A 144,179-nucleotide genomic window follows, 5' to 3' on the forward strand; every position below is an offset into this window, starting at 1 on the left:
CTAAATAGTTTTAGTCCAAAAGCGGGCAACAGCGACCGCGTTGTCCGTGGCTTTGAACAACTCCTCCTCCGTGCATGAGGCAGGGCATTGTGGGCAAGCATACATATGTGGAGTTGTTTGTTCAGCTCCACAGTCACACAAGGTGGAGGATTCCTCCAGGTAGTGCCACCAGGTAGCAGCTCAGTGGTTCAACCCACTGTGCCATCTGGGGCTCCAATGCTATGGCATTCTGGGATTTGGAACTTAGTGAGCTCTCTTTATTTGGGAAGACAAAGACCTTGCAAAACTACAGCTCCCACGATCCCATAGCATTGAGCCATGGCATTGAAAGTGGAGCCAAACTGTATTCTTTCTACAGTGGAGGGGCACCCAGAGTTCCTGCTTACTGACTGTAAAATTAATGCAGTTTGTCTCACTTTATCCACCAAGGTCCAGTGCTATGGAAGGTCTTTCTGGTATGGAGATAATGAACAGGGATCATTTAGTAAAACGAATTTAATTAAATTGAAGCTTATTTTTCAAAAGGTTATTTCTGAAAACCACACCTGGAATATTGTGTCCGAGTCTGGGCACCGCAATTGAAGGGAGGTGTTGACAAGCTGGAATGTGTCCAGAGGAGGGCAACTAAAATGATCAAGGGTCTGGAGAACATGCCCCATGAAGAGCAGCGTGAAGTTGCAATTTCAGGAAGTCTGTAGCTTTCTCTGCCCAAGAAGTCGCTCCAAGTTGCTTCTGGTTGTGATAGAATCAGCCTTCTGCGGGGATGCCCAGATGTGTTACAATCCTGCAGGGAAGCTTCTCTCATGTCTGACTTACAAGAAGCACTGCTCGACTATCCAGAAAAAAGTGGGTGCTAGAAATAACATCTTATAAAAGCGGACTGGCCAACCTAGGGATCAAAACCAGTGAAGACATCTGCCCTTGTGATTTGCGACTCTGCTGCTGAATACTCATGCACAGTGTGGAATAAACCTCACCATATTAAAACTGGATTTGGCTCTTAATGAGATATGCCGCATCATCACAGGATGTCTACACCCCACATCATTGGAGAAGTTATACCATTTAGCCGATATTGCACCACTTGACATCCGCCGGGAGGTAGCAGCCAACAATGAAAGGACCAAGGTAGTGACATCTCCGGCCCATCCCCTTTTCGGATATCAGCCAGCACATCAATGCCTTAAATCAAGAAATAGTTTTCTAAGATCTACAGCAATGGTTCTCAACCTTCCTAATGCCACGACCCCTTAATACAGTTCTTCATGTTGTGGTGACCCTCCACCATAAAATCATTTTAATTGCTACTTCATAACTGTAATTTTGCTACTGCTATGAATTGTAATGTAAATATCTGATTTGCAAGATATATTTTCATTCACTGTACCATATTTGGCACAAATATTCGATATGCCCAAATTTGAATACTGGTGCGGGTGTGTGTGTGTGGGGGGATTGATTTTGTCATTTGGAGTTGTAGTTGCTTGATTTATAGCTAACCTACAATCAAAGAGCATTCTGAACTCCACCAACTATGGAATTGAACCAAACTCTGGCCCTGGGGACTTGAATTCGTTTAGAGAGGCCAAGTGTTCCTGGACAACTTGTTTCCCTATTTGGGGTTGGATTTCCCCCAATCCTTCGTCCATTCCGTGTTGCTGAGGTTGAAGATGGCTTTCTTTTTCTGAGAAGACAGAGGCAAAGAAGGCATTAAGTAGTTCTGCCTTTTCCCTGTCCCCTGTCGCCATCACCCCATCTTCTCCATTGCAAGGAGAAGGCGGGGCCAGCTCTGACGCCGCTCCCCCCCCCCGCCCAGCGTGCCTTGGCCCCGCCTCCCACGCAGCGTGGGAGGCGGGGCCAGGGCACGCTGGGCGGGGGGGCGGCGCCAGAGCTGGCCCCGCCTCCCACGCTACTCCCGCTCGCCCGTCTGGCCTTTTCTAGCAGGCCAGAAAGCAGCGGAGGTCCCTGTAGGCCGCGATTGCGGCCTGGAGTGACCTCCGCTGCTTTCTGGCCAGCTAGAAAAGGCCAGACGGGCCAGGGCGCACTGGGCGGGAGGCGGGGCACCGTCAGGGCGGTGCCCCGCCTCCCGCCCAGCCTGACGGCGCCCCCCCGGGCCTGCGCCCGAGGCGTCGTCGTCAGGTGCCTCAATAGTGGGGCCGGCCCTGAATGTAGTTCACCTACTCTCGGAGAGCACTGAATTAATGATTTGTTTTCATCTGTGATTTCCTCTTGTATATAACTGTGTTGTATACCAATTTTGTTGTATCTCAATAAAGGCTCTGTGTGTGTGTGTGTGTGTGTGTGTGTGTAGTTCCTCACCAAACTTGTGTGATTGTCTTCATTATCATCTTTGGCCATTTTGACCACACTCTAATGCTGCTTGGCTACAAGTGTCTGTGAAATGCAGGAGGGCATATAGTAGACCAACACCCATACTTCTTGCCACTTTGATCACCTCTGACAACCTTTCAAAGCATCTTGTAGGTGCCAGTGGTACCAAATATCCATGTCAAAAACTAACTTGACAAACCTTCTCACACCATTGTTTGCACTCACTGAGCAGCCTTTGTCAAGGCACTGAAAATACACTTGAACATTCTGGGGAGCAACGCAAGGGCAGAAACATATTTATTTATTTATTAGTATTGCATGTGAGCTGTCAGAGAAGGTGATCATTATCTATGAGTCTCCTTTGCTTCTTCTCTGTCCTCTGGCGTTATATCCCTTGACTGAAGAGTTGACGTGTATGACATTGGAATTCCCTCCATCCTGATCTCTAGGAACAATTTTGTAATGACACAATATCTCTTTTTGCTTCCCTAATTTTCACAGATGATGACTGGACCCAACCCTTGATTTAATCTCTTTTTCTGGCTTTTCACTGCCTGACTGTAAGAGGAACGCTCCTATACTCAAAGGAAGTTGCATTTTTCATGAAAGAAATTTGCAAAATAATAATGTCCCAGGTTTTGTTCATATTTTAGGAACTAAAACACTTCCACTTCCACAGACGTGTTTGATGCTCTTCCTATAGTTAAATCTTAATTTAATCTAAACCAAACAGAACAGGCCATCTAACATCAATGAATAGGAATGTAATTCAACTTCCTCATAAAAAGTACATCATGAAGTCATTGTGTGTTAATTATTTCAGGTATACTGGTGATTATGAGCAAAGATTTGCTTTTTAAAAAACAATTCTTTTATTTATGACTATGTTCCTGTTTTTTGTTTCCTGTTGTCATAATGTCTGTGTTTACACTGGCACTCCCAGGTATTCGTGAACATTTGTTAGAACACTGTGAGTCAAGTAGATCTTTAGGGATATAAACCAAGATGGGTGAATAATCACTTTGGGCTGACTGGATATGTCTGACGCCTTTACTCCATACTTCCAAATTAGGTTTTTACCGTGGATACAGAGGGATCTTTCTCTGAGGTATTATTAGTTGTATTTGCACATTGATCAAGTCTAACACAAATATGTATTTACATTTTATCTCTGCCAGACATAGCCCCACTGTTTCTCTTCACTTTTTTGTTGCCATTGTATCTTTCAAAGATTTCATTGGCTGGTGGAGGGTGATGGATGACCAAGCAGTAGCCACTTGTGATCCTGCAGCAAGATGCATGAAGAAAACACCATCATCCTGAACCACCAGATGGTCCTGGAGAGGTTCAGGAATATGCCCTCTTCTTTGTGCCTCCAGCTCCAGGAAAATCAAGCCATTGCCCATCTGCCTTCTATCCTCTAGAGCAGGGGTCCCCAAAATTTTTAAAAAGGGGGCCAGTTCACGATCCGCATCATCTATAGTTGGCCACCGAGCAATAACAACAACAACAACAATAAAAAAGAGGGTTGGAAGAGACCCTTTGGGCCATTGAGTCCAATCCCCTTCTGCCTTTGTGCACCGAAAGCACAAGCAAAGCACCCCTGACAGATGGCCACCCAGCCTCAATGTTATTAATAATAATAATAATAATAATAATAATAATAATAATAATAATCTTCACATGACATGGATTGACTACAAAAAGGCCTTTGACTCACTCCCACACAGCTGGATCATCAAGTGCCATCGGGATTAGTAAAAACGTTGGCACCTTCATTGAAAACATGATGGAGTACTGGAAAACTGAACTGTTTGTTGGAAATGAAAGTTATGGACTTGTCAACATCAGGAGAGGAATTTTCCAGGGAGACTCATTGTCCCCTCTGCTTTTCATTATTGCCATGATCCCTCTGTCAACAATCTTACAAAAAACAAATCTCGGCTACCAAACATCTAAGAATTCTCACAAAATTTCACATTTGATGTACATGGATGACCTGAAGCTATATGGGAAAACGGAAACTGAAATCCAATCTCTGACCAACACTGTCCAAATTTTTAGCACTGATATCAACATGGAGTTTGGTTTGGACAAATGTTCGACAGTGGCATTGAAGAAGGGAGAAATAATTGAAAGTGAGGGCATCAATATGTCCAATGGCCAAACAATAAGGTGTCACCAGCCAGAGGCCTATAAATATCTGGGCATATTACAGCTGGACAACATCAAGCATGAACATGTGAAGACTGTGGTCAGTAAAGAATACACACAAAGGGTCAGAAAAATTCTCAAAAGCAAGCTCAATGGAGGCAACACCATCAAGGCCATAAACACCTGGGCCATACCTGTCATAAGATATACTGCTGGCATTATAAATTGGACACAGGCGGAACTGGACAATTTGGACAGAAAAACAAGAAAACTCATGACCATTCATCATTCACTGCACCCTGGCAGTGATGTTGACCGGCTGTATCTGCCTAGAAGATCAGGGGGCAGAGGACTCTTGCAAGTAAAACAAGCAGTCAAAGAAGAAGAACATGCCCTGGCAGAATATGTAAAACAAAGTGAAGAATCTGCTTTGATTGAAGTCAAAAATCAGAAACTCCTCAAAGCACAGCAGACAAAAAACCAGTACAAGAAAACCGCACTACAAACTAGAGCTGACAGCTGGCACAACAAAACACTGCATGGAAAGTTCCTTGGCAAAATTGAAGGAAAAGCTGATAAAGAGAAGACCTGGCTCTGGCTCACAAATGGGACCCTGAAGAAGGAGACAGAAGGCCTGATCCTTGCAGCCCAGGAGCAAGTCATCAGAACAAATGCAATCAAGGCCAAGATCGAAAAATCGAAAAGTGCAGACTGTGCAAGGAAACCGATGAAACCATTGATCATATCCTCAGCTGCTGTAAGAAAATTGCACAGACAGACTACAAACAGAGGCACAACTATGTGGCCCAAATGATTCATTGGAACCTATGCCTCAAGTATCACCTCCCTGCAGTTAAGAACTGGTGGGATCACAAACCTGCAAAGGTTGTGGAAAATGAACACGCAAAGATACTGTGGGACTTCCGAATCCAGACTGACAAAGTTCTGGAACACAACACACCAGACATCACAGTTGTGGAAAAGAACAAGGTTTGGATCATTGATGTTGCCATCCCAGGTGACAGTCGCATTGAAGAAAAACAACAGGAAAAACTCAGCCGCTATCAGGACCTCAAGATTGAACTTCAAAGACTCTGGCAGAAACCAGTGCAGGTGGTCCCGGTGGTGATGGGCACACTGGGTGCCGTGCCAAAAGATCTCAGCCGGCATTTGGAAACAATAGACATTGACAAAATTACGATCTGCCAACTGCAAAAGGCCACCTTACTGGGATCTGCACGCATCATCCGAAAATACATCACACAGTCCTAGACACTTGGGAAGTGTTCGACTTGTGATTTTGTGAAATGAAATCCAGCATATCTATCTTGTTTGCTGTGTCATACAACATCGTTGTGTCAATAATAATAATAATAATAATAATAATAATAATAATAATAATAATAATAATACAGGGGGGTTTTGGAGCACAAGACTCCTCACCTCACGATCATTGTATTAAAAAACAAAGTATGGATTGTCGATGTTGCAATCCCAGGTGACGGCAGGATTGAGGAGAAACAACTGGAAAAGCTGACACGATATGAGGATTTAAAGATCGAATTACAAAGACTCTGGCACAAGCCAGTCAAGGTGGTCCCAGTGGTGATCAGCACACTGGGTGCAGTGGCTAAAGACCTTGGCCTGCACTTAAACACAATCGACGCTGACAAAATTACCATCTGCCAGCTGCAGAAGGCCACCTTACTAGGACCTGCACCCATTATTCGCCGATACATCACACAGTCCTAGACACTTAGGAAGTGTCCAGCATGTGATCCAGTACAACAGCCAGCAGAGTGTCTGCTGTGGACTCATCCTGTTGTATTTCAAATAATAATAATAATAATAATAATAATAATAATAATAATAATAATAATAATAATAATAATAATAATAATAATGGTTATAAGAGAAGAAAAGACCTCTTGGGTCATTTAGCCCAACCCCCTTCTGCCCTTGTGCCATGGGGGCCGGATAAATGGCTTCGATGGGCCACATCCGGCCCCCAGGCCTTAGTTTGGGGACCCCTGCTCTAGAGTCAAACTACAATCCAGAGTGGATTCACTGTCTCATTAACAGTGGAACTCACTGTGGAACTAGGGCTGAAAAATCTGGTTTTGGTATTCCCTTATTATAGCCAGGTTTGCCAGACTAATCTGGATTATTCTGAAGATAAAATGAATAAGACTCATATATCTAATTTTGACTTCTTTAGAAGAAAATGTTTGTACCTAATAACTTTGGAGTAACTGATGTAAGGCAACTCTATCCCAGGGTTTCTTTGCAACAAGAATTCAAATTAACTTGAAAAAAGGATGAGAGTTACCAAGTGACTATCACAGCCAAAAAATCCAAGCAAAATTTCTAAAGTCATCAGCGGAGGTTAGAAATGGAAATGGAAATGGAAATAGTTTGGGATAATATAAATCAGATATTGTTATTGTTGTAATGCCTACGGGGATTGACACTGCTACTGTAATTTTAAAGAACCAGTTTATATAATAAATTTTAATGTTTTTATTGGAAAGTTTATACTGTACTTTTAAAGGTTGTACATTATTTGGTGTCATGGCCAATAGCTGGTATAATAAACCATTCATTCATTCAAGTGACTATCAAGTAAATCTCCTTAGGCACTCCTTTTATGGATGCAGCAACTGAAATGTCCCATTCTGTTTCTATCTTTGTTGGACTTCCAAAGATGATCTAAAGGTTTTTGTGGTTATTGTTGTGTGCCATCAAGCCACTTCTAATTTACAGTGACTGCCCCATGGAGATCATACTGGTGGGCTTTTTGTGGGAGGGAGGAGGGATTTCTTCTGACATTGCCTTCCTCTTAATCTTAAAAGAAGGTTATGTGGGGGTTTTCATGTCTGAACAAGGATTCAAATCCTCACTTCCTGGAAATTTTGTATAACACTCAAATCACTAGCAGGGTATACATTTACTAAACTGAATAAAGTAGGAGTTGTGACATTTAGTGTGTTTCTTTTTAAAACCACAAATATCGAACAAATGGGGTAAAATAATTATCTTTTTCTTCATATCTGGGCTGCAGGTTATAAAACCAACATACCATGCCTATTTTCTACAATATAAAAGAACAAAACTTTCCCAGTGCAAAAAAACCAAGAATGCACATTGCATCACAGTTTCCTCCCTTGTCAGGAGAATCAGTGACTTCATTCTGAATATAGAAGTAGCCCTAGGGTATGAAATAACCTGTTGCTTATGTTGTTTTCTTTCTGTGGAATCACTCACACCCTGCTGCTTAGGGAGAGACATGGCTTTTCTTGGGAAGTAAGTCTTAGAGTAAAAAGCAATTGTATGACTTTAAATATACTCAAAACGTGGCATTGGTAAATTCGTTCTCACTTCTATTGTTGTGTGTATTCAAGTCATTTCTGGCGTACAGTGACCCTAAAGTGAACCTATCACAGCTTTTTTTTCTTAGTAAGATTTTTTTTCCAGATAAGATTGTCATTGTCTTCCTCTGAGGCTGAAAGAGTGTGACTTCCTCAAGGTTTCCATGACAGACTAGGAAATCAAACCCTAGTTTCTAAAGTAAAAATCCAAACTATTACACCACAATGACTGTCTCTAAATTCTCTAGAGTTCTTTGGTATTTCCGCCCTATCAGCTGAGTGCAAAATTCAAAAGCGTACAAATGATCTTACTATATAATCAATTTTGTACAGGTTGAGTTTCTCTTATTTGAAATGCTTGACATCAGAGGTTTTTCAGATTTCATATTCTTTTTTATTTTTGGAATACAGTACCTGTATTTGCATATACAAAGTTAATGATTTTTTTGTGTCAGGAGCAACTTGAGAAACTGCAAGTCGCTTCTGGTGTGAGAGAATTGGCCCTCTGCAAGGATGTTCCCCAGGGGATGCCCAGATGTTTGATGTTTTACCATCCTTATGGGAGGCTTCTCTCATGTCCCCGTATGGGGAGCTGGAGCATCCTCTCTGGACTGGAATGAAAGATAGGGGGAAAGGGATCTAGTGACAATTCTAGTGCCTGCTACTGAATTTTTCTAAAGAAGCGCTCACTTCTCCACTGCTGGAAATTTGATGAAGGAAAGGGAACAGGTGGGGAAAGGGATTCTGTTGCTTGACTTACACAAGTCCCCTGTTAAAAAACAGATGTTGGGCTTGTTGTATTTTTGAAAGCTTCAGCTGCCCAGACAATCCATGTTGTGCTTGCCCTTCATACCCCATCTCCACGGTACCCAACCTGCTACATACTGCCACTGGTCCAACGGAAGGGGACCTAGGAGAGGCTGAACCTGCTAAGAAGGATTCTCCGTTTTTTCCCCACTACGTTTGCACTTTGTACTCAGTTTGCAGTAATGGAATAAGCTGAGGACAAAGCAGGCAAGAGGAACTGGGCCATTTTGATTGAAGCTGAAAAAGTGGAACAAAAAGGGATTAATTGGAACTGCTTCTGTCAAATCAGGACAGCTGGAGGGTATGTAGTAGCCTTCAGAGCCAGGCTGGAAACCTTAATCAAAATGTTAAAATTGTGATATAACTCCAAAAAAGAAATAGACACTCCCTCAATCAAACTGTTTTGCTTGCATACTAAAAATCAGTTGAATAGATGGAGGACAGGATGAAAATGTTTCATTTTGCAAGTAGATTTCAACTCATACAACAGTAAATGGAGCTTCCATGTATAATAATAATATGCAGACAAGATGGGTCTGGACCCCCCTGAGGGAAAAGAGCGGTATATAAAATAAATAAATAAATAAATAAATAAATGTTACCAATATATTTATTTTCAAAAAGTAAAGGAGGCCCAAGTAATATTATTTTTAATGGAATGAATAACATTGACTCACTGCTTGTCAAGGACAGAACGCCACAAGATTCAAAGTAACAGAGTTTATTAGATTACAGAACTCAAAAATGCCCGTAAAACACAAGGGCCAGGCAGTTTTTGCCTTTAGGAGCAAAAAGGGGCAAAATTAAATGTTCAAAAGATAAACCGGATTAAACCGGAGTTTAATCCGGATAAAAACAAACTGCTTGCTTCAGCCTGGGTATAAACCAAACGAAAGCCAAGGAACAAAAGATACAAGAATGCAACTAATTGGCAGCAGATTCCTCTCTGCTGCCAACACTGTGCTTAGAGTAATTTACGTCGCTCCCCCACACACACAGCAAACAGGATCTCCAACACGAGTAGAACAGCCAAGGATTGTAGCAGTTGAGTAGACCAGTTCCGTTCCGTAGATCAAAGCCAGAAGCAGACGTTGTAGTTTTTCCAAGTCCAAGAAGGGGGGGGAAGACAAGCCGTGGTCAGTTCAGTCCGAGTTCTCAAAGCAGGAGATGGCGTCCGTCAAGAAGACGACGGAAGGTCAAGCTAATAAGAGTAAGCACAGATTTGCACAAACAAATGCCCACACAATTCCTCCCGCCGTCTGACCCTGAATTCCAAAACCACTTACGTCTCAGCACAGGAAAGCACACAAGTCTTCAGGGAAGCGTCCCACACACACACGGATCCCAAGCGTTTGCCCAGATTACCTTGCCCAACGCAATTTGCAATTGCTCCCAAGCCCCATTTTATGCCAGTTACAAATCCTCATCACTGTCAGCTGTCCTCCTTAACCCGGGCGTTTCCTCATCACTTTCCTCGTCAGAGCTGGAACACCTCTGACTACGCCCAGCAGCATCTCCAGCTGTGGATCCCGTCCCATCCCTCCAGCTAAGCCATGGGTCTAATCCTGAAGGTCCCCATTCATCTTCTGCCCCATCATGGCCAGTGGCACCCAATTCCTCCCTTACCCGAGTCCAATCCATCTCATCCTCCTCTGAGCTAACCAGCCCCTCCTCCATTCTCTCCGTAAACCCTTCGAAAGATTCTTCGTCAGATGGTGCTGCAAATATGTCTCGCAGTCTTTTTCTCTCTCGCTCCTCGAGAGTATCTGACTCTCGAGGAGTCTTACGCCCACGTCTGTCAGTAACAGAGCCATGAGGCTCAATCATAACACTATCCCCTCTCACAAAGGCCTCCTCCCCCGATGGCGGAGAAGTGGCAGTGATACCCTCCGCTATAGCACCACGACGACTAGAGGTATCAAGTTTCAACAGCGAACGATGAAAGACTGGATGGACCTTTAAACTAGACGGTAAACGCAAACGAAACGCAACAGAAGAAATCTTTTTAACGATAGGAAAGGGACCCAAATACCGAGGCGCAAACTTTCCCCCAGCCTGTTTAATATGTTTGGAAGATAACCACACCAAATCCCCTTCTTCCAACTCCTCCCCTGCCTGCCTGTGGCGGTCAGCCTGAGTCTTCTGCGTTGCCTTAGCTTCCAACAGTAAGCGACGGGCAACATCATGCAATGCAGCCATTTCCGAAGAGCGGTACACAGGGTCCGAAGAGACCACATTGGTCGACGGCGCCACACCTCCCCGTGGGTGAAAACCATAAGTTAGCTCAAATGGCGTATGCTGACTAGACGTGTGCACCGCATTGTTGTAAGCAAATTCCGCCACCGGTAACCACTTTACCCAAGCCGTGGGTTGATCTAAACAAAAACAACGCAGATACTGCTCTAAGAGCCCATTAACCCGTTCCGACTGTCCATCCGTTTGCGGATGGAAAGCTGAAGACACGTTTAACTTAGTCCCCAAACACTCATGGAAGTGTTTCCAAAAGCGTGACACAAATTGCGGAGCCCTATCTGAAATAATCACCTCGGGTGCTCCGTGCAAACGATAGATGTGCTTTGTAAATAGTAAGGCCAACGTAGGGGCCGCCGGAATGGTTGAACAAGGAATAAAATGAGCCAGTTTACTAAATAAATCCACCACCACCCAAATACAAGTATAACCCCCAGACTTAGGCAAATCTGAAATAAAATCCATGGAAATGATTTGCCATGGCCTCTCCGGAACAGGTAAAGACGATAACAACCCTCTAGGGCGCCCAACAGGCGTCTTACTCTGCTGACAAACGGCGCAGCTGTCACAAAAGCGCAGAATGTCTTGCCGCATCTTTGGCCACCAGTAGCTCCTGGTGATAAGCTGTACGGTCTTGAACCTGCCAAAGTGCCCAGCCATGGGTTCGTCATGGTGGGCTCTAATCACCTCCAACCTGAGGGTCCCCACTGGTACGTAGACCTGCCCCCTGCGTACCAATACTCCGTCTTGATCTTGTAGATGCGGCAGTATGGTACGGTTACCTGCAGAGAGCAGCATCAGTTGCTCCTGAGTCCACACATCATCCTTCTGAGCCTCAAGGATCTGGTCATGTAACCCAAGTTCATTATCTACAACACACAGAGAGGCAGTAGGCAAGATGGTCTGACATACTACCTGCTCATTGGTCTTAAATTCCGGCTTGCGGGATAAAGCATCGGCCCGCAAGTTTGCCTTCCCCTCCACGAACTGCACCTTGAAGTTAAACCTGGAGAAAAACAAAGCCCAGCGGATTTGACGCTGGTTTAACTTCTTTGCTGTTTGCAAGTGCTCTAAGTTCTTGTGATCAGATCTGACCACGATCTGGTGCCGTGCCCCTTCAAGCCAGTGCCGCCACACCTCAAACGCCACCTTAATCGCCAACAACTCCTTCTCCCATATGGTATAGTTCTGCTCGAAGGGTGTTAGTTGCCGCGAGTAAAATCCACAGGGACGCAAGGTCCCTGAGGAATCCTTCTGAGACAATACAGCCCCCAACGCGTAGCTAGAAGCGTCCGCTTCTACCACGAACGGTTTGTCAACATCAGGATGGGTTAGTATGTTGTCCGATTGAAAACTAGACTTAAGTTGTAGAAACGCCTCGTGAGCTTCCCGCCCCCACACAAATGGCTGTTTCTTGCGCAGAAGCTGCGTCAAAGGTACCGTGAGCTTTGCAAAATTCGGAATAAACTCCCGGTAGTAATTAGCGAAACCTAAGAACCTTTGTACATCCTTCTTAGTCTTCAGCTCCTGCCATGAGTTGACGGCGTCAACCTTATGTGGGTCCATTTTAAGTTCCCTACCTGACACTACATGACCTAGGAACTCCACTTCAGGCACATGAAAGACGCACTTGGAAGCCTTGGCGAAAAGCCCATTAGCCCGCAGTCGGTGCAGAACCTGCTTGACATGTTGACGATGTTCTTTCTCGTCCTTAGAAAAAATCAAGATATCATCCAAATAAATCACTAAAAATTGATCAATTAAGTCCCTGAACACATCGTTCATGAACCTCTGGAATACCGCAGGAGCATTACAAAGCCCAAAAGGCATGACTCGGAACTCGTGGCATCCGAAACACGTGTTAAATGCCGTCTTCCATTCATCCCCTTCCCGTATACGGATTAAGTTATAGGCCCCCCGCAGGTCAAGCTTGGTAAAGACCTTAGCCCCTTGCACCCTTGATAACAGTTCCGAGATTAAAGGGAGCGGGTACCTATCCCGAATGGTGTATTTGTTTAGGATCCGATAGTCACAGACCAGCCTAAGTTCCCCAGTCTTTTTGGCTACAAAGAATACTGGTGCCGCAGTTGGAGAACTAGATGGGCGAATAAACCCCTTGGCTAAATTTTCATCTAGAAACTCCCGCAAAGCTTGCCTTTCCGGTACAGTCAAGGCATACAGCCTCCCTGCTGGCAGTTTCGCACCTTCTGCCAACTTGATGGCGCAATCATATGGCCTATGCGGTGGTAATTTGTCCGCTTCTCTTTTACAAAATACGTCAGAGAACTCCCCATACTCAGCAGGCACTCCCTCCATATCAGAATGAGTAACATTTAGAGTGCAACAATCCTGCCTCTTTAAGATCACTTTACGTGTTGCCCAATCTACTTGTGGGTTTACTACAGCTAGCCAATCCATCCCCAGGATCACATCATATCTAGGCAAGCTCGTAATATCCCACACAAACGTTCCCGTTACTCCCTGCACCTCCCACGTTACTGCTGAGGTTTCATGGTTAACCACCCCAGTCTCCAGCAGTCTCCCATCTGCTCCTTCCACCCACACGTCGCATGCCTTGCGCACTCTAGGAATGCCATGCTTCTTAGCAAACTCAATATCCACATAAGAGACCGTAGCCCCTGAGTCCAGTAGTGCCAAAGTAGAAACAAGTTCCCTTCCCCCAACAGATAATGTAATGGGTATGAAAACATGCTTCCTCCCCTCAGTTGACTGCTTGAGGAGCCCTAGTGCGTTGGACTCACGTCGCACTAGGGCTGGCCTTTTCCCGAAAGCTGGGAAGGTTTCACATTACAATTTTTGGCAAAATGCCCAGCATTCCCACAATACAAACACAAGCCCAGCTGCCTCCTACGGCTCTTTTCCTCTGTAGACAGCTTTTTAAAGACCCCAAGCTCCATGGGCTCTTCCCCCATCACCACAGGTGCCCTGGTTACATGCATGGGTGGCGCACACATTGCTTTTGAGTGTTTACGAGCCTCGAACCTTGCGTCTAAACGCAGCACCTTAGCTACTAAGGCGTCCCAGCTTTCAGCCGGCTCCAAGCGTGCTAATTCATCCTGGAGCATATCACTTAACCCGGCAGTAAATAAAAGCATGAATGCATTTTCCCCCCAATCCAGCTGGTGGCGATACAGGTTAAACTTATTTAAGTAATCCAAAACAGTCCCCTTTCCCTGTTTCAACCGATACAGAGCCCACCCAGCGTTCTCCGTGCGGAGAGGATCCCCAAAAGTATCAGTTAACAACTTTTTGAAATTATTCAAATTGTCCTTGACTGGGTCATTTCCCAAAATTAAATTAGCGGCCCATTGTCCTGCGGGACCGGTCAACAAACTCAAAATAAAGGCCACCTTGCTAGTGTCTGTAGGAAAAGCATGAACACTGAGCTGAGAAAAATAAAGCTCCACTTGTGCCAAAAAGGTTGGCAACTTGCACCTGGTTCCGTCAAAGCGTTCAGGAGTCAAAACATGTCCTTTCACAGCCTGAGCTGTTTGACTAACGGTAAAAGCCGTTTGCAATTGGTCTACTTTGGCCCTTAACTCATCCATCGTCTTCCTGACGGGTTTATTGCTGCAATAAACTTTTTATGGGCGTTGGGCAATCTGTCAAGGACAGAACGCCACAAGATTCAAAGTAACAGAGTTTATTAGATTACAGAACTCAAAAATGCCCGTAAAACACAAGGGCCAGGCAGTTTTTGCCTTTAGGAGCAAAAAGGGGCAAAATTAAATGTTCAAAAGATAAACCGGATTAAACCGGAGTTTAATCCGGATAAAAACAAACTGCTTGCTTCAGCCTGGGTATAAACCAAACGAAAGCCAAGGAACAAAAGATACAAGAATGCAACTAATTGGCAGCAGATTCCTCTCTGCTGCCAACACTGTGCTTAGAGTAATTTACGTCGCTCCCCCACACACACAGCAAACAGGATCTCCAACACGAGTAGAACAGCCAAGGATTGTAGCAGTTGAGTAGACCAGTTCCGTTCCGTAGATCAAAGCCAGAAGCAGACGTTGTAGTTTTTCCAAGTCCAAGAGGGGGGGGGAAGACAAGCCGTGGTCAGTTCAGTCCGAGTTCTCAAAGCAGGAGATGGCGTCCGTCAAGAAGACGACGGAAGGTCAAGCTAATAAGAGTAAGCACAGATTTGCACAAACAAATGCCCACACAATTCCTCCCGCCGTCTGACCCTGAATTCCAAAACCACTTACGTCTCAGCACAGGAAAGCACACAAGTCTTCAGGGAAGCGTCCCACACACACACGGATCCCAAGCGTTTGCCCAGATTACCTTGCCCAACGCAATTTGCAATTGCTCCCAAGCCCCATTTTATGCCAGTTACAAATCCTCATCACTGTCAGCTGTCCTCCTTAACCCGGGCGTTTCCTCATCACTTTCCTCGTCAGAGCTGGAACACCTCTGACTACGCCCAGCAGCATCTCCAGCTGTGGATCCCGTCCCATCCCTCCAGCTAAGCCATGGGTCTAATCCTGAAGGTCCCCATTCATCTTCTGCCCCATCATGGCCAGTGGCACCCAATTCCTCCCTTACCCGAGTCCAATCCATCTCATCCTCCTCTGAGCTAACCAGCCCCTCCTCCATTCTCTCCGTAAACCCTTCGAAAGATTCTTCGTCAGATGGTGCTGCAAATATGTCTCGCAGTCTTTTTCTCTCTCGCTCCTCGAGAGTATCTGACTCTCGAGGAGTCTTACGCCCACGTCTGTCAGTAACAGAGCCATGAGGCTCAATCATAACACTGCTCCTATATTATATGAGCTGGGGGACATTTTTGACACTTTTAGCAGATTGCAAATGTATTTAGAATAACAAATAACACATTACTTTGAAAAAAAGTAACAATTAAATGCATAACATTGCAAACTCTACCCTAAATTCTGCTGAGTTTTGTTACATTGTATTGAAAAACAAGCCTTGAAAACAATATATTTGTCTTCCGAGCTAGGTTAGAGACCTTCGGCAAAATAGTTAGCCTTGGTACAATCTCTGAATATTGAATATTTACACAAAGACAAATCCAATATCAGTTGTCTGTCTTATCTATCCTTACTGTTTGCAGGTTTAGGCTTGGGAAAGAAATTCTGTTTACAATTCACACAGATTACTTTAATGGCCCAAGCCATAATAATCCATGGCATATTTTTAAACAATCAAAAGTGCTTATTAATATTTCTGTGGAAAAACAGTATCACCAACTGCAAGAAAAGATGTGGAAACAAAATGTAGTCATACAACAAATTTGCTCACTCCTCCAATTCATTACACACAAACAAGCATTCTTACATCGTTATGGGATTTCAATGCATTTTTCCTGCTAAGAATATATTCTCCTGCAAAGGAGCATTACCTTGTCGTGGTGCTGGAGCTTGGGCACCTCAATGATGCCATGAGCAAAACTGTGAAGGGACACCCAAGATAGGAAGGTCATGGCAGAGAGGTTAGACTAAATATGATTCTGGTGGAACCCACCCTACTGTTCTTGCCATGAAAACCAAATTGATTAGTTTTTATGGCAATGAACTGCGGTGTTGGAGGAAAATTCTGAGAGTGCCTTGGACCGCAAGAAGATCAAACCAGTCCATTCTCCAGGAAATAATGTCCGACTGCTCACTGGAGGGAAGGATATTAGAGGCAAAGATGAAGTACATTGGCCACATAAGCTTGGAGAAATAATGATACTGGGGAAAATGAAGGAAAAAGGAAGAGGGGCCAACCAAGGGCAAGATGGGTGAATGGTACCCTTGGAGTGACTGGCTTGACCTTGGAGGAGCTAGGGTGGGGGGGGGGGGGAGGGTGGCCGACAAGGAGCTCTGCCATGTGTTGGTCCACGAGGTCAGGAAGAGTTGGAAGCAACAGAACGAATAAACAAGAATATATTGTTTCCAGGCAGGAGTCCTTTTACTTATTTACATATATTATTTGCTTCTTATAATGATGACAGTGGTGAAACTTATGCCATGAATAAGCAGGATGTTTCAAGAATGGAAATGATTCAAAAAGGTCTCCCATCTGATAAAACCACCTCAGTTTGTGAGTTGGATTGTTCATCCCACTGTAATACAAAATGTTGCAATTTATGCCTCCCAGGAAATACCCATGATAGTGTGGGAGAGGCCAGTGAGTCATCTAAAGAGTTGTAGTAGACAAAGCAGGAAGGAAAGGAAAGAGAAGGCAGAGAACAAACAAAGAGTTCAACCTACTTGTCTTAAGATCTAAGCCAAAGTAGGCATAACATACATATGAAAAGCAATCTATATCAACAGACCTTGAAGGATTTCTTAAGAGGTGGCCAGTCATAATTATTCATGAACCTTAAAGTTGTGGGTCTGTCTATAGTTTAAGTTATATTATTAAAGAAAGGAGTTTGTTCATTGTTCCAGACAAGGTTGTGTCATAGACAGAAATATACTTTTTCACTCATGCTCTCCCACAAACAGTATTACAAAAATAAATATGCAAGAAGAAATGTATGTGGTTTGTTTAGGCCATATGAATCTTTCTGGCCTATCCATGATGTAAAATAATGATGGGCAATTTTTGTTCCTTAAGATATTGTTGTCCTGCAACTTATATGATCCCTCTTTATGGAGAGCAACCATGTACTTGTGTTGTAAAACTTGTGTTGTAAAACTTGTGATGTAAAACATGGCTAATCATTTATTCATTTTGATATATTTATTTAAAATAAGGAATGTTTGTCTATTTTTGTATATACTAAAATATATACGAGCCTAAAAATAATACTAAGTGGTTTCTTTCCATAGGTGCAAACCTTGATGTTACACAAAGTCTTGTCTCTTTGTCTCTTTGTGCGTTTTATGTCAACCAGTCACTCCTATAATGGAATAAGAAGTCAGTGTAGTTTGCTATTTATGTACAAATAAACCTTAATAGACCAGAAAACATAGAGAAAAGGAAAGAGCAATACTCCTGGGAAAAATTAGCATATCAACTAAAAAGGAAATTAAATATCAAAATTAAATAATATCCATACCAAACTTGTGTTGGTCAGCATTTATCAATAAGCCATGCTACCTCGAAAAAATAAATGCGTAGCAAAACATTTTCATTGAGCAAAGGAAAAATTATTTATGCAAAACAACAATAATTTGTAGTTATAACAGACTCCAATATACGAATTAAATTCTCCAGGGCAGTACAATTGCAGTTAGCTGAAGTCCTCTGAAGTAGACAGATCACTGAGTGCAATTTTCAATCAATTATCAGAAGCATGTTTATTTGAAAGTGAGTGCAGTAATTATCGATTCCAATATAACTGAAGTCAGTTGTGACTATGACTGCATCTGCACCAATTATTCTACTGTACAAGAATATCTGCCCAAGAACAACTCCAGATCCAGCATAAACCTGCTGAGTCCTGGGCCAGTGTCCAGACATTTCAGTCCATCCCTATGCTGGAACAGCCCTTGTCCCCATTTTGCCAGTGGCGCTCCATGCTATGAACCCAGCCATAGCCTGTCAGGTCTACTGATGTCAAAACTGGGCACCCGGATGACCAGCAACAATAGCTTAGATTGACCCCATTCTTCTTGCTGGTTGTGCAGATGTCCCGTTCTGACAATAATTGACATGACTGTGATGGTCAGGTGCTCACAGTGAGCTTTGTGGATGACAAAGAGCAACAGTGACATGGGGACGAGCCATCTCTTTCCCCTGCACTGATCAGTGCAGGGAAAGTGTGATAGTGGTGTTGTAGATCGGGCAGGAATGAACTTGACGCAGCTGTCTAAACTGCAGCTAAGTCTTAGGATATTCAAGAGTTTATTTTACACTCGGATGTATCTTTCATCGTTGTCTATGTAGACAGGCTCTACCCTACGTCCATGAGGACAGTCAATGCCTATGTTATCTTCTAGTGTTTTCAGTGGGATTTTGTCACAGAGGACTAAATTAACCTGCATTTGGATCAGCATGTTCTATAATGTTCATCAGTGTTCTATAATGATTTAAATGTTCCATCTATTTCAGTGTATTTTATATAAAGTGTCCACAGTAGTATTTGAGGCATTTATCCCTGCTACTTTAATATATGTTTAAATAATTCTTCATCTGATAAGTAGCCCCCCAAAGTGTTGATTATAATATTAACAACTTAAGTCTATTCTACATGCAACTTACCATATTTTTTTTAAAAAAAATTAATCCTTTTTTGTTCATAGTAATTGTGATGCACTCTTGCACATTTCACCAAATCTGGCACCTTGTATTTTCACATACATTTCTGAGTTAGCCCTACTATTAGTCAGAGAAAGGTAGCCTGCTTAGAGTTTTTGGTTTTCATGAAATGATAGTTAACAATAACAACAAATTAAATAACTATTTCATACTAAAACAATACAAGATAATCCTTTGTAGCATCTTTGAAAATAACTGTGGAAATGGAAATGCCTTAAGCATTCATTGAGTTCAGTTCATGTTTTCAGATATAAGTATTTAGGTATCAAATGCAAAAGACTATTTCCTATTTTCACTTAGGGCTCATCCACAAATACTACTGTCCCTGGAGGTGCCCATACAGTCCATGTCTGCCCCACAGTGATGGTGGGCTAAAGTCAAATTGGTTTTGCCAAGCTGAAACCAGTCTGGCCCTGCAGGGCAGTCACCATTGCTGGATGGTCATATAGCTCTCAGAGAGCTCCTAACTATTGCTAGGAACCTTTATTGACATGTAGGCATTTATTTATTCCCACATAAAAGATTGGAGGCCCCTGGATCTTATTTGGACATTCAGTAGCAAGCTCTAGTCCACTTCAGAGTATAAGGTCAATGTAGACAAGCCGTTACTCTCAAAGGTGCCACAGAATTCTTTTTATGCTGAAAAAGATAAGCACGTCTATATTTATGAATGCTAATGAATATTATTTGGTCATTTAATTTGTTATTGTATTTTTACTGCCAAGAAAGGGAAGAACTTGTTTGATTTTCTGCTTCAAGTACCAAAATAACTTGGCAATGGGTACTTAATATGCCTTGAACTGGGTGTGTATTCAAATATGTGTGTGCCATTTGCTGCTCTGGCTATCAAGCAAAATACCTTGATCTAGCCCTGACAGTTTCCTTTCCTTTCAGGTTTGCTTAGATAACTGGACTCTTGAAAACAGTGTAGATATTCCTGTTTATTCAAGCATTAAAAACATCACTACCAGAAAAAAATACAGTTTATTCAAATGCAATTGTGTGTCTGGGATAAATTCACGCTATAAATTCCTATCTTGGGCACAACTACAGAAATCCCAACTTCATAATGTGAAAATTCTTTAAAATCTGCCATGGGTTCATAATATGGTATATCAGGAAACAAACACAAAACCTCCTGCTCTGTGGTGTTCTACCAACAGAGCCACAGACTATTGGAGTGGAATTCATGTGATTTAGGGGCAGAATTCACGTGATTTATCAAATCCTGTTGGACTATGACTCCCAGCAGTCCCCATGAGCACATCTTATAAAATACAAAGGAATTCAGAAGGGCCATTGGTGCTGTTTTAAACAAACAGAAAACCTCAGTGCAAATAAACTGGCAGATTAATGCAAGGATATTTTACAGTCAGTCTTATTATGCGCACCAGCACCAGGGAGTTCATAAGCAGCAATTTTTTTTTTACACATTTGGAGTTTTTGAAAAGTTGAATGCAAGCCTAATCACCCTTTCAAATAACTAAACAATTCTTCTACAGTGAAACCACATAAATGCTATTTCTCTGTGCACATACATGACCTTAGCGGATGGGGAAAGGAAAATGCCAGAAATGCACATTTGACATCTACATTGGCCATGTAAATAATTATATGTTGGATTTTGCTAAAACAACATCATTTGTATATATAATTGTAAACTGTAAAAGGGGAGGTTTCTTTTTTCTTTTTTCAGAATTGTGACTATTACATTTAACCTGATTCCTAACATGAAAGTGAAAATCCTCAAATAAAAACATGCTGGGTATTTTTACCTGAGATAACATCTCTCTTTGAATTTCTAAGTCTTCCATCATATCTCTAGAATGATATTTGAGAACCTAGACATCCCTGGAGGCATTCCCTCTAGAATTCTCTAAAGCCCCTTCTACACTGCCATTTAATCCAGATTATCCAAGCAGATAATCCACAATATCTGCTTTGAACTAAATTATCTGAGTCTACACTGCCATATAATCCAGTTCAAAGTAGATCATCTGGATTTTATATGGCAGTGTAGAAGGGGACTAAGTTCTCCCAAATGACTGGAGGACGTTGGCCATGGGGTTACACAGGAGGACCTAGAGATTCCTTGAGATAATATTTCGTAAATGTGGAGGGACAACTGTATTAAAAAATTATCTCCTCCTGTTTCTGAACCAGACCTATGTAATTATTACATGAACTGAATTCTTTTTTATGTCATAATTTTCGCACGCACACAATACTGCACTAGGGACACTGGAGACAATAATAAAGTGAGTTGTGTCTTTAATTCACCTAGTTCAGTATTTTCTGCACTGACTGGTAGCACAGGGTTTCTGAATGGGGGGTTTCCCAGTCATTTCTTGAGATAACAGGGACTGAACCTGGAATCTTTTGCATGCAAACATGTGCTCTGCTGCTGAACTGTAAGTCTTCCCCAGTTACATTTAGCAGAAACGGAAGCTTCCTTGGTGGAACTGTTTTCAATGCCAAGCTTCTCAACACGGATTTCATCATGCTGATCTGAAGGTTGCTGTTCAAATCTGCAAGATGGGGTGAACTCCCGTCTGTCAGCTCTAGCTTGCAGGGACATGAGAGAAGCCTCCCAGTAGGATGGTAACACATCCGGGCATCCCCTGGGCAATGTCTCTGTAGACAGCCAATTCTCTCACACCAGAAGCGACTTGCAGTATCTTTCTCAAGTCGTTTCTGACACAATAAAAATAGTCTATCCAAGCGGTGGAATATAGGATTAGTCAAGTACCAAGCTTTGAACGTTTACTTATTGAAAATAAGAAGTAAACCGAGAGATTTCACTCCCTGCAGCTCCATCTTGGAACAGTGAAAGAACAAGTTTATAAAGTCAGGTTTACTATGCACATTACAAGCCGACAGCCGAATCTCTTATTCTGAGATACAGTACACCCTACTGAGTTCAGTAGAACTTATTTCTATGAACATGCACTGCGATGGCAGCATTCAAGTAGTGCTTTAAAAGCAATCATAAATGTGCTAAGACTGCAGCCAAATAGTGTGATTTTTAAAAAACTTTTCTTTAATTAGTACCCCCACCCCCTACCCTGCATTCCTCTCCCGGTATTAACCCAAACTGTTTTCAAAATGCTCGCAATTTCAAAAGCAGTTGCATTTCCATTTCAAAATGAAGACCCCCCTCCCACCCGCACACACTCCAAGTCACATGGAACAATATGCAAGGATCTTTCATTCCTTCCCATGTCAAAAGAGTAGAAAAAAAATATATCCTCCCTGTGTCTCTCATGGTTTCCCTTTGATTTGTCAGTTTTCTTTTCTTTACATGTTAGGTATTCTCTGTGGATGTGGAGGAAAACGTGATGACCACAAAACACAACTATTTTACAGTCACATTTCTGAGGAAGACCTGAGGACTGATCATTGTAGAATTGCTACAGTTTTCCTTTGAGGACTTTTCTTCTCATTTCTCCATTTTCTTTCTTAATGGCCTGTTGAAAAATCCAGCCTGCAAAAGAATGAGGAGGAAATCAATTCAGCTTGGAAAATGTATAGGAACAAAGGGAATCTGCAGCATTACAGTAGAGCGTGAAACTCTTTAGGTTGTCAACCAGCCATGCTATATCTCTGAATCCTCAATCCATTTCATCTTCTATCCATTGTTTTAATTTGTTCTCTCAACAATCAGGAAAGGTTTGGCGGCTGTTGAACATGCTTAGCCCTCAGTGAACTACCTCAGAGTTCACAATAGTCTCTTGGTGTTTTTTTCTTAACAATATATATCTATATCTATATATCTATATATATTTTGCAAATTTTGACATGCTCATACTTCCCCTCGGCTATTTATCTAATGTTACTATAAGATTGTTAATACAGTAGAGTCTCACTTATCCAAGCTAAACTGGCCGGCAGAAACTTGGATAAATGAATATCTCAGATAATAAGGAGGGATTAAGAAAAGCCTATTAAACATCAAATTAGGTTATGATTTTACAAATTAAGCACCAAAACATCATGTTAAACAACAAATTTGACAGAAAAAGTAGTTCAATACGCAGTAATGTTATGTTGTAATTTCTGTATTTACGAATTTGGCACCAAAATATCACAATTAATTGAAAACATTGACTGCAAAAATGCCTTGGATAATCCAGAACCTTGGATAAGCAGGTCTTGGATAAGTGAGACTCTACTGTATTATGAATGACCACCACTGCCTTTTAACATATTGATAGTTAATTCAAATTATTCATATACTGTGCTTCTAATGAATTACTGCTTTTCTTATTTTAGCTTTACCAGGTCTGCCCGCTCCTGGTGAAGTGTTTAATAACACCCAGATGCTAATTACACTGAATGCTAATTACACTAAGTACCATCAACATACTATTATTATGCACTCTGGCCACATCCAGACTGATTGAAAAGTCCCAGATTTATTTTATCATCCTCTAGATGATAAAATTATTCATCATCCTGGGGAATTGATTCTGGGAGTTGTCAGAAAATATTCTGATGTAAACAATAGGTATGTAGATTTCCATATTAAAATTGGGAAGAAGAGGAACAAAATTTGGGACTTTCTATTTGGTTTAATCAGTCTGAACGCACAGCTGAGAAAAAGCCCATGTGGGTCTGGCTACATTTCTCTGATGAGCATGATTTGTAGTGTTAACTGGTCTTTCCAAGAGAACAAATAATTATTTTGTTGTTATTTGCTACATTCTATTGGCTTCAACTGATGGCAACCTTATAAGAAGAGAGCTTACAATGTGCTACAATTAACAGCTTGGTAGAGCCAAGTTTGAAGACCAGAGGAAATTCATCTACAAAAAGGGAAAGAAAAAACTCTTGAACACTATCAGATCTTCTAAATCACATAGCCGTGTGTTTCGTAGCATACATAATATGCGACATAGGTCAGAATAGGGCAAAATATTTGAATAGTACAAAAAAAATCAGAAATAGAGTGCAAAATCCAAACGCAGTACAAGCAATGCAAACACTGTACCTTCCACAATGCAAATATAAGTAGTGTAAGAATCAGAAGTCCAGCGAATATACTCAGCAGAATAACCCATAAGGGCACATGGCCAGGAAGAAGCTCTCTTGAGATTTTAATACTTGTCTGAAAATTATTAAAGCAAAAGAAGCATTTTAAAGAGTAAAATGTCATACAATTCAATCTGCAATTCTTGTTATTTATGTTTTAGAATAAATTGGATCTAGGTGTTGTCAGACTACTGAAATAAACGTGACTTAATAATGACTAATTTAAAACACATTGATGTGTTGTCGTTATGTATCTTCAAGATGACTCTGACTTATAGCTGGATTTTCTTGCCAAAATTAACCATTTATGTGGATTTGAGCTCTGGTCTACTATAAAAGCTCTTCTAAAAAGCAGGCACCCCAGATGCTTTCGTACTTGCCTTCTTCCTCGCCAAGAATGATGTGCAGCAAAGAAATTGACTGCAAAGACAAGCATGGAGCAATCCTAGTGCCCACTGCTTTTATCCAACCCAGAGAAAATGAAACAGATTCACTGGGGGCAGGTTTTCCCTTTCTTTACCAGCTACTTTGTTAAATTGCCTTGACCGCAAGGGGAACACTTTCCTTGAAGGAAAATTCAGCAAGTACTAGATGTATGTCTAGCCCCCTTCCCCTCCATTCCTCATTCACTATGTATATACAAATACAGGTACAGGCAGTCCCCAAGTTACGAACAAGGTAGGTTCTGTAGGTTTGTTCTTAAGTTGAATTTTTTTGTAAGTTGGAACAGGAACATTCCACACACAAACATACACACATGCGCTCTAGATAGCATATGGAAGGTTCAACATCCCTGTGGTGTTTGTTTTGCTGTCCATGCCCTTGTTCAGATGATTTCACCTCACTTTCTGTCCCTGTGATAATTTAACTTTGTTTGTAATTTGTGGACTGCCTGTATTCCAGAATTCATCCCCCTTCCCACAATATGAAAAATCTCTGGGTCCAAGTAATTCACATAAGGGAAATTCAACTTGAACTAGTGATGTCCATATGACCTCAGCAGTGACTATAACCATGATTGATTGGACTATGTATATGAAAATAGTTATTTTATAACCTGAAAAAGAAAATTCAAAATCCTAAAAATTTCTGGCCCCAAAATTCTACTGTACTACTGATGTCTGTAAGACCTCCGCTCAACTGTAACCATAATTGACTGGAGGTAGATTCAGAACTCAGAAATAAAATCCTCTACTTTTAATGGGACATACTACCTAGCAAGTTGGCAGCCTTAGACCAGTTTCTTTTTCTTTTTCCAAAATTGGATTATAGATTCAGCTTTCAGTCTGTAAAAAAATCCTAGTGAAACTCACCTCTATTTTTTCATTTTCTTTTTTCAAAATCAGCAATGAATTTTCACTTCGAAGTAATGCTCTTGCTGTGATCTCTGCACTGTGAATGCTTGCCTAGAACAAAATAAGTGCAAGATGACTGGCACTCAATTTGGTGATGTTTCAAATGTTCAACATAGATAAGAAAAGAGTCATTTTGCTTTCAAGAGGCAATATCAGTGGAAGTACATAGTGGTATAAAAATGAGTCTATTGTTTATTGTTTCTTCTACATGTTTGTTAATCTTAATGGAGACTGTAAACAGAATTTTGACAATTTGAGGCCAGGACTCTGGCTTGGTTTTGAAAGGATGAAGAAAATATGCAGCCTTTTTATATGTGTCACCGGGATTCTTACATCCAGTACATAAATCCTATTACCTAACTAGAACTACTGATTCAAGCTAAGTTTAGATTTTGCAATATTGCAGCCTAAAGATTATTTGATTTGATTCAAATATGAGTAAAATTGATGTAAAATGGAACAGTAAAATATTTTTTTACTGATGTGAAAAGGAGGAAAAATATTTGGAATTTGTGTGTCTGACTGTATACACCATTATTCATGAGAATGCTTGTTTTGACATAGCTCAAAGGGAAAGGGGGGAAATGAGAAATGTAAAATTAACATCCTCCTTTCCACCCATCTAGACAGAGTTATATTTAAATACAGAATGCATTATAGTTGACTATTATAGGAACATGATCAATTCGCTTCTGACATGATAAATAAATAAATGGCATAAGTTCGTGTGGAAGAAGACGGATACTTTTTACTTTTCTTGAATGGCAGGGGGTTGGACGAGATGACCTATGTAGTTTCTTCCAACTCTATTATTCTATGATTCTATGATTTCACTTACCTTTATGAAGGTACGTTTCCAGAGTCGGAGTGAAATATTCACCTGCGTTACATCAGATGGAGCCACAGTACAGTTAATAGCTATGCAATCATACGAATCACAGTCCTGTTTGAAGGATCAAGGACATATATTAGGAAAGAACAAGCTGTAAAACATGCTTATGTGGAATACAATGCTTCCCAATATTCTGACAACCACCATCCACCATACTAAGATGCATTTCCAGATTTCCTGATAGTAATAAGAGTGATAGAAAATTCTCCCTTTATCACATCTTATTACATATACATTATAGTAAAATAATAATGGGGGAAATGGGAGAAATAGCCATCTATGGGCCTCAAAGAAACATTTTAGAAAAAAAAGTTGTTATTGACTGCTGAGATCTAGATACAAGCATGTTTCTCCAGCAAAAGTAGAGAGATGAGTCATACTCATAGGCACAGAAGAGAAAGGTTTTCCAGACAAAAAGGAGCTTGGAAATCCTAATATTTTTGTTGTGTGCGAACAAGTTACTATCGCAACCCTAAGGTGAACATATCAACAGGTTTTCTGGGGCTGACAGTGTGTGATTTTCCCAGAGGTTTTCCATAGCCAAATGGGGAATTGGACCCTGGTCTCCAGAGCTGTTGTCCAAAATTCAAATCACTACACCACACTAGCTCTCACCTGACATTGACTATATCTCATTTAACTGTAATCCCACTTCCACAGCAATGTTATTGCATATGTATTCTTGAATGTTGTACTCCTTTGTGGATCTGAAGTGGTGGATTGCAATTCACAAAACCTCGTGAGAAATTTGGCCTGTTAATCTTAATGGGTTTTGGCTTTGCTTTTATAAAAACAGTTCAGTTATTCCTTGAAAGGAAGGCTTTGAGTCGACTGCCATCTAGTGACAGCATCTAAAAAAGCTAGGCAATTAATATTAATATTTATAAAGCACACATTTCCTTCCTTCCCCCCTCATTTGACTTTTTCAGCCCTTTTCAAAATAAAAGGCTGAAATGAAATGGTTTTGCTTCCTTCCTGCATGATGTGTCATCAAACCTAACTCCAAATAGCCGACAAATACCTTCACATTAAAGAAGAAAAGTTTAGTGGAAAGAAACCCAACATTGCATTTTACACAAATATGGATTCTATTGATTGCAACTGAAAGGGGATGGTAGTCCAGATTCCAAAGGCTAAAGGTCTTCAAAGTGTGAAATTATAGTTCTAATAACCAAATATTTCTTACAAGCTACATCAGAATGAGAAACCCTTATTTTTTCCTAGGTAGAACAATAATAATTGCATCTATTTTTTCAGTAATAAGAACTTCAGAAAAACTATGCTTTAAGATGTCAGTCTCCAGAATACTTAATCTAGCACATTTTCCAAGCTTTATGATTTTCAGCTATATATAATATGAATGCAGTAAAAAAAAATCACAATGCAATGTCTAAGAGTTACTAAAATGATGTAAACACAACTTAATTGCCAAACCTTGTGAGGGGTTTCCAGCTGGAATATTTAGCTTAACCTAATAAAAGTTCAGACAGACATACTATTTGCGCATCCTTTAGAGGCTTTTGTATTCTTGGCACCACAAATGGACTGTCAGCAGCATCGATCTTTAACGGGTCAGTGGGATGGCTACTTTGGCACCGGACATTCTGTTACAGAGACAATAATGAGAAATCTCATTAAAGGAAATTAAAATTAAGTTGCAACTATGATTACTTGTATTGTTTTGAACAAAAAGAAATAAACCAGTTCTGTTAAAAAAAAGCAAACTATGAAATAGCCTTTCAAATCAATGTATATTATGAGTGAAGTGTAAGACTAGCCCCAGTCCCTTGGCTGGATTCATTTCTTTTTTATACGGATTGCTTTTATATGCACTTTTAACCAGTACTATACATTTTTTCAACTGATATTATGTGTTACATTTTAATCCCTAATTGTTCCTTGTCTTGATCCACAGGGAGAGGAAGGTAAAAAGAAATTGATATTATCACCATCACCATCATCAATTCCCAACTAGAGTAGACCCATTGAATGAAGTGTTCAATGGTAGGCTGATATAGGTGTAAAGCACATTGTGCCAATAGTTCTAATTTTGTCAGCACTGACAAAATCATTCAGGCAACACTTCAGCTTGTTCTGGGAAACAACAAAGGTACAGAGAATTTGTTCCAGAAGTTTCATTTGCTGGAATTACAGAAGAATTCACCAACCGAAGGTCCACTTACTATGCCTTTGCAGATGAAAGGACAGCAGGGAGAGCATTTTCAATGTCTTCTCCCTTCTGCTGTAGTCTCCAGATCTCCCACCATTACAGTACAGCAAGACCCTTGTACTATGTTCTTGGCCAGACTAGAGTTACACAAATCCGCAAATATGACTGAGTGCCATTAAATTACTTCATTTGTGGTCCAAGCATATAATAGAGTGACATTGGAGGATGTAGAAATTCCCAAAGAGTTATCCTTTCTAAGAATTTGCTAGGTCCTCCAATGCAACTTTGTGATAACTTCTGTGGAAAGAATACCATAGAATGACCTGTAGGACCTAGTAAATTCCTAGTGGAACTTTGTGAATAAGTGAAACCGCAGAGATGGATTCCATGATTTCTCGAGAAAATTTTCAATATTTATAAGTGGCTACAAGAAGGGGAGAGGTTTATAATAGTATCACTTTACCACTGGGATATCTCCATGAATGCTACTTTTGGTGAAAGAAGATTAGAAATTATTGAAGTGAATAAACTGACTTCTGCTAAATAAAAAGCCTTCTGGAGACAGAAAGACCCTTTCATCCATGGAAAACAAACTCTGGATCCAATCTGTAACAAAGTTAAATTGGCTAATTTTTTTTACTGGGGATGGTGTGCTAAAAGTCCAGAAAACATTAACTGAAGAGGCAAAATTACCTGAATGATATCAGAATGTCTAGGAATTATGACATTATCATCCACAGTATAATAATGAAAGCTTATCTTGAAGTGCTAGAATACAGATGTCTTTAAAAAGAGATAACTAACTTACCTCTGAGTATGATATTCTGGTTAGGTAAAGGATAGGATTTTTTGCTGAGTCCATGTGAGGGAATGAGATTTGCAGTGTAAGTTCTGGCATTGGCAAATATTCAATTTTTTCAATTCTTTCAATCTAAAGACAATAATAAGAAAGTATATTGACTTTATTTTTTGGTAAGTTATGTTCCCTATCTCCTTCTTTCATATAAAAATGTTTAATAGCAGTACTTGTATTAGGGTAGACATCTCCGCTTGTCTCCTTTTGTATGAGAATGAGATTTTTTCTTTGCTTATGAGAAACATCCAGATGGTTCAAGAGAATTACTGCATTTGCTAGAATTATTTTTGTACAAAATTAATAAACTATTATAGCTTGTTTAACAGACTTTTCAAAATGAGTAGTAGCAGATGGGTTATTCCTGTCTTTTTGATCAACTAACCAGGCCTCCTGCACTTACTGTCTGTGCATGTTTGTGTTGTTTCATAAAGGAAAAAGACACTAATTTTGTACAAATCAATAGTAAGTAGAAATCTGCACAGACACAAAATAAAACCCTGGTCTTGTTATAATGCTGGACATGGGGAACATCCTGGAGGGTCAACAAAATTTCAACAGTTTGTCCCCAATTTTTGAGACAAACAAATCACACTAAGAATGAATAATACAGTGAGGTTTCTTCCTACCGTGTTTCCCCGAAAATAGGACAGTGTCTTATATTAATTTTTGCTCCCAAAGATGTGCTAGGTCTTATTTTCAGGGGATGTCTTATTTTTCCATGAAGAAGAATTCACATTTATTGTTGAACAAAAAATTGAACATTTATTATATACTGTACAGTAGTTGTCATCATAAACCAACATAACCAAACCAGACAAACTGTGACTCCTGTCAAGAATTTCTTGTTACTACCATTATTTCCATGTACAACTGGTATGTACATTTACCAATCCTGCATGCTCTGGTGTTTGTTTGGCGGGCGCCGGGCATGCTTCCAAACAAAAACTTTGCTAGGTCTTACTTTCGGGGGAGGCCTTATATTTAGCAATTCAGCAAAACCTCTGCTAGGTCTTATTTTTTGGGAATGTCTTATTTTCGGGGAAACAGGGTAGCCCCGTTCCATGGAAGCCATTTCTGTGGAAGATCTCTGATGAGCCAAGAGTTTATGACCTTTCAAATCCAATCCCAAGACAACCTGCTTTGGGGAAAGGTCTCAATTACCAAAAGATATTATAAGACTAAAATGTAACACTGAGTGAAATACACTTTGGTTTGTCTATTGGTGGAATTGTATTCACTAGAACAATTATTCTGCTTGTCCTCTGAAGATATGGGTGTGTAAGGCCTTACACAAGGGAAAACACAAACAAGGTCCATTGCATGAATGAAAATTCATTCATGTAATGTTGGATGTAGAGCAATGCCATGGTAAAAGAATTTAAGATGACACTGTAACATTTTCAAGTATTGAATTACATGAGTAAAATTTCATTAAAACAGAAGACAGCAACTAGATAATACTGCATGCTTTCCCTTACCATATAGTTTAAGTTAATTTCATCTCCAATGCTTTCCGTGGAATTAAATACTTCTGGAGAATGTTCATTTGCAGCAATGATGATATGATATGAACTTGGATCCCTTAAAACAAGACAATAATGACTTATTTGGCTATTGAGTGCTTATGAAGTATCCAAGAATCCTTCTAGTAAATATTTAAGATTTACACCCACATTGTAGACTATGGATGGGATATGATGTTAAGAAACCTTATGCAATAGTGAAGCAAATAAAAATAAAATGTGTGTTCTGAGTTTTAATCATTCAATTAACATATCTAGGTGAGCAATCTGATGGTTAGTCCCAATTAAAGTAGATGTATACAATACAATGAATAGTCAACATATAACAGTTAACATATAGCTATATCCTGCTGATTGAATGAATACCTTTTGGTAGGATTAAGAACAGAATTTAGTAAGATTTTTGTCTGGGTAGATCTGTAGAAAATAGTCTAAGGACCTAGAGGTATCTGCATGCCTCCTTATTTCTGATGAGCATGAAGACTGATATTGTAGTAATACACTACAAGAGTCAAGGAAATCCCTGGAAATACACATTGAGTATGGGCATACACATTGAGCATGTGGGTTTTGTTCTGTATGTCTATGTCACTAGTATTCTATAGCATCATAGTTTCTATAGGTTTAAGAAAAGAGAAACACTGTATTGCCAGAAGGTATGTATAAGTATTTGATCAGGTTTGCTTTGCTCTGCTCTTTATTTGGATTAAGTTATAGGCTTGTTATACAAATGTGCAACACAACAAGAATGTAGACACATAAAACTGAAAATTTGGGGTCTATTCCAAGTTTATAGTCCCAGAACATGTAACAAAATATTTAAGTTAAGCTATTATTTGGAGACACAGTAGTACTAAAATATTTTTGCAGTGCTAAGAATATTTTATTTGACTTTAGAGCAACCCCTATAAACTAGGTTTGCCTATAAACTAGTATTTAAAAAGTGGCTCAATCTATAGGCATCTTAAAACAAGTCACTTAGATTTAAAATTGACATATTTATTTATATGTGAGAGAAGGAGACATGAGAGAAGCCTCCCTGAAGGATTGTGACACATACGGGCATCTGCTGAGCAACATCTTCATAGACAGCTGATTCTCTCATACCAGAAGCGACTTGCAGCATGCAAACATATATTTAAGTGCATAAACTGGTTTAAATGTTTTTGCTCCATTAAAAAGCCCTTCTTTAATAAGGGTTGGTTTTACTTAAAATACAGCATATGATTCCTTTCTATTAATTCAGAAAAGGCGAATGAAGAAAGGCAGACACAAACCTTTTGAATATTAATCCACTTTCATATTTTATGGGTATTACAATACTTCCTCTGTTGTCTTCTAGAGTCTCATCATGTTCATCACTGTCACTAAAAAGAAAGGAGAGACAGTTCAGTCAGAATTTATCTACAGATTACTTGTGTTATATTTATGCTTGTTGGTGTAAGTTCAAAGCCCCACATTTCCATTGTTTTAAGGGATTGACATTTTTAATTTTAAAATGTGATGTCTGTGTCTATCAAAAAAAGGTACAGCAATCATGAGACCAAACAATGAGCTGAGATTTATATAAAAAAAGAAAAGACAAACTGTCTTCCGAGTAGAGGCTAAATCCTGAACTTACATTTGCCCCATGAGTCTATTAGTCCACCATGTCCTTAAGGAAACTGATCAGAATAAAAATTCTCATAGCAATCCTTGTTCAGAGGCCCCTGACTGCCTTCTGCTGCAACATAAACATGTCCCGGGAGTTGGAGGCAAGAGATAGTTAAGTCAAGCAAAACTTTTCCTCTCTTCTGCGAAGTTTTTTTTTTGAAAACTAGACCATTTTTGAAGATGTCCCTTCTGCAAGGAACACCACAGGTGTGTTAACCCATCCCTATGATATCCAAAGCATGTGTATTCGGCTGGAGTTACACTTAAAAATGTACATGTTCTGACTTACATACAAATTCAACTGAAGAACAAACCTACAGAACTCATCTTGTTCATAACTTGAGGACTGTCTGTATTATATTACAGTAAGTCCCTTGTACCTGCAGAGGATACATACCTATCTGGGCCAGTTACATGAAACCATAGGCACAACCAAATGCTAGTAAATTATCTCTCTTGTGGTCCCAGCATAAAAGTTTTGTTGGAGGACCTAGCAATTCTTAGAGAGACATATTTTCTAGAAATTTGCTAGGATCTCCAACAGAATTCTACTGTACTTTACAGGAGAACCTAGCAATTTCCTAGAGAGACCCGCCCTTGTGCCCAGGGAAGTAAAACTGTGGGTATGGGCTCCACAGTTACAAGGATCTTAATATATTCATTCCCCTTTGGGAGAGAAGAACACCCTTGATGTGATTACCTTGTTTGTGAATCCTCTTTAAGGGGCAGACATGGAACCAAGTTCACTTATATCCTAAGATCTTCAGCACAAAAAGCAATGCTTTAACCCGCCCAACCAGACTTTATTTTATTTTATTTTATTTTATTAATTCTGACTTTATTTTATTCTGGGACACATAAAACATAACATTCAATAAAACTGGAAGCAAAACTGAGTGGTGATTTTTAAAAAAAAATGAAAGATAGGTTTATATACATATAATTGAACAAACCTTGTTACAGAAAACTGAATGGTAGTATTTTCCAGAAGATAAGACACATTGAACTGGAATGCTATTTCAAAGTAAATCTAAATGAAGAGATTTTAAAATGCATCAAATTCACAATATTTAAGAAGAATCAGAAATAACATTTTCATATAATAACAACAAAAACAAAAACAATAATAAGCAAATTGTAGAGTGATTATTGATTAGCCTCAACAGTTGTTGTGTGCCTTCAAGTCAGTGTTGAGCTGTGGTGACCCTATCATAAAGTTTTCTTTGGCATGGTGTTCTTGTGTGTGTGTGTGTGTATGTGTGTGTATTTTGCCATTCCCTTCCTCTTGGACTGAGCGTTGTCTAAGGCTACACAACGGGCTTTAATGGTTGAGCATGTATTCCAACCTTGGTCTCTCAGTATCCTAGTCAAACATTCACACGATGAGAGGAGAGTCTACTCTAATCAGGATTAAGAACAGAATTCATGCTGAAGTGTTTGGATCGCTCACACATCCATGGATATGGCAGTGATTATATAGCAAACCCCCCTTTTAAAAAGGGGAGGATTACCCTAGTGTAATGTTGTCAAATATTTTAGATCAGGCACTCTGATATTCAAACTAAAACATCTGTTATAATTTATAAATGCTCTCTCACACTCCCATTTTTACATTATTGCATGGAAAATTTCAAACTGATTCAGGAGCAGATAATCGGAGCCACTAAAAATTGTATTTCATGAACAATGCCGAAATAAGTTACAACTGCTGAAGCCTGATACTTCTGGAGAAGAAGCTGTGGGAAAGTTTGCTTTTAGCCAATTTGCTGTTGAGGGAACCGCACTGGGTCACACAAGGAGGATCTGGGAATAAAGTGAAATTCCACATAAGTTATTTTCATATGTTTATGAAAAAGCCTCAGTCAGTGTGGAATTTCACTTGAGAAACATAGCAATGAGCTTCATGATTAATGTATTAACAGAGAACAAAGGCTGCAATACATTGAGGTTACAAAAGCAAATACTGTCTACCACTGCCTCCCATTCTTTACAGGAAATCAGGGTGAAGAAAAGCATAGTGGGCATCACAGATATATACACATTTTGGCTTTCCACTGTCCCTGAAGAGTTATATGTATCCGTAGCCTTAGCAGCACAAGACATGGAATTGTTACTCATTCCTTTTGTGGCATGTCTGTGGGATCGAGACATCACCCAGAAATGCATGCCTGTTCTAAGGCATCAGAATTTCCCAGCGTTCAACTTGAAATTGCTGAGACCATGCCTGTGATCATGACTGAAAGCCAAAGCAGACATGATGACATTAATTGTGCGAATGCATTGAAAAACATCTAACTTACTAGGTTTTTTAAAATAAAGTATATTAGCCCCAAGAGTAGTTGGGGCATGTAGTTGACTGAGAACTGGACTTTGACTCTGGAGACCAGGATTTGATTCTCTGCTTGGCCATGGAAACCTACTGGATGGACTTTGGTAAGTCACAGTTTCTTGGCCTCAGAGGAAGGCAATGGTACACTCCTTCTGAACAAATCTTATGCTGGTCCTTAAGATCAGCATAAGTCAGAAACAACACTATTAATCCTCTCCACTCCACTCCCAAATGCACCAAAAGGTGTCATGACAGAGGCAGGCCTTTTAGCGCCATTTGGAGTTTGTAAAAGATACTCTTTTAGATGAAAACTCCCCAAATCCTATGCTCTCCCACATTTTACAGATTAAAAGAAGATAACTGTGATCAAACAACACCTGGTAGGTATTATTATGAGGAAGAACACACAAATTAAGAGAGGCTGCAGCAGTTTGCTTTTGCCTGCGCCTACTGAGATGGGTGTGGTTCTCCTCCATCTGCTAAAATGAGGTCAAAGGAGAGAAATGGAAGGAGATGAGAGAGCAAATAAGCCATTTTAAAAGCAGCTAAAAAGTAGGATGACAGGCCAATAATAAGGACAGTCTATACAAAATCAAGACAGTTGTAGTCTATGGAATCCATCAGAATAATTTTAAAAAAAGTATTTTATCCAATCTGTGGCTTAGAGTTATGCTTAGAGAAGGTTCTATATTGAATCCTGACATCTCCAATTAAAAAGGAACATCTAAGGTTGCCAAGTCAGTATTATGCCACATCAGTGTTATCCAGATTATTTTAAAATTATGGTTTTAAAAGTATTTGATAGCTGAATTTTAATATGTATTTATTTTATATGTTCTTCTAACAGGCAGATAAAAAAGAATAACAACAGCAATAATAACAACAAACAACAAATAATGAGCAATATACTCTTGTAATAAGTAGTGGTAATCAAGTACTATCTCAGTTTCATAACTTGCAATGGTAATAATAAGATACTTTAAAAAAGGTAAGTATTCAAAGCATACTCCTATGTGCAGAGACAATTCTTTTCAGACAATTTTCCTCTTACTGCAGAAAAAAGCATGAGAGGCTGCTACTGTTGGTATTATCCCAAGGCAGATAATATGTAAGTCCTTTGGCTTCTGTAACTGGACCCTTTTTTTACTTCAGGATTAACAATAAATAAATACTCAATCTAGAAGATGCAGTTTGCAGGTACTTTGACCACACTGGAAATGACTGTTTATATTCCCATGCACTTCATCATGCTGCTGTGATCCATAGGATTCCAATTTTGGCACAGTTAGACTTTCTAAAGAATGTCCAAAGCAAATATCATGCAAACTTTATTCAGTGCTATTGCAAAGAGACTTCCTGTTATCCAAGCATATGTTCCAAATTAGTGGATGACTTTCAAGCCAAACAGGAGATAGCCGTTTTGTGGATCAGCAAACAGAGACACTGAACAAGTTGATTTTAAGGGTTCACATATTGAAGGAGAGAGGGAAAAATCTTTCCTTCTTGTCCTTATAGTTTATGACATGAAGAAGCAGCTAAAGTCCTTTTGATGGTTACAGGAAAATAGAGATGATTGTTATTCTTAATTGCTTTGCTACATTACTGGCATGTAATATTTTACATTTAGTCTAAGATCTATCCTTTCATGAAAAATCTCAGAACTAGCCCTATGAATTAGATACGTAGATATCTTATTAACCTCACACATTTTGTACACTTAAGGAGCAATAAGGGTCATTGGACCATAATAAAATGATGTTGTTTGTTCGTTTGTTGATACCTCCAGGAGACCTGATTATAAGCCTGCTCAGGACTAAGAAACCCTTACTTGATTGACTCAATCCACTTGTAGGGCCATCTCCCTCTTTTCCTACTGCCTTCTACTTTACCAGCTATTGTCTTTTCTAGTGAGCCATGCTATATCATGAGATATCCAGAGTATAACAGGTTCATTTATTATCCTGGTTCCCAGCAATGGAAAAATAGATAAATTAACCATATCCATTTCTGTCACAACAACTTACCTCCTCTCCAGTTGATAGGAATGGGTAACCAATTTTACAAGTGATGTTTTGCCCAAATTCACAACTATCTTTGGGTATTTTCTGGACATAAATGAGAAAAAAGTAAAATTTAAATGGGTGTGATATTTAATTGATTAAAATAAAACAACAATAACAGAAAATATGAGTTATACAACATGTTTCTAAGGAAGATATTGGGAATTTGGGACATGGTGATGTCCTAATTATGGGATTTATAGTTTGATGAGGCACTAGAGCTCTTTGTCCTAAAATCCTAAATGCACCACAATTTCAAATCCAAAGATTCCATAGGACGTTGACACAACACTTAAAGAGAAATTGTAATTCTATCATTGTGTAGCCTATGGACTGAACACCACTTCATCAAATTTCTAACAAAGATTTCGCAAAGGATACTCATATGCCTATGGCACCATAAAGCCTAACAAATTATTTATAACATGGCTTTCATGCATCCAGTGAAGTGTATTAATAAAAGTTCATGTTATAATCAATTCATTAGTGTGTAATTTAGAATTTATTATTATGATGATCAGATCATATAATACAGATGTAAAGCATAGTTTGTTTTCTTTGTTCACCTTTAGGAACAAACAAAAATGCCACCAGAAGCCATATATTTCACCTTAAAAATGGCTGCTGATGCAAGATTGTCTTCAGATCCCAATGGCTCATAAGAAGGATCCGGGGAGAAATTCACCCCGGTCCCATACTGTTGTCTATTCCTGCTCTAAAGTCATGTCACTTCTCAATGACATTTTGAGAGTCACAACAGAAGTGACATGACATTGCTTCCTGTCACCATTTTGAGAGAAAAAAACAGACATATTTGGGGGCAATATGAAGTTCTGGGGGCTTGTGTGGATATTTTTTTTTGCATGTTTTCAAGACTTATCATCATGCTTTAGGGACAAAGATTGTCTTCAGATCATGTTGACTACAGAATAAAATGCCAGAACCCAATAAGGATGGATGAACATCAATTCTATGGTAATTCTAGGGTTTAAAACAACTATTACAGAGCACAGGTTGCAGATTAGACTATAGGTAAAGGTAAAGGTTTTCCTCTGATGTTAAGTCCAGTCATGACCAACTCTGGGGGTTGGTGCTCATCTCCATTTCTAAGCCGAAGAGCCAGCGTTGTCTGTAGACACCTCCAAGGTCATGTGGCCGGCATGACTGCATGGAGCGCCGTTACCTTCCCGCTGGAGCAGTACCTATTTATCTACTCACATTGGCATGTTTTCGAACTGCTAGGTTGGCAGGAGCTGGGGCTAACAACGGGCGCTCATTCCGCTCCCGGGATTTGAATGTAGGTGCTAAGGAAATGGTCCCATAATGTTACATCCTCATCCTAAAATGGTAATAATGAAGGAAGACATACCTCAATCCCAACAAAAATAATATTGGGAGAATATTGAACAAAGACTCTTGTATTATAAGCACTGTCTTTTTTATTCCTAACAAGCATTTGTACCCAGAACTTGAGGTTGTTCAGCTTGACAATGAATGGAGAAAAACTGAAAAATATAAACAATACATCTTAAAATTAATTAATATGCTGTAGTTTATTTTCTCTTTAACTATAGCTTTCACAATAATGTATAAGGAGGTATGCTAGAAATAAATAAAGAAGACTTGTGGGGAATTTATTCCCAGAATGATCAGGAGAAAATGGTAAAAACACAGATGGATGAAGGGTTTAGAAATAACATAAACATGTAGAAATTGAAATATGTAAAAAAAAATGTCTAGGTACCTCCTGAGACATTGTTAGAAATATGGCAAATGTTTATTAGTGGACATTCAAGATCAAGAACAAGAAAAAAATATGATTATTACTTTAGATGTTATAACATAGTGCAAAATATTAAAGTTCCTGGTCATTGTAGGCACCCAATTCAGACATCAACAGAGATGCTTGTATGACTAGCAAGAAGGTGAGGAAATTGCCATCTCCTTTTTGCTGATTGTGTGGGCTCCTCTGCTGATGTAACAGGGAGCCCACAATGGCTAGGAGTTTGCACAGAGCTCCATGGCTGGTTGGGAGTGATGGTAGTGACACAGAGAGTGAAGTGATGATCCAGTAAGGCTGATGCACTCTTGGTCTGGCTGAATCGTGTGGACACCAACTCATTGCTGCAGGGGATTTGATAGGGTGCATCTGGGACCAAGAAATTGCCATAGAATGCAGAATAAAATATTGGCCACACAATAGCCAATATTTTATTTCAGGGGAGTCTTGTCCACTAGGAGAGATCATTTCAGTGAGAAACTTAACTTGACTTAAATTCCTTTCTGTTCCTACTGAAGAGCGCATGAGCCCCAAGCATTAAAGGTAGCCAACCTAGTTCTACTTTTTTAAGAGGAAAAACAGAAAGGACTGTTTTTTATAGCAATCATACATCCAATCTGATTCATGTAGTAAACAAATGTACCAAAAACAAATGTTAAGTTCTTTTTACATTTGTATATTTATCGTGAGAATACAAATATAATTGACTATATTTGCATTATATTGAATTTTTAAAACTATTTAAAATATATGGACAAATAAAATAAGTAGTTTCAATTATGTTACCTGTTTCCTCCTATGGTTGCATTGGCAGTCAACTGTAGATCAGTAATACATTTCTTCTTGCTTCCGCAATCTTTTGTGAAAGGGATCTGCAAAGCATTAGTAGTCATCAAGAGAAGGGCTTGGCATAGTACAATCCTATACCTCTCATCCCTCGCCTTTTTGTACCTTCTTTTGCAAAGAGTCATTTACTGACTGGCTCTTTAACTATGAAGTTAACATATTTTTACATTATGGCTTTATGATCTTTACTAGGGAAGAAAATCTTTGTAGAATAATTTATGGACTACATAATTTTAATTTTCAAATTGAGACAGTATAAGAAATCATCATAACATCAGAATTTTGATGTCCTGTTACTTATCCAATGCTACAGGAAACCCATTGTGCTTGATCTCATTTGTAGTGTCACTAAGGGAGAGAAGGTTGTGAGTCAAATTCCATCCCAAGTATGAATATGTTTAACACACTCTCCATATTGCAGTGACTTACATATTCATATATTGAGTTGGGCAATGTGTTGTCAAGAATAGGCCCACTCTCTGGATCAGAGAAGTTGAACTCCAGCAAAACCTTGATAGAATCACGGAAGTCAGGCTTATCCTATAAACAAAAGCATAGCAATCATTGCAAACTTTTCCTTTTTTATTGGTCAAAATGCTTCTTTAAATACATGTTTTTGAAATAATGGTTTGCTAGTGGCCTTTATTCCACATTATTCATATAAAAGGACAGGACACTGAAGATGACATACTCTCCCTAGGCTAGAGTTAAAGGCCAAGCAGATGATATACTCAGCATACAACTGATCCTTTTGTATATTCCAGCGGTGGAAGCCTTTGGACCTCCAGATGTTTTGGATTATAAATCTCACAATATTTAGCATTTGCTATTATGGGTAGTCCCAATGGGAACTGTAGACCAAAACATCTGGCCTACCCTGAACTTAGGGCATATTGTGTCAGTCATGATTCCAGCGAAGTATATTCTTCATTGGTTCGCAGTCTATTTTGACATTGCTTAGTCATAGCAAAAGAATATCGGGATTGTAAGGCTAAGAAACAAAAATATTTGAATACACAAAGCATCTCTTGAGTTGAGTTAACTTGTCCTTTGCAGTAGCCCTTGATATTCTGTGGTATAGTAATCTGCAGCATCCTTTTCGTTGGTAGATGCATTGAGTGGGAGGAGGCAAGATGTGGTGAAAAAAGTGTGTGAAAAATAACATTTATAGGACCTTATCACACTGAGATATAATCTGTTTATATCAGTATTCAGTCCATATTTTTTTTAGGACTGGGTGCATACTGTATTGAGATGTCATGCATACTTCCCTCATCACACCTGATTATTATGATTCTTATGATCTGAAAATACTGTGCTTTGACTCATCATACCATGGAAGGCTGGCTCCTTCCGATCCATTCAAAGCACCTGCTACCTCACTCTATGACATTTTAAAAAATATTGTTATTGATGGAATGCATATAGATTTTCCTATCGCACACAAAATTAGTGCTTCAGCAATAGAAGAATCTGTAGTATTAAAAAAATACGATTAGAATTCCACCTGCAAATAATCCGTTTCTACGATGCTTTGCAAATGGATTCCAATAGAATACTGACAGGATGGGACAAATGTCATGTGATGAGACTCATTCAAAATCTTTCTCAAAAAGTCTCAGAAATGGAGTATTTCCTAATATGATAACATCCATCAACAGATCCTGGCAGATGGTTAGAAATAAATGAAGCCTCATACTCAATGACAAAGGAAGAATTGTGTGTCTTTTGTCACTCCTCCTGAACAAACTGTGGCATGTCCCAAGGAGACATCAGTATCAACTACAACACAGAAATGAACACATGGCAATTCTGCCATGCTATTTTCAAGTGAAGGAAGAATAACAACAACATTAGAACACAATGAAGAAAGAGGATATTCTACATATTGGAATCAAGATAAATTCTATTCAGTGGATCAGTTTTATCTAGATCAACTGTTTAGACTTTTATTTATTTGCTGATTTATACCATGCCTTTCTCACAAAATAGGACCAAAGACAGCTCCCACCACAAATAGAAAAAATAGTTATGAAAAAGAAATTATAAAGTTTAAATACAACTAATATCCTACCAAAACTACTAATTTAAAACATTCTGAAAATTATTGAAATTATATAAAATGTTTACACTAAGTTGAACGAATAGTAATAACAAGAATTGAAAGTCAATAGCCACTTTATATGATTTACTTGCCAACATGTAGAAGTTGTGCTTTACACAGTCTGAACCCTTGACTGTGATATTTTTTTGCATCTTCCTTTCGGATGATTCTGTGAAAAGGCTTCGAGACAACTTTCTTTGTGCATCAAGTGTAATCCAATACTGGATATCTAAAAAGAAAGCAGGAATGATTGCTTGCCTTGGGAAAACTTTCCAAGTGGTCACTCAGTGGTTAGGGAAGAGAATTAGCCCTAGGATCCCAAAACCTTTTCCCTCGACAGTGGGAACCACTCAAAGGAATATTTAATAACCTGGATGCAGTCTGCTTACTTGTTTCATTTACTGTAACTTCCTTTGATTTTAATCTAACTTCAAAGCAAATTGTGGCATTGATGAATATTCTTTGCTTTTCCATGCCACTGTTTATTTTCTGGATATTAATTTTGTTGGGCATGAATTTCATGGTCACATTCACTTCTGCAACATCTCGAGACCTGAAAGACATTATTTATAAAAACACTTTATTTTGTGACACTAGGTGGCAGAAAAGAAAAAATCAAGGAATAATGTTGAAATACTGTAAGAGTGCAAAGCTTTGTTCATTGAAAATGACAAACATTGAAAAGATAAAGATATCATACTGAGTATTAAGAGTGGTCCATCAAAACCAATGTGCTCTTTGGACCAATGACAGTAAATTGAATTCATCAGCAGATATATGCTGAAACTGAATGTTGATGAATACTTGGAGAGAACCATTCATAAACACCCTTCCAATCTGCACTGTCAAACAATTTAAAAATTGGTTTTGAATTCACAAACAACTGATATTAAATCTTCCTATTCTGGGCATCCCTTATCTGGGCTGATGACTGAGAGTGCAATTGCCTCCAGGAAGTCTTGGATGGTACATATTTTCTAGATCCATTTCAAACTATTTTCAGAGCAGAATTGAAACCACTATGGTCACCTCAGTGGTTGAGGTTTGCTTAAGCATTGATGGTGTGTGTGTGTGATCATGATATCTCCACCAATGGAATGCCAGAAGGGTTTGGGAATTGAGGGCACTGTGCTTCAGTGGGTGATGCTTTGGCATAGCTGCTGCACACAGAAAGAGCTGTTATATGGCATACAAAAAGGCGTCATTCTGCTCCCAGTGTTGTTCAACATAGATATGAAACTGCTGGGAGAAATCTTTCAGAGGTGGGAGTGCTATCAATATGCCAATGAAACCCAAATATATTTTCCATGCCTTAAAAAATAGCAACTTGGAGTTGCTTCTGGATCTGCCACTCCATTTGACAGTTCAGAAAGATGTGATGGCCAAGAGTGCCTATTAAAAGTATCAGCCATCAGCCCAGCTGCAGCCCTTCCTAGAATTGAAGGTGTCTAAATATAATAGTGGATATGCTGGTAATTTCAAGCTTGGACTTCCACAATGAATTGTACATTGGGCTACCTCTGTACCAAGCTCAGGCACTTCATTTAGGGCACATTTACACTGTAGAATGATTGCAGTTTGACACCACTTTCACTGTTATCACTATAGAATCATGAGAGTTGCAGTTCAGTTAGGCACTGGTGTTCTTGCAAAACCACAACTTCCATGATTCCATAGTCTTGAGCCATGGCAGTTAAAATGGGGTCAAAATGGATTAATTCTACAGTGCAGATGCACAATTTATTCAAAATTTTACAGCTATGTTAGTAACTAGTACATTTTTAAATGATCGTATAGAAGCAAAATTAAAATCTTTTCACTAGCTGGGAATTAGATTTTGAACAAAGTACAAAGTAGTGTTTATTACCTTTAAAGATTATATGAGTTCAGGTTTTCTATGGGAACATCTTGTCCTATATAATCTACCTGTACATTCAGATCTTCTCAGATCTCGTTCAGTCAGCTAAAACTAGGCTGTCTATTATTCAGATAACATTTTGTTCAGCTGTCCCCAAAATGTGGAATGACTTGCCAGAAGAGATTGGTCAGCTGGAGACACTGTCTGCATTTTAAACAGCATGAAGGACTGACTGGTCTCTCCAGCAAGCATATCTAGGTTATTTTTATTTCAGATTTTTTTTTTGTATTTTAATGAGACAAAGGTTACAGTAATAAGAAAAATAAAAGAAAAAAATACTAAAGATAATCACCACTATCATCCCAATCCCACCTCCACATCTAAATATGTGAAAAACCGACTCCCCACCTCACCAGGAAAATACATATTTATAAAAACTACAGTACATTCATTACTACTTGACTAGGATTTATTTTTTTTTGCTTTTAAAATAAAACTCAAGTTTTAAAATCCCATCAGTGCTGTTATTCTTTCTTTCTTTCTTTCATCTTAATATATGATAAAAATTATTTCCAATCTTTTAAAAAAGTTGCACAAAATTTGATTGAAGTAGACAATTTGTCCATTACTGCCATAACTTAAGTCTTAAAAATCCATTCTCCTTTTGTTGGGATATCAGCATTCTTCCATTTTTAATAAAATAATAATATTGTACTAAAATTTTATTTCTTACCTACACCAGGTTTTGGGCCCATATTCAACTTGTTTTTCTTACAGCTCTATTTTAAACAACACATATTTGTCATTTGGACACAATTTAATCTCACTTTCAGGTTTTTTTTTTCCTTTTTCAAAGCCAAAGGTATTTTTATCTAGCTTAAATCTTTGCAATACCTGTTTATATTGAAACCAAAGAGGGTCATGATCCTTTTTTATTAGTTCATCTTGTGTTTTAAGTATATTCTCCCAAAATGACAAATCTTTATATGTCTTTATACAATTTTTTCTTTCTGCCAAATCTATAAAATGCTTCTTCCAATGAAATACCCATAGGTATTTGGAGGCAAAACCTGGGTTTACATACAGTCCAAATTGTCAAAATGGCACTAACCAAATTATTAAGAAAATCCATATTTACTTTTAATTTATCATACCATATGTAGGAATACCATCAAAAATAATTCATATTTATTTCTGAAATTATGAACTTTAAAATATTTCTTGGTTGATTTTAATATATATTGATTTCATGTGTTCCTTTAAATGATATATGTTACTATGTTATTTGTTATTGTTACCTGCCTTGATCCCTAGAGATAGATGAGAAACAAACAAACAAAAATTAAACAATAACAACAATTACTACTACCAGACAGAATTCTCCAACATATCAGCACATTGAACATCTTGGAACTTGAAGCAGGCCTCTTGTTTCTTCAGTATCCTCTTTGGACAATCACACTTTAATCATGACTGCTGTAGATAACTGCTATTGAATTTACCTTTAAATTGAAAGTTTGATATACATACCAGAAGAGGGCTGCCCCACCAAGTCCTCCAATGGTGACATCTGTCAATCCGTCTCCATTTAAATCCATTTCGCCATGTATGGATTGTCCAAAAAATTTCATCTTTTCCCCATCTCCACCTGATGCAATGCGCTGTGAAAAACACAATGATCTTTATTATAGAGACAGTATATATAAGAATATTAGGTTTTCATGATACACCTATATTCCTCAGAATAGGCCCCACTGAACTCAGTGGGACTTATATCTATATGGACCTTCATAGGGTTGCACTGTTAATCATTGATTTGCTAGTTATTACTCTTTTAAAAAATCCTTTTGCTCCAAAATCTGCTCTAGGCTCTCAAGTGCAATTCTATGGTATGCTTCTAGCTAAATTACAGTCAAAATATAGGATTCATTATTATCCATAGTTGCAGGTGAAGAGAACGAGATTTTACAAGTGTGATTGTTATAAGAAGAAAGTTTTGAGAATGGGTTAAAAAAGAGAGGGAAGGAGGGAGTGAAAAGGAGTGAAGGAATTGTGAAGAGATAGCATTGCTAGGTACAGGGGAAAAGATGTATGTGGAAGGTGAAAAAGATCAGAATGATCAGGAAATGATGGGAGGAGAAAGTGCAGAAGAATTGTTTTGAATGACTTTACATCTAATTCTATGGATTCCTAAAAATGCCACCGCCCCAGTACTGCCAAGAAATTCAGTTTGGGTATTTGGATTTATTTTTTTTCCAAACCTGAGCGTATTCTTTTCTTATGATGTTGCCATTGCCATGGTAAACATACACAGCTCCACGGTGATCATCTTCTAGAGGAGCCCCTATAACGATGTCATTAAACCCATCAAGGTTCAGATCCTTTACAGCCGCTATGGAGGTTCCAAAGCGTGCCCCACAAGGTTCATTCTTGTTGTGATTTGTGCAGTCACTGTGTTTCAGTTGCGAACAACATGTTTGCTTTATAGGCTCAAGTGTCATCTGATATTCAAATGTTTTCTGTAGAGCAGGAAACACCAAAATAGATTTTTGTTTTTGTTTTATTATACCCTGTTTCCCCTAAAATAAGACATCCCCAGAAAATAAGACCTAGTAGAGGTTTTGCTGAATTGCTAAATATAAGGCCTCCCCCGAAAGTAAGACCTAGTAAAGTTTTTGTTTGGAAGCATGCCCGCCAAAGAGAACACCAGAGCAGGCAGGATTGGTAAATGTTCGTACCATAGAATGTTGTACATGGAAATATTGGTAGTAACAAGAAATTCTTGATAGGATTCACAGTTTGACTTGCTATGCTGGTTTGTGATGACAACTACCGTACTGTACAGTGTATAATAAATGTTCAATTTTTTTGTTCAACAATAAATGTGAATTCTTCTTCATGGAAAAATAAGACATCCCCTGAAAATAAGACCTAGCGCATCTTTGGGAGCAAAAATTAATATAAGACACTGTCTTATTTTCGGGGAAACACGGTAGTAGTTCTCTCAATCAGAGCTTGACAAGACTAAAGCTGGGTTTACACTGCCCTATATTCCAGGAACCGACCCTAGATTATCTGCTTTTAACTGGATTATTATATGAGTCTACACTGCTAGATAATCTGAGATAAATAGATAATCTGAGATGAGATCTTGGGATATAGGGCAGCGTAGAGCCAGCACAATTTTGTTTAGATTATGGAACTCATCACATTGAGGTCCTGAAGCTGGGAACAGCAGGGGCATTTGTGGGGCAAAGTCAGTGGGCAGTGTGGGAACTCACTGCCCCATGCCATATATTGCCTGCATTGCCCTCTTCCCCATCCCATGATGGAAGCGTTGCTGCCCGACTTCCCCCCCAAACTTTGCCCATTCTACCTTATGAGAACACAGGAAGCCTCCCATGTTCTCAGGGCTCCGTCATAGGATGTTTTCAACACAGAGCCAGGACAGAGCCCTACTGGAATTAGCCCTGTGTCAAGCAGTTCTTCGTTCTGGCTCCATGTTTAAAATGTCTTACAATGGAACCCGGACCTTGTCTGATGAGGTTGTACAGCTCCTACAATCTCCTAGCCAGCGTGGCCACAGTCCAGCTCCTGAAATCAATCTTTATAAGTTATTTTTTTTTAACTCCCAAAGAGATATACAAAACAAGCAATAATTTTGGTAGCTTCTCCTGTATGCTGCTAAATATAGTGGAAATCCCATTTTTTTCCATACCAATGATTTTTTCATCATTACCTTGTTCAAAGCATAAACATAGACCCTGCCTTGTTCTTCCTTTTCAGTCCCCATGTACATAGGTGCTCCCACCAGAAGAATATCAGTAAACGTATCTTTGTCAACGTCTATGGTTGTAATAACACTCCCAAAATAGGACCCAATCTGTAATCGAGAAAAATAATATCACATAACATATTTATGATCATTAAGGAGTTGAAAATTATGTTAGTGTGAGTTATAAATTGAGGCTTTGTGCTCAAGCCTTGCATCCTAATTGTCTCTTTCTTCCAGTCAGGTAAATTTTGGCAGAAGGGCTTCCAAGATAGACTAACATGTTCTATGAATTCTATTTTCTTTTTCTTTTTTTTTCTTATGGAACTATCAGAAAGGAAAGTTTTCAAGTTTTCATGCTGTTCATATATATAGTATACCATTAAATTTCAGGGTTTTTTTTTTCACTGCCGGGTAAGTATGCATCTGATGCTACTTACTTACCATGGGTACTATACAGTCATATAATAAGCTACACTGAGTTTAAGTGGCTTTAATCAGAAGCTAATCTATGACACAACAATGACTTTTGGATCTTGGCTTTTTTGCAAGGTTATTTTTTTCTTAGTGTGGACCAGGCCCGTAGCCAGGATTTTCGGGGGGGGGGGGGGAGTGAGAGAGGGTCTACCCTAGCAAACCTTTTGTATCGTTATCCCAATACCCCCATGCATATGGGATATATTGAGCATGGTGATCAAATCTTATATGAATAAACGTAACAGTACTAGTAAGGCCTTCTTGTGGATCACCCTGATTTCAAGCCCCCCCCCCCCCAAGCTACATGCCTGGTGTGGACTATATCACAAATACATGGATGTCATCTCAGCAGTATGTTCATGGTAATATCCAAACTTACTTGTTCTCCACTTAACCGCTGAAGTATTTCTATATCTCCCCCTCTCATTCTATATATGATGACTTGACCAGTGTGATTATATCGAGGTTGGCCAGCAATGTACAGCACATCTCCAGGTACGGAGGCTGAATTTACTGTATAACCTGAAAAAAATCAGAGATACACCAGTCATTCTCTCAAAAGTTTGATATTAACTACAGTGGAGTCTTACTTATCCAAGCTAAATGGGCCAGCAGAAGCTTGGATAAGCGAATATGGTGGATAATAAGGAGGGATTAAGGACATAAGAGAAGCCTCCCACAAGAATAGTAAAAACATCAAGCATCTGGGAGTCCCCTGGGCAACGTCCCTGCAGACAGCCAATTCTCTCACACCAGAAGTGACTTGCAATTTCTCAAGTCGCTCCTGACACACACAAACTCATGCTGATGTCTACAAAATCTCTTAAATAATCATGTGAGGTTAAGGGGGTCATTTTCTATCTGCCATGCTTTTAGATGAACCTGCAAAAATCCTAGTGCTATTTAAGATGTGAGAACTAGACACAGAATGAATATATTACAGACCACATTTTGAACATGAAGCAATCCTGTATGATCATCTTAGGCCCCTTCTACACTTCCCTATATCACAGGATCTGATCTCAGATTATCAGTTTTAAGATAGATTATATGAGTCTCCCCTGCCAGATAATCTGGGGGAAGCAGAAAATCTGGGATCAAATCTTGGGATGAAGGGTAGTATTAAGGGGGCCTTAGAAAAGTCCATTGAAAACACTGACTTGCAAAACAAGTAATGAACCAAAGCAACAAGAACAATGGAAGGATTCAGTTCCACAATTGCAACATTTGTTCCAATGTATTTTCTAGTGTAGGCCATATTGACGATATTGTAACAGAACAAAAATCTGTATGCCCTAAGTTCAAAATTGTTTGTTTTAATGTCAGGCAACATTTTGTAAAACCAGGTTGTTGTTGTTGTTGTTGTCGTATGCCTTTCTGACATATAGTGACCATAAGATGACCCTATTGTGGGGTTTTCTTGACAATACTTATACAGAAGGTGTTTGCCATTGCTTTCCTCTGAGGCTGAGACGGTGTGATCTGTGGAGACCGTGTTTTCAAAAATTGGCCAGAAATCCAATGGGTTCCCATTGATTTAAACCCTGATCTCTTTAGATGTTGTCCCTTACTGAAACTATTACACCGTAATGGTTCTTAGTCTAAATGTTAGCTGAGAAAAATAAAAAAATACATATTTGACTCACCTAAGTAAGCTGCAAGGAGTTCATTTCTTTCTGAAGATGCATCATAAAAGGTGTCATTTCTTGGAATTAGAGCAGCAGTATTCTTTAACATGACAACGGTTCCATTCCAGTCATAGGCTCCAACTGCTCCAAGCATGATCCAGTCCTTACAAAGAAGAAATAATCTCTTTAGATAAATCATACTATGTTCTTAGTGAAGCCCCAAAATGGAACTGCCCCAGGAAAATTGTGATAATGGAAGATCTTAAAGGTCAGTATTGTATCAGATATAAAACTGTGCCACTGTTTGGTAGTTTCAGTAAGTTCATATTTTTCTACTAGGAAACCAGTTCTCTCTACTCCCACATTCCCCACATTTTTTGTAAATATGTGCAATTCTAACTAAGGGATTCTGGGAATTTCAGCTCCAAAAAGAAACTTTCTAAGTTCAGTTAATGATGCTACTTTTGATATATATTATTCACTGAAGAAGTCTTTACACACATATGTGAAAACAGTTATGAGATCTCTACACTTGTACATGCTATCTGACAAAGAGTGGGAGACATCAATAGGTTCCACCCCTCACTCCATGAATCACTGCAAATGGTAAATAAGAGTCATGTTATTGGATCTGTTTGTTAAAAATTGACCAGAAATAGCCATTAGCATCTCCAAAAATTTCCTGAAGTACTTCTGGCAATTTCCATGCACTAGTCAATTTTTTTTTACATTTGCTAACTTGTTAAAGATCTGGACAAGGCTTTTCCCCAATAATAACCTTCAATTTGAGGAGATTCTGCCTGGGCCCCCAAGGATCCGAAAGTAGCCCCAGTTATAGTGGAGCAGTCAACTGGTCATATTTTCTTTACTTCTAAATTGGAGAAAGGGGTGCATATGATCCTTTAAGTTCTAAAGTAGACTGATAGGAAGATTAGAAGTACATTCAAGGTGAGCTCTATTGCACAGCAAGCTTGCAAGATATAGCAAAGTTTTATGAGATATTTGTTCTTGCAAGGAATTGGGAAGGAAGTGGAATTTAGCATTATTCAAGCAGCAAATTAGTATGGCTTAGACTATGTATCTCAGTAGGTCTAGATGATTCTACAAGAAATATGTATGTAAGGCATAGCTCAGTATACAGCTCTTATTCATTTACTAAAATGCAATGTCCTAGAATTGTTTGCTTTGTTCACCACATGCCTTTTAACACCACACAGCTGTAAACATTTCATAGAATCATAGAGTTGGAAGAGATCACGAGGACCATCCAATCCTACTCACTGCCGTCTTCATAATGCCGTTTTATTAATTGTTTGGAATTAGAGACGAGACACACATAATCATTGATTTGTGTTCAGGCAGAAGTCATAACCACATTGACCTGAAAGTAAGTCTTACTGATCACGAGGATTCTTATCTATGAGTAAATATGTATAGGACTACATTGAATTTTTTAAATGATGCAACTTGTTTCTAAAGCATGCTAACTTTTCTTTTTTGGGAATGTTCAAATTATTATTATTATTATTATTATTATTATTATTATTATTATTATTATTATTATTATTATTAATCCCCTGTGGGGATAGCATATGCTGTCCACAACAGCTCCCTTTAAAATAATGACAATTTCTACCTCAATCTTTTTAGTTTACCTGAGAATAATGGGCACTGAACCCAGCTTGAGACATTTCCATTTCAAAAGAGGATGCCAGTTGGTCTTTTGTAGCTGAAAAACAGTGAATGCATTATTCTTTAACACACATAGATGAAGCTGCCAATATTAATTTTATTTATCTATTTCAATTTATATATTGATTTTCTATAAATACAAAGTGGAGTACAATGGAAAGTTTCTTTTTTACTTCCCACAAAAAGAATCCAAAACATATTGCCACTGACATGCAGACCATCATAGAATATTATCATTTCCCTATTACAGATTTTAGATGGTATGAATTACAGAAATCCTTTCTACCTTAAATTATTCACTATCAGTGATAGAGTGATTAACTAATTATAGAAACAAGGACTAGAACCTGCAATAAGTCCAGATTCCATTGGTTGTTGTTCTTGTTATTATCTTTATTTTTTATCCCGCCTTTCTCCCTATAGGAACTCAAAGCGACTAACAATGACATGACATAATACAATAGAATTTAAAAACAAAGCAAATAGAAATACGCATGGTTATTTTAAAAAAAACTATTTAAAATTTAAATTTAAAATTTAAAATGTGTCTTGAGTATAACAGTTAAAATGCAATTAAAGTTGCATTTAAAATCTAGACAGTTCCCCAAAGTTCCACTCACAGCCTGCCCCTCATCAATCAATAAAAGCCTGACGGCCATCCTAGTCTTTCTAGGGAGGGAGTTCCAGAGTCTGGGAGAAGCCACTAAAATAGCCCTTTCCAACTTATGAGCCAAAGGGGCCCCTTTGTCATATCTGTAGACCTTAGAACCTTCTCTATGGTAAATGATAAAAAGAACCTAATTCGCAGAAAACTCCAGAATGAGCTATTCTCTTTTGAAACAAAGTTAAGACCTGCCACATCTTGTTTTGAGTCTCATTTACGCTTTTCCAGGTTTGTAATAGATTTGATTTTGTGGCATTTGGCTAATAGCAGCTCCCAGGAGGAGAAACTAACTCCTAAAATACCATTAGAAAACCTAATAATGGCATCTGCAATGTTAGAGGTTTGTTTTCTCACATCAAAAGAAACGAAGAATGTAACAGATAAAAATGAAAGTTTCCTCTTCAGTAGTGTGAAGGGCTTGCATGGAACTGACAAAGGTATATCCTGTTGATTGTGTTGTATTCCCTTTTACACACATACAGCTTTGCTGGAATGCAGCCAGCAATATACATGAGGAAATGAATAGTGTTCAAAAGCCAAGTAGAAAATCATATAACCCTTAACTGAAACAAGCTGCAGTGCTGAGAACGTTGTTCATCCTACCATTGTTTCTATACGAATTCAATTATTCCAATGAGTTTCCAAATCATTTATTAGCAATAAAATGCTAATGCATACAGTGAATTCCTCTCTCTATATGCTCCCTGTTGATACTTATGCAGTTGTTCTATTTCAACAAGCTCAGTGGGATTATTTAGGAAAAACTGAGATATTAAAATATGAAGCATACACAGATGTTTCCCCTATTAAGTCATATAATCACTTGAAATTACTTGTGTTTCTGCCTAAAATGGTAACTACTAGTAGTGCCTTAAGCACTGAAGAAAATGCCAGGTGATCATATCTCTGCTAATATGGCCTATAACATGAGGTTGTGGGCGAGGGGGTGCAATGTGAAGGTCACTGTGTGGCTCACAAACTTGCATGTCACATCCTCCAAATTTGGGGAATGGGCCAAATTTTGGGGGCTTTGGTCATTTCATGTTTACAAATAAAGCCCATCTGGACATAGAAGAGATGAACAAAGGTGATGAACAACTCTACAATGCCTCCAAATATTCAGTAACATCTCCTAAAGTTTTGGGAATGGCATGCTAATTCTATTTTTGACAAAACATTGTCACTCAATTTTTTTTCTATGATGATTCGGTATGGAGGTGAAGCTGCAAGGATCCCAGATGACACTGATGTCACCCCAAATCAATGACAGTTAGCCACCCTTGCAATTTGATAGGAGTTACTCCTATGAGTTACAAAGAAGTAATCAGAACACAATATGAGAAACCTGGCTAGTCTTGAAATGGCAAGTTGAGGTCACAGAAGTCACAAACCTTGAATCCAAAGGATGCCAGTCAAAGCTAAACCAATACATACAATCCAACATTTCACCATTAGGGAAACCCTCTGTATAAATGGATTGATTTTAGGAAGAATCTAGCAGCTCTGGTCATCAGTGGGAGCCGGTATTACAGGGCATATGACCCAGACTCCAGAATCAGTAATTGGGGGAGGATAACTGTGCATGCAAGCAGATGGAAAACTGAGAAACAGTTCTTGCACTAGATCTAGGGCTACCAAGCATTTTGCAGATAAATTAGCACCTCTTTGGCTAAGGTACATATCTCTGACCACTAGGGCTTAACCAGGAGGAGGACACTTTTGGAACAAGGAAATTATTACAATTTTAAGATAGAACAAAGAGTTACATCCTCTTGTAGCCCCTTCTCATCAATTACTTTTGCCACACTGACCACACTCTAATGCTGCTTGGTGACACTGGTATTGTTGGAGGGTAGGCTAATATGCTAAGTATAACATTTGTAATTTGTGAAATGTTGTAGAATATAATGTTATCAGTAGGTAGCTATGTTGGTTGGGGTATTGAGAGGTGAAATACCAATACTAATAATAGTAGTAGTAGTAGTAGTAGTAGTAGTAGTAGTAATTCCAAGCTCTATTTATATTGGCTGCTTCCAAAAGAAACAGTACATTAAATAATACATCTAAGAGGGAAAATGTATTGTGGTTTGACAGATTTTGCCTTTCCATGCACTAGACTTTGGAAGCAATTGGTCGGGATTGGGCTGAATGTCTGTTTCCCATTTTTAACACAGTTTTCATCATCAAGGGAATAAAGATTCAAAATGTGCTAGTGGATTTCTTGATCTGAAGTGCAAAACGTGATATTCCCAAGGTCTGGTAGTCTTGCTTTGCTCTGACTTGACTCTTTCTCCTGGCCTTTAATAAAATTGTTATTATTATATGCATATACTTTTTGAGAACTGAGATAGATAATATTACTGTATTATTGAATCTAGAAAAAATAGTTAGATTCTACACTTGCCATATCTTAATTAACTTGCATAATGGAAAAATATGGCAGTGCAATCATTTTTTTTTACCTCAAAGCCATTACTAAAACATGCTGGAAGAGTAAACAAAAGACAAAAAGAATGCATACCTTCCAGAGCAAATATCCTCTCTCCAAGAGCTTCAACAATAGTAAGCAGGGCTAATTCATCTGAGACATTAAAAAAATGCTTCTCAGTTGGCTCACTTGCGATTGATTTGATTTCTTCAACTAATTTCTCAGTGCTGAGGTTTCCTCGGTTATAATGGCCAAGGATCTGCAATGTTGAAAAAACCATATATACACCATCAAGAAGATGCATAAGCTCCAATTTCAAAAAGAAGCCTGTCACTCACAACTTGAGGAAAATCTGGGAAATTAAAGAAGTATTACACTGGGAAAGGACTCAATGGCTATTTGCAAGTCCATGATATTACAGTAGAGTCTCACTTATCCAACACTCGCTTATCCAACGTTCTGGATTATCCAACTCATTTTATAGTCAATGTTTTCAATACATCATGATATTTTGGTGCTAAATTCGTAAATACAGTAATTACTACATAGCATTACTGCGTATTGAACTACTTTTTCTGTCAAATGTGTTGTATAACATGATGTTTTGGTGCGTAATTTGTAAAATCATAACCTAATTTGATGTTTAATAGGCTTTTCCTTAATCCTTCCTTATTATCCAACATATTCGCTTATCCAACATTCTGCCGGCCCATTTATGTTGGATAAGTGAGACTCTACTGTATTTTATTACCTGATGCAAATCTAACATCTCTTTCCACATTTCACACTGAGAAGCCGAGCGCCCTACTAGTACAATCTACCTCAACCTCAGAGTTTTTGGTGGCATAGTACTTCTCACCAACCTGAGAAAATCAGGACAGTTTAGGGATCAGGACATGTCACTTTGTCTTCAAACAGAGAAATGGTCAGAATGCTCAAGTGGAAAAGCCAGGAGGTTGCTTCTGCTGCCCCAACATTTGGTGCCTGAGGCAGCCGCTTCGATCTACCTAGCACCTCCCTGGCAATGACCAGTTGTGGCCAACTCCAACTAAACATCCTTCAGCTCTGTACCCAAACTTTAGAAAGTAAGAAATTTTAAGTCAGGTTCTCAGTTACAGCAATCCAAAAGCATATTTACAAGGAATAGAATTATAAATTCATTTGCACAAAGAAGAGAATACTCTGCCTTGTTTTGAACAGTATATAAGGTTGCAAGTTGCAAGCTTGTCATTATTAGTCTACTGGTAGTTTCAACTGTGGGAAACAGTATACCACATGAAAGGAGGGTTTGGTTTTCTTCCAAAGTTGCAATCGCACTAGAGACAGCTGACCATGGAAATTGTCCATAAAATCCATATTATGAAAACGTGCTTTATGGATTCATTCTTGTGTGTGTTAAGACTGGGAGAAGCCTGAGGCTAAGCATATCATTTTTCTCAGGCTTTATTTTCTCTAAAGGGAGTTTTCCCTGACCAAAGAGTTCACAAGTGTTTCTATCTGGCAATGCACCATAATCTTGGAATTCAGTAGTTGTTGAAACTTTCTGAGTCCATGCCAAGCTGTCAGTGACAGCTGGTGTCTTCTATGTCGATGGGGTAGGGTATGCTCTCCAGGTTTTGTGCAGTGACAGAGATTGTGAGTTATGCATGGGCAAGGGAAAATCTTGCTTTAGCTAAGGATTGTCTAGATGGTTGCTCAGCTTTAGCCGTTCATCTATCAATATAATAACAGTGGCATGATTTGCAGGTCTCTTCTACAGACAGTAAGTACAGCGTATAAAACACTGTATAAATACTAAACATTACAACTGTGAATAACTGTCATCTAGTAGATGCATTGTGTTTCTAGACAAACAAGGAAAAGGTAGGGCAAGCCTTCTATAGATTGTTAACTCTTCCATCAATATTTCACTTACTGCAATAGAGAATCTTTGAATGTTTTCATCTTCACAATCCTGAATGACTTCTCCCAAGCGGTAGTTGTCATGAGATTCTCCATCAGTCACAACTACCATTACTTTTTGTACTCCTCGGCGTGCACCCCGAGCTTCTGTAAAAGCTTCTTTTCTGAGCAGGTATGGAAACAGAAATAAGGAGAATTAGAAATTTGGAAACACTCTATGAACTAATTGTTTTAGTTGTTTCATTTCTATCCTCTCTTTACCCTGGTGATTCAAAGGATGCATAAGTGGTTCTACTCTCTCCTACTTTATCTTTACAAGAAACCTGTGGTATAGGTTGGACTTGAGAGGAATGATTGGCCCAAGGTCACAAAGTGAGCTTCATGGTTGAGTGAGAAGTACAGCCTGGAACTCCAAATCCCATAGTGCAATCACATTACAGAATTATAGTACTTTTATTCCACTTTAGCTGTCATGGTTACATTCTATGGAATCCTGGGTTTAGGTAGATGAGGCACAAGAGCAGTGGTTCTCAACCTGTGGATCCACAGGTGTTTTGGTTTATTAGTCCCAGAAATCCCAGCGTCAGTTTACCAGCTATTAGGATTTCTGGGAGTTGAAGGCCAAAACATCTGGGGCCCACAGGTTGAGAACCACTGCACTAGAGCTTTCTGGCTGAGATTTCTAAATGCAATTCCCTACACTGCATATCCCAGGATTCGATAGGATGCAGCCATGACAGTTGAAGTGGAATAATAGTACTATAATTCTGTAGTGTGAACTGGCTTCCAGTCCAAAACTAACCACTATGCAACACTGTCTGTCTAATATGATAAACAGTGTTCAATGTGTATTTATGGAAATAACAAGAAATGTATAGGAAATTAATAAGACTGACACTGCCCACACTGCCCAGAAATTTGAATGTTATTTTTGGACTCTAATCCACTATCCATCCATGGTCTCAAAATCTAACATTCATCATTGTGCCACCATCCAACATGGCCAGTATCCATGCCAGTTCAGAGAATTATTCTCCAGAAAAGGTAACATTTAGGATAACTAGCAATTCTAGATTGATAGCTCCTAATAATAGCTGTCAAGAGGCATTATACAGCTATTCTGTTTTTCTCTCCAATATGGATTTTTTTTTACAAGGGAGGTGATGATGTATTAGAAAAATAATTTAAAAAGTAATGGAGTAGTTTTGGATCAATTGAATCAAGTGATTCTTTTGTATCTATTAATGAATCTCTTCTTGTATATCAGCTTTCATCATGAGAAGAGGGCACTTTTCACAACATGATATGTGCCTACCTTGCTGTGTCAATTCCAAGAGCTGTGTTTGTTCGGGTTCCACCCCTCTGTCCAATCTTTTTAGCTGCCACCAGTACTTCTTCCACAGTCGTGTATGTGTTAAGGTTAAACTCATGGGTTACATTTTCTCCATATTGAACAATTCCAACCTGCATAAATGATTTCCAGATTAAATCAGTTTCACCACAATGATGTTTAGACCCCAATTCATCTAGAAGATTAATGCCTTCAAAGGCCCGATCTACACTGTCAGATAAAATTAAGATTATCTCCTTTGAACTGGATTATATGGCAGTGTAGACTAATATAATCCAGTTCAAAGTAGATAATCTGGATTTTATCTGGCAGTGTAGATGGGGCCTTTGAAGGCATTAATCTTCTAGTTGAGTCAGTCCGGTTAATTCCACTAAACATCTATTACCCACTTTGGAAAGATTTATTGGGAAAAGATATATAAATGGAATACCTTCAAAGAATAAAAATAATGTGGAAACTTGGTTGTTGTATGTCTTTCGGGCTGTGTGGCCATGTTCCATGTTCCAGAAGTATACACTAATTATTTGAATTGCTTAATTCTATTTAGTAATGTCATGCAAAATAGATGTATCATTGTTATTTCATGCTTTCAACTCAATTTTGAGTTACAGTGATAACCTGATAGCATTTTTTTGGCAAGATTTACTGAAAGAAAGTGTAAAATTGCCTACTTCTTTGGTGGAGAACTGACTTTCCCAATATCATCCAATGATCTCAGTGTCAGAGCTAAACTCATGCCTTGATCTCCTAGTCCAATATTCAGGCCGCTATACCACACTCAGGCCCCATAACTGTCTTAAAGCAAAGATAAAGGTTTTCTCTTGACATTAAGTCTAGTTGTATTTTGACTCTGGGGGGTGGTGCTCATCTTCATTTCTAAGCCGAAGAGCCGGTGTTGTCCATGGACGCCTCCAAGGTCATGTGGCTGGCATGACTGCATGGAGCGCCGTTACCTTCCCGGTGGAGCAGTACCTATTGATCTACTCACATTTGCATGCTAGGTTGGCAGAAGCTGGGGCTAACAGAGGGAGCTCATTCCCCCCCCCCCCCCAGATTCAGCAGCTCAGCGGTTTAATTCGCTGTGCCACTGGAGGCTCCCATAACTGTCTGAAATTGTGCTAAATTGACTACATTTTCCCAGGTTGTTTTTAAAAGAGATCTTATTGATTGTATCCTGTAGTATGATCCACTAAAACATGGTGGATTGGAAATATTTTAATAGTCCCTCAAAAAGCAACCGGCTAGGTAATTAAAGAATTATAAATTTGGAGCAGAATTATGCAAAATACATAACACATGGGATTAACAGCTCACTAATCTCACTTTTAGAAGTGTGAAAGAAAATAAAAAAGAAGATATGCCATTTTATAAAACTCCCCGCATCTCCATTTGCTTTAATGTTACTAGTAGGTTAGGCACCTCACTAACTGTGATCTACATGATGTTCCATTTGCATATTTCAGGTTGATGTTTGGCTTTGATACTTTGAGTACACTGCTGCTCTGCCCTGCTATAGGGAGATAATGCACCTTGATTTGGCATATTTATCTCTGACTCATCTATTATTAAAGCCTCTATAAGGTTGAAACTCTGAAGATGAATAAGGCCTCTACGATTTTTATCTAGCCATATTCTTTTTATGGCTGGACCAGTTTGCATTTTGGTTTTTGGAGATATGCTTTTTATCAGTTTTATTTGCTCAACCCTTTCACTATGAATGTCTTTGTTTACTACCATTCACTATGTCACTTGAACTGAGGAATATAAACTATGATAAAAGCAGCAGAGTGGCATAGATGTTTTATTGTTACAAACATAAAAAACAATGATATTGCTATTATGATTATCCAGTTTCACCTGAACAAAACCTAAGAATTGCAGTTATGAAACAAAAGTTGCAAGATCCATGCAGGGGTCCACTGTTAAAGTATTCTTGAGAAGTGGCCAATGCAGTATCTATTTAAAGATGTTCAAAGAAGGAGAGTCTAGCACCATATCAGACAATCTGTTCATTTTCAAACACCTTTTACCCTTAGGAGGTTCTTCCTAATGTTTAAGGTTTTTCCTAATCTCCTTCCCAGGAAACCATACTTCCTTTTGGAGAAGTGAAGGGGAATGTGTATTCCCAACAATGTACCCATTTTCCTTTCCACAATAGGATGTCTTCAATAATACATGCCTTGACAATCAGATATGCAAATTAACCCTGTGTGTATCTTTCAATGACCGTGCAAAGACAAAATACACAGAATACAATGTATGTAGATGAGGAAAATCATATATTATAAACACTTGTGCACACAGAACTTTCAAAACTATGATAAATGTTTTGTTTTGTTTGTGTCTCATGTCCACTTGACCTGCCTTTGATATCTAAGCATCATCTGTCATCTTCAGCATTTGCTTCACCATACCTGTGTCTGTTGGGGACCTATGTTCATATTTTGCAGCAAACTGTTCAAAAACTCAGTGACACTCTCCCATGGATAAATACTATTGGAGCCATCAAGAACTATGACAATGTCCAGTTGGGTATTGCATTCTGTAAAATGAATGACAGAGAAGCATATATTCAATAGCTATTAATAATGCCATGATTTCTCAACTGAAAATAAGCTAGTACTACTCTAACAGAGATGATTAGCCAAAGCGTTCAGAAGAAACAGTTGAGGTCCTCTACCGAGGACCTCTGCTGATAGCAAGGATGGGGAAAATGCAGCCTATGGGACATTTGTGACCCCTTATCCCAATATTTGAAGTGCCTGAAGTCCTTCCATCAATCTTCTAAAGACCCTGATGTGCCTTGGGTTGTTGTTTTGTACTGATTATGACGCCTTCTAGCCATCCAGAATGTGCAAACACATGACTATGCATGTGGCTCACAACATCATGCCAAGAAATGCCTGTAATGTTTTTAAGGCATGCTTTTAAGGTTACAGGAATTGCTGAAAGAAACACTGTGTATGACTTCCTGACTCTCGTGTTACATTGCCTTGTGTGGAATGGCTGTGATGGCTCACATGTGGAAATAACAAAAAATATATAAAGTTTGAAATGGTCCACAATCAAGAAAGTAATGGTTCCAACCTTTTTGAGTATGACTCAGACAAATTGAAAAAACATGATTACGAGCCTGGTAATACTTAAAATTGTCCTCAGCCAGGGAGCAAGGAAAAGAGAGGGAGAAGGAAAACCATATCTACCCACAGCATACTGTACTGTAAAGAACCAAATCAACCTTATGGCTCATTTTCAGCACTGACTGATCCTACAGACTGAGTTTGCTTCAGTTGTTTTTTCCCTTCAATGTCAGTTAGAACATTTTGAGAGGGAAAGGAAAGAGCGGTCATCTCCCCTCTTCCAATCTCATAAGAAGGGGTTTACTATGGTGCCATGCGCTGTTTCAGCATAGTTTATCCCACGATGCAGAGGAACTTCTGTCAGGGCTCCGTGGGTACACTATAGCATAACTACTATATGCCACTGCCACTGCATCTGTGCCACTTCTGTATTGCATCAGAAGCAAAGGGGGGGAAGATGTGCAGTTAACGCTTCCTCCCAAGGGATTGGCATGCTGGTAAGCTGGGTGATGCAGGGTGTGAGACAGGTTTTCCAGGCCCCTCAATGGGCACGCCCGGATTCACTATGATCCGTGGCGATTTATGATATGATAAGGTCCTTAATCTATAGTAGCCTTTGTGGTTCACCCTAGCTTCCAAGAAAACATAAAATATATACTGTCTCTTAGACCATAAAGATCCAGAGGTGAAGCACAACAGGTAAATATATTTTGGATTTTGGAATTCTGAATAAATGATATTCAACCTGTAATAGCTTTTGAAGCCATTAACTTGTTTATCAGACAAAGACAATAAAAAACCCACAAAGTCCTCCAGGGGAAGAGAAATGAAAATGTTACAACTACAGGTGTGAATCTTGCTTGTGGTATTTATAGAAGGAGGTCTTCAACAATCAGAAAGCTTTGTCTAGATCCTCTATAGTTTTAAGATGACTAGGAAGAAAAGAAAAGACCTTCTTATTGAAACACTTCAACTTCTAACTGGATCAGGTAGTAGAAAACCAATGTGCTGTTTTTTAATACATAATAGGTTTTGAGTTTATTGTTTCTTACTATTCTAAATAATGGTTTTAAGTGGTTTTTAATTGTTGTTTAATACTTTTTACATTTTGTATTCAGATTCGGTTTAATGTAGAATTCAACCCCCGTATACACAGGCTGATGTCAACAGTTTCATTTATCTACATCCAACAAAGTATATCTTCTCTGGCTATTTTCTAAGTCTTCTAGTATTACTCTATATTATTGAGCCAGAAGGTTTAATTTTGCTATTATCTGTGCTTTCACATATTTGCATGAAGTCCAGGAATGTATCCTTATGGATAAAGAGGTTGTATTGTACAATGTTAGCCATTATGGGTCTCATATAAGAGGAAGGAAGGAAAGAAATGAAACATTCCTTCTGTATTTGCAGCCACATAATTCCTCCCTCTGAGATCTGGATCTTTTTCTATCCAAATATAGAGACCAAGAGGCATCTAGAAGTAATATCTGTATCCCTGTGCCTGGGAAGCCAGACTCCAACCAGTCTCTAACTTCACAGAACAGAACCCCGTCTTGGCAAAATGTTGTTTTTTCTAATCAAAACTTGAGCAGAATTTCCATATGGAAGTTTTATGCTTCTGTTATACGAGATGTAAAAAAGCAAGTTTATGAGGGCACTTTGAATCATTTGTCTTCTTGATCTAAAGAGGTACTTAGGTCACCATGACTTTCTGAAGATTATTTTTAGCCAGAACTTTGCTCATGACATAGCATCCCAAACTCTGTTTATGCAAAAATGGATTCCAGAGGCAGCATGCAGTTAGGTAATATACAGACAATGATAACATTTACTTAACTTGGTAATGCTGGTAGCCTTGATAGATGGACTGGGCTTTTGGCACATCCTTTGTATACATTAGTCTCCCCCGTTGTTCAACAGTTCCAACACATACAAGAGAAGCTTTCTTATACACATACCTTGTACAGATGGGGCAATAGAGTTGACAACCTCAAAATTGGAGCTGACATTGGAACAGATGCCGGTTGTGTAATGCAAGCGTCCACACTTATAAGCATAAAGAGGCCCACATGCCTTTAGTAAGGAAGAAAAAGGTCATGATTTAAACAGCCCAGATTATTTTATAATGATCTTCCAGCCCTGCTGGATCAAAACGGCTTCTTGAAATTCATAATAGTAGTAAAAAAAATGACAAAAGACACAACCATGAACCTCTTTTAAGATGCAGCAGAAATGGCTAATGAATAAACCACAAACTGGATCTGGTCTACATTATTCTGAAATCCAGTCAATTTTATCAGATTGTTTAAAAATATCAAAATGTAGGTGAAATATTTGCCACCAAAAGTGACAAAACATTTTCCTACTTCAAATAATAATAATAATAATGCTACACCATTTCACATTATATGCAGTACTGTACATAACTGTCTTTGTGAATGACAGTCACATACATGCACATATACACCATAATGCTGTGGCTAAGAAAATGTGGCCCAAACTGAAAGGAAATACCAACTTCAGTCAGAATCTGCACATGGCAATGAATTAGGAGACAAATTTGGGGAAAGACACCTGGATCCTAGACTGATATGTGAAGCAAAAATTGCATATGTATCAAAAAGAGTATATTGTTTCATAAATCTAAATATGAGATAAGTCTAGAATTCCACGAGCACAGTATGAGCAGAGTATCTCTGCTCTTTTTCCTTCCTTGCACCCATTGAAAATCAGCACTTTTTCCTGTCTTGCACCTTTCTTTGCATCCACTGAAAATCTGTAGGCACCTCTCAACTTAGTAGGGAAAATAGTTGAGGGAGCTCCCTGGAGGAAGCACATATAGATGAACCTTGGCTAGGGCCAAACTCTTCAACAAACACTAAAGATTTTCCTGAAAATAAGGGATGAAGTACCTATGGCTCTTTGTATTCTTTGTCACAATCAACATGACGTATATTCATTTCAAGATGTCAAGATGTCCAAAGAATCTCCTCCCTTGTCATAAGTGAAGGACAGTTTTCATTGCACAAAATATTCTTGAAATCCAAGTTATTCTAAATATAAACTTAATCTGTGCAACAGTCAGACAAACAGGCCCACTTCACAGGCCTTTTTTTACTTCCAACACTAAATGGCGGAAACAAAGCATGGAGCTTTGCTCTGCACTTTGTGTATTGTGATCATCTGGAAGTTTCCTCTTTCTGCTTATTTCCCTTCCAACAAACCAGAAAAAGAAGTTAAGAAAAAACCTGGGATTTTTATGCATTTTCTTGGGAAGGAACAAATCAGAGATAGGAAGCTGTTGGCTGCCAGATTATACAATATCTTCTGCTGTAAGAGGGAATAACTGAGTAGTATGTAACCACATTTACCTCTTGGCTATTCATTCACAACCAATCAGGGTGCCTGGTCTGTTGTGTGGAGTATATTCACTTGCACTCTACCTATATTTATTTTATTTATTTACAACATTTTTACCCTGCCTTTCTCACCCGAGGGGACTATATTTGTTTAAAATACTTATGGACTCACCAAAAAACCTCCTTTGGGATTGGTCACTAAAGTGGATCCGAGGGTCATGTTCTCCTTTACTTCTGCCACTTGGGGAATGGATGTGTTCGCTATAAATAGATAAAAATGTTAAGTATGTGTCTGTGTAAAAACAAGATGTTAAATCATGCAGTCATTTATCTAAACTGAAAAATCCAACCTTTTATACATAAAAAACAAAGTTCGTTTTTGTTTCCCTGCCTCCTCCCTGTTCTTTCTTGATTAGAATTCTGATCCACAAGTCAAAGGTCTGGCTCCCATCCCAGAAACCCTGTCTGGGACACAGCTTCACATAGTTTTCTTGAACCTCAAAGAGAATGTCAGACCAACAATGCACTGACAACAGGAGGCAACCATGCACATAAATGTGCGTCTTAGAACAAATAAACTTTCCAATCTGTATATAATTCTGCTATCAGGCTGATAGATTATTTGGCATAAACAGATTGACAGCATATTTAGCATTATAGAAAAGGATAGTTTCCTGTAATTGCAAAGTGACCGAAGAAAAACCAACTTGTCTGCAAAAACAAGGCCTTATCTGTCATGGAAATTGCTGCCTGATCCTGGCGATATGATGAAAAAGTTCTTCTCATATTCAATACTCCACATTGTCAAGATAAGCAAGAAAAGGAGGAGGAAATTGTTGAGAAACTTGTTCTTCTGAGGGAGGTAATGTGGGCTCTAGCTGATTCAGTTGCTTCTTCCAAACTGTTTTATTTGAAATCTAGCATGGTTGGCTGGTACCAAGGGTTTCTCAGACTGTCTCATAAAGAGGCAGTATCACAAACACAAATGTTGCCTTTGTCTTTGCTGCATCCAATAGAAGTCTCAGGAGATACTGCACTTATGTTTGCTTGGATATTAGCTCAATACTCTGGATTCCTAGCATTCTGGCAGCTCAATATGACAAGGCTCAAATGAAATAATACATATATGGATATATAGTAAGCAAGCGTAGCATGAGTGAATGAAGCCATTGCTCATACACCCTGAAGCCTCATGCATGTCTCAACAAGGCTAGTATTCCTGGAAAGTATCCATCCAAACTTTCAAACTAGGGAGAGTCCTTTACATTCTGTCGTTATTTGCCCCACTGTTAAAACAGCTCATACCATCTAGACATTCTTCCTATGATTTTGTTGACATCACTTTGTTATGATTTGACTTTGCTAGTTTGGAGCAATACAGAACAAATGTGTCCTTCCTTGTTTTTGAGGGTATGAAGCCTTATGATGTGATCCTAAGATGACAACATAAAGTCATAGAGGGGGAAAAATACAGACAAGGCCTTCACTATTTCTGTGCTGGGCCTCTTCTCAATTTCCAACAGACCTTTTATTCTTTTACCTGGCAAGTTTAATTTTACACATGGCAAACCATTGTCCCTGCCAACAGGACATTTATAGACATCACCCGTTTTCTTCTGGGGTTGACCAGCCAAGGGAGACCCTATTAGCACCCTGAAAAAGGAATGAAGTCACAGTTATCATTTTGGTTTCTAGGAAGATCTAGGATTCTTACAATTAAAGGTTGTTTCTTTCATTAAAACAAATCAACGTGGCAAAGATGTGAAGGGAAAATGGGCATAACAGGATATCCAATGGCTCATGCTGCTTATAGTCTTGGGGGGCGGGGAGCATATGCATAGAATGATGGCCAAATAAGATCTCACCATTTTCCTTCTTCGTTTTCAAATTGCTGAACAGTGTATCCAAACATGTCTTCCACTGGACCACTGAAGGTCATTGTATCTTTCACGTCAACGTTGAAGGACACAGCGAGATGTAGCACAGCTGTGAAAGAAGAAAAAATAATATGGAAAAATGTGCATAGCTTCTCTGGGATTGGTTGTGGATGAGGTTTGACTATGGTGAGGGGGCTCTTTATGGGAGAGGTGATGAATTCTTACACATAAAATTTGCTATCATACAGCTATTAGTATTATAGTAAATAATAATGTGGCGCTGTGGCGCAGCTGTTTAAGTTGTTTAAGTAGCCAGCTGCAATAAATCACTCTGACCAAGAGGTCGTGCGTTCGAGGCCAGCCCATGCTGGGGTGAGCACCCGAAAATTAAAATAAAAAATAGCCCCTGCTCATTGTTGACCTAAGCAACCGAAAGATAGTTGCATCTATCAAGTAGGAATTTAGGTACCGCTCTGCAGGGAGGCAAATTTAACTAATTTATGACACCATAAAACTCGTCCTGCTTCCATTTGGAATGAGGAAGTATCCATCAAGATGCCACAGTGGATGATGAAGCAACTGCTCCCCCTGTGGCCAGAATCGAGCATACCCTAAGGAAGCTGGAATCTGGAGAATGTTAAATCCGCCCTGAGTCCCCTTCGGGGTGAGAAAGGTGGAATATAAATACTGTAAATAAACAAATAAATAAATAAATAAATAATATGTTTGTTTATACCTTGCTTTTCTTTCCACATAGACACTCAAAGTGACTTCCATTAAAAGCATTTTAGTACAATTTAAAATGTACAAATATACAAACATTAAAACAGAATTAAATATAAATGGTATTAAAAAAAATTCCGTTATAAAACAATAGCACCCCCTGACATGGTCTTTAAAACCTTCCTTTTTAAAAGCTTTAAAAATGTTTTAGCCTGCTGCTGTAACGACAACAGGGAGGGGGCCATTCTGGCTTCCCAGGGCAGAGAGCTCCAGAGTCGAGGGGCAGCTACCGAAAAGGAAGGCCCGCTCTCTCATTCTCACCAACTGTGCTTGAAAAGAAGGTGGGACTGAGAAAAGGGCCTCTTCTGAAGACCTCAGGGTCTTTGGCAGTTTCATACAAAAAGATGCAGTCAGCCAAACAGCCTGGACCTAAGCCATCTAGGGCTTTAAAGGTCGTAACCAGCATTTTGAATTGTGCTTGGAAAAAAAAAACTGGCAGCCAGTGGATCCGCTGCCACATTGAGGTTGTCTGCTCCCTGTAGCCAGCCCCAGTTAACAACCTGGCTGCAGCTCTTTTGACCAATTGAAGTTTCTGAACACTCTTTAGAGCCCCACGTAGAGTGTATTACAGTAATCCAGACGGGATGTAACTAAGGCATGTACCACCATGGCCAGATTCAGCTTCTTAAGGAACAGGTGCAGTTGGTGCACAGGTTTTAATTGTGCAAAGGCCATCCTGGCCACAACAGATACCTGGGCCTCTAGGTTCAATGCTGAATATATGAGGACCCTCCAAACTGTGGACCTGTGACTTTTCAGGTCAGGACAGCTTCCTTGGCTTTAGGTGGGAAGGAGTAATAGATTTGGGTATCATCTGAATATAGGTGGCACTGCCCTCTAAAACTCTGGATGACCTCTCCCATCAGTTTCATGTATATGTTAAACAGCATGGGGGACAAAACAAAACCCCAAGGAACCCCACAGACAATGGCCAGGAGTTCAAACAGGAGTCTCCCAGCACCATCTTCTGGGTATGGCCCTCCAGAAAGGAATGGAAAAATTGTAAAACAGTGCCTCCTAGTCCATCCCAATGACACAGCCCAGAAGAACACCATGGTTGATGGTATCGAAAGCTGCTGAGAAGTCCAGGAGAACCAAAAAGAAGGACACACTCCCCTTGTCTAGCTCTCTGCATAGGTTATCCACCATGGCCACCAAAGCTGTTTCTGTTCCATAGTCAGGCCTAAAACCAGATAGAAATTGATCTAAATAATCAATTTCATCCAAAATTCCCTGCAGTTGGGAGGTCACCACATGCTCCAAAACCTTGCTCAAAAAGCGAAGGTTAGACATTGGTTGATAGTTGTCCATTATGGAGGGGTTCAGGGATGGCTTTTTTTATTATGGGTCTCACAACTGTCTCCTTTAGGCAAATTGGAATTTTGCCCCGTTCCAAGGGGGTATTGACCACCACCACCTTCACCCACTCTGCCAGTCCCCTTCTGGCCTGTTTGATCAGCCAAAAAGGGCAAGTGTCTAGAATACATGTGGTATCTCTCACACCTCCAAGGATCCTGTCCACATCGTCAGGCTGCACAAGTTGAAAGGTATCCATCAACACTGGACAACAGGAGCCAGAGTTACATTAATTGGAACTCTATCAATAACAGCATCCAAGTCAGAACAGATCTGAGCAACTTTATCTGCAACGTGCCATGCAAATCCTTCACAGGTATAACTCCAGTGTGGGCAAATGAGGACTCTGCCTCCATTAATAATTCTGTCTCCTAATGAAACTTCCACCAGTCTCCAAATTTCTAGCCTTGGATTGGTTTAAACCAGGGGTCCCCAAACTTTTTAAGCAGAGGGCCAGTCCACAATCCTTCAGACTGTTGAGGGGCCGAATTATCATTTGAAAAAAAATATAAACAAATTCCTATGCACACTGCACATGTCTTATTTGTAGTGCAACAACAACAACAACAATGAAAGAACAATACAATATTTAAAAATGAAAACAATTTTAACCAACATAAACCTATTAGGATTTCAATGGAAAGTGTGGGCCTGCTACTGGCCAATGAGATAGTCAAGTTAATTAGGATTGTTGTTGTTGTGTGCCTTCAAGTCATGTCAGGCCGAGCCTAAGTCTAAAATTAATTATTTATTTACTGCATTTATTTGCTACATTTATTTACTACATTTACATCCCACCCTTCTCACCCCGAAGGGGACTCAGAGCAGCTGTATGTACATACAATATATTATATTATTAGCATAACACAATATTAGCATTATATATTACTATATTGAACTATACCACTATACTATTATATAATACTAGCTGTGCCCGGTCACGGGTTGCTGTGGCGTTGTCTGGTGATGACTGTATTTTATAGGCAGTGTGGAAGAGGTCTAAGTGAGGCCTAACTCTGCCTGTCCCCTGGCCTGAGTGGGTTGCTAGGAGACCAAGTGGGCTGAGCTTAGCCTTCTAACTGGCAGCAATTGGATAAAAACAATTATTCCTCTCCCTCTAATTAGGACTTTATTTTTCTTTTCTTTTTGTTGTATCAACCTAGAGGCATGGATGAGGGGTTGTGCTGTCAATTTTCGAGGTTGTGGGGTGTTTAGTTTTGTTGTTTTGTCGGTCGCCAGGATTCCATCACTCTTTTATATATAGAGATGCAATATATAACATATAATTAATATTATTATATGGTATTACTATTAGTATTATATTGTATAACATAAGATTATTATCAATATTATATGTATATACAATATATTATATTATTAAAACTGATATAAAATATTATATTATAAAACTGAGAGTGGGGGCCAGGTAAATGACCTTGGAGGGCCGAATCCGGCCCCCGGGCCTTAGTTTGGGGACCACTGGTTTAAACTTTCAGCTGAGCATTTGGATATATGGTTTAACTTTCCATAGAAAAAAGGAATATAAATACGGAAAATTAGTGTTTTAGGTAGAAAAATACTTTTCAGGGTTTCACTCTCTGAAATTTGGAGAATTATTTTCCATGATACATGGAAAATAATTCATATTAGGAGAGGTAATGTCCTAATTGTCTCCCAATCCCATAGCTACTCCCTGTTGCACATTTCCAACACTGTTTTTCACAACTAGAATTGAGCTTTGGCCACTTGTCTTTCACTTTTGAAAGCACTCCTGGCAGTTTATGTAGCCTCCACGAAGGCCCCAGGGGCACAGAAGTAGCCCTAGCCCAAAACAGTGCTCCCTTCCTGTTGTAAGCTCTTGACTACTGCTGCAACAAATGATCGCAAATAAATTACTGCCAGATGAAAATTGGTGACTGAAGATATTGCTGTCCTTTAAACAGAGTTAGGCCTGAAGTATTTTTTTTTTGAAAAGCCACAACTGAACTCATATGGCTATTAATTCCATACTTGGCTAAGCACCAATATTTCAAATAAAACCATGTACAAAGCTTTCTATTTTTCCAGTGAAGGGCTCAAATGTGCCTATTTATTCCTATAAGCCATGAAAGAACTTTTGTTTAAATGTTCTTCTAGCATCTCTGCCTTAATCTTTAGCCTTTGCAGAAGAGGAAACTGACATCCTGGACAACTGCCAATAAACAATAAAAGCTAGAATTCTCTTTATTAGAACAGAGACAACTGTCCACCAGCACAAATCAGAACTATGGATCTTGCAAAAGGCTCAAATTCCATAATTAAGACATGTTTGATTTAGTATTAGACTTTGATCAAATCCAGTGAATAAAGGCTTTGTTCACTGCCATATACAAAGTTACGTATTTTCCTTGGTCATAGATTTACAGAAACTGACAAATATGCTAAGCAAGGCCTTGACATGTTTTTGTAAACATGTAAGAATGATTTGGAAGAACTCTTTGTTGGATATAGCTCAGGAAAATATAACTTCTTCAAAAGAGGAAATAGAGCTAGTGTGATATAGTAGTGAATGAGAATTAAGGAGCTGTGGGAATGCATTAGGAATGGAAAATAAAATTGTTGTTTTGTTAAACAAATGTACTATTAATTAATATCCTTTTGTTTTCCATAATTGGAACAAAATCAGAAGGGACTTGTTCACAAATAATCACGTACAGCTCGAAAGACTTCAGGAAAAAATGACCGCAACTATAGGTTAATCAATGAAAAAATGCTTGCATTAACAATTTTTTGAAAAAAATACAAAAAAAGTTTATTCTTTAGGGCAGGGGTTCTTAAAAGTTTTTAGCTGCTGTGTGTATCAGGCATGAGCAAACCTTTTGATATATTGTGTTTAAAAAATTGACAGACAGGCCGGGCTGGTGGCCGATGGATGGAGAATATATGCGTGAAGCAATTGAAAAAAAAAATGAAAAAATTCCTATGCACACTGCACATATCTCATTTGTAATGCAAAAAAAAAAAAAAAGGAAAAAGAAAGAACAATACTCAAATGAGGAACCACATAAATTTAACAGTATTTCAGTGGAAGATCAATCCTGCCACCTTCTGCCATGAAGAAAAAGCACAATGAAAGCAACCCCTGAGCGGTGGGAGGGAAATCGGGTTCTGGAAGCAAGAAAGGTGAGGGGAAAAGGGTCTGGGTGGCAAGGGAGGTGAGGAAAAAAAGCTCTTGGGTGAGGGAGGCAAGGGAAAAAAGGCTTTCAGCAGTTAGGGAGGCAGAGGAGGGGGAAACTATAGAGCCCCTCGCTATGCTTTGCAGAGCCCCAAGGGCTCCATGGAGCAGTTTGAGAACCTCTGCTTTAGGGGAAATGCATATCAAAATACAACAAAAAACCCTCATAAAACCAGATAGGAATCAAGAACAGAAATAAAATAATAAAATAAAAAAGTTCTACTCTGTGGCAAAAGTCCATTGGGAATTGCCACTGTCTCTATCACAAGGAATTATTGCAAAAGTATCATGATGAAGAAAAGATACTAATATTGTTAACATTGCCTTTAGCCCTTCAAAAGGCTAGATTCATAACGCTTTAATTGTGTAATGTGAAAGAGGCCCTCAACAGTGTACATGGGTGGTTTTTAGGGCTGAAGGCAAAGCTAAATCGTTATTGGATTAAGAAGTCGTGTCCAATTCCACAAAACATTACAAATAATTTAAAATAATATAATGGGCTTCTAGATGGGAATCCAAATATTCTGGATTTCAACTCTCCAAAGCCAAAATGCCCAGTGGCAAGGAATCATGGATAAAACAAAACTTTTGATGGGTCAGATATTCTCCACCTCTATTCCCCACTGTATGTGATTTTTCTTTCATTCAATAAGCAGTTTTCTTGACACTCCAATTTTACAACCACTAAGGAACTGTTAACGTTGTAACCTGCACATATTCTGGAATCAAATGTGATAAAAGACAATAGGTTTTAAATAAAACACCATTATACAATAAAAAGAAAGCAGAGTAAAACTGGAGGAAGAAACAAACATTGTCCTCAAGAAAAGTCACCTATCTCTGCAAATACCATACATGCCACTCAGGAGTGGTTTGCATTGAGCTCAGTATAGGAGCTTACGTCAAACTAAATATAGGATCTTGAAACTAATCTGTTCCTTCAAAATATGCAGTACTTCAAATAAAAACCATTATATTTCAATGTAAATTCACTGGAACAGGTTTTTAAAATTATATTAGTTCTTGATGAAGAACTTAAGAGCTATTAAATACTTTTTTTTTTTTTTTTTTTTTTTACAAAAAGCAACTTTGGAAATGAACCTGCTGGCAGTTATCCTGCTGATTGCTGTGCTTCCTTGAAGACTGTGAAAATCAACCCAAAATATATTGAATGACTTAAAGCTTGAAGATTTGGCTATACTGATGTTCTTAAACAAACAGCCATTGAAGATCTTGCTGTCAAATTCTGCTCTGGATGTTAAAAAAATTCCTTACCAGGAGTGAGCAACAATGCGCCTCTAGATATTTTAGGTAACAACTCCCATTAGTCTTAGGGAGCACAGCTAATGATGTGGTATTATGAGTTGCAGTCCAGAAACACATGGAAGGTGGTAGTTCCCATATCTGCTTCCAAAACATAGATCAGGGATGGACAAAATGTGCCCCTCCAGATACTGTGAGGTTGCAGCTCACATTATTTCTCACTACTGATACTGGACAAGCATGGGGACTGCATATGGAATGCATACTTTGCTTATCTAATATAAACAAAGATACAACAGCTTGAGGTAATTGAGGTAGCATGCCTTTCAGAATGACACAGATGAATAGTTGCTTGTATTCCTCTGCTGGCTCCAAGCCTAGAAGCAGAACTCTAAATGAGTGATCACACATCCAGCTCCGAGCTTCTTGAAACTAGCCCAACATAGAAGGGAATAGTTCTTAACATCCCAGTATTTTACCTGAAAATAAAGACATCCAGTTTAATGGAGCTTATGTTCTGAAAAATAAGAATAGAATTGCAACCTCAGATTATTTTGACCACTCACTACCAAAAAAACAAGCAAAAAGCCTTTGCACTTTTTCAAGCTTATTCCTTCATTTAATTCCATCCTCCAGTACTCCGTTATTACTTTCTAATAAAATCTGTCCAGATAAGCAAGCTTAGAATAATAATCACAAAAATAATCTTGTTGCCAACATTTCATTAAAACATGTGTTTTTGCTTTTTATTATGTTAGTCTCTTAGAAGGATTTTGTTAACTAGCCAGTATAGCACATTAGCTTGAATGATGGACTATGACTAGAGAAAGAGTTCAAATCTCTGCTTGGTTATGAAAACTCATGGATGACCTTAGGCAGCTCACACTTGGCCTCAGAAAATCCTGATATGGTCATCTTACGAAAGAAATGACCTGAAAGCACACATCAACAACAATAACTATGTTATGCCCATGAAGAATTGGTAACAGAAACTTTTGGTTTGAACCAGGACCCCTTTAGTTGCAGATCAACTGGAAAATCACATTTTAAATAATCTGACTGTATATTGATTACCCCTGCTATGGATGTATTTAATAGAAATTAATAGTTCGAAGACATGCCCATTTACCATGCATTAAACATGTTAAACTATCACATGTTGTGTTTAAGTCTTAAAATGGCAATAACTATAGGGCAAAGTAAGACTCAAATGGAAGAAATACCCTTAAGCTGTGTCAGGATTTTTATGGGAGTGTACAGGGACCACTTTTTCCATAAATACAGAAAATGCTTAAGCAAGACAAGTATCTTCTTTCTTGGTGCCACTTTATTGTTTTGTACATGTTTCACATATATGGAAAGTGTTATTTGATCAGTTATTCCAGTTTATTTTTGCTAGAACAATCATTACCTCAAGAACCGCAGAAAGAAAACTGCATTTAAATAAACAGGAATCTAGACGTTCACTTCAGCAGTCACTTTTTTAAAAAAGCATTTTCAAGTTCATTTCAATAAGACATAGTGCTGAAGTGTATAATAACTGGGAGTAACAGCCTCTCCTTTCCCCCATTGCAGTAGTTTCATTCTGTGGTATGATACAAAGAAATCATCATCATCAATCTTCTTCAGAACTAGATTCCTCCTCCTGGTCAGAAAGCTCTGCAACAGGAAAACGTAGAATAGCAGCTACACCTGTCAACTGTCCAAGCTGTTCTCCAGACACGTGCAGACTAGAGAAAATGCGAACAGTGCCCATGTTGTCCCGGACACTATCTACTAGTCGAACATACCGACCCCGAGTTGCCACATCTTGATGCCTGAAAAGTTCATCACTAATCAACAACGTATCAATAGCCATGGCTTCGTTAGCCTTTTCCACATGCTTAAGACCATAAAACGCTCGGTCCGGTTCATGTTGTAACATCTTGTAGAAATCATCTAAGGCCTTCACTTCACCAGCTGCTTTAGTATCAGCAAGTCTACTTGTCACAGCAGGGTCACACAGAGCTTCTTTCAATGCATATTTATGTCCGGAGGAAGAGTGTACCTAAATAAAGAAGGGGGGATGTGAGCATATAGTATTTACTTTGACAATAAGTTATTTCTAAAGATTTTTTTTACTGATCTTGGATATTATTACATATTTTAAGTAATTCTGAATGTTTAGTTGCTACAGATAAGTGGAGCTGTATCTTGATTCAACTGTGTCATAACCCTGTTTTTCCTACATTAATTTGTAATTCAGTTTCCCAAATACAGTAGAGTTTCAGTTATTCAACACTCGCTTATCCAACGTTCTGGATTATCCAACGCATTTTTGTAGTCAATGTTTTCAATACATCGTGATATTTTGGTGCTAAATTCGTAAATACAGTAATTACTACATAGCAGTACTGTGTATTGAACCACTTTTTCTGTCAAATTTGTTGTATAACATGATGTTTTGGTACTTAATTTGTAAAATCATAACCTAATTTAATGTTTAATAAGCTTTTCCTTAATCTCTCCTTATTAGCCAACATATTCGCTTATCCAACGTTCTGCCGGCCCGTTTACGTTGGATAAGTGAGACTCTACTGTAACTGATTATCTTATTACTTGTTTAAACAATGTTCTGTTTATGCTCAGACTATGTAGAGTGGAAGCTTTTAAGAAAGATCTTCATTTTACACGTTAAGCAAGTTTACAAGGAAATGTGTCATTAAATTTAACTTTGTGGAAATGTCCAGGTTTCATATAATTTACTTTGCAAACATTATGAGGACTAAGTACAGCTCTAAATCGAGTCTTTTACTTTGAATATGCATGGTACTACAGAGATATGAATCTCCTTCCACAGTTCCAAAGACTTCCTTAGTCTCAGGACTTAAATATCCAGGCATGCCCTGAATTTAAGTGAGTGTACTTGCTTCAAAGACCTATCTTCTTACATGCAATACTATTTTAGTTTAGATTAATTGGCATATACTATCATAAATCTAGTTTAATGATCTGAAATTCTGGGACTACACTGGAGCTGGAAGCCTGCTTGTTGTTTTCTTTCAAAGTTGTGCAAGCCGTTGAAAGCAAAATAAAATAAATTCATATAAGAACATCCAATTTTCAATGAGCAACATTTTATTCAGCTACACTTTATAATTAAAGTATGTTTGCATTAATCAACTTTTCATTAGTATGAATAAACTCTGCACAAAAAGTAAATAAATATCAAGGAATAATATTTCTAATATTGTTAGAAGTCATTAACAAGGCTTTACACACTCAGATTGCCAATCAGGATACAGACTAGCAAAATTTTCACAGAATTCAGTGGGTCTCATTCCCTGGTAAGTAAGTTATCTATCTGTGGGGAGAAACTCTCTTAGAACATTAATTGAATGTTAATTTGCACTGCCTTTAATCAACATAAACTGTCTTGAGCCCCACTTTTGGGAAAGAGTAGAATGTAAATGAATGAATGAATCAAGTAAATAAATAATCTATTTCCTTTTATTTTCTCTTCTACTTTACTTACCACTTAAATAATAAATAAACATTGATGCAGAAATAAGTTCCACAGAAGTCATTCCAAAGCAGGGGAAAACAACAAAAGGGCCTCTGTCACTTTAATGCAAAACTCATCATAAGTAATGGTTTAAGAAGATGGTAATTGCAGTCTAGCATATGAGAACCATAAAGCTATGCATGCTTAAGACTAAAGCCTTCAGAGTCAAATATCACACTAACCACATTATAACTCAGGCATGGGCAAACTTCAGCCCTTTACATGTTTTGGACTTCAATTCCCACAATTGTTAACAGCTGGTAAAATGGCTGGGATTTCTGGGAGTTGGAGTCCAAAACACCTGGAGGGCCAAGGTTTGCCCATGGCTGCTATAACTACTAGGCATTTGCCACAAACAGGCTAAAATTATACTGTCCATCATAGGAAACTTAATAATTTCAGACATTTTTTCTTGTAAATTTGTTTTTATAACAAGGATGGGACTCATGCTGCTGTTCAGATGTTCAACTGCAATTTCTAGTTGTTTCAGTCAATGCTGCCAACAGCAGTTAACAGCATATGTAAATCCATATATGACTCCTATCGTTTAGCTAGTCCAGTGACTCCCAAAGTTTGGTCAAGAATTCTAGGAGCTGAAGTTCAAAACCTCTGGAGGACCAAAGTTTGGGAATCACTGGAATAAAATAACCATGCTGTCAACAATGTGCTTTTGTATTTTTAACGGTTTAATAAGCAGCCATTTATACAAAAGTACAACCACACTGTATCATTAGTGCAGTGCTAGGAAAGGTTTCTGGACTACAACTTCAGGATCCAAAAAACCAGGGATAATACTGCCTTGATTGGTAGGCCCCAAGCACAATCCTCATCCCCATTCTTCAAACACTGGACTAGAGACAAAAACCTTACCTTGGTATTTTATGGGCACTTGAGTTTCTATTTAAGGCAGACGTGGGCCAAAACACTCCCGGGGTTTTGGATTCTACTCCCACAATTCCTAACAGCGAAGTTGAGGTCCAAAACACCTGGAGGGCCAAAGTTTGCCCATGCCTGGTGTAGATGATGCATCCTTTGAGGTTGAGATGACCTGATGCATTAGGATGGAGTCAGCTACTCATTTCCTCAGTCTCAATGGTTAGATTCAACTACAGCCCAGATTGTAATGTTTTGTTGGGTTTTATATGGGTTGTGTTGTTGAAGGCTTTTATGGGTTCCTGCGAGTTTTCCGGGATGTATGGCCATGTTTCAGAAGCATTCTCTCCTGATGTTTCACCCACATGTATGGCAGGCATCTTCAGAGGTTGTGAGGTTTATTGGAAACTAGGCAAGTGGGGCTTATATATCTGTGAAATGCCCAGGGTGGGGGAAAGTACTCTCTGTCTGTTTAAGGCATGTGTGAATGTTGCAACTGAGCACCTTGATTAGCACTGAATAGCCTTGCAGCTTTAAAGCTTGGCTGCTTCCTGCCTGGGAGGCATCTTTCGTTGGCAGATGTTAGCTGTCCCTGATTGTTTCTTGTCTGGAATTCCCCTTTATTTACTGTACTGGTTTTAGAGTTTTTTTAAAATACTGGTAGCCAGATTTTTTCATTTTCATTGTTTCCTTCGTTCTGTTGAAATTGTCCACATGCTTGTGGATTTCAATGGCTTCCCTGTGTAGACTGACATGGTGGCTGATAGAGTTGTCCAGCATTTTTGTGTTCTCAAATAATATGCTATGTACAGGTTGGTTCATTGATTGCTCTGCTATGGCTTACCTGTCTGGTTGAATTAGTCTTCCGTGCCTTTCATGTTCCTTGATTTATGTTTGGCCAATGCTGCGTGTGGTGGTCCCTATGTAGACCTGTCCACAGCTACATGGTATATGGCCAAGCTTTGAAGCTGCAAGGTTCAAGGCTTTGAATGCTAATCAAGGTGATTCATTGTTAATATTCACACCTGCCTCCAATAGACATGAGTTCCCATGCTGGACATACACTGTAAACCTTACTTGCCTAGTTTCCAACAAACTTCACAACCTCTGACAATGCCTGCCATAGATGTGAGTGAAACATCAGGTGTTAGAATTATGTATTGCCTATATGCGGCAGTTTGCTGTATTTTCTTTGCCGGGGAGATAGTGGTGGAATAGAAATAAAGTTTATTTATTATTGCTTCTAGAACATGCCCATAGAGCCAGGAAAACTGACAGCAACCCATAAATAAAGTATATTGTTATTATTATTATTGCTGCCCCAGGAGTTCCCTTACCTGCAGGAACTTGGAGCGGTTCTCCAGCAGGAGCTTGTTGTCGGTCTTGACGGCCTGTTGGAACATGTAGTCGCAGAACTGCTCGCGGACGAAGCCAGGGCTGGCGACGAGGACGCACTTGACCACGTCGAAGTTGACGTGGCGCTGGATGGCCTGGGCCACCTGGTCGTAGAAGCGCTCCAGGGCGCGGTCGTGCTGGGCGCAGCTGCCCCTCCGCTTGCGCGGGATGCTGACCTCCACCTTGGCGCGGGCGAGCGTCATGCTGGGGGTGACGAGGCAGACGTGGGCCAGGCCCTCCTGCATCACCACGGCGGCCAGGTCGGCGCCCCAGGCCGGGTCGCAGGCCTGCTCGACCCGCTCCAGGGCCACCGAGTCCCACTGCTTCTTGGCCAGCGTGAACTGGCGGTTGGGCTCCAGCTCGATGGTGTGGTAGGCGCCCATCTTGACGAACTCGTTCTCCTGGATGTTGGTGCCTTTGACGCGCAGCTGGCAGGCCTGCGAGTCGAAGTCGATGGTCTCCACGCAGAGGGTGAGCGTGGTGCGGACGCGGGAGCTGCCCACGCTGCCCGTCGACGACTCCGTCTGCACCTTCCGGATGGTGGCGGCCCGGAGGCTGTCGCCCGCCTGGATCAGGTTGTAGGCGTGCCACATGTCCTCGGCCTCCTCCGGGACCAGCGTCACCTGCCCGGCGTTGTCCTTCTCCATGTCCTTCCGCACCAGCTTCATCCTGGAGGCCTACTCGCGCTTAGCGCGCTCTCTGCGGCCTACTCCGCACGGCCTCGATTTCCCAGTTGTCTGCTTAAATCGCCCCACAGCCAGTGCGGCCTAGCACACTCGACGCCGCCTGAGCCAAATTTTCGAAGAGGTGTCTGCCCGAATTTGCCTCCTTTTCGCCATCTTGGCAAATCGCTCGTCAGAGGGAGGAGCTTCCCATAAGCCACGCCCCCTCGTCGAAGCGTCATCGGCGGAAAACTCAAGCCGGCAACCGAGCGCTGAATTTGTCCTCAGCCGGCTCAATAGCCCTGCGGGAAAAGGGGGCGGGGCTGGTCACAGGCCACGCCTCCTCTAAAAAAGAACTGTCAGGGACGGAAAGCACGCTACAGAAACCTGAGCGAATCCGAGCAGCGTTCGCGACAGCGCAGGCGCAATGGGGGCCACCCATAAGGAGAGACGGCGAAGCGTGAGCGAGACATCGAACACAAAGCTGATTGGCTGCGTCTTTGCTGTCAGTCAGCTTCAGCCAGTTGTTGGAGGAGAGGAGAAGGAAGGCGGGAGTTAGAGACTTCCACAGAGGGGAGGTCGTACTTTCGCCTGAGTTTTGAGCGAAGTTAGGATTGTGGACAGCCATATGGACGACTTAAAACAGAAAGGAGGAAACCATGAAAATGAACAAAATCTGGCTGCCAATATTAAAGACAGTAAATAAAGAACAACACTCAGAAAACAGGAATTCCAGACATGAATCAATCAGCGCCAGCTAACACCTCTCAACAAAGGATTCCCCCCAGGCAGGAAGCAGCCAGACTTTGAAGCTGAAAGGCTATTCAATGCTAATCAAGGTGGCCAATATTCACACCTGCCTCCAACAGACAAGAGCTCTTTCTCCCACCCGGAACATTCCACAGATATATAAACCCCACTTGCCTAGTTTCCAACAGACCCCACAACCTCTGAGGATGCCTGCAATAGATGTGGGTGAAACGTCAGGAGAGAATGCTTCTAGAACATGGCCATACAGCCCGGAAAACTCACAGCCACCCAGAAATTAGGGTTGTGTAGTGAAACATGGGTTATCCAGTTTACTCCCCCATAAAACATATACCCTCATTAATACTAAAAATAGTTGTCATGATTATCTGGAGGCTTAGTATTATTCTTGTTAATATTCTGCTTTCTCATTGTTTAATTTAAAGGGACTTATTTATACTTCAAGTCTCTTCTTCCACTTATTACCAAACTAGTTTTCCAGCTCAGGTGTTTGGAACCTTAACAGTCAGAGGTCCAGAATATATTCATTCAATGTGCAAGGATGCTGGTAGGACTCTGATGCATGGACATGGTGCCACAGTCATCCTATAGTATTTACAGTAAATATTTCTGCTGCTGCCTGATAGCTGCCTTAGAAAGATTCATTTAATTCATAGGAACTAATAAATCTCTTGTAACAGAAATGACATAATAATGCTTGAATCAGTTCCAAATTCCACCTTAAATTTCAGTTTTATATGCAGTATTCGTATGCACTGTTTACATCCTGAAAGCACAATAGTTCTAACCTTTACAGTGTCATCTGGCAATTTTGTGAAATTGGGGGATTTTAATCTTGTTGAATGCACATATACAGTAGAGTCTCGCTTATCCATCGTAAATGGGCCGGCAGAACGTTGGATAAGCGAATATGTTGGATAATAAGGATAGATTAAGGAAAAACCTATTAATCATCAAATTAGGTTATGATTTTACAAATTAAGCACCAAAACATCATGTTACACAACAAATTTTACTGAAAAAGTAGTTCAATACACAGTAATTCTATGTAGTAATTACTGTATTTATGAATTTAGCACCAAAATATCACGATGTATTGAAAACATTGACTACAAAAATGCTTTGGATAACCCAGAACATTGGATAAGTGAGTGTTGGATAAGTGAGTCTCTACTGTATAAATTTTAAAAATGCACAGCATTTAAATTAAATCTAGAGTTATAACCTGTTTTTGGTATATACGTTTTTGGGGAATAGTAAAGGTAAAGGTTTTCCCCTGACATTAAGTCTAGTCGTGTCCGACTCTGGGGGTTATTGCTCATCTCCATTTCTAAGCCGAAGAGCCGGTGTTGTCCGTAGACACCTCCAAGGTCATGTGGCCAGCATGAATGCATGGAGCGCCGTTACCTTCCCGCCGGAGCAGTACCTATTGATCTACACACATTTGCATGTTTTCAAACTGCTAGGTTGGCAGAAGCTGGGGCTAATAGCGAGAGCTCACCCTGCTCCCCGAATTTGAACTGCCCATCTTTCAGACAATAAGTTCAGCAACACCACCACTGCACCACCGGAGGCTCTTTCGGGGATACACCATGTTTATTTTGATTATGAGATACTGGAAAAATACTAAATTTTTTGGTATGGCGATATCTATACATATAAAAATGTAATGTGCGGTTTTACTATGGAGTAAACAACAAAACCACTTAACCAAATCACACCAAATTTGGCCACAATCTATGTCTTTCAAACAAAAAAACCTCAAAAAATAAAATCAAAATCAGAAGATGTGGAAAAGACATTTTCTCCCTGGTTGCCGGTCTGAAGGGTAGGCCCCGCCCCCTTTAGGCCACACCCCCTTTGTATCCTAGCAACCCACTCAGCCACAATGATGACAGGCAGAGTTAGGCCTCACTTAGGCCTCTTCCACACTGCTGATAAAATACAGATTATCTGATTTGAGCTCGATGATATGGCAGTGTAGACTCAAGGCCCTTCCACACACCTATATAACACAGAATGCCAAGGCAGGATAATCCACAGTATCTGCTTTGAACTGGATTATCTTGAGTCCACACTGCCATATAATCCAGTTCAGTATAGATTTTATACAGCCTTATCTAACCCAGTTCTAAGCAGATAATATAAAATTATGAATATATAATAATTACTGTGGTATAATTATACAGAACAATATAATCTCTAAAATCAGGACAGTAAATAAAGAGCAACACTCTGAAAACAGGAATTCCAGAAAGGAAATAACCAGGGCCAGCTAACACCTCCCAACAAAGGATTTGCCCAGGCAAGAAGCAGCCTGGCTTCGAAGCTGCAAGGTCATTAAATGCTAATCAAGGTGACTAATTACAGCATTCCTACTTGCCGCACCGAGACTATTCATTGCTATTCAACCTGGCCAATCATAAATTCCACAAGGTAGAAAGCTGCCAGGCTTGCAAGCAGCAAGGCTATTCAGTGCTGTTCAACCTAGCCAGCCAAGATTTCCTCTAGATAGAAAACCCCCAGGGTTTGAAGCCACAAGGCTACTCCATCCCATTCAAACTGGCCAACGATGGATACCCCTATGTAGAAAGCGGCAAGGCTTTGAAGCAGCGAGGGTATTCAGTGCAATTCTAGCAGCCCAAAAAAATGATTTCCCTAGAATGCAAGTACCCAGCCCTCCAAGCAACAAGCCTATTCCATTGTATTCCAGCTCACCAAACAAGGATTGGCATAAGAAGAAAACGGCCAGGCTTTGAGGCTGCAAGGCTATTCCACCTGGCCAGCAAATGATTCCCATAATAAGTCACAGCAACGCGTGGCTGGGCACAGCATATATATATGCTTCTCTGTGGTGGCCCCCCGACTCTGGAACACCCTCCCCAAGGATCTCAGACAGGCCCCTACATTGGCAGTCTTCAGAAAGAACTTGAAGACCTGGCTGTTCCAATGTGCCTTCCCAGATTAATAGGAAATCTCCAATACCAAGTCCCATAAGCACTTTATTAGAATTAAGATCGCATATCGCACTCTGCACTTGCCCTATAAGCCTTATATATCACCTGTCACATCAGCACTTTTAATCTTGTACCCATTACTCTGGCCCGGCCCAGTTCTATTGTATTTTAGCGTATTGTTATTGCTTGTTGTTTATATTGTTTTAATTGTTTTTAATTTGCTTTTTGTTTTGTATTGTTATATTGTGTGCTGAGGCCTTGGCCTTTGTAAGCCGCATCGAGTCCTTCTGGAGATGCTAGCGGAGTACAAATAAAGTTTAATAATAATAATAATAATAATAATTTCTTCCAATTGCAGTGTGAGAATAGTGGTAGTTCCAAGAACTAAACTGGTACTGAATTGATTTACCTCGGGTTCTAGGTAAATCATATCTGGCATCAATGCATCTTTCTGGCTATTTGAGGCTAAACACATTACTGTTTATAGCAGACTTGGGCAAACTTGGGCCCTCCAGGTGTTTTGGACTTCAACTCCCACAATTCCTAACAGCCGGCAGGCTGTTAGGAATTGTGGGAGTTGAAGTCCAAAACACCTGGAGGGCCCAAGTTTGTCCAGGCCTGGTCTAAAAAACACCTGGAGTCAGCAGTGGGGAAGAAATCTAGTTTTTAAAAGTTTCCAAGCAGGTTCAGAAGTGGGCACTACACCACCCAAATAGTGGAAAATAGTGGAACATGCAAATGTCCTAGTTAAATATAAACCACCTTTATGTGGTTGTGCTGGGCATGGCTCTCTGACTCAGCTGGCAGAAGCTGGTGGTGATTCATTGCCCTTTTCCATTGAACAGTTGAGCAATAGTCAAACTTAAATGTTGAATTTGAAGTATACTGAGCCAGCAGGGTGGAGTGGATTGGGCCTTGGACCACGATTTTGGAAACCATGGTTTGAAGCCCTAGTCAGCTCTGGAAATTCACTGGGTGGTACAGGGCAAGTTCCACTCTCTCAGCTACAAAGAAAGGCAAAAGCAAGCCCCTTCTGGCCCTATTTTTGCCAAGAAAACACCATGCTAGGTTTTCTTTAAGATTTTCACAAGGTTCAAATGACTTGAAGGCCCACAACAACAACAATAGGTTGAAGTATCTGTCACTGCCAACGCAATGTATGCTTCCACAATGTTAAAAAATAGCTAATCTTTATCATGGGACACATGTTTCAGAGTGTTACAAAACACATTCATTTTACAGAAACAATTAGCAAATACAGTACAGTCTCACTTATCCAACACTCGCTTATCCAATGTTCTGGATTATCCAACGCATTTTTGTAGTCAATGTTTTCAATACATTGTGATATTTTGGTGCTAAATTCGTAAATACGGTAATTACTACATAGCATTAGTGCATATTGAACTACTTTTTCTGTCAAATTTGTTGTATAACAGGATGTTTTGGTGCTTAATTTGTAAAAACATAACCTAATTTGATGTTTAATAGGCTTTTCCTTAATGCCTCCTTATTATCCAACATATTTGCTTATCCAACATTCTGCCGACCCATTTATGTTATCCAAGCCTCGCTTATCCAAGTTTCTGGATTATCCAAGTCATGTTTGTAGTCAATGTTTTCAATATATCATGATATTTTGGTTCTAAATTCGTAAATACAGTAATTACAACATAACATTACTGCGTATTCAACTTCTTTTTCTGTCAAATTTGTTGTAAAACATGATGTTTTGGTGCTTAATTTGTAAAAACATAACCTAATTTGATGTTTAATAGGCTTTTCCTTAATCCCTCCTTATTACCGAAGATATTCGCTTATTCAAGCTTCTGCCGGCCCGTTTAGCTTGGATAAATGAGACTCTACTGTATGTAAGATTCTTAGGATGCTCATGTCATCTCAGCACATTAAGCGTAATCTTCTGAGAGAAAGCTGTTGGGCAGTAGAACAGAGTATCCTGAAAGGAAGTACAGTAGAGTCTCACTTATCCAAGCCTCGCTTATCCAAGCCTCTGGATTATCCAAGCCATTTTTGTAGTCAATGTTTTCAATATATCATGATATTTTGGTGCTAAATTCGTAAATACAGTAAATACAACATAACATTACTGCGTATTGAACTACTTTTTCTGTCAAATTTGTTGTATAACATGATGTTTTGGTGCTTAATTTGTAAAATCATAACCTAATTTGATGTTTAATAGGCTTTTCCTTAATCCCTCCTTATTATCCAAGATATTCGCTTATCCAAGCTTCTGCCGGCCCGTTTAGTTTGGATAAGTTAGACTCTACTGTATACTGGTTTTCACTGGGCATTTTTTAAACAGCGGCTTTAGCAGTGCATTTCTGCACCGGCAGGCAGCGGACTAGGTTTGCTCTTTAGGCTTTTCCAATTCTAAGGTTATGATTCATTTCACCAAGAGGGAAAAACATTTCAATAAGAATCTAGAAGCAGAAGACAAGCAATCTCCTCCAAAAATGCTGCATCGCAAACCACACACACTCTTATAGAAACCAGCAGATCTTTTGAGTCATCTTGGTATATGGTCAAAAGGGGCTCAGTTACTCATGGTGACTTGGACGTGGGGAGAGGGATGGGCAGAATATTTTTTCTTTAAGTAAATCAGTGTGAAAGTGGGCTCAATTTATTACCAAACTGGTTTTCCAGCTCAGAAGATGTTCGGAGCCTTAACAATCAAGATGTCCAGAATGTACTCACTCAATTTGCAAGGATGCTGTATGCCTCTGATTGCATGGACATGGTGCCAGTCATCCTACAATATTCAGATATTCATGTTGCTACCTGCTAGGTACTTTAGAGCATTGGCATACAACTCTGACATGTGACCATCTTTTAATCTAGATACTGTGCAGGAGACAGGTGAAGTGCATTAATTTAAAATGCAACAAGGTCTACACAGATATCCTGGCCACAACTCAAAAGAGTTCACTGTTTATAATGCAAGCATATCTTTGTCTTCTAGCCTGCACATTTTAAGGGATTCCTCTCAGTCTTCTTTTGTGCAGACAGCTCTTCATGTGAGAATGTAACAATGCACACCAAGGTTATTAAAGCCATTGCCAGCAGTCCAATATCAACTCATTTAGGATGCATCTACACTGTAGAATTAATGCAGTTTTACAGTGAAAAACAATAGGAATATTTATATTAACAATTTTTCACTTTTGCAAAGATCCTGTGCCCCTAACCTTAGAAGTTATGGAGAGCTAGCTTTAAATGTGATTAAAATAAATGTTATGCTGTGGTTGCATGGTTACCACTGTGGCATAGTTGAATGTTCAGTGCTATTTAAATTCTTGGTATGAATGTAGAAATGTCAGACCTTGTTGAAGAGGACAAAGACCACCTTTTTGAATAGTTCATGGGGAGCAAGTTCTTTTATTTTGTGTCTAGGATCATATCCTGTTTTGTGTAGAACTCCTGTGGCAGTGAGAGGAGGTGACATAAGAACCTCTGGCCAATGCAGGATCTGTAGGGCATATTGCAGTTTTAGCACAATACTTCGCCATCTAAGATGTGAAGACAATAGGAACTCACAGCCTTACGTGGATCAACCATAGAGATCAGTGAGGCCTGCTTAAGTACAGAGTGATTCCGAAGGCTTCATCTCAGTGACCTCTGGAGATCTCAGTGCTGTTGCTATTATTTTGTAAAAGGACCTGCATGAGCTCCACAAGGCTGTAGTAGCACTTCTTCAGACATCATGTCACAGACAAAACTGGTGCGCTCTTATAATACTACTGTCTTGGGCTGCGGTGCAGTAACCATACCAAAACATTTGGTTGCCTAAGTAACAAATTGTGCCCACGCAGTTGGTAATTTATGCGTCACTGGTGCAGGGAATCTCCTATAGCTTTTGGTCTGGACTGTAAAAAGGGGTTGTGATTCGGTTGCCAACTACTTCTGGAAGTCGTCCATAAACAATGAAGCAGCTAGAGATTCCTAGAGGTAACATCTCTCTAATAATCCCTAAATCTTCCAGTGTAAGTCTGTAGGGGTCTGTGGTCAAACTTCCCCCAGAGGTTGATCATGGAGTCGTGCTAGAGGACCCAAAAATTCCTAGGTTAAACAAACTGGGGTTTCTTTAATTGTTTTTCCATTTTTGCTGGGCCCCTATGCCCCTAAACTCAGGAAATGTGGAGGGCTGCCCTTTTTTGACACCTGAACTCATCCATCAAAAGCAGTCGACTTACTCGGTTCTAATGGCAGGATTGGTTCTTTCTTAGGGTCTTACGGTTAAGTGAAATAAATGCAACTGACTGACTTCTATGTGTGCAGATTTACAACTATGTGTTGACCTCACTTTTTGAATAAATTTCATTGAAAGGAAGAATTGTTAATGTACAGAGATCTCATTCTGATTCTCAGGATTGTAATCAAAACTTAATGTTGGAAAATAAAGTTTTTCAGGAACAGCCTAATAATTAATAATTTGGTTTTAAGTATGTGACCAAGATATCTGTAGAATGAGAAAAATGCTTTACAATTATATACTAATTTTCAACCTGGCACCTTCAGTTGATTCTTGTGCAATGTTCAGAAATGAATTAGGAAACAATACAATATATAACAGGCTGATTTTTCAGGCAAAGTGTTATGCAAAAGGAAATCAATGGAAAACTATTATATAAAACTATTGGTAAATGCTTTGTAGCACAGCTCCTTTCAGAAGAATGTTTAACCACAAGCCACTGCAGTGTGCTCAAGATATGTACTTTTCTTTTAAAGGCTGGCAATAAAATGTTATTGTGTCTTCAGAGAATACAGGAGTTTTTGTGATCAGATTTATTACTTGTATGAAAAATGCCTCGACTGCCAAATGCCTAAGTATGGAATGTTTTACAAACCAATCCATAGATGGTATCTACACTTATAATCTTCATTTAACACTATAAAAAGAACTAATCAAGGTTTTTGGCTGTGTGAGGACTAGCCTTCATGATATCACACAAACATGATTGAATATTAATATCTAATACAATTCTCATATCATACTGGTTTATGTACAACAATTCATGTGAAAAAGATCTTGGAGTCATAGTGGAAAACAAGTTAAAGATGAGCAAACAATACGATGCAGCAGTTTAAAAAGTCAATGGGATTTTGGGCTGCATCAAAAGGACCATAGTATCTAGAGATCAAGGGAAGTAATGGGGCCCCTTTATTCTGGTTTGACCAGACCTCACCTGGAATACTGTGTCCAGTTCTGGGTACCACAATTCAAGAAAGATATCGACAAGCTAGAACCATGTCCAAATAAGGGTGATTAAAATGATCAAAGGTCTGAAGACCATGTACTATAAGGAGTGGCTTAAGAAGCTGGGTATGTTTAGCCTGCAGAAGAGAAGGTTGAGAAGAGACATGATAGCCATGTATAAATATGTGAAAAGATGTCACAAGGAGGAGGGAGCAGGCTTGTTTTCTACTACCCTGGAAACTAGGACTCAGAGCAATGGGTTCAAATTAGAGTAAATGAGATTTCACTTGAACATTAAGGAGGAACTTCCTGACTGTAAGAGCTGTTCAACAGTGAAATTCTTTGCCTCAGAGTGTGGTGGAAAGCTCCTTCCGCGGGAGCTTTTAAACAGAGGCTGGACGACCATCTGTCAGGGGTACTTTTTGCTTTTTCTGCATGGCTGGGGTTGGACTGGATGGCCCATGTTGTCTTTTCCAACTCTATTATTCTATGATTCTATGGAAATTCCAGGAAAATCCAGATTTGAAGCACTTGGTTGAGAACTTATGAGAACTGCTATCCTCTCAAAACAACTTTCTGAATGATTATTCTGTCATATCAGGTGGTAAAGTCCTTGAAAAAGAGCAAAAAGAAGGCAAAGAAAACAAAGTTACATAGAAACAGATATCATTATATAAAGAAAAGCCACTACATTTTTATATTCTTTAGACAGATCAGCTATCTATTAATATTTTTCAAATACCCACAGGCCAGTTTGCTATGCAAGCCTGAGAAAATGAAAAAAAATGTTTTGGGAAAAGTATTTAAGATAGGAGTCTATGAGCTGCAACTAAAAAGAAAAGAATATGAAGAGAAACACCACAGCGCCAAGTAGTAGTTTTACACTGACCTATGATTTTGACCATAGAAGGGAGACAACGAAACTTCTATGTTGGGAAGTAGAATTTGGCCTTATATGCTAAACCTTGTATGCAGATTTTATCTATGACAGCTATTTAGCCTCTCAGTTAACACATCCGGGTGTCCCCTGGGCATCTCTGTAGATAGCAAATTCTCTCACACCAGAAGCCACTTGCAGTATGTTCTCAAGTCACTTCTGACACAATAAAACAAGCCTTTCTTGTACTATCACAATTTAAAAATGTACTTCATACTGCACCAGTTTAAAAGCTGTAGCAGAAAGCATGCAATATTATACTTTGCCCTATAAATCCACAAATTCTGTACACTTTTGGTTGATTTTAAAAAGAAAAAGCTGCAAGATGGTAGACCTATCAAGCCAGTAAACTTTGTATCAACTTCTTACAATGTATGCTTGGGATTTAAGTCTTACTTTGAGGTTATGCCTGAAGGAATCTCATTGCACCTTCGAGACTAATTGGGAGAAGAAAGAGATTTGCAGCCAGGTATCTCTAGTTAGATACATGACATTGACTGCCATTTTCGAACAGATGGCTTTCAGAAAGAGAGGTAGTTGTTCTGAGCTGATTTTATCTCATTTCCTCTTTTTGTATGATCAACATCGGAGCCTGAGAAAGCAATACTTGCCTGCCTAGTACTTTCCCTTTACTTCAGACTGAAATAAAAATGTCACCTGTTATTCATGACTCCCAAGCTGCGTCAGTTTGTACATACAAGGAAAGTTAAGGGTGGAATCTAGACAAAAGAGCAATCATGTGGAAGGGTGAGAAAACCTCAAACATTCTTTTAATCATACGATGTCTCCAGAATCCAACAGCACTTGCACGTCTGAAAGATACATTACAGACCAAATAGCAGTCAACACCTCAATATTACTTAATTTCTCAAATACAGCCCCTATTGAAAGAATCAGTTTAGACATGCGGCTGATGTTGAATAATCAATTGATGTGAAATCAGATTAAAGGAATGGTTATATACTACCCTTGTTCAGTTGTAAAAGTGACTATTCCAACCTTCATAATCTTTTGGTGAACTAAGTGAATATCACATAAGAGAGTCTTATCACATAGCACAACAAGGGAATTCAGATATTCTGTCATCTTTCAAGAACTTGGAGAGTATCTGATTATAAGCAATATGATCACTGAATAAATATGCTTTTGAAGATTCAAGATTGCTTTCAACTGGGCTACCACTGAATTGCAAATGCCTGCAAGTTTAACAGTAATTTCTTCAACTGCTTAGTTATGGATTCAAATTTTGTATTAACGGTTGCAATTGTAAAAGAATTCCAGAATTTTTCTAAAAATTTCTCTAGCTGCATAAAAACCACCCTTGCTGCCACCACCACTGTACAGATGGCAGAGTAGAAAGAAAATTAATGCTATGCTATAATTTGGGAAGGTATAATAACATGGTACATGCTTGCCGAGTGCTATCATTGCCTGTAAACTTGGATTATTATAATCAGACATTAATGCAATGATGGTTTGCACATTTCCAAAGAATGACCCTCCCCACTCAGGAAGACAGAAGTTTAAACTTTGAATTACTTGCTCCATAGTTCTTTTTACTGAACTCAGTAAAACTAGTTGTCAAAAGTGAGTTATGAAATACAGCCCAAAATTAGGAAAGACATGAGCAACAGTTTCTTTCTCCTTTGGGTGACTTTGACAATGTTTCTTGATTACTCAGCCCCTTTTAGCTCGATGCCCCCCTTCTTTTTAGTGCTTTGACCACATATTTCAGCCAAACTGTCCCACAGAGACCCATAAAGCATCGAGCAATTATTATTGTTTTCATTTCCTTTCTCCCACCCCCAACTTCCATTTCCATTTCCTTGAATTCCACCACCCTATGTAGCAATGGTTTATGTCAGGAAAAACAGAACTTGTCAGAATCAGGTTTGCTTTAAGAAATCTTCAGGAACATGAACTTAAGCTGTCTTTAATCTCTTTTCTGCTGTGTACTTTAGAAAGCATAGTCTGCCATAAACCAAAACTTTGCTATCCAAAGTCATTTGCAACATTTAAAACCCACAAGTTTACAAGAAGTCCATAAAAGTCCGCTGTTCCATGTCCTTCCTTATTCATTGGCTCATTCTATGATTTCTCAATCCTGCTCTCCTTACTTCTTTCTCTGTCTCTCTTGGATTAATATCACATTTCCTGTCAAGGAAACCCCACTGGCTGTAAAGTTGGCTTAAAGCTCTCCAGGATTGGCTCAAAAGGAGGCAGACTGCAAGAAGTGGGATCAATGAACTGCTCACATCTGTTCACAACTGTGATCCAAAAAGAGAGAGAGCAAGAACATGAGTGTGATTGTGAGTTTATGGCTTTCCCTGTTCTCACAGTTTGGGAGATGGGGAAGTTTCCAAAATAAGAGAGAGAGAGAGATGTTCTTACCTGTGATGACCAAGCATGGGACAGTGAGCCCTGACATGCTGCTGAGAAGGTGAGAGGAGAAGACCCTTGTTGCAGAGCAAAAGGAACCCAGCCAGGACAGATATCCAGGAGAGCAGCAAGGGGACCTCTGCTGTTCACAGAACGTCTGCTAAGTCCAGAATGCTGTTCCTCTGGCTGCTTCTGGTCCCCTTCTGCATTTGCAGCAGCAACAGCAGTCCAGTGAGGCATTTCCTGTTTGTTGTTCAAGCCCTTTAACTTTTCCTCCCCCTACACATCAAGATGAATTATCCCCCCTCCTTTATTAGCCCCCACTCTCCATCCTCTCTGAAGAAGTGGGCTGTCAGCCTTTGAAACCCCCACGTGGCAGGATCCAAGAGCCCAGAGACATGTACAAATAAAGTCAGATCTTTAACAGCTAGTGTTTAGGCTAAAGTCTGCAGGCAGCAGAGCAAACCTTAAAGGGACATCTGCAGCTGATAATTAATGGGTGTCTCTCCAGCTACCAGGCAACTTGTACCAAATACTCAGAGTGAGAAGGCAAAGTTTTTTTTGGGACCCACCCCTTGATCATGTCTTTTTTTCCATTCCCGCCCTTTTCTTTTTAAACTGTGTTTTTAACTGCTCTCTTCTCTGCAAGAAACAAATCAAAGCTGTGTTACAAGAAGTGTGTGTGAAATTCGCATTTCAACAGACTTGCAAACTGAAGCTGCTCTTTGTTGGTATAATTTTATTCCACTTACATCACTCTTTAAAAATGTGCCTGATCTATACTGTGGCATATTCCCCTAAAGGAAATCTCTGTAGAAGGTTGGTATTATATGCCCTAGCACAAGACTTTGTGGAACACTCCAAAATAACTAGAGCTTGGAAAATGTTACCGTTACTGTGATTTAGACAACCACTCTTACAGTTCTGCAGACACCACATCCAATGGCTATGAACAAGGTTTGAGAATCCATTGTTTGAAGGCCAAAACTGCAAATTGTGGCTTGACCTTGTATTTAAGTTTACTATTTACAGTTGCTTTTTCTCATTTTTAAGTTGGAGCCCCTGGTGACGCAGTGGGTTAAACCCTTGTGCTGGCAGGACTGATGACTTGAAGGTTGGGTTGCTGACCTGAAGTTGCTGGTTTGAATCCAACCCAGAGAGGGCACGAAATGAGCTCCCTCTATCAGCTCCAGCTCCGTGTGGGGACATGAGAGAAGCCTCCCACAAGGATGGTAAAAACATCAAAACATCTGGGCATCCCCTGGGCAACATCCCTGCAGACGGCGAATTCTCTCACACCAGAAGCGACTTGCAGTTTCTCAAGTTGCTCCTGGCACGAAAAAAATTAAGTTATCATACATTGTTTTAAAGGAGTCCTCCTCCTCATCATTCAGTCTTCAATCAGTCCATGAGGAACGGTCCTCAGCCTCAGTTACCTGTTGTCAATTAGGACAATTGTGACATTTCTTAGAATGTTATTTAAATAATAACTCTAGATTCTACTGTGGGCCATGCTCTGAAATAAACAGAGCACTATTGAATTCATTTGTATCCCTGCTGAGAATTCACTGAAAATTCCAACTTCTTAACAGTTTCTTCATGTTTGTTCCCCTTTGCATTGGTGCTTTTGTGTGCCATCCAGTCATTTCTCTCTTATGGTGATCCAAAGGCTATCATGGAGTTTTCTGTGATTGAGAACATGTTACTTGCCCAGGTCATCCAATGGTGTTTCGTGGCTGAGTGGGGAATAAACCCCGGTCTCCAGAGCCGTAGCCCAATACTTAAACCACTATGCCAACTATGGTGAACCACCATGTCACCAAGATGATTGATTAAAAATGCACGTGCTAGGAGGAGCTGTAGCAGTTTGCTTTGCCTGATCGTATTGGAAAAGGAAAAATTAAATTACCCTTCTTCCTACTGCTGAATTAACTGAATCCATTTTCAGCTCCATTTAAAACAACTGAGATAAGGTGCGGACAAAAGGAGAAAACGGAGGAGAGAAAATTAGGACATTTTAAAAGAAGCTGAAAAAAGGGACAGGCAGAGAGTATGTTTTTTCTTCTAGGAGATACACACCTAAAGAACTGAGATTCCTAATGTGAAAATACATAGATACAGTATTTGGATTTCTAGAACCCTTTGGCTTTGGCTGTTTTTCAGTTTGGGAAGAAAGCTGGGATACATATTGATGTGAATATATTTGTGGAACAAACAGATGAATGATGAACTATTTTAAAGCCCATGAACTTCCAACACAGGCAAGCATTATGGGAGTGATATGTTAACCAAGCCAGGTGGCTAAAATTTTCCTTTTCCTGGTAATGATGATTGCTGTCATTGTACAAATGAATACTTCTGTGAGTTCAACCATCTTGATTACTGTGATTATAGTTTTGCCTACAGTGCTACCTGATGTTAACCAGGGACTTAATGAGAGAACTTGGATGTCTTCTTTGTCAGCAAATGATTCTTCTAGCTAGTAAAACTAGAACTCCCATGATTCCATAGCATTGAGCCATGGCAATTAAAGTGGTGTCAAACTGCATTAATTGTACAGTGTAGATGCACCCTGAGTCAAGATTATTTAGCAGTAGAACTTGAGGTGAGATATTGTTTTCTTTTGCGTCATGCAAGATGGGGGAACAAAGAGCACTCATAACGGAAATCTCATTTCAACCGGGAGATGCAAAAACACACTATGATTTTGCAGAATATGTTAAGGAGGAAACAAATGCAACTTCAAGAGATGTTATCTGTCCATGAGGTGGTTTACATCTCTGTCTGATCAGCAGTAATAAATGATAAAAGATAAGCCAATAGCACAGCTGGAGAGACCCCAGTTGTGCCTGATGGTGAACTTCCATGATGTGGGCAAGTAACTAAGCTTGGGCTCTATAGTATTACTCAGTAATTAAACATCAGGAATTGGCTACCAGCAACTTTGAAGGTGTGAAACTAGTAAATAGGCCCCAGAAATGAGAAACCAGGAAACAAAATGATAGGTGGAATTCAAAAAATATTTAATTTAATTTATATCCTGCCTTTCCCTCCAAGGCAGCTCACAGTATCAGGTAAAAATACAGTGTAAACAATGGATAATATGGGAAGTATACATACTAGGGGTGTGCATGACTCAAAAAACTAACTGTTTGTCTTTACAACATTTGTGCGACCCCCATTTTGATTCTAAAGTGTTTTGAACAATTCCTAAGGCAATGGTTCTCAACATGGGGTCCCCAGGGGCTTTAGCCTACAACTCCCAGAAATCCCAACCAGTTTACCAGCTGTTAGGATTACTGGGAATTGAAGGCCAAAATCACCTGGGGACCCCAGGTTGAGAACCACTGTCCTAAGGGGTCTGGGCCATATCTAATACAACGTGATGTGAAATTAGTTATTTTTTCCTTTCTTTATTAAAAAAAAACCCTACAAGAGCTAAGCTATACCTGGTGGAGAAGGAAGACTTGTTGGGTTTGGGGTGGCTCTTCTCCCTCCGCCGCCTGGTCTTACGCGAGAAGGCCCTGTCCTGCATTGGGTCTGGAAAGAGCCAATTGTAAGAGCCTCTTATAATTTTTTGCACAGCTCTAATAAAAACGGTTAAATTATCATATTTAAAACATCAATGCAGAATAGTTAAACTTGTTATAATAATGATGATGAAAATATATTGCACCCCAATTAGAAGAACTTCTGCATCCGGCAGTTAACAGTCAAAAGTCTTTGCCTGCTGGTAAAAGGAGATGGAAGGTGGCAGGGGCACCTTCTGGAAGGCCCTCTCTTTGGTCCTTACCAAATCTCTGATGGTGGTGGGACCAAGAAGCAGTCCTTCCTCAAAGATTTTTTTAAAATTGACAAAATGATATGAAGAAAGGCAATCTTTTGATAATCTGAACCGAAGGTATTTCGGAAATGAAAGAATAGCAGGTGGTCTTGGAAGTGAGAGGTTTGCCAGCTGTCAATGACAGTCATAGATTAATAAAAATGGTGCCCTTGTAAACTTTTAAAAAAATTCTCAGTTATATTCTATGAAAACTTTATGGTGTGGGCGGGGATGGTCATGCCCTTGCTGCTAGTACATACAGTGGGCTCTTGATATTCATTGGAGTTTGGTTCCAGGATCTCCCATGGATCTCAATGTTATGGTTGAGCCTTCTGGCTCCGGTACTAGGAGACGTGGTCGTAAGACTCCTCGAGAGTCAGACTCTTTTGAGGAGCGTGAAAGGAAACGGCTCCGGGACTTATTTGCAGAACCAACAGATGAAGACTCATTTGAGGGTTTTACCGAGGGAATGGAGGAAGAGATGGTTAGCTCAGAGGAGGATGACATGGAGTGGACTCGTGTGAGGGAGGATTTGGGTGTCACCGGCAATGATAGCATGGGAGGCAATTGGCGGGTTGCAGGATCAGACCCATGGACAGGCTGGAGGGATGGAGCGGGATCCACAGCTGGGGATGCTGTGGGGCATAGTCAAAGGTGTTTTAGCTCTGATGAGGATGATGATGATGAGGCACCTGGAATTAGGATAGCAGCTGACAGCGATGAGGAGTTATGAACTGGGATAAAATGGGGTTTAGGATCAATGGCTAATTGCGTTGGGCAAGGTAATCTGGACGAACGCTTGGGCTCTTGTTGGGGAACTTCCTGAAGATGGGTGTGATTCGTTTGCTGGGTACGTAAGTTACCAAGGACACTGGGCATAGACGGCGGGAGGAACTGTGTGGGGTTTTTCTGTGCAACTTGTGTTTAATTTTGATAGCTTGGACCTCTGTCGTCTTTTTGACGGACATTAATTACCTACTCTGGATTGGCGCTGGACTGACTGACTGACTACGACCCTGGACTATCCCTTCTGTGGCTATCGGTGGAACTTGTGGACGTCTGCACTTGGCTTTCGACCTTGGACCGGATTGGGACCCATGCTGACCGTCGTTACCCTGATTGATGTGCCTGGATCCGGATTTCGCTCGTTGCACGGAGGAGTTAACAGTCTGAGTTACTCATCTGTAGCTTTTGAGTAGCAGAGAGGAATCTGCTGCCAGTTTTTTGTGTTCATTTTGACCTCTGTTTTCCAACTTTTGTTTGTTTAAATTGTCAGGCTGAAGTAAGCACTTTTGTTTTAATCCGGATTAAACTCCTGTTTAATCCGGTTTATCCTTTCGAACCGTTTTAATTCAAACGGAGCTGTTTCTGTTACTTTTCACACTGAAGACAAGTGTTTGCCTAGTCCTTTGCTTCCTACGGGCATTTTTTAGTTCTGTAACTTTAATAAACTGTGTTGTACTCTATTTGGTGGCGTTCTGTCTATGACACTCAAAGTCCTATTATATGCAATGATGTAGTAATGGCGATACAAATTTGAGGTTTTCATTCTGGGGTTTTAAAAATATTTTCAAGCTGTGTATGGTTGTATCTGTGGATACAGTATCCGTGGAGATGGGAGGCTGACTGTATTCTGAAGACAGGGTGGTGTGGTATGAGGGATTGGGAACGCTGTGGAAACCCAGTGAGACTGTTGGCTTTCTGACCCATTTGAGATTCTTGCCTTTATAGTAAACAGGAAAACGGAGAGAAAGGGAACTGATTGGCAGATAAATTAAAGTGGATTCAAGCAGCCATCGTTTACTCAGTCCAGGGCCTTAGAGGATGGGATGATGTCACAAAAGAGATTAGCCTGGGAAACAGTTCAAGAATAGCAAAAACAATGATGGTGTTTCCAGAATCTAAGGTTTTGGAGGTCTCCACAGTAGGGAATTAAAATGCACAAGGTCTTAATGCAGTTGTTAGTCTCAACTGGAGGAAATATTAAATATTGATTTACAATTCAATTATTGAATTGTAAATTCCACTTGTTGAATGGATCCATTATAGCTAGAACTAGTGGATGGGTTTAACCCATAGAAAGCTGTCTTATACACAGTCAAGCCAGTGGTCCATCTAACTCCGTACTGTATGCTTTAAATGGCAGTTACTCTCTCTCCAGTGTTAAAGTATCTTTCCCAGTTCTAAGTATAGATGTTGGTGTCTGGACCAGGGTTTTTCTGTAGGTAGATCCTGTGGCGATCACATGCTCATTCATGCATAGAAATAAAAATTGTGTGAACTTTAGAATCCAACTATTTGGCACATTTGGGTAAACAGTTGGCAAAAAGAAAAAAAAATTATGTTTACAATTACAATTTTTACTGATATGATATTGGAGATCTTAATGAAAATACAATTTTTCCTGCTTTAGTCTAAACCACATTTGTACATCCATTTCAGGAAACAGGATTAATAATGGATATAAAATGGAGAAAGAGCAGAGAACAGTGCATTGGCTGAAGTATTTAGAATTACAAGTCATTTTCTGCTTTGTTTGTTATATGGCATTCTTGAACCCTGATGATGATGGAGGTGATGATGATTTGTGCCTTCAAGTAATTTCTGACTCATGAATATCTCAAGTTGTGAGATTTTCTTGGCTGTTGTTCCCTTGGTAAACAGTTACTTTCAAAACAGAAGCCATGAGAATAATTTATTGTAGTAGCCACTCAGTTACTGTAGCAGGATCTTTAGACAGGAAATCTGTTCTGGAAAATTTCAAGAAAACTGAAACAAAGTTTTTAGATTGCTTTCCAAAACCCCTTTATTATTTTTTTCTTTTGAGAATTTTCTAGATCATCTGGAAAACTAAACTTAAAATGAAACATAGACATACATATTTGGGGTGCTTTCTCTGCTGTATTCAAAATCTACATTCTCTGGCTTGTAATTTTCCTGCCTCCCCTATGAACTTTTCTCTAAATAGTCCCCTTTTCCTAATCAGTTTCCTTCCAAAGTACTGTTTCTACAGGTCTTTGATCTCACTGCTATGTCATTGTGTTATTGTTTGAAAATAGTGGGAGCAAAGATGATGTCTTCTTGCACTGCTGTGAAAGAATACAAACTCAAATTGTATAAATCTCAAGTATCTGGAGGTACTGTGCTTGTTAATGACTGTTCATCCACACCCTTCTGAGACAGAGCCAGGATTTTGGCGAGTAATCGGAAGTTCATGGAATTTTCCTATACCCCTTTTGAACATAATAAAATACGGCTGCTGACGACTACACATTCTAGTTAAAATGTGGTTGCTATTTTTTTCTTTAATTTTTACGAAAACTTGATTAACTTACTTCCTGTATGCCAGTCCCCTAGAAACAGCAATTTTCAGGAAACCTCAGTCAGGTGGTGCTTTGGATGTGTTTTAATGGATTTTAACTGTGATTTTAATGCTGTTTATATTTAATTCTGTTTTAATGTTTGCACATTTATATATTTTAAATTGTATGCTAATGCTTTTATGTTAAGCCGCCTTGAGTCTCCTTTGGGAGATAAAGCAAGGTATAAATCAATATAATAATAAATACTGAATTGCAACACAAAGTTAGATAAGAGACATGATCATGCACTCTCTTCACACACGATCACACACTCTGTTTATACATTTGCATCGCTGACAGTTTATGGTAGACAAAGCAGCCAAAAAAATGGCTAGCCTTTGGGCTACACTACATTGGCCAGAAAACCATGAGTTGGCATGAATTCACTGCTGTCTGTGTCCAGAATGCACAGTGACTTCTGATGAGTGTACCAGATTTTCTTGCCGCACTTTAGATAAAGTTGGGGATACTCAAGTTTTGCTGGAAACTCTGGAGTATCCAAGAACTTTGCAGAAGTCTGGGCAGATGAACCAAGGCCATTTCTGGCTAATTTCCTATCCAGACAGACACCACCACCATTACTTTTTCCCTGCAGTAATCAATCAGCACAGGGAAAGGGAATGGCAAACAACACCGGTCGCAGAGCTCCATGCAAGTGCCTGGCCATAGTGATCATGTGTTGTGACTCAGCCTTTGTGTGACTCTGAGGAGGATTCTGGGATGCAGTTTCAAGATGATGGGATTTAGGTTCAGGATGAGTTTCAAGATGACTCTGATGGGAATTATGGGATTCAGGTGCAGAGTGTTCCTGCTGTGGGAGATGAGGAGCAGGAAGGCTTTCCCACGGGAAGAAATGATGTTGTTACTGATGATGGTTTTCAGGTGCAAGAAGCAGAAAGAGAGAGTAGCTCCCAGCCTCGGCCTGATAACACTAACAAGCCCTGTGGCCTTGAAAGCGATGAGGCTGCTTCTCTAGATTGGGCTAGTCATTTGGAATTTCGGGGGTTGCGCAGAAGTCTCAGAATAGCAAATAAGAGGGAGGTCAAAGGGCAAAGAAATGCCTTCATGTTATACTATTGTGATGACTCATGGGCCATGTAGTCCCGTTCCTAGTGCTGTTGTGACAGATGAAGAGGAAAACTTGGGTTTTCCACCATTTCAGCCAGAAAGGGAACTTTCCCAGCCTGAATTAGAGCCCTTGCACCTGCAGGAGGTTTGTATTCCAGAAATCTGCCAAACAAGCCCTGAGTCAAAATCTCCCCCATTTTCTCGCCGTAATTATTATCTACAACAAAAAGGAGTTCAGCAGGCTAATCGCCGAAGCCTGAGAATCGCAGCAAAGCATTCTGATGATTAAGCCTGCTTCCATGAGAAATTTTAGGGAGTCATACATCTGGACACAGAGATTGACTTTCGTTTCTGGTTTCCCCAGAGAAGTGTTCTCTGGTGGGAAACGAGGCCCTATTTAGGTTCCTTGCCCCTTTTGGAATCTTGCGGAGTCAATTCGTCAGCTACTGGAGTAGCGTGTGTGGACAGCTACTCCGTTTCCAAGCCTTGTTCCTGTTTCCAAGCCTTGTTTCCCAGCCTTGTTTACTTCCACGGATCTTGCCTTGCTTCCCGGACCTTGCCAAGTAAATTCCACGGATCTTGGTTTTGCTCCTCGTTTCTTGTTGCCTTGTTCAAGCCTTGTGTTCCAAGTATCAAGTTATTTCCTAGCCTTGCTCAAGTTTCATGGACTAAAGGACCTTGTCATCTCCCCTCACTTCGCTTGGCGAAGTGAGTGTTTCGGTTATTGGATTACAACTTTGGACCTTAATATTTCATATTGGACATTGTTTCTTTGGACTAATTTTGACCTTCCCTGAAAGGTCTACTCCTGAACTATTTCCTACACTTGATAATAAACCAAAGCAAACACTGCCTGTATTTTACCCAGAATAATCTGTAGAATCTTGGCATGGTGTAAAAGAACTGCAAACTGCCTGATTGCTCCTGGTCACTACTAGCCCAATTGCTTAACATAACAAGCATTTAATTAGAATGTCATTCAAACTGAAGACCTTGGATTGACAACACAGCGATTAGACAGACTGATTGAGACAACCTGGTTTGTTTAATTGTCATACTAGTAGGCGGAGCAACACAGAAACATATAGGCTGGTGTATGGTCATGTAGCTAATTTATGGTTAATGAAGCATTATGCAGAGCCATGGTTTATCACATTGTGTAAAATGCACATACACAAACATACAAAACAATGTGCTTTTTCTTGAGAGGGGATTTGCTGTATGTTGATATATCTTCAAGAACTGGGGTGAGACTAGGATGTTACTGCACAGCACTTGTAGCATGTGCTTGAAGCTTCTTAATCTTTTCCCAAAAGATATGCACAGGAACACCAGTGTCTCCCATGTCAATGGGGTTTGAATACCCTCTGCCCTATGTACACTTTAATTTGTATACAACTCTGATGATCAGCCTAAGGAAAGTTTTGTATGCCATGTTCTTGGGAAGTTTGAAAAATTCTCAACATAAAAATTCAGAGGAATTTCACCTTTTTATCATTCTTTTTCTTGGTTTCCCTTAAATGTATTAGAGTCCCAGGTTGCATTTTCACTATATAAATATTATTGTTATTGTTATAGTCTTCTTATTTTCTCCCTAAATTAGCAAAAATACACAAACCTGAGGAATTGCCAGCCAAAGCATGTCCTTGGGCTACAAAGTTTCGAACCTTAGTCTTACTTGCCTGGAGCTTGGGAATTCTAAAAGGGGCAAGTGAATCAATTCTGCACACGTGTGCTCAGAAGTAACACATCCTCTTTTTCCATCAGTTCAATCATTCCATAGAAACATATACAGAAGCTTGTTTAGTGTTTCAAATTGAAATTTCTCTCTTGCTCTAATGCATATCAGCTGAGTCTTTGTCTTGAAAATTATGTGGAGAAGTGAGTGTTCCTAGTATGAGCAAAGTACCTTTCTATTGTATCCAGACATAGGTTTCTTTAATACATTATCTAGATTACAGAGAATGTCTTGACACCTGTTTGTTGATGTACTTTATTGTACCCTTACTACATTTGCCTTTTAATGTTTGCATTAAGAATACTATAACAAACTCCTGTACCTTGTCCCTTGCTTCATGTGGAGTTTGTCTATATTTTTTTAAATGTAGCTGTAATAGCATTACAATATAATCATCATCATCATCATCATCACCATCATCATCATCATCTTTATTTATAACCTGCCCTATCTCTCCGAGGGGACTCAAGGTGGTTTCCAAGCAAAAAGTGGCAAACATTCAATGCAATAATAAAAAACGAACAGACAGACAACACAAAATTGAAACAATAAGTAAAAAAATATCAATATCAACTTATAATAGCAAGCCAGAAATAAGTACTTAAACATAATAACTCTCATCAAACACATTTGCAACATAATAAAATCTAAACCACTAAAATGCATTAAAAGTATAGAATGGTTTACAGCAGCCAATATAGCATGGCATGATGCAAAGACATGCCAGCACATTGTGATAATATATCAGCAACCGAACAAAAAAAAAATCAGAAACCAGAATATGGGATTAAAAGGGCTAGAAACATATTCAAAATGTCAACTCCCCAACCTGAGTACTAGAAGCTGTCTGGGACTTCTCTGCCAGAGATATTCTTGGAATTGGGATGGATAACACCCACTAATAGGAGCTCTATAACTGGTTACTGAATTATTGCTAGGAAAAGTGGTCATTAATGGACTACTTCCAGCATGGAAAAAACATTAAATGACCCTGAAAACCAGCACTGTCTGGAGAACAATGATGTTGTGAGATAAGGCTGGGCTAAAAGCAGAACTAATGCATTGCTATGAAGGTATAATAGTGTGGTATGATAAAGCCCTTCCCGGGTGATTACTTTGGGTGTTTGATTGAAATCTACCATACAATCTAAGAAATGTAAGGGGGAAAAATCATCTGGGGGGGAGGGGGAGAAAGAAATTGAGAAAAAGAGGTAGAGAGAAAGAGAAATACAGTAGAGTCTCACTTATCCAACACTCGCTTATCCAACGTTCTGGATTGTCCAATGCAGTCTGCCTTTTAGTAGTCAATGTTTTTGTAGTCAATCTTTTCAATACATTGTGATGTTTTGTTGCTAAATTCCTAAATACAGTAATTACTACATAACATTGTTGTGTATTGAACTGCTTTTTCTGTCAAATTTGTTGTCAAACATGATGTTTTGGTGCTTAATTTGTAAAATCATAATGTAATTTGATGTTTAATAGGCTTTTTCTTAATCCCTCCTTATTATCCAACATTCTGCTGGCCCGTTTATGTTGGCTAAGTGAGACTCTACTGTAAGAGCAAGTTATTTCATCTATACAAGTATGATTAGGTTCCATAATTTCTCTCTTACAAAGGACTGCAGACAAAAATGCACACTGTATTTTCCCCTTATTCACACATCCCAAGGTGTCCTTGGGAATTGTCCTGCACATGGTTGTTCTATGCACAAAAAAGTGGGGGATGTTCAGAAAAAAGTACAAAAGTATTTCTGAGCCAAATAATTGTCCACATATGCCCAGATGTGTGAATCCTAGGAGAAAACTATGCTGAAGTCTTGCTGCTGCATTTTTCTTACTGACAGATTTTGTTGGGTGCCAGGAAACCCCTTTATGATGAACAAACATAAATATATTTTCCATTCGTAGATACTGGTCCTTGAAGTTACCATTTCTTTTCACGAATAGCTGGGACAGAAACCAGGTAAGGTGACTGCATAGTTTCTTTTAAAAACCAGCTGGAAAGAGCCATAAGGGATTGTTGCTTAACGCTCTCTTTGCTCTGAAATATGAAGGAATTGCTTCTGGCAGAGCTGGGGAGAGCCAATGCCAGTTTATCTTACTTCTTATTGCATACTAGCCATTCCCTTTGACCACAAAAAGAAAATTTGCCCTAAATCCAGTTTTGGAATTCCTACAACAAATATAAGTGAAGAGGCTATCTGAGGGAAAGAATGTCAATTTTCTAGAATCTGCTTTATTTGTGACAGTTGCTGAAACCCAATCTTCTGGTTAAACATGTGGCACCAATATCCTCTTGAATGCAAGCATAATCTTACCCCCCCCCCTTCCAAAAAAAGAGAAAAGAAACCAGGCATAGTCCATAGTCACGTATCATTCTGATTCAGTAAGCAGCTTGGTTTAACTGACCGAGGACTACAGTTTTCATTTTAAGATGTGCCTTGGCTTTGCATTTATCACATGATTCTTCTAATTATCCTCCCCATGCTAGAGATATCTTTCAAGGAAATCCATGTTTTTTGGCAACAGGAAAAGTCAGATGTACTGATAGTATTCATGCAGCAGAATTGTGGAGGAAGTCAAAACCTATCCCTAAAGCCTTGAATAAAAAACAAGTCCTAGGAAACAGCATTTGGGGGAAGTTTAGCATTGAGAGCCACCCATTCCCTTTTCCTGAAATGCAGGATGCAATCCTTGTTTTGTTGAAAGTCAACATGTAAGAGACTGCTGGATTTTTCAAGTATCCCTTTATTGTCTAGGTCAGAGTAAATGCAGGAAGCATTGCCTTCAGTTTGAATTAGCTTTATGATGATGCCATGTTATTGCATGTTGTCAGTATGACATAATCAGAGAAAGTTCAGGGCTTCCTATTTCCTGCAAAGTCTTGTGTGTGCAGGGAGTAGGAGGCCCCAAACTTTCTCCTACATGCTGCATATTGGTTACTGAAAGTCAAGCCATGCATTATTGGGAATTTGTATAGGCAGTCCCTGAGTTACAAACATCCAACTTACAAATGACTCATAGTTAAGAATGGGGCTGAAACACCAGGAAGTGAGAGAAATCTACTCCTCGGAAGGGAAATTAACTCCTGTAAGAGTTATCGGGGGAAAAGCTTTGTCACCAATCCTTGTTTCCACAACGAGTACATTTTTTCAAAATCCAGTTATCACAGGAATAGACAGTGAGGTGAAATCTTCTGAACAGGGACACAGACAGCAAAACAAACACCACAGGGGTCTTAACACTTCCCTATGCTATCCAAAGCATATATATTTTGGAGTTACACTTTAAAAAGTACTTGTTCCGACTTAAGAACAAACCTACAGAGCCTATCTTGTTCGTAGCTTAGGTACTGCCTGTATTTCCTATGATTAACCTGTTTCCTCTCCTACAATGGGATTTCCTCACAGATACTGCAGTCTGGCAAATATTGCTCAATGCAAGAGACATACTATAATACGCCATCTTCACCACTTGAAAGAGTACCTCTTCTTAAAACATGTCTGCCATTTTAACATGTTAACAATGATAAAGACTGAGATTAAAAACAATGGGTTTAATATAGCTTTTTTCTCGGGCATCACTTACTGTAATGCCAAGGTTAAGTCACATTTCCCATATCCACAGAATTTAAGGGCTTCTTTCACGTGGGTTTCCAAGAATAATTGTACTCACCAACCCTTTAAGTTACTCATAATTTGAATGGCCTTTCCTGTCTCCTTCATCTGTATTTTCAGTTTCATCTGCCAAAAGTCTGAGACAAAAAGCAGACATATAGCCAAGGCAAATGGAATTTAGTAGCTGGGTAAAATTCTGTTCCTTCCAGAATAAGCTAGCAAGCATATTAAAATAAGCAGGTATTGGCAATGAAGTAATAGAAGAAGGATCGAGCAAGGAGAATTTGAGCATCAAGTCCATGTTTTGCCCAAGACCTAAACAGTGTGAGAAGAAAACACCTTTCTCATCCAAACAGTGGGAAGGTGAGAAAATGAAGACAACTTACTAGGGATATATCAATCAGCCTATTTGTTTCACAGTTGCACATATTAGTTTCAAAGCTATGGCAAGTCCCGCTAAGAACAGACTTGTTAAATTAACTAAATTTATCTTTATGTTCTACAGTTAATTCATTTGGTGTATTTTAGTTAGAATTAATCAATCAGATCCAAGCCATCATTAACCAATTTTCTGTGGAATTCTGCATTAAAAAAGTTCAACGTCTATACAGTATTTATTTTTATATGGAATTTGCTCTGATCCATAGATTTTGTGTTCATCTTCCCCTTATGGAAAGGCATCCTGTTCAATATCCTGTACGCTATTGAAATTGTGGCACTGAGATGACCAATCTGTAAGCTGCTCTGAGTCCCCCTTGGGGTGAGAAGAGCAGGGTATAAATATGGGAAATAAATAAATAAGTATTTTATTGGGGAGGGGGTAGTGGTTAGCATTGGCAGATCCAGACCACAATTTCTCAATTGAGCACTCTCTAATAGACACATTTCTATATAACATATACATCATAGGTCCCACCTTTCAAACTGCATTATATGGCAGTGTACATGAGGCCATAGTATGCAGCTTTTGAGCCAAAAAGAAAACTGCAGAATTTGGAGAAGGGTGAAATCTCAAGTATGACTTGCGGTGCAAATTAAAATAGGTTGTTTTGTTGCTGAGATGTGCAACAGAACCTAGACTGGAGGGGAATTTCTACATGTTTTGGGCTGCACTTTCCCCACCCCTCCTTTAAATTATTGGCCAAATACAATTCACCATCATTTCTCTGCATTGTAGTCTTAGGGCCCTTCCAGACAGCCTATAATCTGAGACCTGTCTTGGGTTTACCCGAGGTGACCAAATGACATCTCAGGTAAACCCGAATTAATCTGAAGTAAACTGAGATTTCCCAGTTTACTCTGTAAGGTCAGGATATTTCCAGGTTTGGGCTTTGTGGGAACTGACTCCAATTTGGTAGGACTTATAAATATATTCAGGGCCACAGTCATTCCTGTTATTCTGCCAGAACTCTTTCAAGGTTGTATATTTTTGCATTATCAAGAGCAGGGGTCCCCAAACTAAGGCCCGGGGGCCGGATGCGGCCCGCCGAGGTCATTTACCTGGCCCCCGCCCTCAGTTTTATAATATAATATATTGTATATACATATAATATTGATAATAATATTATAATGTAATACAATATAACACTAATAATAATACCATATAATAATATTAATTATATATTCTATATTACATATAATATTACTAATAATATTACAGTATAGTGGTATAGTTCAATATAGTAATATATAATGCTAATATTGTGCTATGCTAATAATATAATATATTGTATGTACATATAATTTGTAAGCCACTCTGAGTCCCCTTTGGAGAGAGAAGGGTGTGATACAAATGTAGTAAATAAATGCAGTAAATAATAAATAAATAAATAAATAAATTTTAGACTTAGGCTCACCCAAAGTCTGAAATGACTTGAAGGCACACAACAACAACAACAACAACAACAACCCTAATTAACTTGACTATCTCATTGGCCAGAAGCAGGACCACACTTCCCATTGAAATCCTGATAAATGTATGTTGGTTAAAATTGTTTTTAATTTTAAATATTGTATTGTTCTTTCGTTGTTGTTGTTGTTGTTGTTGTTGTTGTTGTTTTTGCACTACAAATAAGACATATGCAGTGTGCATCGGAATTTGTTTGTATTTTTTTCAAATGATAATCCGGCCCTTCAACAGTCTGAAGGATTGTGGACCGGCCCTCAGCTTAAAAAGTTTGAGGACCCCTGATCAAGAGAAATGTAAAAGTAATGATTAACTAAAAACCCCTCATGTCTCACATATCTGCTGATTTCTGAAATATCTTACAAAGTATTTTTTGGAATTCATGAACAAGTTTTGGTCTTTTTAGTTGAAACACATATTTTCCCAAGTTTATTCAGGGATGAAAAAAAGTGTAGTGCAAAAATGTGCATTTTTGCCATGACCTCTTTGGCTGATGGAACCAGATGGAATTTGGGACGTAAAATGTGACAGCAAACTTAATCACTAGTGAGCTTAAAGGCATTCTGTGTTTCCTCATAATATTTTTAGCGTAACTGAATTTCATGTAGCAAGCATATGGAAAGTGTTTGCAGAATTTTCAACTTGCAAGCTTTCAAAGCTAAAACTTTAATACTGTTTGTGATTCATATATGCAATTTGTATTTGTTGTAATAGCCAGAGAATGAAAAAAATTGTATCAAACTTTGGTCTTGAATGCTAAAGTATCCTCTTACAAGATAAAACAGAGAAAAATGTTTCATTAATGGTATTGCCTAGCTATGAGTTTGAAATCAACACAATATATCCAGTGTTAAAGATTTTGGATGAATAGTAACTTGTCAGCACATCTGAACTTTTTACATAATTTAGTATGTTTACTGGATTAAATCACTTACTCTGGGATTATTCAGGGTGCATCTGCACTGTAAAATTAAAGGAGTTTGATGCCACTATAAGTATCATGGCTCAGACCTATGGAATCAGGGATTTGGAGTTTTATAAGATATTTAGTCTTTTCTGCCAAAGTGTACTGGTACTTCACCAAACTTTTTTAATAAGAAAGGAAGGGCTCAATGAAAAAAATGTGGCTTTCTTAGTGTAAATTTAATTGGCAGTGTGGTTTGTGGGCATTTGACACTGTTATCATTAAATGTATCCTCTATTTTATTAAATTCAGAAAATTCCAGACGTTTTGTTTCTTGCTGTGGTTGTTTAAAGTAGTTTGTGCCCTTCACAATGAAAAATGTGAGAAAAATGCCATTCTTACTGATTTTTTTTCGTGTTAGAAGGTGTTACCTCCCACTACAATAACTGTTACATCATTGGGTCCATTTGCCCTGCTTATTTGAGACTACTTATTTAGAGCAATAATATTCTACTGTCTCTTTTATTATTGCTTTAGGACTTTATCACACAAGAAAGGCAAACCATGTACATTTTACTGTCAGTTTGCCTCGTCCCTATGATTAGGACTTTATCGCAATTGAATGGCAAACCCAATCAATAGTTGCTAGTCCGGCAACATTCCTGTCACTGTCTTGGTGTGATGGGAGCATTCTACTTAGGCTGGTATGTAGCCACCATTAGTGATTGTATGATTGCCATGGAATATCAGCTTTGTGTGATACAGTCGTTAGCCATCATGGTTCTAAATTGTTTTAGGCGTTGAATTTTGCCAACTGTTGTAAGCCGCCTTGAGTCCCCTTGGGTGAGAAAGCCAGGATAAAAATGTTGTAAATAAATAAATAAATAAATAATTCTCCTGTCCATTTAAAGAATTCTGGGAGTAGTTGATGGTGGTGGACAGTAAGCTGGTGAAGGATGTTGGCAAAGCAATTTGGGGGATAACTTATAAACACTCATCTTCCTTTTAGACTACTGTATGAAAAGTAGCATTTCTTAACTGCACTCTCTTTTAGATCTGTGATGCCATGAATACAACTAATGAAAAACTGGGCACTGCTTTTAAGGAAGCCAGTGAATGCCGCCTGCTAGTGTCATGGTTTAAATTCTACTTGGCAACTGATTAAGCCAAACTGATACTAATGGTTATATTTACAGTGTTGTCTTCAAATTGTTCCTGTGTGCACTCTCTTGTAATATATCCCAGGAAGTTCGATTCCTCACCTCATTCTCCAAATGTTTGTTTCTATTTTTATCAAATTGTCTGGTTTAATATTTATGCTTTCTCTTGGGAAAGAAGGGAAACACTAGTCTCCAGATTTCCCACTCTTTGAAGGACCCCAAATTTTATATGATCCAGCTCTTATTGGCTGATCTTGAATTCTTAGGACATCCTTCTAAGAAGCTCAGATTTCTGTTACACCCACAGTAGATAAAATCATAGAATGACATTTTGCATTGTGTGGTACATAGTATTGTGAATAGATTTTTGGTACATTGCTTTATAATGTGCCTAAGTGATAGAATAAACAGCACTGGACATATTCTTGCTGGAAAAAAATACAGTACATATTTTTCCAAGGTGTACAACATTCCACTGACAGCGAGCGCCCCGAACGCAGGACTGCTCTCATTGCAAGAGAGCTGGGACGCTTCAAGATCGACATAGCAGCCCTTCAGGAGACCCGGAGAGCAGGAGAGGGGCAGCTGAAGGAAGAAAAGGGAGGCTACACCTTCTTCTGGAAGGGACTACCTGAAGAAGAGCGAAGAAGAATACACGGAGTTGGCTTTGCTATCAGAAACGACCTGGTGAAGCACCTGACTGAAGCACCCACTGGCATCAACGAACGACTTTCAACCCTCCGAATTAACCTTGCCAAAAACCAACAGGCAACCATCATATGCGCCTATGCACCAACTCTAGATGCTGACGAAGACATCAAGGAAAAATTTTACTGTCAGCTGGATACCATCCTATCGGAGATACCTAAGGAGGACAAAATCATCCTCCTGGGGGACTTTAACGCAAGAGTCGGAAGGGACTCTGACCTGTGGCCAGGGATCATAGGAAAAGACGGGGTCGGAAACAGCAACTCGAATGGCATCTTGCTTCTCACCAAATGCGGAGAGCACAACCTTGTCATCACCAACACGCTCTTCCGCCAGAAAAACAAGCTCAAGACATCATGGAAGCACCCTCGGTCAAAGCATTGGCACCTCCTGGACTATGTTATCACACGTGCCAGAGACCGCCGCGATGTGCTTCTCACAAGAGCCATGACAGGTACTGATGACTGCTGGACAGACCACAGGCTAATCCGATCCACGATGGCTATCAAGATCGTCCCCAAACGCAGACTCCAAGGAAGGAAAACAAGGCGAAAAATGAACACCCAAGCCCTTCAGGTGCCCTCCAAACGAGCCCTTCTCCAAACAACACTCAAAGATCATCTACCCACAGAACACCCCGAAAATGTTGAGGAACATTGGAACAAACTGAAGACCTCCATCATCACAGCCTGCGAAGAAAGCATTGGATACCTAACTAAGAAACATCAAGACTGGTTTGATGATAACGACAAAGAGATCCAACAGCTGATTGATAACAAAAGGAAAGCCTTCCAAACATGGCAGAGAGACACCAACTGTGCTGCCAAGAAAAAGATCTATGCCAGTGCAAAAGCCGAGGTCCAAAGAAGGACCAGAGAACTCAAGAACATCTGGTGGACAAAGAAGGCTGAAGAAATCCAACACCTTGCAGATACCCATGACGCTCAGGGATTTTTCAAAGCCACAAAGATCATTTATGGACCAAGAAACCATGGCATACAGCCCCTACGCTCATCAGATGGAACCAAAATTCTGAAGGACAAAACATCAATTGCACTACGTTGGAAAGAGCACTACCAGAACCTGCTGAATCGCAGCTCCAATGTGGCCGAAGAGACCCTCTCACAAATCCCGCAACAACAAACCAGGGATGAGCTTGCAGCACTGCCTAGTTTGGAAGAAGTCAGCAATGCCATCAGCCAACAAAAAAACAACAAAGCTAGCGGACCTGATGGGATTCCCGCTGAAATCTTCAAAGAGGGTGGACCTGAGCTGATGCAACAACTCCACCAGCTTATTGAAAAGGTGTGGATGACCGAGAAAATCCCAGCAGACTTCAAGGATGCCACCATCATCACCCTTTTCAAGAAAGGGGACAGAACAGACTGCGGGAACTATCGTGGTATCTCCCTTCTAACCTCCGCCGGGAAAATCCTCGCAAGAATCCTTGCAAACCGCCTTCTCCCTGTCTCAGAAGACACCCTCCCAGAATCCCAGAATGGCTTCCGCCCCTCCAGAGGAACAGTGGACATGATCTTCACTGCTCGACAGCTCCAAGAAAAATGCAGGGAACAAAACCAACCTCTGTACATGGCATTCATTGACCTTGCAAAGGCATTCGACACAGTGAATCGCAGCGCTCTCTGGACCATCCTCCAAAAAATCGGGTGCCCTGACAAATTTGTGAACATCCTGCGGCTCCTCCATGATGACATGATGGCAACAGTCTTGGACAGCAACGGCTCCCAAAGTGACCCATTTAAGGTTGAATCAGGTGTCAAGCAGGGATGTGTTATTGCCCCCACCTTATTTTCCATCTTCATCGCTATGATACTTCACCTTGTTGATGGGAAGCTTCCCACCGGAGTGGAAATCATCTATCGGACAGATGGCAAGCTATTTAACCTCAGCAGACTGAGAGCCAAAACCAAGGTCACCACAACATCTGTTATAGAACTCCAATATGCTGATGACAACGTAGTCTGTGCGCGTTCAGAAGAAGACCTACAAGCCACTCTAAACACCTTCGCAGAAGCATACGAGAAGCTCGGCCTCTCACTGAACATCGAGAAAACCAAAGTGCTCTTCCAACAGGCACCAGCTAATCCCTCTGCAAAGCCAGGAATACAGCTTAACGGTGCAACATTAGAAAATGTTGACCATTTCCGCTACCTTGGTAGCCACCTCTCCACAAAAGTCAACATCGACACTGAAATACAACACCGCCTGAGCTCTGCGAGTGCAGCATTTTTCCGTATGAAGCAGAGAGTGTTCGATGACCGGGACATCCGTAGAGAGACCAAGGTGCTTGTTTATAAAGCCATTGTCCTCCCAACCCTGCTCTATGCCTGCGAAACGTGGACTGTGTACAGACGTCACACCAAACTCCTGGAGCGTTTCCATCAGCGTTGTCTCAGGAAAATCCTGCAAATCTCTTGGGAAGACAGGCGGACAAATGTCAGCGTGCTTGAGGAAGCAAAGACCACCAGCATTGAAGCGATGCTCTTACGCCATCAACTCCGTTGGACTGGCCACGTTGTCCGAATGCCCGATCACCGTCTCCCAAAGCAGCTCCTCTACTCTGAACTCAAGAATGGGAAACGGAATGTTGGAGGGCAGGAAAAGAGATTTAAAGATGGGCTCAAAGCCAACCTTAAAAACTGTGGCATAGACACTGAGAACTGGGAAGCCCTGGCCCTTGAGCGCTCTAATTGGAGGTCAGCTGTGACCAGCAGTGCTGCGGAGTTTGAAGAGGCACGAACGGAGGGCTTAAGGGAGAAACGTGCCAAGAGGAAGGAGCGTCAAGCTAACCCCGACCGGGACCGCCTTCCACCTGGAAACCGATGTCCTCACTGCGGGAGAATATGCGGGTCAAGAATCGGTCTCTTCAGTCACCTAAGAACACACGCCCAAGATACCAAGGTTGGAAGACCATCGTCCTCGAACGTCGAGGGATCGCCTAAGTAAGTAAGTACAACATTCCTGATGGCCTGACATTCTGCCTAAATTTCCCCAATGCTTTTAGTTCATAGAAACGAAATGCTGGTTTTATGGCAGCAGTGCATCAACCAGAAGGGATTCCCCATGATAGTTATCCGGACAGTCATTGCCAGTCCAATAAAATGATTACAGTGAAGTACCAAAGTGCATTTCAACCTGCTTTTTAAGGCTGCTGTTGTGCCTTTAATGACTGTGATGATAGCTATGTGAAGGATTACTTATGGAGGGTAGGTGCTCAAGCTCCATTGTGATGAATGTGTTTTCAAAACAGAGAGAGAGGAAAGATTCTCTTTTGATATTGGAACAGATAGGCCACCATAGAACACATCTTCTCTCAGTAATAAAATGAGGATTTAGTTGAAGGAGAAACTGTCAAGAAAAAGGAAAATAAAAACAGAATAATAAAAATGAAATTCATTTGGAAGGCGGTGGTGGGCGAAGAACTCTCAGCTTCAGCCATAAATCCCATGTTGTTTGGGTATGAATAAAGACTGTTGAGAGGTGGCAGAAACAATGAAAGAGGAGGGGGGGACGAGCAGTTTTATTTCCTTATTTATTTTTGCCAGGACTGAAAGGTTTTGTTTTGTTTAGCAATTTAAAGAGAGACCATTTTAAGCAGCCAAGGGAGAACTTGAAGTGGTTATTGATGGGTTGTGTAATGTCAAGCAAACTCTTATTTTGTACTCCCCAAATGTAAAGTCCTCCAAACAAACAAAAATGTAGTGCCTGCACATTCTTTTCATAATCAATGAGTTCAGTGCATGCTGGCTTCAAAAAGGGATTCAGATCACAAAAGTTCCCAATTGCCTTATCTCAGGATGAGCTGGTTATGCAGATGAACCTAGTACAGGGTGAGCTGGGTCTGGATTGACTTTTGGGGACCACCTGCAAACTGATTCTTGAATACTGAGACTTGTTTGTCAGCAGTTATTTTAGACTCAGGTTTCCAGGTCTCAGGACACCAGCGGAAATCCCAGGGAACTGCTGTGCTTATCTGGGGCCGCTTTTGGACAGGCCTTATATCCCAGGATCTGATCTCAGATTTTCTGTTTATCTCATATTATCTGGCAGTGCAAACCCATATAATTCAGTTTAAAGCAGAAAACCTGGAATCAGATCCTGGGATATAAGGCCTGTCTGGAAGGGCCCTGGATGTCCCGGTAGAAGGACAAAATTCAGGATGAGAAGCAATGGAGGGAGAAGAATTTCAGGCTTGGTGCATGAGGTGGTTTTAATGTCTGGCCACCTATTTTCATCCCATCTCAACTGATGCTAGGTCTCTATGGCCAAGCATAGAGGTGATTTTGGATATATTAAGAACAGGATGTGACGGAGGATGGAGAGGATATAGGGGTATACTTTCAGCCATTGTACAAGGAGTATCCTTGCATGGCTTGGGAAAAAGAAAACATGACAAGCCTTGGTGGCTTTCTGGCTCAGTGGAAAGGTGCTTGTATGTCTGTTGAACTTGTGCATGTTGGTACACTGACAAACCAAGAGATACAGATGATATTGCAGTTGTGTGCACTCAGATCCACTGCAGCAAGATAGAGAAATGCCAAGAGTAATGAGCTCCAATTCCAATTCCAAGCCATGGCACCAATTTCATTTGCATACAGTAAGTTCTATGTTTCATGGGCTCAGAATATAAGACTTAGCAGGAATGGTGGTGACTGCAGCATTGACTCTGTAGATGTTGCTGCCTAGCCAGCAAAAAAGGGAAAAAATGAAGACCGAATCAGCTTGTTTTCTGCTTCCAAAGACAAGGGCATGGAGCAAAAAATTCAAACTACAAGAAAAGAGATTCCATTTTTTAAAAATAAAAGAATTTCCTGATGTTAAAAGTTATTTGACAATGAAATATACTGCCTCAGAGTGAGTGAGTGTTTCCTTCTTTGAAGGTTTTTCAACATAGTCTGCATGGCCATCTGTCGAGAGTGCTTTGGTTCCTGAATGGCAGAGTGTTGGATTGGATTACCCCAACTCTATGTCACTATGATTCTGCTCCCATTTCCCCCCTGTTATTCCAGTTTGCCATATGACCCAGATCTTAGATTTTACCCATATTCTGGACCTATTTACTCACTTTGCCTTCCTGCCCATTTCCAGAATCAGCTGACCAAGAAACAATTTTGTACCAGTTGCAATTTTTAAACTCTTTATTATTGCATCTGTGGTCGAAACCTTGAGCAGTTGATGGAGTGTTTCAGATAATAATGGCTCTACAGTAGTAGAGGTATACATCTTTGATTCACTACAGCCTTATTGAGAAATGTAGTAACTACAGGTAGACCAAATTCATCCCATATTATGAATGCTCTTAAGTGGAGGAAATGTGTCACACAGGAAATGTTTCCAAGCAACCCAGCTCCAGAGTACTTTTATGAACTTTCTCCTGTTTTTACAGATGGTTTGATAACACAAACAAGTGAGAAACATGCATGTGACCAGCCCCTGACAGAGATGCTCCTGTGGAGGGTCAAGTAGAGAAGAAAATCTTTTCCAAAGAGAAATAGTTTGCTCTTGGGTAAATTGGTTGTTCAGCTGAACCCAAGTATCAAGGCAGGAGCTGTGGCTTTTCATTTGTACTGTTGTCATGCTTTTGGAAAATTTGAGCCTCCATTTAAATAGGAAAGTGAAGTTCCTTCCCATCAGGGATGGCTCTAATACTTGGCAGTTTAAGTTGGTTGCCTCAGGTAGCATGTTATCATTCCATTTTTAATTTTCAGTGAGGAAAAGATAGATGTTTGTGGGATGTTCTAACCTTTTCAGCCAAAATAACACAGCTTCAGTTGCTATATAAATTCACTTGTACTCATGGTGGTATGGGATAGAATATATATATAAGAGTAAAAATAACAGTAGATGTAAAAATGTATTGTAGATTGTATTGAATATTATGGGTCTGCTGTATAACAAATGATGTATAACAATTGTTTTAATAAAAAAAATTGAAAAAATTCACTTGCACTAAATGGAGGGAATGTCACCTGCTGCTCTACCTAAATATCTTGGGTGTTGCACTGCTGAATGCATATAGAAAACAAATATGATTAAATATTGGTATTTTCATGAAATGTGTTGTCCAAGGCTTTCATGGCCGGAATCACTGAGTTGTTGTGCATTTTCTGGGCTGTATGGCCATGTTCTAGAAGCATTCTCTCCTGGCGTTTTGCCCATATCTATGGCAGGCATCCTGCCATAGATGTGGGCAAAACATCAGGAGAGAATGCTTCTAGAACATGGCTATACAGCCCTGAAAATGCACAACAACCCTTTTCATGAAAATGTTTATTATTATTGGGAGTAGGTCAATTATTTGAGGGAAGAACTCCCATTTTTACAAGATAAATGCCCCCAGTACAGCTTTGTATCTCTATTCTACCCTACAAGGTACAATCAATGCTTAGTTGTGTTCACAGAGATATTTAATGAAGAAGGATCATACTTTCCCAAAATATGTCAGATATTTATGGAAACATATTCCTTCGTGTCTTGGACTTTCTTTTATCCAGTTTGCCTGGTGATTTTTATGTTAATTGACACACTTACACAACAAGCAAAAAAGGAACATGTTGATCACTCACAGAGATGCAGCAAAATGTTCAATGCTTCTGCTTTGTAACAGTGCATGCAATAAGGTGGAACCATAGTTCTGAATTCTGTGTCTTGACAGAAATGTGTATTTATCAGGTTTGCACTCATGCATATTTTCCCCAAGAACAACAACAAATTTTACTGTCTTGTGTTTATCCTGTAAAGGGTCACAACTTACATCCCTTGTCAACAACGGGGCTGCTGGAGCTCAAATCCAAACTCCAGAACCCCACAACCAACTGCATTGCAAATGCTTATCCAGAGAGCAGCAGAAGATGTAGCGAATTGCAAAGAAGCCCAGTGATAGCACTTTTTTTGCTAAATTATTTAGTAACTGTGGATGCAGTTTTTAAAAATGGTGTTTTTGAAAAAAACTTTAAATACTATACTGTATTTATTTGTTTACTTTCCAAATTGCCATTATTTCCAAGTCAATGCCCTTCCTGTAGTTATTATAGCACTAAGATCAAAATGAATTTAGATGACCTGGTATGGATTCAGAACAGTCCTTAATGTTTTTTTAAGTTCTTGCTTTGATTTTAAGATATCAGGAGCATAGAAGTACTGTAGTTGCAAAGTATGTAAATGGGAGGAGAAGGAGAAGAGAAATGTTAGCTATGTGTTTACAAGTGAAATAATACACATGGCCCTCTAAACAGGAGCCTGGAAGACCACAAGTTCAGAGCCTGTAGTTGCTTAACCACACCACTGAAACCTGGACCCATCATCATGTCCTTACAATTCACTTTTAAACTATGCAGAGACTGCTTTTCTTTTGCCTGCATCTTTACTGAATCTATAACTAATAGTAGGTTAGGATTAGCCGGAGATAATTTGCTGGCTCAACTCAAAGCAAGTTGTATAGGACACAAACCAGCCAAGTAATTGTGACACATAAAGCAGAGTCAAAAGTGACAAATTTCACAATTTTGAAAACTTATGAATTTTAGTTTTCTCTTCGTTCACAGATTAAAATTGTTTTATTCAGATAGGCCTGGAAAACAAAAAGTTTTAAAAGAAGGGGCATGGGGGTTTATAAGAGCTTTTGAACTTTTTTAATTTCAATTTATCCTTTTAACTTGAGGTGTGAATTGTTTTAATACTATAGTTTAATTGTATTTAATGTTTGTTTATATATATTTTTAATTGTATTGATTCAAATTGCGAACCACTGTGAGTTCCAATTTGAGGGGGAAACTGATGATGATGATGATGATGATGATGATGATGATGATGATGATGATGATGATGAGGGTAGAAATGGAAACTGTACTCCAGCAAAATTGGAAGGCATCCAATTGAAGAAACTGTTCAAATGACAGCCATACCACTCCTGACATGCTGAGAAACATGTAGATTTAAAGCAGCTACAAAAGATGCAGATAAACAGCAGCTGCTTGCATTTATAAGTCTGCCTGATCTGCTCGAGTCACAGAGCTTATTCCCTTGAGTTCTTTTCTATTTCTTTCTAATTGGCATGATAGTCAGCGCAAAGCTCTCTGAACTGCCCCCAGCTTCTTAAGCATAGATAATTATTGTCCAGTATCAATGGGTCCAGTGAAGCATGAAATACAGAATCATAAGGTCCTTCAACCCCTCCCTTTGAAATTCAGCCAGCTCTGATTTTTGAAGGAGATAGCAAAGCTGTTGTGCATTTTATCAGCTTCCTCTGGTTCATTTTCTTTGGAATCTTGGGTATCTATGAAAAAGTTTTATCCTCCCATAAATCAGCTTGCAAAACATCTATGGTAACATATTTGTCCTTATCCAATGTTCTTTCCAGGCCGTGAACATAGCAGTAGTGAAAGGATATGGTGAAAGACGGAGCTCCATACCTATGGGAGGTTCGGTGAAAGCACAGCTTAGAGGAGTTACTTTTTTGGGACTTCTAGAATCCCCATGGGGCCTCCAGCCATACTATCAAAGAGATTCTTTGTCATAGGCCCAAACAGTAGCTTTTTTCAAGTTCTGCTTGGAGCACAACTCACTGATTTAACTGTACATTACTATTATGTACAAAAGATCTGGAATTCAGATATTACTTTGGACCACTTTTGAGGCATCACATGCTCATCTTCTTTAACTATGTCTCCTTTTGCTGCTTGATGCTCCTCTTCTTTGGGCCATCTTCTAGACAACCTTTATACGCTTTGGATATCAGGAGCTGATACTGCTGGTCATGTGGTTTAAGACATAAGGGAGCTGAAGTCCAACCTATTTAGTGGGCTAACATTTCTCCACCCCACTATACAGTTTTGCTCTGCTGTTATTAGCATTCCTGTTTCCAAACCTCTGAGCAGAGAGGATTTCACTGTGAATTGTGGCTAATTTGATGGTGCCCTGTTGTTTTGAATTCAGATTTTGTTTGTTGGTTTGTGTTTAGATATTTAAATACATTGGGAATGTTGAACTAAGTAGAAACCAAATAAAACTAAACAAAACCACTATATCCACCACATTAAAGAATTATGTTGTCTTTGAAACTTGCAGTAGCTGTGAATTCATGTGTTTAGTTTAATTCATAGCCTCTTGGATATTCCAGTTACTTAATGCTGAATCTCACATTATCATGCTCTACTAAGAGATATTAGTGTATGATAGGAGAAGGAGCATCCCGTGACATGGTGGTTCCCATGTCAGTGGGGTGAGTCTTGTATGTGTGCCTCCAGATGTTGGGCTCCAACTTTCAACATTCTTCACCATTGGTAGTGCTGGCTAGGGCCACTTGAACTTGTAGTCCAACAGCATTTGGAAAGCTGCATGAATCCCTCTTCCTATATACACAGTGAAATAAATTTGTAGGTATAGATTCACCTTTTGAGCTGAAAGGTGCTGATGAAGTCAGTAGTTGAGTTGCTGCTGAAGGCATTGTCTACAAAGCTTGATACAGCACCCACCATCCAGCTCCTGATGAAATTGTTCGAGTAAAAGAGACTACCATCTTATAAGGAAGCTCATTCCATTGTCAAATAGCTATTATCACTAAGATGTTCTTTCTAATGTTTAATCAAAATGTTTTTGTCCAACTTTTATAGTCCTGGCTTTCTGAGTGACAGAGAACAATTCTACTACTGCTTGTGGGCATGCAATCCTGTTTCTTCTAGCCAATTCTGCTACCACATTTTTTTCACTACACTTGGAAATTAAAACCTTTTATGACAAACTGGAAATGCTCACTGTAAGGATTTGCAGGGATTAAATGAGCATTTCCTGCTCAATTTAAATGAGCGGTTCTGCTTTGCTGCCAAACTCAATTAGTACAGCTTTCTGTTGAATTTCAGCATCAGACCTATGTGTATTGGGGCAGAAGATATCCTCTAATAGATTTGTGTGAGAGAGACTCACCAGAACTTCTCAGATCTGCCCTACTGTGGGATGACTTGTGTTTATTTTTTATCTCAAGATCAAAACTCAAACATTTGATATGAAATATTGGCATGATTTTTGAAACAAAGATTAACCCGGGAATTCATGCATTTAAACTGAATGACCTTTGGGGTCTTTGTAATGCTCTGATTCTGACAACCAGTGGCTTCATGAAAAGCTGTTGGTACTCTTATTCTTGAAGAATTCTATGCAACAAAATGCTACTTGAGTCTACCTTATCTAGAAATCTGGAATCCAAAATACTCCCCAAACTGAAACTCTTTTGTTCCCAGCCACACACTTCTGCCTTTGGGGAAAGGGGGCTAGTCAAACATCGAATTCACACTGATTTTTTTCTCAAGAAACCCCAATAATTGAAACAAAAGACAGGAAACAATGGAGGACCCCACTTACTCCTGTAAAAAGCAGATGTTTCAGATGTTTCAGATTTCACTTTCTACCTAGCTAATGATGGTTCCTGCAATGGGAAGTACCATGGAAATAGGCTGCAAAGGCAAGTATGAAGTGATCCATTGGCTGTCACTGTCACCCCAGTGAGAATGACAAGGACTCATGGGAGGGATAGGATGAAGGATTTTCCTCTTCCTTCCTGGGTACTTTGCTAAAAGAATGGAAAATGTGCCGACAGTCAAGAAAGTGTCTGGGATGTCTACTTTTTTACAGGGGCCCTCTAATCTCTTTTTTGCCCTCTTCATTTTTCTTTTGCTTGAGTCAAGATTAACTGGTTGCTGGATGTGTGACTAGCCTGCTTTTCTCCCTATCCTTCATTCACTATGAATATGCAAATACAAATATTCCAATTTTTTCCCCCAAAATCCAAAAATGTTCTAGTCCCAGGCATTTAGGACAAGGAAGACTCAACCCATAATATTTGTATTATTGTTATATTTATTTTGTACTTGTACCATTTGGAATTAGGATGCAAAGTAGCTTACAAAATTTAAACAGAGAATTTTGCTTGGTAGAGAAAAAAACCTATAAACAAAAACACTGTATGCTATGAATGAAATAGTTACATCACGTGTTCCTTATTTCTCATAATAATGGTAACAACATCTTGGCACCAACAAGAAAACATATCTGTGTAAATCTGCTGTAGAAAATAATGAACATAGGCAGGCTCATTTATGAGACAGATGGTTTGTGAAATTAGTTCATACATTTCCTTTGGCTGTCTTCTGTTTGAATGAAAGAACCATGCAGGCTCTTCTCTATCACACATATCATTATATGTGATGAACATTAATGCATGAACATGGCCCTCTATAATAATGGGAAGGGCAACTATGGCCATTTTTCAACCCTGGAACTCTCCAGGGGCCATACAGAGTGCCAAAAATATACTCCAAAACCCACAAGCAAAGATGGAAGCAACCTGGAGACAATCCATTTCCCATTTTGACAAATAGGTCAAATCTTACATGTATTTTAAGGACAATTTACCACTTCTGGAGTCTTTCAGGAGCTCCTGGAGGTCACTTTGTGACCCCTAAAACCACAACAGGAGCAATACAAGACCCATCTACACAGGCCAATCTGGAGAGGCAGTATTATTTATTTATTTATTTACAGCATTTATATTCCGCCCTTCTCACCCCGAAGGGGACTCAGGGCGGATCACATTACACATATAGGCAAACATTCAATGCCTTTTAACACAGAACAAAGACAAGACAAATATAGGCTCCGAGCGGGCCTCGAACTCATGACCTCCTGGTCAGCGTGATTCATTGCAGTTAATTGCAGCTGGCTTGCTCTCCCGCCTGCGCCACAGCCCGGGCCTATACTGCCTACCTCTATTCAGTACTCAGGCTTGATCACAGGGGTGACTATACTGCCTACCTCTATTTGGCTGAAGTGATGGGATGGAGTCCAGACCTTCTAGCAGGGATGAACCCAGTTCATTCCTTCTGGATGGCCACCCTTACCTGTGTTATGGTGGCCTTGGAGGTCCAAAGAGACCATCCCTGGACACCTTTGCTAATGTGGGGAAAGGAGAAGGGTGATATCCTACCACTCTCACAGGTGCCTTTGCTTACATTGGCAAGGGTACCCGGGGATGGCCAGAAGCTCTTTAGAGCTCTGTGGTTCCTTCTGTGAGGATGACATTGGATTTTCTCTGGTCTGTGTAGTGGTCCGTATAGGTGTGCCCACAGTTCTCTTTAATTTAAAGGGGCAGGAGAATTATACAAGGCTAAACTGTTCATTGTTTGTACACAGAGGAGCATAGAACTGCAATGTAATGCTATTTTAAACCCTCAAAATCAGGTAGTTAAAAGAAAACATGGTGTGACATAGAAACACTGAAACGCAATGTCTTCTGAGTTGATCAAAGAATAACAATTCCACTGAAAAGAGCTAATGGTGCAGCACCCTTAGTCCCCAACTCAATATGTACTTAACACAGGAGTAATTTCCATTGGACTAGGGGTGCATTCACTAGGCATATGCGATCAATAAAAAATGTTTCAAAAGTCATGACAAAATTAGAAGGCACTGGCGTTTCATTTCTAAAGTATAGTTAGTGAAAATGTTGTTCCTATAATGAGAGTAATGAAATTTCATTACTTTTTCATTACGGTAATTGCGCATAATTAATATAATAGGGAAAACTTCAGGGGCTCCTTTCTCCCTCATGTTTACAGCAATTTGGGTGAAACTTGCTACAATGGTACAACACATGTTCCACTGTTAGCCCATCAAGTTTCAGAATGTTTAACTTATCCCCATTTTTAAAGGAAATTTCCAAAGTTTTTATTAAAAACATTTTTTTTAAAAAACTACAAAAGCTAACTCCTTGAATTTTTGATACAATGACACAAAATAACAGAGGATCATTTCCTCCAGCTTTCAGAAATATTCATACATCTACTGACTTGAGGGAATTTTTTTAAAGTTTTGACAAAAACATTTTTAAAGCCACAGCTTTCTCATTGAATTTCTCATATATTAACCAACAGAAACCAATATTAACCAATTCTACATTTTCATAGCAACCTAGAGTTGGAGGGTACTCCCAAGGGTCATCTAGTCAAACTCACTTCTTCCAGGCAGAAGGGCACCATCAAAACTCTCCTGACAGATGGTCATCCAGCCTCTAAACTAATTCATATGCTTTCCCTATTGAGTTGGAAGGGACCCCTAAGGGTCATCCATTTAGGAATTTCTTCCCAGCCCAGCACTGATTTAAATAAATAAAATTACTACTACTACTACTACTACTACTACTACAACTACAACATACTAGAAGTCTCAGTCAGTCCTGCTCTTTGCAGATTCAACCATTCATTGGAACTCTGGCTGGTTGCTGCTACAGAGGGACAAATCTCTCTCCACTCCTGATTGGGGCTTTCTGATGCAAGCAGGATTCTGGGAAATGAAGTTTAGGGCAGGGTCTTTTGCATTCTCTGCAAAAAGGCTCTTCGCCTTCCCAAACTACATTTCCCAGAGTTCTTTGCTCTCTTTCCCAGCAAACTCTGTTTTCTCTCTGCTTTTCGTCTCCTCATGGCAAGGGGCCATTAATTTAAAGAAGAAAGGTAGCCTTTTTGGCTTTGCTTTGTTTCCTTGTGCTGAAAATAAAACTGACTTTGTGAGGCTTCCAGAATTTACAAAATGCAAATGAAAAAGTATTAAGTAAATTTTGATTCTTAAGTTTTTGACATGGGCAATGCCAGTGTGTCGGCTATAGCATCATAAGTATGAATTTAACAAATTTAATATGACTTACAAAGACTAATGAGAAAAATGCACAACTCTGGTATTTACACTGTAGAATTAATATAGTTTGACACCACTTTGAGCAATGGCAGTTAAAGTAGTGTCAAACTGCATTGAATTTTATCCACTAGATGTATACATGTTGGAGATATCTGAGGTTTATGTATGGATATATATGCTTTGGCTTTCATGGTGCACTGTACAACTATTCTAAAATGACAAAGGCATCCAGTGGGATATCTGAAACACACTTTGAACAGCAGGAAGCTATGCCATACCATAAACATGTGGTTTGGGGATTTTTTTTTTCTTCCAGAGACCTCCAAAGCCACTGGATAACATATGGGATTAGCTTGCACAGTTCTTTGGGTCTGGGTTTCCACACATCATATTAGCAATCTAGGGAGTAAATTCCTTACTCCTTTGTTGAGCTACAATCCCTTGTGAATAGTGGGTTATTTCATGCACTTTCTTCCTTCCTTCCTTCCCATCTCTGGTATTTCTGTATGTGAGAAAGTATGCAGCTCCAGCATGTATGCTACATCTAGTGGAAAAGAGAGGCAAATGGTACTCGATTTGGGAACTGTGCATTTCCTTGGCATCTGCATTTCATTACTCGCCATTTCCTCCTCTTCAGAACTGGAAAGTGTAACTGTTCAGTTCTGGCTGCTGTAATCTCCCGCCCACACTATCAGAAGGCTTTAAAGTTTAATAATTTCTCATGTCATTCTGCACTTTGGTAACTCTTAGAGGTGTTCATTTGTCTCCAATGTTATGATTTACAGACTAACTGGAGGGGGCGTAATATAACAAATGAGAACCCAAGTGTTATGTAGCTGCTAGAGTGCAAACATCAGCATCAGACAGCAATATAAAGCCACTGAGACAATTCCCGCATAATGTGTGGTATGTCGGTTGCAATTTCGTTCCCACATTGGACTACCAAACATTAAGCTGATGTAGAACAATTCACACATAGCTGAGGTGTGATTGAGAGAGAAAAAAACTCTGATGTGCTTCTAGAATACTTGATTCTGTTTGACATATGAATCCAATTTTCTTATCCAAATAACTCTGCTTCTGAAACGATCACATTGTGATTATGTTCTGCTGCTATTTTGATTCTCCCTTCTATTTATTCTGATCTTACTTCATTCTGCTACCATTCATTTTATGAAGTTATAGAACATAATCATAGGACCTCATTCTTTGAGGGGAGGGAAAGTGGAGGAAACAGTCTTGTTTCATTCCCTACTGTCGAGGTCCCATGCCTTTACCGTATTAAGGATGGCTACCTTAGGTGAGAATGTCAGACCCATAAGTAGCATATACCCATACATTTCTTCTTACTGCTTTTCTCTCAGGTCAAAAATGCAAAGTTGTTCCAAAGCCCCCCAGACCTGCCATTCCCAGACCTACCATTCTTTTGAAAAAACAAACAAACAAGGTACATGCTTCCTGAATGTTTTGTTTTAAAAAGGAACTGCAATTTGTTTGTCTTTGCTACACTCAAATTTGACAGATAGAAGATACTGGTCTTATAGATTTGGGAAGCAGGGGAATCAACATATTGTTTTTTCCTGTTTGGAAGCTACTTCTGTTAACCCCATGATGACTGCTTGTCCCCAAATCTGGAAGTGGGAGATTTCTGCAAGTCATAATTTGATATAGTACTTATTTGGGCAGCCATGGTCAGAGCAAAGTTCTGGAAAAGCCACATTCCAGTCAGTTGCTACCCAGATTTCTTTGATTCTTTTATCTACTGTTCTTTTTTCTTTGACATGGGGAAATTCAAACATAGAGAATACAGCTGTATATTCAGATCTTTGCGATCTCAGTCTAGAAAAAAATTATAGCTGGAAGCTGCCTCTTTGAAGTGATAGATTTTGCCTCTTGTGTCTCAAGCCTACATATGGATATGAAATAGTCATATAATTGTAGAGTACAATGGTTCCATAAGGGTCCAACTTCAGTGCAAAAATCCACAGATAAAGCATATTGAATATTCCATTTTGCTTTAGTCAGATCTCACCTGGAAAACTGCATCCTGCTTTGGGTACCACATTCCAAGAAGGAAATTGACATCCTAGAACATGTGAGGAACATCTTAAGGAGTTGGGTTCATTTAACCTGGAGAAAAGAAGATTGAGAGGTGACATGATAGCCATTTTAAATATTTGAAAATAGACGAAGAAAGCTTGTTTTCTGCTGTTCATGGGATTAAGACATGGAACAATAGATTCAAGCTACACAAAAAGATATTTCACCCAAACTTCTTGATGGTTATAACTTTTCAATAGTGGAATATTCTGCCTTAGAATATGTTGGAATATGGAGGCTCCTACTTTTTTTAAAACAGAGGTTGGATGAACCAGGATGCTTTGATTGTATTTTCTTGCATGGCAGGGGTTGAACTGGATGGCCATTGTAATTTCTTCCAATTCTGTGTTTCTATAAGACTATGAACAGACTATCTAATCTCTGTTTCTAAGACTCTGAAGAAGGAAAGTCTACCACTTTCCAAGATAATCTGTTTTATTATCAAACAGCTTTTTCTATTGTTTACATTTTAATCTCAGTTCTTATAATTTGAATCCATTGGTTTAGGTGCTGCTCTCTGGAGCAACAGAAAACAAACCAACTTCTTGACCCCATGTGAAGTTGCATTTTGATTGGAATTCACTCTTAACTGTAAAACATATGCTGTGTTACTGAGAACATTAATTGCAATGTGAGCATTCTGATGTGGCTCATCTACTTGTTTCCATTATTAAGGCGATAACATAGATCCTATTCCATGTTCCCACCACTGCTTCCAAGCACAGTTAAAAGTTGGCATGTGTATCACTAAAAGAATGTCTGGATTTGTTTAGTTTCACTCTGACTTAGATTCCAAACTTCTCATACATTGTTCAGAATTAAAGTTCTTCTGCTATCTGGTGGTTAGAATGAGAAATGTGAAATTGCAGGGCAATTGGTGACACTTTTTACTATGTCTGTATATGCATTGAATTCACTCCACCCCACCCCTTAAATTATTAAAATCAAATAGTATCCAAAAATCTTTTTTATATACTATTCTCTCTGGAAGGTTTGTGCTGGTACTATTACATTATAATAACACCAACAAACAAGTGGCAGAGAGAACCTGATAATCTATAAAATGGCAGGAGACTATGGCAGAACGTATCTACACAACAACATACTTCTGAGCACACAGACAAATCAAGGAGTGCTTTTTGCTCCCCCCCCTTCATGAATGTGGAACTTGTGGATATGTTAGGCTGACTATACAGTTTACTTCCGACTATTAAGACTGTATCTCACTATGTGGAAACCATATTTCCCTATGTGAACCTGCCCAGGGTTTGAGATCTTATTAGTATCCACACTATCATTGAGTTCTTCTACACAGACACATAATGTAACAAGGAACTGCCACTCTATTACACCATTGTATATAATGGGACTTGAGCATCCATGGATATTGGCGGGGGTTCTGGAAACAAACTCCAGAAGATACCGAAGGGCCACTGTACTGGAGTTTATTGGTCATAACCAGCACTTGATTAGGACCCTTCCACACAGCCCTATATCCCAGAATATCAAGGCAGAAAATCCCACATTATCTGAGTGTGGACTCAGATAAGGCAGTTCAAAGCAGATATTGTGGGATTTTCTGCCTTGATATTCTGGGATATAGGGCTGTGTGGAAGGGCCCTAAGGGGTATTTCAATTTTCTGAGTTGCCTGGCAACATCTGGCAGATGAGGCTAATCATTGGCAGCAACCATGGTAGTATGGCTTATCTCCCTGCCCACAGAGGTTGATTTTCATTTTCTAGCCTTTAGCCAGGATGATTTCAGTATTATAATACGACCCTGGGAGACCATGGTGCAAGTCCTTGCTTAGCCATGGAAAACCATTAGATGACTTTGGGCAACTTCCACCCTCTCGGATCCAAAGGAAGGCAAGAACAAATCCTCTTTAAACAAATTCAGCCCAGACAGCTTCATGATAAGTTTATCTTGTGGTAGTGACAATTCGGAAGTTTCTTGAACAGTAATCACAACAACATTTCTATTACTGGTAAAATTTAAAGAGAAAGTGGGAACATGGAAATAAGTTCAGAAAATCTCAATTGTTATTTATATCATTGAAGACTGAGCTTGCATATTCTGCCCATATCACTTAGATTTATGATCCTGAGCTCATCCTAGCTCCAAACACAACGGTGGTGTTTCAAAGAAAGCTTCCAGGGTATGACTCTAGGAGGTCACAGCAATTCAGTGAACAGTGCTTCCATTTCTTTTTGTGCTTAATGCTGATGGGATCTTCCAGTGCAACCACAAGAAAGGAGCACATCTGTTCTCCTGCCCTGACGTGTTTTATCTCCAAGCATCTTAAAAGCTTTCACTTCCTCTGGCAGATTCCCGGGGATCAGCTGCACCTGAAACTTATTAAGAGGACAGTCACTGAAGCTCTTGTTTAAAGGAGGCTGAGGAAATCCTCATTATTTATCACTTCCTCCTCCAGGATATTACTACTGTTTTGAAGAACAACTGTTATACATTTTTGAAAAAAACACTGCACAGCATGTCAATGAGTTTGTGTCTAAAGTAAGAGACAAGTGGTTGCTTACAAATCAAAATTTGTCTGAAGAAATGGATCTGAATAGAATGAAAAGAAGATCCAGAAATTAAGTCCCACCTTCTGAGCTTAGTGGAGGACAGCAGCCACTTGAGTCGGAAATAGTGGCAGATGAGATCGAAGAACCTGAGTTGGAAATGATGGCATGTTGTTCCCCAGGCAGAAGAGTTTATAAATGGCAGGACACCTGTGGTCCATATGTCATCCTAGCCAGATTTTTTAGCACACAAAATGCCATAGGCTTTATTGCACTGAAATGAACCAGGTTGATTTTCTCTTCTCCAGTAAAATAGGAGCCATTCTTTTGGACTCACACCACAGCAATTACACTAAGCCTTCAGTCTGGGCTAGCTTTATTTTTCTCAATCTCTTCATCTGTTTTCACTAGGTGGCGTGTTCCATACAGGCTATTCTATATATTCCATGACTCCTGCATCATTCCAGAGTTTTAGCAACATTCCTAGCAGTTTATCAAGCAATATATCTCTGGACAAAAATGGATACTTAAGCCACTGTATCAGGGTAATATCCAGAATGTTATACTTCCATTACAGAAAAATAAAATAGCTGAATTTCCTCTGAAATACTGTAGCGTGTAATGCTATATCTAGGTGACTCATGTTTCTACTGTTGCATCTACTATCTAAGTATGAAATGTTATTGGGCAAGTTTAAGACCCATGCTGTACTCTGTCTTGGTTCTCTTACCAAAGTTAGACTGGATACCGCTTTAAATAGATGACAACCTCAGAATGGTAACCATCCTTTGGCAATCCTTCAAGCAGGTCTGTCATTTGTGAAATGACAGAACACAAAGAGATCACCCTGTGCCCTATCACATTCTTCTATTTGAAGCACCAATATAACAGCAGTTATCAGTCAAAGTAAAGTATAGTGGAAGATTATTCACCATGTTTCAGAGGATTCTGGGCCAATTTCTCAGCAGTCTCTCATTCACATCCTCTGGCTTCTCTGGAAATCAATGTTGCTAGAAGCTGTGGTCCAATTTTCCCATGGTGCCCTCAAGCACGCAGTATAGTGTTACGCAACCATGACTTGAGGGCTCTCATGTCAATGTGGCCATAGACCAGCATATAGTTTTAATCTGAATTTTATGATACTATTTCAAGGTGCTGACATTTATGTCTCAAATATGCAAGTACATTGGACAGCTCCCTTAAAGTCAGAACTAAACTTTAGAGGAATTTCACTGCCTCCCCTCTTTCACTAGAGCCAGAACACAACACTGGTGTCATTTCAGTGCATCAGAAAAATTGAAATTGAGGTTCGGAAATTTAGTTGTTTGATGTTGAGTACTTGAAGAAGGTGGATAAATCAATTGGGTCTTTATAGCTGGCATAAGGTGCCATGTGTCTGTTCCAGATCTGCATATAAATATTGATTCTTGCTAAGTGGAAAGGATATTGGGTTTCTGAATGGAACACTGAGTGGCCCCGCAGTGAAAGACAAAGATACTCATCTTGCCAAATCAAAAGTTTGGCCCTGATATCAAAAGTGTGGGATTGAATGACTGAAATGTCTGATTGGTACCTTGTTTCTTTATTGCTCAGACAACAGAGAAATAAACATTTGTATGCATTCAATTGTGTGCTTTCATTATCTTTTTAAAAAGAAAAACAAATTGCATTTTTAATGTTTCAGGTCATTCATAACTATATATCACAAAAAGAGGCAGCAGCAAAAAAGAAAATAGAAGATAAAAAAGACCTCAGAGGACTAGCCTGAACAAAGACAAAACTAGATTACACTCATCCGTGCTATTCAGTTTAGAAGAGGATATGTCAAGCAAATTACAACATTTAATCTGTTTACTTTTGAATGCTTTTATTGGAGGTATTTTAAATGTAAGAGTCGCTGTTCAGAATATTAAATGTTATTGCTGGTGTTGCTATAATGGTTGTTTGTTTGTATTGCTTTTAGTGGACTAAATCCAATTTTTACTCCCAATTAGAGTAACTCCGCCGAATTAATAGGAACAGAGCAAGGAACATAGAATTAAATCTAATTGAGTTCCAGTTAGGACTAAAATTTGATTTAGCCCATTGTTTTGAGCAGGTATTTTTAATTTGTTATTTTAGATATTTGCAGTTTGAGTTTAACAATAATTTTTCTGTAGATTGATAGCCATCCTGAGTTTTTTAAAAATAATTCTTCACTTATATAAGGAAGCATTGAACATTAACCAAATAATCATCATAATAATCACAGTCATATGTGGCCTGTCTACTTATGGCAACCCCATGGATTTCATAGGGTTTTTTTTTTTTTTAGTGATGAATACTCAGACATTGTTTTGCCAGTTTCTTTCTCCAAATATAGCCTACAGCACTTGGGATTCATTGGCAGCCTCCCATCCAAGTACTGACCTAAGGCCTTTAGGATATTTAGGCCTAACATATGTGTACCCATAGCCAGATATGTCCTACTTTTTCATATAGATTTGTGAGTATGTATTTGTATATAGAAGCCTATATTGCATTTTAATGAGAGATTACCTGGTTATGCATTTCCTGATCCAACATGTGAACCAATGCAGTGTTCCATCTAATTTCACACTTCTCCATATCATGCAATGTTTATATCAGTGAAATGGTAACTCAAAATGCAAATATCAATGGAAAGAATATTACATTGTATTACTTTTGAAATTTGCAAAAATACATGTTTTAAATAAAAACACAACTAGGTTACCTACAGGATCACCTTCTCTCATATAATCCATCCTGAGCACTGAGGTCCTGCCTGCCATTATCTGACTGGTGACCGTCACCCAAAAGACCTTTTCATCAGCCGCCCCAAGACTGTGGAATGACCTGCCGGAAGAGGTCCAACAACTACATCAGCTGTCGGATTTTAAGACACAAGTGAAGACCTCTCTCTTCCAGAAGGCCTACCCAGGCAGTTTTAATGACAAATTTTAATTTTTCACGTTATGCCTAATTTTTGTTTTGTGTATTTTAATGTGTATTTTGTGGAAATATGTTTTAATATGTGTATTCTGTGGAATATTTTAAAATGATTATGCATTTTGATTATGTGTTTTAGCAATGTTGTAACCCTCCTCGAGTTGTGCGGAGAGGTGGGGAAAAATAAAATAATAATAATTATTATTATTAACTTACAAAGTTGTACACAGAATTGGATACTAATTTTCATGCACACTATATCTCAAAGTTAGTGATAAATGCAATGTAAGACTGGAAGAATTCATGTTGCAAGGAAGCTTAGGATGAGATTAAAACATGACAGAGAAATCAAAAACTATAAGATTCATAATGCCTTTGTCAAATTATTATGTTGAACAAACATGCCTCAATACATGCACACATATGCACACAATATGAATAAATAAAATTAGATTATTTTAGTTTCAACTGTTAATCAGTATAAGCTGTGACATAAAAAACTAATAATGTGCATGCTTTGTACTTTTTAAATTTCAGTCAGAATTAAAAATTTAGAAACATGCAGAATGTACAGAAAAATAAAGTTGAGCTTTTGACACATTAAACTACTGATTCTTATAAAAACAGTGTCTGTATATTAAGAAATTATGTGCTCAAAGATAAATGTGATATTACTTAAAGGTTAGACATGAACCACTAGGTGGCACTTAATCTGAAAGGTTAAACTAGTGAAAAACTAATGTTGCTTTCTTTTTTACGTTAAGGTCTTTGAAAGTGTAACAGACTATAGGAAGGCAATGCCATGAATAATCCAGGCGGTATAGATTCTTCTCTGTTCCTTTAACACTGTGTCTTTTTATCCTTTCTCCCATTTCAATTTTGTTTCCCACATTTCTTGCTATAGGAAGAGAGACATTTCACAAGGACTAGATTTCTAAGGTTTGTTTATAAAAGCCTTTGTGCATGCATATTTTATTATATGTATATTTTGACACATACTTCACCTGGATTGTATTTTATACTTTTGTGAACAGATATAAATGCAGAGTAGCTTGCACATATAAAGAATGTGTTGCTGTTGTTAATGACCATCAAATCAATTTCAATTCAAGCAACCCAATGAAAGTGAGACTTCCAAGTGACCCTGTCGTCAATAGTTCTGCTGATGCCTCGCAGATTCAGGGCTGTGGCTTCCTTGATGGAGTCTATCAATCTCTAATGTGGTCTTCTTTTCCGATTGCCTTCTGTCTTACTATTATTGCCTTTTCTAGTGAGTGATGTTTTCTCATTATAAGCACCATTGTACGATAGTCTCAGTGAAATCATCTTTGCTTCTAGGGAGAGTTTAGACTTGATTTGATCTAGGACACATGGTCTGTCTTTTTTAAACAGTCCACATTATCCATAGAATTCTTCTCCAGTACCATATTTCAAATGACTTGGTTTCCTTCCTTTTAGCTTTTTTAAGTGTCCAGCTTTCACAACCATACATAGAAATGGCAAAGTATGATGACATGGAAAACTCTAATTTTGGCATTCTGTGACATATCTTTATACTTAAGGATGTTGTACAGTTCCTTTATAATTACTCTTCCAAGTCCTAGAACTATCAGGGTGGGGTTTTCACTGGGATCATAGCTGCGGAAGTAAAGGCTGACTTCTCTGCCTTCATCTCAGTTTCAACCTCTACAGAAAGGTTATTTTCCATTTAGGCCTCATTGTTAATCCTGATAAAGCAATCCAGAAGGCAAGGACATGCTTTCTTATGAGCTTAAATAAATTATGCTAAGCATGGGATGATGTCTATTGTTGCTTGAGAACCTTCCTTCCAGTAGCTTTTAAAGGGATTTTGGCTTTCTGTTGACTTGAAGTCATGAAAATATCTTCTATACTCATCCATCATCACTCTTTTTATTCAGTGCTATGTCCACCTGCTTTGCATGGGCAGACTTGTGCCAAACAGGACAGGCATACTCTGCAGTTGAGAAAGACAAGGCCAGGGCTGATGTTCTTACTACTTGTGGGTCTGCTCCCCATGCGCTGCCAGTCAGTTTCTGCAGGATGTTATTGCGTGCAGCTACTTTGTGCTTGGTGTTCATGCAGTGTTTCCTATATGTTAGTGTTCGGTCTAAGGTGACACCAAGGTATTTAGGATGGAAACAGTGTTCGAGCTCTTGGCCTTCCCAAGTAACTTTCAGTTTCCTGTTGGCTTCGCGGTTACGTAGGTGGAAAGCACACACTTGTGTCTTGGCAGGGTTAGGCTTCAGGTGGTTCTCTTTGTAGTAGCTGGAGAGATCTTTCAAGGCATTGGTGAGTTGCTTTTCAACTGTTTCAAAATCTTTTGCTTGTGTTGTAAGGCCAAGGTCATCAGCATATATAGAGCTCTTTGTGAGTGGTGGTTGTGGCTGATCGTTCGTGAAGATATTAAATAAGGTCGGTGCAAGGACGCTTCTTTTGCCTCCTCCATCTGCTTTTCTGGCCCTGAAACTCCACATAGAAGCTGCGGTTTTCTAAGAGGGTCTGGACAGTTTTTGTAAAGTCAAAGTCCCGGGTGATATGGTAGACTTTATGCAGCATTTTTCTATGTTGCACCGTGTCATAGGCTGCCGTAAGGTCCACGAAAACTGTTCCCGTGATGCAGCCTTTCTCGTAGCCTTTCTCGTAACATGCAGAATCATCACGGGATGCCTTAAACCTACACCTGTTGATAAACTGTACAAGTTAGCTGGCATTGCCCCTCCTGACGTGTGACGGGAAGTTGCTGCTAACGGTGAGAGAAAAAAGGTTGAACATTGTGAAAGCCACCCACTGCCTGGCTATCACCCTCCTCCCACCAGACTCAGATCAAGGAAGGGCTTCATGAGAACCACCACTCCTCTTGATGTTCCTCCAGCAGCAGCAAGGGTGTCCCTCTGGGCAGCTAAACCTGGCAATTCTAACTGGATGGCCCCCCATGAGGGTCTTCCTCCAGGGGCAAACCAGGAATGGGCAACTTGGAAGTCCCTGAACAGACTCAGAAGTGGAGTGGGCAGATCAAAAGACAACTTGGCAAGGTGGCACTACCTGGAGGAATCCTCCACCTTGTGTGACTGTGGAGCTGAACAAACAACTCAGCATATGTATGCTTGCCCACAATGCCCTGCCTCATGCACGGAGGAGGAGTTGTTTAAAGCTACAGACAATGCGGTTGCTGTTGCCCGCTTTTGGTCCAAAACTATTTAGTTGCTTGTGATTTCTTTTCTTTTCTATTTTATTTCCATTATTTGAAATGTATTTGCTGTACCAATGCTTTTGACACGAAATAAATAAATAAATCACTCTTTTAAAACCTATTTTGATCACCATCAAATCTGTTTTGATGTGTTGGCTTTAACCAAACTCTGATCCATTAAATTAAGTGTTGGGCATTGTGGAAAATAGGATATAATGGCATGAAAGACCATCTTTTGTATGTTATTTCTAACTTCTTTGTGTTGCTGTATGATTCAGCAATCCATATCAACTAGTAGCTAGAGTCTAAAATCTTTTCATAAACTTAATAAATGTCAGCACCTGTAAATTTTAGGTTTGTGAAAAGGCCAGTGGAGCAAGATCATATATATTGCATGAAGCCAGTTCAGATTGAGGAGAGAAATACATTCCTTTTGCTTTGCATAGCTGCTGTGGAGGTTTACAGAAAAAAAGTTAATAATTCCAACCCTATCCACATTTCCCAAAGAGTCACTTTTTACAATGAACAATCCCCCTCTGAAAAAATCTTGCCAATAAAACCCCATGATAGAATCCATTTTAGAGTCTCTATAAGTCAGAAACTTAAAAGGTATGCCCCAACATACCCTTCTCCTTGCATTTATGAAAGGACATACAGAATGGGCGTGGATACATGGAGGCCTGGCTGTCAACTGTTAGAACCATGTTGCCTTTATATTATGAATGCCCAAGCAATGTTATTGATAGGGAATTCTCCAAATGTGCAGTTATACATAAACTCCACTCAGAATGGTGTAGATTTCTAAGCATATACAGGTTCAGCATCCCTTATCAAGAATACAGAAATCCACAATACTCCAAAATCCAAAGTAGTCCACATGGGTAGTGCTCTGTTCTGCTAAGTCACACTTACAATGGGATTTACTTATTTTGTATTGTCCTGTTGTCAGGACTTGAGCCCCGGGTGGTGCAGTGTGTTAAAGGGCTGAGCTACTGAACTTGTGGACCGAAAGGTCACAAGTTCGAAATCAGGGAGCGGAGTGAGCACCGACTGTTGGCCCCAGCTTCTGCCAACCTAGCAGTTCAAAAACAAGCAAATTTGAGTAGATCAATACTCATGCCCCATGCAGTCATGCCGGCCACATGACCTTGGAGGTGTCTACGGACAATGCCAGCTCTTCAGCTTAGAAATGGAGATGAGCACCAACCCCCAGAGTCAGACATGACTGGACTTAATGTCAGGGGAAAACCTTTACCTTTACCTTATCAGGACTTAGACCATTACTTTTAAAAATAATGGATTCCACTACTAATTGCACCGTTTAAAAAGGAACCCATTGCTGTTACTCATCATAATGATGAAAACTGTATTTGTTGTATTATTAATTCTTTTCCCTATTACTTTCTCTTACCTTTTTGAATGGAAAAAACATCCAAATTCCTGTGAAAAACCTTTAAAAAGTACACTTTGCAAGTAATGACAAGCTGCCACTCACTGCACCACCAAATAATCCCAATGCTATATAATCCCTGTATAGCATTACTTGTGAAATGTAGTTTCCTCCTTAGAGGAAGGGAAAGACAAATTCACTCTTTTACAAATCTTACCAAGAAAACCCCCATGATATATTAATATTAGGTCACAATAACTTGGAAATGGTTTGAAAGCACACAACAGCCACAACAACCTTATTTGCTATGTACATTAATACAACACCCCAAGATGATGATGATGGTGATGGTGATGATGTTGATGGTAATAATAATAATAATAATAATAATAATAATAATAATAAGCATCAAGAAGTTGCTCTTTGCTTCATAACTTTTATTAGCATCTTCATTTCTTGCATCAGCCACAAGATGGGAGTGTTGACCTTTGATGCTGGTTACTTTCTGTCCCTACAGCTACTATGATTAGGATGATGAAGGAAGCTTGTGTGCGTTTTATGTTCTGATAGTTTAGATGAAACAGTCCATATTCCCGAAGCAACTCATTTAAACTGTATTGTAGGACGCATGCTATCCAATGTACACAATCGTATTGGACTGCATTTGTCCTTGGAAGCATGCAGTTTCCCGCTGTTTGTGCCATTGCTTATAGGACATTTTTATATAAGATTTTATATTTCCTAAATATCAGTGATCAAAGTGAAAATAGAGCATTGAAAGCCACCACTTGGTTTTTGATTAAACATCATCCATGAAGGAAAGAGATCTTGCCTGGAGAATGCACAAGGATATTACAAAGATAATAAACCCCTTCCCTGCTTTGCTTCCCCTTTTCTAGCAGCTGTTGTTGACTGGCATATTGGCCCTGAACATGGACATTTCATTTTGATTTGAAGGCTGTACATTTCTTAGTTTGGATCACTTTTTGAAGAGGTTAGGCAGAATACGCTCTCCCTCCCATACCTGGCCAAAATGACTCTCCTGAGATTTTTTTCAAAGTAACAAATTGTTGGCACGACAGAGTGTTAACTCAATAGGCAAATTTGATAAAACTCTATTTTTATACCTTTGAGAACAAGAGTCTGTGAGCTTGGGGTAAGGGTGCAGAACTAATTTCTTCCATCCCCTTTGGTTACCACAGGCTGTATCACTCCACAAAACTGAAATTCAAAGTAGGCAAGGTCAGGTCACTGCAGCTCAACCTATTCTTGTTTACCTGAACTGACTGCAATATTATATCTTGCATATTTTGTTAATAAATTAGATGCTTTATTTAAGGTATAGCTATTTGCTAGTGTGGTTCAGTGCAAAGGAAATCTTAATACCAGCATCTTACCCCTGAGCTTGTCTCCATCTTGCAGCTAAACTGCCAGAGAGTCTTACTAGTATTCAATCTTCAGTAGGTGGCAGCAGCTAAACTATCTCTTCTATGCAGGTTTAATTGTATGGACAAAGCCAGAGCACTTTGATGCCCACTAAAATTGGTTTACCCTGGGCATTTGAGCCATGGGCAGGCCAAGATGCAGAGAAAGGCGACTGAAGCTATGTCACAATGATCACTTTCAGTGAAGATTTAGTTCTAAATCCAATTGCTACTTCCAGTTAGCAAAAAAAATCCATTCAATAAATTGCTGAATGGTAAGCCAACATTTATGAAAATCCAATTGATTCAATAAGTCTACTCATGTTGGGTCTCGAAACTGGATTTAGGCCATACTGCCCACTTGGTTTCCTGTCCCAGACCACTTTTGGTTCTCCAGGCATAAAATAGCTCATTTACTCAGTTTCTTTTGTCTTTTTTCTGAATCTGAAAAACATAATTCTTTGCTTCCATTCATGCAACTCTGGTTTCACTCCACCTTCACTTCATCTCCCTTAACACTTGACTCATTCAATGTTAACCTTTATGCTTTATTTCTTTACATGCAAGTTTCCATTTCCCTGACCTGTACTTCCTACTTTTAAATAAAAATAACTAAATAGGACTACTTGAAAAGTTGTGTGTGTTCAGCACGGTACTTTCCCCATTCGTTCAGCACGGTACTTTCCCCATTTGCTGAGCTGTTCAGTAACTGCACAATTAATCCAGTTTGACCACATTTTAATTACCATGACTGAATGTTATGGAATCATGGAAGGTGTGGTTTGACAAAGCCTTTTGTGGAATTTTGGGATGCAGAACCTATATCAAAGTGGAAAAATCATGATTTCCCCCCCAAAATAACACTTTTTTAAATCTGAAAGGACCCCCCCTCCCCTTTTAGGAACTTCAAGGTTCTTCAGAGTGACATCTGGCAGAAGTTGACCAGAGTCACTTTGGAAGAGGTAGAGCTTCCTAGAAAGAACATATTTATCAAATTCATGAATAATCAAATCTGAAAGTAGTTAAATACTCTCCTTTTAAAACACTCTCTACAGCAGCCCATTAGTTACAATAACCCTGTTATCAATAAAAAATATCTTTGCCAATGGAAAGAGACAAAGCCCAGTCAAGCCTCCTGCTGGAAGAAATTTCAATTTAAGAGAACTAAGTAAGCAAGTAACTTTATTTTTCTATCCTGCCATTGAAAAGGACCTATCAGGATGTTGGGTCCTTTCTCCAGAGATCTTAACGCAAATTGGCACACATGGGGAGATACAATTCCAGGATTGTTTGGACCACAGTTGTATGAATAACATATTTATTAAAGTTGTGGCACTTAAGGGGTTCAAATTTGCAGCATTCTGGAGTTTGAGTGAATGCAGGAAGCCCTTAACACAACATGTTAAACTGAATGCCCACTATTATTAATTGAATGTTAAGCAAAGGACATTGCAGGAAGAGTGGTTTTCTGAGAGAATGCGAAAGAGAATTTCTCCCTGGAAACTGCAAACACAGCACTGGTAAATTCTAGCTCAGGCAAAGTACCATGAGTTTTTCTGAGTAATACATTTGAAATAGTTCACTTTCAGCTCATTTTTATTGGGCAGTGAGTTCCAATAAATTCAGTGGGACTTATTTCCCAGTACATACAGTTTTAGGATTGCCTGTTTACATTTTTGATGTGTATATACCACAATTAAGCCTCTGGCAAATAAGCTCCTTTTCATAAAGTCTTTTTTTACAGAATCCTAGCTCTGCACTCCCCTTTTCATGTCTTCTGTCTAGCTGGACATTTTCTTGCAGCTTTGGCACTGGAAGGAAGGTGAAGGAGGGCAGAAAAGAAATAGACTTTAACACTGGGTTGCAGCTGCGTTTCTGCAATAAATAATACAATAAAGCTTGACTTGGCTAACTTGACATGTAGAAAAAGCATACATATTTAAGTTTCACCACCAAAATTAAAATGATAAGGAACCCGGGGGCTGTTAAAACAAGCAAACAAAATAATAATTCTAGGATACATGTTGTAAGTGGCCTCAGTCTCTAGAAGATTAAAAACGTTTTGTTTACCTATGCAAGGTTTAACTGACCTTGTTTCATTTCATGTAAATATTTGTTAGTTTCTGATTTAAAAGAGGCTGAAATAATTTTAACTTTTGTACTTTTTTGTGTTGTCGGAAAGCTTTCTGTGTTATTTCCACCTCCTGGTACCCAAGTTTCTGTTAAAGAATAAAGCACAGGAACACACTGGCTTCATTAACTGGGTTGTGCAGTGTATGTGTACTCAGATTCAGAAGGATTATTTTGCTGAAAAGAAAAAGCCATGCAGAATGCACAACAAAATTTTGTTTGCTCTTAATAAAACGTGGTGTATCTGCAGAGCTGAATGTGCTCATAAGAGGTCACTGGTTATTTAATCTCCAACCAGGTGGAAAAGCAGGGTCAGCTTTTATTCATGCTGCCTACTACAGCCATGTCACTGCTTAATACGAAGACAACAGAAATAATTTTGACAAAAGCACTCGGCATTGGGAAACCGATTTTTTTGGGGGGGGGGTATTTTGGGACTACAATTCTCCAAATCTTCAGGTTGGCATAGCTTTCCACATTCTCTGGGATTAGGGGCATAGGACCTTCTGTGAAAGTGGGAACAGAAGGAGAAACATTTCTATTTTTATTGGGGTTTTTTTTGTTAATCGGCATTATATAAATCTCAATAATATATTTTTTCTTAAATTTGTGGGTCTTTTCAACCTAAGAAAACATCTCTCTAGGAATTTCTAGCTTCACCTTGTAGCTGACCACAGAATTGCACTGGAGGACCTAGAGATTCTTAGGGATAACATTTTAATCAAATTTATGAATAATCAAATCCAAAAAAAGTCAAAACAAGCAAATGTGGAGGGACGATTATATAACTGATGTGCCTCCTTAGCATATCTCCCAAGTGAACTTAATATACTCTGTATAGTTCATATATTAAATCACACCATCTCAAATAAGCCATTCAAATGTGGTAAAACTCCTTCCAGTTGTTTACTTGAGGTGTGATACAAAGCATAGAGAGAAAACTTAATTTTGAACAGATGTTAGTTTGTGCTAAAAATTAAGCCAAAACATTTTAATCACAATATTCATGTGTGATGAGAGAGAAGCAGTCATGGAAGAGCAAAGCAAATTATACACAAACATGTATAACATAGACGGTCAGAAATGAAACATGTTTATTCTATTTGTCTAAACCTGAGATATCAATTACAGCTAAGACAGAGCAGTGTCAAGACCCTCAAAAGCTCATTTTTGAGGGCTCAATAACTGTGATTTGAGTACTCTGGCCCTTCAGTCCAGTCTATAGGGTAGATGGTACAGTATGAGGATGCTACATCCAACTGTCTCTCTCCTGCTAAAGTTTTCTTGAAGGCAACAAACAGCAAGAAGTAACTGCTTTAAGCTTGGTCAGACACAATAAGTTGACTGAGGCCTTCACAATTCACGTCAACATTAACATTCATCCCATTGCATAATTCCTTCTTGTGAAAGATGAATGAAACATTTCACCAGGCATGCCATTGATATGGACACTTCAACAACAAGAAAATAAAAAAGTACTCTGTTTTGTGCTGTTTTAATGGAGGTATACTCAGGAGATAACATTGATTGCTTATCCCTCAACCATCAGGGCACTCAACCTGGTGCTTGTAAACAGAAACATAAGAGAAATGAGCAGATACATTTATTGGCGCTGCAGAATGCATTGAGAAGCGGAGCCTTCTACATAATTGCCTGCCAAGGTTTAGAAATAGGCTGATTCCCCCCTTCTTTCAGCTGTGAGTCAGAGTGCCACAAGCAGAGAACTAAGTAGCACTGGATTTGGCTGTTAAACATTGAAGTGCTCTCAAAAATTTAAGGTCAGTCGGTGCTGCTAAACCAGTGAAGCTCAAGACATTCTTAGCAGCAGTTATGACCTGGGAATGACCAGCATTTGGGGAAAGAGCAAGGCAGCAGTAAAAACACAAGCTTCAGATTTTCCACAGTGGAGTGAGCAGTGGGTGAGAGCCAGTTTTGCTGTTGCTGCTACAAATGGATTCATTTAAAAGCAATAATGTTTAATTTATGTATTCATTTATTTATTTTAACAAACCACTTCTCCACCAGGTTCTCAACAGAAACACAGCTTTGTAAATAAGCCCACACAAGAAAAAGAAATCTGAATGTACCTGAATGTAATTCTAGGTGCTGGAAGGATTGCCTTGAAAAGGATGTCACTCTTTCCCTAAGAAAAAATGAAGTAACACCATACTTTCCAACTGTTCCAGTTTAGCAGGGACAGCTCCAAATAATCTTCTGCCATCCCACTTCCCTGGCTTTTAAAAAATGGCCTAGTTTCCCCCCTTTCCCACAGTTTCCCTCTTATCCTTGACTTTAATTGCTATAAAGTGAATTAAAAGTGAGGGAGAAAGGGGAGTGGAGTTTTGCGCTACCCAAAATCAAATTATAAATACCAGGGTTTCCCTGCTTAATATAGTGGCTTCATGTGTTCTTCCTCATTAATAACATCTGCATTGTAAATATGTGGCTACTTTTGATATGGCTCAACTGCTCATGTCTCAGTTTTTATCTGCTAAATGTTTGAAATTATAGAACACTAGCTTGGGGACCCAGCGATGCCTGGGTTATTTGAAAAAGGCATTATTTGTCTTTGAATGTTAGGTATTCTCAGTTTGGAGTGGGTGAACTACAATTCCCAGAATTGTGAGTCAGTCCTCCCCAAACCCTGCCAGTATTCAAAGTTGGCTATTTTGGGTCTGTGTACCAAGTGTGGTCCAGATCTGTTGTTGGCTGGTCATTGCCTGGCTCCAGTGCTCTCTGGATGGGAGTGAACTACTACAACTCCCAGATTCCTGGGGCAATTGTCCTGAAACATCTGTCAGTATCCACAGCAGGCTATGTTGAATCTGTGTGCCAAGTGTGGTCCACATCTGTCGTTGGCTGGGTTCAGTGCTGTTTGGATGCATGTGCACTACAACTCCCAAAATCAAGGCCCATTCCCACAAACCCCTGTAGTATGTTCAGTTGGTCATGAGGCTTCTCTGTGCGAAGTTTGGTCCCAGTCCATTGTTGGTGGGGGTCACTGTTTCTCTGGATGCAGGTGAACTATAACTCCCTTTCCCCCCAAACTTGTCCAATATGTTCTGTTGGTTATGGGGGCTCTGTGTGCCAAGTTTGGTCCTGGTCCATCATTGCTGGGGTTCGGAGTGCTCATTCATTGTGGGTGAAGTATAAATCTCAGTATCTACGACTTCCAAATGTCCAGGCCAATTCCCCTCCAAACCCACCAGTATGCAAATCTGGGTATATCGGGTATGCATGGTCCAGACCCATCATTGTTTGGGTTTATAGCATTCTGGGTGTAGGTGAATTACAACTCCTCTAAATTCCCCAGTAGGAGTCACAGTGCTCTTATTTGATGCAGGGTGAACTACAACTTCCACCATTTGGAGCCAATCCCCCAAACTCCTCCAGTAAGTTTAGTTGCTGCTCCGTTCTGCTGTGTTCATTATGCAGACAGATTTGAAAGGGAAGGGCAGCAGGCAGGGTCATGCAAATTCCACACCAATGGAGAACCCTGGGATGCCTGCCTGTGGTGGAGGAAAATGCAAAAATGGGCCCCCACATGAAAGCCTTCACTGGGATGGGTGGCAGAATGGTGTTTGTGGAGGATACTGGGAGGGTTTGGGCTGCATGTTCGTGGCACTCACTCTAACCTGCAAAGTCAGGGGAGGGAGTGACTAGGTGGCTCCACAGCACTGGAAATTATAGCCTGTTTGTGGAGGCCGAAGGCTATCTGTGTGAGTGGACACCTGTGTCACATACACACATACAGGTTTTCACTTTTATTATGGATATAGATAGATAATAGAAGTCACAAAATTCTTTTGTCAACGAATAGTTAAAATCAGAGCTAGGAAAAGTTGCTCTTTCAACTATGATTTCCACAATCTGACTGGTCACACAAGTTGGGGATTTTGTGCAAAACACAAATAATAATAACAATAATAATACACTTTTATTTATACCCCCCCCCACCTTCTCCCATGGGGACTTGGGGCGGCTTACAAATAGCACAGAACGGTACCACACAACATATAAAATACAGTATGTCAACATTAAAACCAATAACACATTTAAAATAGACATATAAAAATAGCAAGAGCCATAGAGTCAAAATATGGCAAAGTATGGGTTAAAAATCCATTCAATCAAAGAATAATAGACTGGCTATTATAGTTATTCATTTAAATAATTCCCACCCCCTCTTTACTCCAGAAGGCTTTTAGAATACCATATTTAAGATAATTTTTAAAAACAGTTACCTCTCATTTGCTAATATTCTAGAAAAGGCATGGGCAAACATTTTTGCCGGGGGGGTTGCATTGCGGGCTGGGCCAGGAGGGCCGGGCCAAGAGGGGGCTGGGCAGGGCCTGGGTCATCCTCAGGTTGTCCTCTCAGCATAAGGACGGGGAAGCAAGACATCCCCGATCCTCAGGTAGGGCAAAACAGGTGGTGACTGAGAGTGTTTCGGAGGGCTCTCAACTGCCGCGTGCCTCCCTCCCTCTCTTTTTGGCATAAAGATGTGGCGGGCCATCGTGTTCTTATGCCAAGAGGACAAGAAAAATGCGGAAGGCCTGAGATAAATACCCAGGGGGCTGTATCTGGCCCCTGGGCCTTAGTTTGCCCATGCCTGCTTTAGAATATATGGCTCAAAACAATAATGATTCAGGAATGAAGACAAAATAAAACACCAAACTGGAGCCATTGGTTCTTAAACTAACATAGTGTATCTCTTAATGACTAGCTGGAATTGAGAAAAATACATTTCTTAAATAGCAGACTATAGTCAGCCTTCCATATTTGTGGGTTCATCTTTTGTAGATTTGATTAAAATGGTCTGTCTAGGAACCTCTGGGTTCTCCAGTATGACACAATGGTGAATGTGGAAGGCTAGTTGCATTCTTTTCTTTTAAAAAAGTATTGAAAAGGTTCTTGAAATTCATACCAATGTAGTACCAGGTAACTTTTCCTCCAGGAGAGAATCCCACCATGTAGGTTTCACAGGAGGAAAACATGCCCTCAGCTGAAGGCACACCCAGAGTAAGACTTCTGAGTGAGTTGCAACTCATGAGATATACAAGGGTGGGAAGGCATTACCTTAAAAGTTGTAAAACAAGATTATTTAGAAAAACAAACATTTAATTAATAGTGCAGAGAACTTTAGCTGATCAGGACTAACTTGAGAGAAAATGTTAAAGATCTTTATCATGGGGAGGCACTGTTGAACAATACAGCAACATTTATAGCTTGTGCCCATTTCAAGCTAGTTATGGATCACAAATAATTTAGAAATTCT

The 144,179-nt window shown here is 39.4% G+C and overlaps 2 protein-coding genes across 3 annotated transcripts; both read right to left on the minus strand.

The window, feature by feature from the left end:
• Nucleotides 1–20,063: 20,063 nt before the first annotated feature.
• On the minus strand, nt 20,064–91,690 carry itga1 (integrin subunit alpha 1). Of its 2 annotated transcripts, XM_062972418.1 has the most exons (30): nt 91,194–91,688; nt 65,821–65,941; nt 65,496–65,608; nt 64,128–64,216; nt 62,555–62,669; nt 59,928–60,055; nt 57,478–57,626; nt 56,176–56,326; nt 54,354–54,519; nt 51,132–51,205; nt 49,495–49,639; nt 48,228–48,370; nt 47,339–47,482; nt 45,861–46,118; nt 45,130–45,260; nt 42,131–42,294; nt 41,834–41,970; nt 40,067–40,177; nt 39,578–39,663; nt 38,381–38,516; nt 36,976–37,056; nt 33,576–33,652; nt 32,247–32,336; nt 30,925–31,027; nt 29,399–29,521; nt 27,917–28,024; nt 26,367–26,471; nt 25,487–25,579; nt 24,133–24,249; nt 20,064–22,626 (listed from the first exon to the last, which is right to left on the minus strand). In XM_062972418.1, exons 1-30 carry the CDS (start codon nt 91,228–91,230, stop codon nt 22,582–22,584), a joined length of 3,540 nt encoding a protein of 1,179 aa, XP_062828488.1. In that variant the 5' UTR covers nt 91,231–91,688; the 3' UTR covers nt 20,064–22,581. The 2 variants fall into 2 exon arrangements, with proteins under 2 accessions (XP_062828488.1, XP_062828489.1); XM_062972419.1 differs by lacking the exons at nt 20,064–22,626; nt 24,133–24,249; nt 25,487–25,579 and having other exon boundaries at nt 27,855–28,024; nt 91,194–91,690.
• pelo (pelota mRNA surveillance and ribosome rescue factor) lies at nt 73,756–79,240 on the minus strand. Its single transcript, XM_003216190.4, has 2 exons — nt 78,203–79,240; nt 73,756–74,495 (listed from the first exon to the last, which is right to left on the minus strand). Exons 1-2 carry the CDS (start codon nt 78,926–78,928, stop codon nt 74,064–74,066), a joined length of 1,158 nt encoding a protein of 385 aa, XP_003216238.1. The 5' UTR covers nt 78,929–79,240; the 3' UTR covers nt 73,756–74,063.
• Nucleotides 91,691–144,179: the final 52,489 nt, after the last annotated feature.

Source organism: Anolis carolinensis, chromosome 2 (genome assembly GCF_035594765.1).
Source record: "Anolis carolinensis isolate JA03-04 chromosome 2, rAnoCar3.1.pri, whole genome shotgun sequence".
Lineage (NCBI taxonomy): Eukaryota > Metazoa > Chordata > Lepidosauria > Squamata > Dactyloidae > Anolis > Anolis carolinensis.

Bases quoted from the DNA above. Each gene is read 5' to 3' on its own strand.
- itga1 (XM_062972418.1), bottom strand. From the start codon at position 91,230: ATGTCAGGGCTCACTGTCCCATGCTTGGTCATCACAG. The intron at 60,056-62,554 runs GTATGTGTATAA...TTCATTTTACAG, and splicing joins TATTGCCCCATCTGTACAAG to AATGCAATACCCAACTGGAC. The intron at 33,653-36,975 runs GTAAGTTGTTGT...CTCTTCATTTAG, and splicing joins TCCTATCAACTGGAGAGGAG to ATTTACTTTGAAATAGCATT.
- pelo (XM_003216190.4), bottom strand. From the start codon at position 78,928: ATGAAGCTGGTGCGGAAGGACATGGAGAAGGACAACGCCGGGCAGGTG. The intron at 74,496-78,202 runs GTAAGGGAACTC...TTCTTTATTTAG, and splicing joins ACCGCTCCAAGTTCCTGCAG to GTACACTCTTCCTCCGGACA.